This window comes from Parasteatoda tepidariorum, chromosome 3, assembly GCF_982258835.1.
Source record: "Parasteatoda tepidariorum strain Cologne lab strain chromosome 3, Ptep-v5.0, whole genome shotgun sequence".
Lineage (NCBI taxonomy): Eukaryota > Metazoa > Arthropoda > Arachnida > Araneae > Theridiidae > Parasteatoda > Parasteatoda tepidariorum.
The window spans coordinates 106362529-106506707 of NC_141757.1; the positions used below are offsets into that span (position 1 = coordinate 106362529).

Here is a 144179-nt window from a genome sequence, read left to right on the forward strand (position 1 = left end):
AATGAACCTCTGGTCGATATGCCTTGCACCTCGGAGCTGCCCAACCACTATAGTCTAGTTAAGAAAAAGTATAAAATAAATTAATGTTATAAAATTTGTAGTTAATAATAAACATTTACCGAGAAGATGATGAAATGGAGCGAAATTTTTTGAAATCCAAATTCTGTTAATCGTCCTTTATTTTTCATTCACTATATGGATTTTGAAATGCTTAACATAAATTTCAAATTTTCCACTATTTCGCAAGTCATGATGTGGGGTTTGGGTACAATGAACCTCTGGTCGATATGCCTTGCACCTCGGAGCTGCCCAACCACTATAGTCTAGTTAAGAAAAAGTATAAAATAAATTAATGTTATAAAATTTGTAGTTAATAATAAACATTTACCGCGAAGATGATGAAATGGAGCGAAATTTTTTGAAATCCAAATTCTGTTAATCGTCTTTTATTTTTCATTCACTATATGGATTTTGAAATGCTTAACATAAATTTCAAATTTTCCACTATTTCGCAAGTCATGATGTGAGGTTTGGGTACAATGAACCTCTGGTCGATATGCCTTGCACCTCGGAGCTGCCCAACCACTATAGTCTAGTTAAGAAAAAGTATAAAATAAATTAATGTTATAAAATTTGTAGTTAATAATAAACATTTCCGAGAAGATGATGAAATGGAGCGAAATTTTTTGAAATCCAAATTCTGTTAATCGTCCTTTATTTTTCATTCACTATATGGATTTTGAAATGCTTAACATAAATTTCAAATTTTCCACTATTTCGCAAGTCATGATGTGGGGTTTGGGTACAATGAACCTCTGGTCGATATGCCTTGCACCTCGGAGCTGCCCAACCACTATAGTCTAGTTAAGAAAAAGTATAAAATAAATTAATGTTATAAAATTTGTAGTTAATAATAAACATTTACCGAGAAGATGATGAAATGGAGCGAAATTTTTTGAAATCCAAATTCTGTTAATCGTCCTTTATTTTTCATTCACTATATGGATTTTGAAATGCTTAACATAAATTTCAAATTTTCCACTATTTCGCAAGTCATGATGTGGGGTTTGGGTACAATGAACCTCTGGTCGATATGCCTTGCACCTCGGAGCTGCCCAACCACTATAGTCTAGTTAAGAAAAAGTATAAAATAAATTAATGTTATAAAATTTGTAGTTAATAATAAACATTTACCGAGAAGATGATGAAATGGAGCGAAATTTTTTGAAATCCAAATTCTGTTAATCGTCCTTTATTTTTCATTCACTATATGGATTTTGAAATGCTTAACATAAATTTCAAATTTTCCACTATTTCGCAAGTCATGATGTGGGGTTTGGGTACAATAAACCTCTGGTCGATATGCCTTGCACCTCGGAGCTGCCCAACCACTATAGTCTAGTTAAGAAAAAGTATAAAATAAATTAATGTTATAAAATTTGTAGTTAATAATAAACATTTACCGAGAAGATTATGAAATGGAGCGAAATTTTTTGAAATCCAAATTCTGTTAATCGTCCTTTATTTTTCATTCACTATATGGATTTTGAAATGCTTAACATAAATTTCAAATTTTCCACTATTTCGCAAGTCATGATGTGGGGTTTGGGTACAATGAACCTCTGGTCGATATGCCTTGCACCTCGGAGCTGCCCAACCACTATAGTCTAGTTAAGAAAAAGTATAAAATAAATTAATGTTATAAAATTTGTAGTTAATAATAAACATTTACCGAGAAGATGATGAAATGGAGCGAAATTTTTTGAAATCCAAATTCTGTTAATCGTCCTTTATTTTTCATTCACTATATGGATTTTGAAATGCTTAACATAAATTTCAAATTTTCCACTATTTCGCAAGTCATGATGTGGGGTTTGGGTACAATGAACCTCTGGTCGATATGCCTTGCACCTCGGAGCTGCCCAACCACTATAGTCTAGTTAAGAAAAAGTATAAAATAAATTAATGTTATAAAATTTGTAGTTAATAATAAACATTTACCGAGAAGATGATGAAATGGAGCGAAATTTTTTGAAATCCAAATTCTGTTAATCGTCCTTTATTTTTCATTCACTATATGGATTTTGAAATGCTTAACATAAATTTCAAATTTTCCACTATTTCGCAAGTCATGATGTGGGGTTTGGGTACAATGAACCTCTGGTCGATATGCCTTGCACCTCGGAGCTGCCCAACCACTATAGTCTAGTTAAGAAAAAGTATAAAATAAATTAATGTTATAAAATTTGTAGTTAATAATAAACATTTACCGAGAAGATGATGAAATGGAGCGAAATTTTTTGAAATCCAAATTCTGTTAATCGTCCTTTATTTTTCATTCACTATATGGATTTTGAAATGCTTAACATAAATTTCAAATTTTCCACTATTTCGCAAGTCATGATGTGGGGTTTGGGTACAATAAACCTCTGGTCGATATGCCTTGCACCTCGGAGCTGCCCAACCACTATAGTCTAGTTAAGAAAAAGTATAAAATAAATTAATGTTATAAAATTTGTAGTTAATAATAAACATTTACCGAGAAGATTATGAAATGGAGCGAAATTTTTTGAAATCCAAATTCTGTTAATCGTCCTTTATTTTTCATTCACTATATGGATTTTGAAATGCTTAACATAAATTTCAAATTTTCCACTATTTCGCAAGTCATGATGTGGGGTTTGGGTACAATGAACCTCTGGTCGATATGCCTTGCACCTCGGAGCTGCCCAACCACTATAGTCTAGTTAAGAAAAAGTATAAAATAAATTAATGTTATAAAATTTGTAGTTAATAATAAACATTTACCGAGAAGATGATGAAATGGAGCGAAATTTTTTGAAATCCAAATTCTGTTAATCGTCCTTTATTTTTCATTCACTATATGGATTTTGAAATGCTTAACATAAATTTCAAATTTTCCACTATTTCGCAAGTCATGATGTGGGGTTTGGGTACAATGAACCTCTGGTCGATATGCCTTGCACCTCGGAGCTGCCCAACCACTATAGTCTAGTTAAGAAAAAGTATAAAATAAAATAATGTTATAAAATTTGTAGTTAATAATAAACATTTCCGAGAAGATGATGAAATGGAGCGAAATTTTTTGAAATCCAAATTCTGTTAATCGTCCTTTATTTTTCATTCACTATATGGATTTTGAAATGCTTAACATAAATTTCAAATTTTCCACTATTTCGCAAGTCATAGTGTGGGGTTTGGGTACAATGAACCTCTGGTCGATATGCCTTGCACCTCGGAGCTGCCCAACCACTATAGTCTAGTTAAGAAAAAGTATAAAATAAATTAATGTTATAAAATTTGTAGTTAATAATAAACATTTCCGAGAAGATGATGAAATGGAGCGAAATTTTTTGAAATCCAAATTCTGTTAATCGTCCTTTATTTTTCATTCACTATATGGATTTATAAATGCTTAACATAAATTTCAAATTTTCCACTATTTCGCAAGTCATGATGTGGGGTTTGGGTACAATAAACCTCTGGTCGATATGCCTTGCACCTCGGAGCTGCCCAACCACTATAGTCTAGTTAAGAAAAAGTATAAAATAAATTAATGTTATAAAATTTGTAGTTAATAATAAACATTTACCGAGAAGATTATGAAATGGAGCGAAATTTTTTGAAATCCAAATTCTGTTAATCGTCCTTTATTTTTCATTCACTATATGGATTTTGAAATGCTTAACATAAATTTCAAATTTTCCACTATTTCGCAAGTCATGATGTGGGGTTTGGGTACAATAGACCTCTAGTCGATATGCCTTGCTCCTCGGAGCTGCCCAACCACTATAGTCTAGTTAAGAAAAAGTATAAAATAAATTAATGTTATAAAATTTGTAGTTAATAATAAACATTTACCTAGAAGATTATAAAATGGAACGAAATTTTTTCAAATCCAAATTCTTTTAATCGTCTTTTATTTTTCGTTCATTATATGGAGGTTGAAATGCTTAACAGAAATTTCAAATTTTCTACGTATTTGGTTACAAGCTATTTTTAATAATGTTTTACTAAGAAACTTATTAAGACTATTCTAAAAAATTTACTATACTTTCTGAGTTTTAGGAATGTTATTAAGAAGATAAAGTTAATATGTAACGATATTCGCTTGTATTTCAGAGCAATTATTTAGAGTTAGTAAAGAATAAGAATTCCTACGCTTTGCTTCTTTTACAGTAAGTTGAGCGTATCTTTTTAATGCAAATATGAAACGTAAAAATTAATGCAAGGTCTTCAGGTAGTTATACTGTAAATATATAAAAAAAATCATCAAAGCAAAAAAATAAAAGATAAATATACAAGAATGACATTAAAGACGCTTTAATGATTTTTATCTCCCGAAATAATGAAACAAATTCTTTTGCTTAACCCAAGATTAATTAAAACTCTAGATTTTTATGTTACGGATACATCAAAGCTTTTCTCTTTGGATTTTTCCTGCTGTTTTGAATACTTTTCCTATTTTTTTTTTTTCAAATTAATATATTTCATAAAAAATAAAAAAATTTCATTTCCAATTAAAAGCTCCCGGGAAGACTTCAAATATGCTAATAATTAGTAAAAAAATATTTGATGTTTCAAAACGGGAAATAAAAAACTCTACTAATTCCTAATTTTCCTAATAAACTTACATTTCCTTAACTTCCGAGACAAAATAAAGGCTGAATGTTAGTCACATAACTGCAATATTTCAATTAGATAGGGCCCATTGATATTCATTTGTGTATTTTGCTAATGATTTAGGCAATGATGAAGGCAAATCAATGATTAGGCTTATGATTTAGGCAAATCAATAAACAAAAATTTACATGATTATAATACTCTTTCATCTAAAGATATAAATAACTCTTCAATTGTTGGTTTTTATTTTATTTTTCACTAATTATAATTTAACATGAGTCTAAATTCGAATAGTCTCTGAGCGACAAGTAGTGGTTTATTTATTATTTTAATTTTTCATGAACTACTTGACCAATTAATTCCATATTTTTTTCATATCGATTTATTTAATTTTAAATGAATTACGAAAAAATTCTTAAATTGTGTAAATGAAATTTCGGTTTCACTAATTTATTAGATTATTTAATGTATGCTCCCTCATTCATTAAGTTTGCATCCTTGTATCTGAAAATGCACTCGTTGGATCAAAAGTTAATACATTTGTTACTTTTTTCAATGATTTCGGGTTAAACCTTTTGGTTACATTTTAAATAATTTTTGCAAAAAGAAAAAAGTAACCAGGTTGTCTCTTGACACTTGTATATTATTTTTTTAATAAAATCAGTACACTATTTTTTAAAAAGTATTTCTTTATATATTTTGTAAGAGCTTTTTTTTGCGTTTTGAAATTATTTGCATTTTTTATTACCTGTTAAAAAGTTGAATTATATTTTTAACCACATTGCCTTGATTTTTAGAAAATGAGGTCCTCAGAAACTGACTTCAAATTCAATAAACTGTTCAGTTTATTTTTATTTCATGCATACAAAAGAGAATCTTTCTTATTTTTCTCATTTCATACTTTTCATTGCGGAAAGAAAATTTCCATGTGAATAGACAGTCTCAATAATTAACGACAAAATATAGTGTCTTATATTTGAAAAAAAACCATTTTTGTAAAAATTTAAGTTAATTCAAATTCACAATAATGAGAATAGTATGTCATACTTGTCAAACTTATAAACTACAAAATGAAACTTTGTTGAATTTTAAAAGAATGTAAATGCTTTGAGAATTATATTTAGTGAGGTTGACAAACTGCTCTCTATGAAAGTGACAGGTCTGCAGTTTTTAACAAATAATTTATTCGTTTATTCTTTAGATTTAAGTAATGCATTTCAAAATTTTTTCATTTGAAGTAGTTCATTCTAAACAAATTTTAAATAATTAAAATGTGATATTTTATTAAAACCAGAAAGTCGATTTACCTCCAAACTAATACTTTTCCAGTTTCTGAAACGTTAACAAAAAATCTTCGGATCGCGCATCGCACTTGAACTTTTCGAAAATTGACAAAATTTTTCTTTATTTTTAATACCACTTAAAACTGAGCAACCAACATGATATAGTTTTTTATTCTTATTTTATGGTTTAAAAAAAGAATAGAAATAGATAAAAATATCATTATTAATTCATTGTATACAGGTTGCTCAATATACTTCAAATAAGAAATATATAAATTTTTTCAGATTTTTTGCCACTTACCGTCGTGGTTAATTAGCAAATAATAAATTAAGCAAATAAGTCTTATATATAAAATAGACAACATTGTAGAAAAAAAATTAAAAAAAGGCTATTTTATCTACCAAAGGCATTTCATATGCACTGAAATCCATAGACAACGTTAGTGATATTTGACAGCTAATAGCTCCCTTTGATCTAAGAAAAAGTTTAACGCACTTTACTTTAATATTTAATTGTTTAATTGTTAATGTTAACTTTAATATTTAATTCTCTATGTCAGATGAATTCAATGAAAAACTTTAACCTGGTTGTCACATACAATATGAGACAGTCGGATTCTTTTACTGTTTGTCCGAAAGAAATATTTAAATTTACAAAGTAACGTTTAAGAGTAAAAATTATCAGAACTGCATATTCTATCAACTAGTTTTTATTTGTAAGAATTTAAATGCGTTTCCATCGAGAGTTGTTGAATTGTTCTCTCTTTACATCTATCAAAGAATAATCATTACAATCATCAAGTCATTTAAAACACTGATACGACAAAATTTTGTATCAGTCAACTTACAAATTCAATCGTTCGGGAATTTTGATTTTACTGCCTAAAAGGTTTTTTTTCTGGTTTTGGTTCAATACTTGGAATAAGGCCAGGTGCTTCAATCACATCAGGATCAAATAAAGAAAGTCTCCCTAATGTGTGAATTCCAGTCTCGGTCACACATTCCGAGTGTAACACTTCTCTCAAAGTCTCTTTTGATGGTGTTTGTACTTCAAGAGCATAGAGACGTTGCACAGGCCTTAAAAACTCGCCGTTCTTCGGTTTTACCTTTGTAAGAAGAACCATGCCATCTTTTCGCTAAAATACCTCAAGTATTCTTCCTAATGGCTCAGTTAGACACTTCTGGTTTGATACTTCAACTATGACTATTTCTCTTGCCTTGAATTCTTTCCTGAGTTTTTTTTTTGTTTGTTCTCTTAGCTGTCCTATGTATTCGAGTCTAAAATGACTTCTGATTTCTGTTTGAAGGTTAGCACTGTACAACTGTCTCTTGTGCAAACTGTTGCCTGATATCTCCAAATATTCACAATCAGTAACCCCAATTTTCTTGTGCTCTCTGAGGAACATGGATGGATGATACAATTAGAAAAGGATAGATGGAAGAGCTTCTGATAGGTACGCCAGTGGTCGTGTTTACAACCACACAGTACAGTATTCAATTCTTCGTATCCTAGACGAGCTGTTCCTAGCACTCTTTTCTTGTAAGTCTTTCGCTAGGGCAATGAGTCGTTACCACCAACCACCATAGCATGGTGCTTATGGCGGTATAAATTTCCAAATGATATCCCTCTTTCTCCCTTCTTCATCGACCTGATTCCAGTTAATAGATTGAAGTATTCGATTGGACTTCGACAAAATTTATCCAATTATCTAAATATATTGCAGATGGATATCCACGACGTACGACAAAACGCTGTAGCGCTACCAAAAGACTTTCGGCTGACATCGAGAACCAGAGTTCAAAGTGAATTCCTACATGGACAGCACATGTAAAAAGTGCAATCCGAGTTTTAGAGCCATTTCTTAGAAACAATGGACCAGCTATATCCACCTCAATCATCCCAGCATCCTTCAATCTATCTTTTGGCAATGGAGGTAAATATAATATTTCAGATATAAGATTCAGATATAAGATGTATGCAACGTATACAACTGTTCAAAACTTTTCGAATGGATTTCCTTCCTTTTAGTATCCAAATTTTGTCTCGCAAACGACCCAGCAAAATCTAAATTCCACAATCTTTTCATTGCTGTGAAGGATCAATTTGTCAGCAGTGGATGGTCACCTGGCAATAGTATTGGGTAGTTAAAGTCTTTGGTATCTTGTCGAAAAATAATTCGGGTTCTCACTCGGAGTTGGCCATTTTAATCAGGCACAATGTTTAGAGGATGCAATCTTGGATTTAGAAAACCATTTAGAACTTCGTTTTGTATCAATAGCAATTGTAGATTTTCTGAATTTTTTTCTGTACATGAAGGAATATGAGATGTACATGAAGGAATATGAGAACAAATGCTGATCTTTCGATAATTGTTGCAGAACCGACAAATCCAAACTAGTTTTCGCACTGGCTTCGGATGAGAGGATCAAAAATACCGATCATTAGTTTGTTTGAGTGTGTTTGTAAATTGATAGCACAGTTCTCGGCATTTATCAGATCATTATTTGCTAACTTTGTGATGATCATTTGCTACCTTTGTGATGATCATTTACTACCTATCTCTTCATTTCCACTCCTTACATGGTAGTTCGCCTTAGATCTTACTTCTTGTATTTCTTCTTTTCTGTCATTCCCTCTGAAAATTACTTTCCTCAAATATAATCTTTTTACGCTGGATCAATTCATTTTCTTTCTGACTCCCAGCAGAGAAAAAGAGGCATGATTTGCATTACACTCCGACGAAGTTAAACAATATAAATTATATATTGAATGCAAGTAATATAAATAAAAATTATATTACCTAAAAACACGATGCCGCAATCTGAAAAATCACTTCATTTCCATTCCTTACATGGATAATCGTCTCTTATCTTACATCTTCTTGAATTTCTTCTTTTCTCTCATTCCCTCTGAAGCTTTTTTTCCTCAAATATAATCTTTCTAAACTGTAAAACTTCCCTCCCTTTCCAATTTCTACCAGAGAGATAGAAACATTCTTAGCGTGACACACCATCAAAGCTAGATAATATAACTCATATTGAATGTAAGTAAATATAAATTCAAGATTTTAAAAAAAATTATTATACCGAGATAAAACATTACCAAACTCTCTAAAATCTCTACATTTCCATTTCTTACACTGTTGTTCACCTTATATTTTAGTTCTTCTTGTATTTCCTCTTTTCTCTCATTCCCTCTGATGTTTCCTTTAATCAAGTATATTCTATTTACACTGGATCAATTCCTTTCCTTTCTAACTACCAGCAGAGAAAAAGAAACAAGTTTTGCATTATGCAACGACAAAGTTAAATAATATAACTTATATTGAATGCAAGTAATTAAAAAAAATTATATTACCTAGAAAAAACATTATGCCAAAATCTATAAAATCTCTTCAGTTCCTTTTTCTCAGACATAGGTTTGCCTCTTATTTTTATTCTTCTATTTCCTCTTTTCTCTCATTCCCTCTGACGTTTCCTTTCCTCTAATGTAATCTTTTTATACCAGATAAATTCCATTCCTTTCCTATCCCTAGTTGAGAGCAAGAAAAATGCTTTGCATTACACGCAGACAAAGTTCATATAAAGAAAATATTTCAAAATAATTAAAAACAATACTTTCAGTGGAAAAATGCGCTATGCAGCTGAAAATCCAAAAGGAATTAAAACAAAAAAAACAATGAAAAATGAAAAAATTAATAAATATGGCAACCGAAGCCGACGTCTTCATGGGGTACCAGGTTTTGCTTTTATGGCTTCCGGAGCTGGTACCCCCTGAAGAGGTCAGCTTCGGTTGTCATATTTATTAATTTTTTCATTTTTCATTGTTTTTTTGATGATATAGTGAGTTTTAGAGACACTAATGTATTTCAGAAGAAAGTTTAAATTGAATATTTTTCTGAATCTATAATCAGGTGATGTAAATGGTACTGAGTGCTTCGATTAATTCATGTAAACGCTGAGATATGTTTTATGAGAGCATGTTTTATCTTCCAAAATATTAAAAATAACGTATTAGTTTACAATCGGGGACCCTCTTATGTTTGGCTATTTGAATATAAACTTATATACAACGAAGAGTCATTGCATTATTACCACCCTCCATATATAACAATGGGCTCGCCCAGGTTTTAATGAACAGGAACAATGTTTTCATGGGGCACATTAGGACCCATAATCCTCATAGAACGATCCCTGACGTCTGTAAGCTACTTGAACATAGTTGCAGACCAGGTTCACCCATTCATGGCAACAGTTTTTCCTGCGAGGGAGGGTGTTTACCAACAGGATAATGCACCATGTCATAAGGGTCGAATCGTCATGGATTGGTTCGAGAAACATTCCAGTGACTTTCAAATTCTCCTGATCTTAATCCAATACAGCATTTGTGATCCTACTTGGAAAACCAAATTCGTGCTGCCACGCTACCCCCTCGCAATGTGAGGGAATTGCAGGACCAGTTGGTGAGCGCTTGGTACCAGATACCTCAGACTACCTATCAGCATCTTGCGGAATCAATGCCACGGCGAGTGATAGCAGTTTTGATGGCTAAAGGTGATCCTACATGTTATTAGCAGGGTGGTCATAATGTTATGGCTCTTCGGTGTATATGAAACTAAACAAAGAATCAATCCCTTGACGGTTAACAAAAGTTGCGGTAACACAAAGGTGACGTCATTGAAAGTTAAGATAACGAAGACTGTCACAGTAACCAGAAACAGGGTTTCAACAAAAGTGAACGAAAATTATCACTAAGGCAAGGGGCCTCCAATTCTAGATCTTAACAAAAAATAATAATAACGGATATGACAGAGGATATGTATCATTATGGCAGATCTTTTAAATCGAAAAATAGAGAGGGTTAAAATGAGACGAAGTTGAACAATGCTACTATCATATTTTAAAACCGAGTGAAATATTAGTTTTTATTGAAATAATTTCCCTGTAACGGACTTAACAGGAGCATATATTAGGGAAAAATACTTCATTTTAAATTCACTGTTAACTCTATTAGTAATTTAAAATTCAAAGTCCAGATAAAAAAAAAAAGAGTACAAGTGAACTAAGAAATTTCAAATGCGGAAATTGTTTCAAAATATCAAATTGCAAGCAAGTTATGACCACTATCGATTACAGTAGCTAGCCCTGTTATTATTTGCTTGCAAATTGATGTTTGGAAGAAAAAAAAACTTTTAAAACTTCAAAGTTCATCTACACTTTAAGTTTCAAATTACTAATGTAGGTAAAATAGAATTTGTCATAAAGGGTTTTACTTCCGTTATAGCAGTATATTGAGAAAGAGCTATGAACATTTCATCTTTAGTGATTTGCTAAAAAAAAACATAGTAATATAATCAGGAATTCTTTCAGAAAAAAAAATCATATAATTTAGTAAAAGAAATGCTAAAATTGCCTAAATCTCTTAAAGAAGCAGGCCGTTTTGCTTCCTCGTTACTTTTCAAAATTTTATTGAGTTTGATACAGTAAATATTCACTTACGGTATATTTATATATTATAATACTCAGATGTATTTGTTTAAATTCTCATTTATTAATTAATGCATATTTATTACTCAACATTTTATACTCCTTAGTTTAAATAATGACAGTATTCAACAGACTTTTACTTTTTTTCTTGCTAAGTAATTCATAATTTTAAAAAAAGTAAGGAAAATTAGTTGATTTTAAAAAAAAATGTCTTAGGCTTTATTATCTGTTTGCAGCAATGAAGTTTCACATAAATTATCATATTCACTGTAAAAAAAGTTTTTTTCAAACCTTAGCAAAAGTGCGTCAAAATATTGAAGCACCGAGTCAAATTTGAAAAATCCATGTATTCATTATTGAGTTGAGTAACATGGGCAAAAATGCTCAAAAATGACTACAAGGTAGATAAGATATGCTCAATTATGAATACATGGAGTTTTCAAAAATAACTATATTTTCCCCGGCGCACTGTCTTGGATGACCGCCCTCTTATAACCTTAAACTTTGGCGATCAGCTGAAATGGGTGATTGCCAAACGAAATCTACCACCAACTGCTTGGATGCCCGCTTTTTGAACGTGATTGAAAATGGCTAAAATGTTTGAGATGGAAAGATGTAACGAATACGCTAGGAAATACGTATTTTTTACTACAATATTTTTATTCATGCAAAGTGATTTCTAGATACTGGACATTAGTATTGCACCGCTTGCTGAATTAATATAAAATAGCTCTTGGTGTCGACATTTTTACTGGCTAACATTGCATATTGCAGGTATCATTTTCATCACTTTTCTTAGCATTATTGTCGGATCTGTGTTTTTATTTAAAGCAAGAATTTTTGTTGTTAATTATAAAGATTATTTTTGTGTGTGTGTGTATTGAATATTATTTGAAGGGAAATATGAATGACAAATAAGTTATAACTGTAATAAAACAAGGTTGGATGGAAACCACTTTTTTGTTTCTTATGAGTAAAAGGTTAAATTAATAATATTTTGCACCGTGATTTTAAGGTACTCATTAAAATTATCAACTTTTCTTGTATGAATATGCTTTAGTGGCATTAAAATAAAACTATTGATTCACATTTTATTACATTGTTGGTTTTAAAAATTAGTTTACATGTGTTAAAGTTCTCTGTTTGCATATTTTATTATTTGTTTGATGCTTCTATGATTACATTACTACTATAAATGATTTTTTTAAAATTTAGAATAATATTGAAAAGCACAAGTTGTATTGTAACACAAATTGTGCTTCGTGATTTGTATATTCAGTTGCAATGCTTCTAGTTTAGTTCTAGGTTGTTATCATCATCAGTTACATGTGGAAATAAGGCTCCTGCATTTACTGAATTTCTCACAGTTCTGACCTGAGTATTGTCACGACTACCAGGTCAGTCTTGTTGAAAATCCAGTTTTGATCCTTCAGTACCTACAGAAATAGAAATCTAGGTGAACCAAATGAATGTTATGAAGAAAGCTGATTGGATTAGTATACATTTTAATTTGTTTTAATGATGTAGTTAATAGTACTAGGGTAAATTAGATTTAATATATTATATATAGTTTACATTTCTTATTATTTGTGAGATTCTGCTTATTAAACATTACTATAAGTGACATTTTGAAAATTGATATTATAGTTTGGAATAATACGAAAAGACTAGAATAAAATTTTGATGGTTGATAGGAAGCACAAATATGTAACAATTGTAATGTAATGATGTGTTGTTTTGTTATAGGTTGACTTTCTTATCATCAACTCATAAAACACATTATTTTAAAGCTCCTTCAACAACCTCAGTGTGCCTGTATACTGTCTGAAGTGGGAGTTATGTGTAATTTGTTAAATTACTTCTGTGTATTGAATTTTCTTGAATGTTATTTGAAAGGAAAAAGGAGTGACAAATAAGTTATAACTGTAATAAAACAAGGTTGGAAGGAAACCACTTTTAAATTTCGCATGAGGTAAAGGTTAAATTAATAATATTTTGCACCGTGATTTTAAATTACCAATTAAAATTATCAACTTTTTTTGTATGAATATGCTTAAATGGTATTAAAATAAAAATATTGATTCCCATTTTATTATATTGTTGGTTTTAAAAATTAGTTTACATGTGTTAAAGTTCTCTGTTTACATATTTTATTATTTGTTTGATGTTGCTATGATAACATTACTACTATAAGTGATATTTTTAAAATTTAGAATAATATTGAAAAGCACAAGTTGTATTGTAACACAAATTGTGCTTCGTGTTATGTATATTCAGTTGCAATGCTTTTAGTTTTGTTCTTGGTTGTTATCATCATCAGTTACATGTGGAAATAAGGCTCCTGCATTGACTGAATTTTTCACAGTTCTGACCTGAGTATTGTTACGACTGCTAGGTCAGTCTTGTTGAAAATCCAGTTTTGGTCCCTCAGTACAGAAATAGATATTTCTAGGTGACCCAAATGAATGTTATGAAGAAAGCTGATTGGATTAGTATACATTTTGACTACTTGAAAGTAATGTTGATTAAAATAATGTTTTGAACATTTTAATTTGTTTTAATGATATAGTTAATAGTACTTGGGTAAATTTGAGTTAATAAAGTATATAGTAGCATTTTTTTATATCATCCCTTTTTATATATTGTGATTGATTAACTCAACACCTTAGTACATTATCTCTCTCTTCTAATAATAAATGTTTTTAAAAAAGTTAATTAAAAATTTTTAAAGCGCAGAATATAGAAGTGATGGAAATATAAATATTATTCTATTATAAACTTAATAACTAGAGTTGATTTGTTATAAAAAGCAATTTTTTTCGGGTTTACCCTGATAATTATTGAACAACCCTGATCTCAGTGTAAAATCATTGAGATCTAGTCCTATGGCTCTGTTTTCCTCTACCCCTATAATGGCTCTGGTATTGCAATATAAATAGTATTTTAGAATGTTTTGTTTCATTTTATTACCTAAAGTGTCTTAACATTAAAAAGAAATACCAGCACTTTTGTAATTTCAAACATGATTGTTCTAAACTGTTGTCAAATTTTTGTCATTTTGTTTTCAAATTTTTGTAGCATGCCTATCATATTTATATCTTGTAATCTAAAACTTTCAAAAGTTAAATAGGTGCCTAATAAATATTTAGAATTATGAATGAAATGTATGACTGTCACTCACATCGAAAAGTATTACTTTTGGTATTTTATTTATCTTAACTGCTTTTAAAGATCTCCTGTAAAAGAAGAATTTTACATTTTGTTCATTGACTAAAAATTTAATTTGTAAAATGTACTGGATTTTTCTTAAAATGTAGGTAGCTGTGGTATTTTTAATCCAAATGTATGTCTAAATTGTTTTCATTTTATAATAAATAAATGATTTTTCTACTGACTTAGTCTTTCTCTCTCTTCCTTTTTTTTTCTCTTTGTGTTTACTAAAGAAAAATTTATAAAATGAAGAGGAATACTACTTTTAAACATAAATTGAATTTTTCTAAATATACCTAAAAGCTTAACTTCATAACTAATTAAATTAAGTTTTATAAAAGTAATCATAATTGAAATACACTATGAAAATTAAATTATAACAGAACATTTCATGCACCAAAACATGTAACTGCTTTATAGTAGTACATAATCAGGGCTCAAAGTAATCCTTAATTTCCTTTAAAAAAAATAAAATAAAGAAAGTATTCTTAATTATTAAACATTTCAATAGATGTCCCGAAATTTTTGTGATTTTAAAATTTTATTGAAATTAATAGGGAGAAAAATTATTATTTATCTAAAAAAATATTGAAGAAATGTCATGAAACAAAGTAAATAACAAAATTAACTACGAAGTCTTCATAGCTCTCAAGTACGATATTAATCTACTTCCAGTATTAGAGACAATTACTCTTAATTTGATAGCATATTCGATGTGTGAGAGGAATATAGAAAAATCTCTTACCTCACTACTCCCATCGTACTCTACTGTTTCTCAAAAGAAAATCCTCGTATTTTGCTACAACTTAACGAATTTCTATATTTAGACAATTTTGTTCTCTCTTTTGTGAGAAAGAAAACACATTTTTAAGAAATATTTCTTTTTTCACTTAAGTACAGGAACTACTAAAACTATTAACAATTGTATATCTGCGAATTCATGTTAGCATTGTACAGTGGACCAAAAAAAGAAATAATAATAATTATAGTAATAATAACTTTCCCTCATAACCACCCTCAATAACTTTCGTTCTAATGATCTGATTTTCACATACTAAGTGTCAATCTTAATGGTTCCTGAGGGTGACCTCATATATGAAAATTATTTAGTGCTAACTATTAAGTTTCGAAATCGGACACAGAAACGTACTTTCTCTGAATAAAAAAAATTTTTTTTTTGCATATTTGGATATTTATCCGTTTGTTTATAAATGATTCATAATTTTAATCCGGTTTTTTCTAAGTACTGAATGGTCAATACTTTACTATAGGTAAAATTTTACAACTCATCAAAGGTCTTAAAAACCAAATTACTTTTAGGCAAACTATAAAAAATAATAGGCTCCATGAACTTTTATTTTACAAAAAAATCTGAAATGCAGTTTAACATAAATTTACAAAAAAAATAGAGGGTTCGTTTAAAGAGCTAATAATGCAAATAGTTTTGAGAAGCTAATTTTTTTTTTGCAACAATACATGAAAAATTTAAAAATAAAATCAGATGCTGATTACAATTTAATACACTTAAGTAATAAGCAATTTATTTCGAAATATATACCTTTAAATTACTAATTTTCAACTTAAAAATACAATTTATTTGCCTCAAATGCCAAGTTCTAGCTGTATAATACGACATATTCAATACCCAACCAATTTCTGTGATGGATTTTCCATTTTTATATAGTGCCACTATTTTTTCTTTTAGAATGTATGAGCAGTGGAACATTATTTTCTCTACTAAAATTAAATTCAATTAAAATTAGTAAAACTCCAATAAAAACTTGCCAATCTCTAAATAATCTACAACGGCAAAACTCAACGAAAAACTCTAAGTAAAATTTACTCTGCAATTTACTAGAACCTTCAGGACGTAGACGTCAATTTTTGGCGAATTTTAATTTTTTCAAAGATTTGAAACTTTTTTTTATTTATTTTCTTAAATTTGAAATTTCATTTAGAAAAATTAAGTTTTTATGCTTGTAGTAGTCTGTATCTTAATATTTTAACAGGACTTATATTGTCCTTAATAAATTAAGAAAACTGTAGCATTAGTGTCGTAATTATAAAGTTAAAATTAAAATTTGAAAAACCACACATTTCGTTACCACGAATTTACAAGTTTTTGAAATTAAATATTGAATGTTGTGGTGAATATAAACATAATAAAATACATCTTCTTAGTTTTGCTGCCACATGTTTAACTTCTTAAGGACCTAGATGGCTATTTAGCAAGAACTGAACAGGATAGTTTATCTCCATTACTATAGCCAACCAAATTAGCAAAAACTTATTTACACCCATTACCTATTTTTCGTTTTTAATATACTTTGAACCTATAGAAAATTGAAAATTATCTTATTTCCAATGTAACATAAACTTGTTCTATCTTTTAAAGAGAAAAAGAAATACTGAAATGCCAGCAAAATATGACATGTAAGAAGATGATACTGAATTTTATTGTCAAATCTAATTTGTTCCGACTTATAACAATTTTGTCAGAAAAAATCTGTTGAAATATTAAAATGTTGCAAGTTATATATCTCGCATTCTGATTTTATAATTAAAATCAGAATTTAAAACAATATAATTAGCTTTCCAAAACATACTGGTTAATTGATTTAATAGCCTTCATTTGATTATTTGTGTAGATTAAATTACGCAGATTAAACTTATATTTAACATAGTAGAGGTAAGAAATCTCTACAGTTGTCAAAACTGCTATTGAAATATGTGAAATGTTGCAATAAGTTTTTACTGATACGTTATTGAACTAATAAATGAACACATGGTTTATTTAGTATAACAATTAAGGTTGTAATAAAAAATAAACTTCTCCAGATATCTTGACAATTTTATTTTATCCGTCTTGATTACTTTATGTATTATTTTTAATAAATTATATATTAATGTCTTGTTTGCAACCAATCTTCTCTTATTTTAATAGTCATTAAGTTGATTTAAGGAGAAATTTAAGAAGAAGACACGATGGATAGAAACAAAATTGACAAATGGGTTGCATGTAAAATTATCCTCATTTGTCCTGATATTTAGTTTTCAGTCATTTCTTCAGAACATCTTTTTCTGTATCAACACAAAGATTTTGTAATAATCGATTTGAAGAATCGAAAGATTTAGAATTTTGACCAAGCATCTTTTTATTTTACAAAATAATGCTAGTAAAAGAAGCAAAATCTAAGAAATCATACTTGTGGACCGTCCACTATTTATATACAAAGACAATTTAAGCAATTTAATTTTAACCAGTTTATGACATCACATTATTAAATTCACCCCCGCTATTAATATTTAATCCGATAAATGTTTCCTATCTTTAAACATTATAAGTAGCACTCAAACTTAGGAGATAACTTTATTTCATTTTCATCACGTATAAAAAAGTACCTTTAAGTACTTGATTCATAAGATCAGTGGCGTACGCAAGGGAGGGGTTTAGGGGTTTGAACACCCCCCTTGAGCTCAGACAAAATGGCAAAAATAAAAATTTTAGTAGAAATTATGCGGGTATTATTTTTTAAGACTATACATTTTTATTTGCCTTATGCCTACCTTTTTATCTCACGGTATTTCTCAGAATACTGAAAAAAACATTTACTATAATAGGGTTGTACTTTTGAAACCAAATTCACGTGGTACTGTTATGGACTGGTTCCTTTCTGTTCTGCCAGTCGCGATAGTTTTCGAGACTGGCTGTCATTCGCGAGGTCTTTACGCGATGATTCTGGAATCTTAGACGTTCTGTCGTCTTTGAGACAATTCGAGAATTTTGGAGATGCGGTGAAAAATTATATAAAAAGGAGAACGGAGTACAATGTAAGTTTTTCTGTTGTACAGAAATGTGATACTTCCGTTGAAGAAAACGTTTCTAGCATAACAAAATCTGATGAATGTGAAAGTGGCCCTCAAAGTGTTACTTCCCACCCATATGACATTGGACTTTTTTCAGAAGATATTACATGCGAGAAGATATTACATTATGTTCTTAAACTTAAAAAATCAAATCAAAATTTAACTAAACAATGTTGTCTAAATAAAAAGTCAAAACTGTCTAGCTGTCTAAATTAGAGAAATAATAGTGCTTTATTGCATACTCGAATTTCTTTTAGTAGCTGCAGTAAATTATGAACACCCCCCTTGAAAAAATTCTGCATACGCCACTGCATAAGATACATATACAAATTTTACTTAGTAAGTAAAATTTGTATTTACAGTACAGTGTAAGATACATATAAAAATTTTACTTAATTAAATATGTAGTAAAATTTTTGAGATATTTTAGCTTTACAAAAGGAATTTTAAATCTCCCTTTTAGCCATGATACTGAAAACCTTAAACTTTTAAATTACCGGGATAGGAATTTCCATTATGAGTATGTATTTTTCATTGTTCTTGGTAGTGCATAGAAGGAGTTACTCGGTCTTCTTTTAAAATCCTGAACTGTGCCTCAAGAACGATTGCAAAATCCACTTTTTACTTATGGCCGGGGTAGCATGGTCGGTAGGGCGCTGGGCCCATGTCCGAGAGCTCGTGGGTTCGAACTCCACCGGCCGAAGTCTCCCCGTGTAGTTGGTGACTGATGCACGTTAAATTCTGCCGTGTCGCAAAGTCCTCCATGTTCCCATAACAAATCAAAACCTCTGGGGGTACTGGATTGGAGATCGATCGTTCTCGGATTCAGGTTAAAATTACGATCTGTGGATGAATGAATGGGTCCTCCTTATAAATGGGTGTTATGTATGGTGTGGCAGAAGTCGAATTCTTGGTCACAGATGGCGCCACTGAAAAATAAGAACAATCGCACCCCCTATGCCTAATTGCATACGTCAGCAACAACAACCTGTTCTTCGTATGGAGTAAAAAAGAGTAAACAATGAATATATCAGTGTTTAATTACACTGTGGAATACGCGCAAAACAGAAAGACATAACAACAAAATTGAAAAAGAAAAAATTATTTAAATTTTTTTATTTAGTATTTAATATGGCTCTAAAGTGTGACTTTACATAATTATAATGAGCGAAACACATTTTCAGTTGTTCATTATGATTAAACTTGGTCATGTAATACACGAAAAAGATTTGCTAGATTTTTAAGAAACATATTATTTTACATAAAATGGTTTGATTAAAAAATATAACTAAATGTGTTAATTTATATCAATTTATTTTAGAAGTTAAAACCCAATTTTCAAGCTGAAATAGTATAGCTGAATAGTACTCAAAGAATATTTGGCTAGAAATTTTTTTTTCTCCAGATATATCAGATATTTTAATATAACATACTAGAATAAGTTATTAGTAAAATAATAAAATCACAGGAATCCAAGTACTTAAGTTTTTGAATTTTAACACTGAATAAAAAGTTCATGTTTATTTCATCATTCTGATATTTTCGCCATTACAAATACAATACTATTTACTCTAATTTCATTCAGATGTTGACAAAAGACAATCTAATGACCCGTCAAAGTTTCTTACAGTAATGTAGAAGAGTCAGAAGATGTAAGAAGTTCTCATTTTTCACTTAAAACTGTAAGAAGGGAAGCAGAAAATAAACCAGTTTATTGAATCAAAATATACAGGCAAGTTCTTCATAATTCCAAATTTTCGGCGTATCAGTTTTATAATAAAGCGTTTACTATGGTTTTTGGAGTGGTTAGTAGTGGTATTAATGTTTTTTTTTTCTTTTCTTGCTTGAATGAAAGTTTGAGAAAACAATCATATTTTGCATTACACGTAAAGGGGAACCATGAAAATATCTTTCAGATTGCTTGATTCCATTTAAAAGTTCAGTAATCGCAATGAATTTTTTTATAATGAATCATTTTTTAAAATTATCTTTGAGAGACTTCTTTGTGAATATAACGAGATGTTCTTCATATTTTTGTAGTTCTTAACTCAACCCGAAAATCAGAGTAGCTCGCTATTTAAGTATCGGAATAAAACCATATTTATGAAAGTTATAAAAATAATTCATTATAATGAAGATTAAATTGAAATTAACATTATCAAATTTTGCGTTACACGCTAAGAAAAACAAACGAAAATGTTTTTCAGATTGCTTTTATTAGTACATAAAATAAAATAATTTGCACTTTAAGCATCGGAGCAAAATTATATTTATGAAAATTAAAAGATTAGTTTCTTTTAATTAAGATTAAATCAAAATAATCGCATTTTGCGTTACACGCAAAGGAAAACCATGAAAATGTTTTTTAAATTGGTTGGTGATAGTAATAGGATTCAAGCAAAGTGTTCATCATCATCTCAATGAAAATATTTTTTACGAACAGCCATTTTTTAATTTTTATTAACTCTTATAGAAAGGGTACCATATTTCTGAAAAGAACGAAAAGCTCTTCTTATTAACTGAACCCAGAAATTAAAGTAAGTCGAAAAGTGAGTTAAGTATCGAAGTACAATTGCTATAAAAATAACCTATTTTAATTGAAATTATAAAAATTTTTGTTACACGCTAAGGAAAACCACGAAAATGTTTTTTTAAATCACTTTTATCGGTAATGGGATTATAGCTAAATGTTTATTATCTAAAAGAAATTATTTTTTAAAAACCAATCTTTTTTTCTTTTTTATCCTTATGAAGCTTATCATCTTTGTGAATGTAACGAAACGCCCTTATTATTTTTAATCCAATTCAGAAATCGAAGTAATTAACAATTTAAGTATCTTAATACAATCATATTCTACAATCATAATCATATTCTTAATTAAAATAACAATAGTTATTACTTAGTTAGATTAATAGTTATCCATATAACAAATTTATAACGAAATCGCGTAAATATTAAAGGAGTTATCAAATACCAGAGTTTTCAAAGTACTTAAAAAAAATTAATTAAACATTTCCAAAATCTTGCTTTATACATCTCAGAATGCATGCAAAGAATTCTTTTATCTCTAAATAGTTTAAACTTGTACAAAAAATTTCTCAAAATTTCATGAAATTGACTTACATAAAGAATAGAAGAAATTGAATGAATTTGCAATCCATAGTAGTAAACTTGACATTTAGTGATAATCGATGTACGTATATTCATTTCATTTACAGAACATTTGAATATAATATTAGTAAATGAACTCACTGTTAAGTGTCATAGTACTGAACTCACTGTTAAGTGTCATAGTGCGGAAACATACATTATAGTTTTGAAACAAATATTTATCACTCTGACACAAACCACCAGAAAGACTGCATGAAATATTAGATTTTCACATGCTTATGTAAAAACTGAGATATGTTTTTATCCTGAAATTATATGTAATTAAATTAAATAAGTGGCTATGAATGATTTAAAACAAGAAAACGTAACACATTATTAAAAAAAGAAGGAAAAAAACCAAAGCATTTACGCATGATATTGATTACTTTTTTTTTCAAACCTCTTCTTAACGTACTTTATGAATATTCAACTGATCATCTAAATAATAATTTTCTAAGAAAAATTACAATCGCAACAGAATTACATAATTGGGTATAAAATATTATACAGCTAAATTTCTAAAAGCAAATATAGAAGGAAAAAAAATGTATACACAGAAATCAATACAAGTATATGTACCTTTGTACTATGTTAGCACTTTGTTGTAAAATACCTTGATAAGTATGAATACTCTTTAATTCGTTAGAATCCGGAAGAAAGAAAAAGAGAGTACATATAGTATATTTATTTGATTTGAATTAACTCGCATGAGTCTGAAAAAAAAAATACCCTTGCAAACCTTTCTTGCAACGATTTTTAAAAATAATTATTAGATGATTTCACCACTAATTTAAAAAACATATCATCAAAGGAAGCTCTTATTTTATTAAGCATTCAGTTAATCCCTTCACCTCAGTTAATAAGTTCATTGACAGTTAGATTTTTATTGGATGTCATTGATACGTGACACCGATATGGTTGACACTGAGATATGATCACACACAAAAGTATCAAATTTAAATTAAATAACTGCCATTTTTGAAGAAGATAATTCAGTTATTCTCTAATCCGAGCCGTTAATATATATTTTACGAGTCCTTATAAGTAATGGAATAAAAAACGTGTGTAGGGATCAAATTAATATTTAGGAGAGAAAGAACGCACACGCTGCTGAACTTTGATCAAAAGCATGATATAACGAGGTTAATAAGAGATGAAGGATTAAAATCATCTGAAATTATTTTTATCGAGAACAAAGTTTTAAGGCGTTTGTGATAGAAAGTATATTTCAAAAAAATCAACAGGTATTTTTTGTCTCTTCCTGACTCAAAGAACATTTGGTTAGAAATTTTTTTTTCTCCAGATATATCAGATATTTCAATATACATATATCAGATATTTCAAAATACATATATCAGATATTTCAATATAACATATATCAGATATTTCAATATAACATATATCAGATATTTCAATATAACATACCAGAATAAGTTATTAGTAAAATAATAAAATCATAGGAACCCGAGTACTTAAGTTTTTTAATTTTAACACTGTAAAAAAAGTTCATGTTTATTTTATCATTTGGATATTTTCGCCATTACAAATACAATACTATTTGCTCGAATTTTATTTAGATGACAACCTGATGAACCGTCAAATTTTCTAACAGTAATGTAGAAGAGTCATTTTTCACTTAAAAAAAAAAAATAATGGTAAGAAGGGAAGCAGAAAATAAATCAGTTTATTGAATCAAAATGTACAGGCGAGATGTTCTTCAAATTTTTGTAGTTTTTAACCGAAAATCAAAGTAACTCGCTATTTTAGTATCGGAATAAAACCATATTTACGTTATAAAAATAATTATGTTTATAAAAATAATTAAGTTATAAATAAATTAAAGTTAAGTTAAAATAATTAAGCTAATTAATTATTTTAATTAATTAATTATAAATTAAGTTAAAATAATTAAGTTAATAAATAATTAAGTTGTAAAAATAACTAATTATAATCAAGATTAAATTGAAATTGAAGTTATCAAATTTCGCGTTACACGCTATGAAAAACAGACAAAAATGTTTTTCAGATTGCTGTTATTGGTATATAAAATAAAATAATTTGCAATTTAAGTATCGGAGTAAAATTATAAATAAACATTTTTTCATTATTATTATCCTTAATAGATAGGGTACCATCTTTCTGAACAGAACGAAAAGCTCTTCTTATTAACTCAACCCAGAAATCAAAGTGTGAGCTTTTTTATTTTGTGAATGTAATGAAACACCCTTATTATGCTTAATTCAATTCAGAGATCAAAGTAATTAACAATTTAAGTATCAGAATACAATCATATTCATGAAAGTTATAAGAATAATTTATTTTAATGAAGATTAAATTAAAGTAATCAAATTTGTGTTACATGCGAAGGAAAACCACGAAAAAGTCTTTTAAATTGCTTAATAGTAATAGGTTTCCAGCTTAATGTTGATTATCGCAATAAAATTATTTTTTAATAATCAAGAATTTTTTTTAATAATTTTTGATAAATAGTAAATGCTGTGAAATGCTCTAAATTTTTTTTGTACTTTTTTGAATTTTTGCAGGCAACCCAGATATCAAAGTTACTTGTAATTTAAATACAGGAATGAAATTATATTTTGAAAGACTTTTTGAATGAAAATAATTAGAATTTAGATTACGCACAAATGAAAACCATGAAAAAGTTTTAATAACTAACTAACTGAACGCTAACAGGCAATTATGAGACTCTATCTCAGCAATTATTAACATTTTCCAATTTATTGTTCTTCATGAAATTAAATGCTTTGGGCAGCTTAGATTGCTTATAAAACTGTTCTATTATATTTTAATTATTTTATTTATTTTTTAATTATTTTTATATTTTTTATATATTTTTAATAAGCACTTAAATTGTTTTTTTAATATTTATTTCAAGTATTTGAATTTCAGAACAATATAAAAATCAATTTTTTAAAATACATTAATTTTTTCATTTAAAATTTACAAATTATAAATCTTTAAAAAAATGTGTTCAGATTTTTCTGGCACAGAGACAGAATGTTATTATTTATCATAACAATTTATGAAAATCAAATGAAAAAAATAGAGACCAGTGATGTGTCCAATGTCAAAGTTCACCCTGACATCTGTTTGGTACAGTGATTGATCTTTCCATCTTTATGTCCTTGTTTCAGTATACACGAGCAAATGAGGGGATACAAGCCTCTATATTCATTGTCTACGATGTACTTCGATTGGTTTGAATAAATTATCAAACTGAGCATGCGCGTTATTAAAATTGCGCCAAACAAAAATGCTAAAAACGCCATTCTAGTAAACATGACAAAACGATTAAGCGATAACGATGAAAACGATTATATAATCGGCCAATCAAATGCCTCTATTTATTAAAAAGGCGGTCAGCCAAGCAACAGCCTTTCCCCGGAGCTATTTTGACATATTTTTTTCGAATTTTAAGAAATCCTTTTTCACAATGTCTCCTTTATTTGTTTTGGGCATTATTTATTTATACAGATAAGCATTTTCTCAAATTTTTTTTAACATATCTTGATTTTATAAAATTTTGTGATTTCGGAAAACCGGTGTGAATTATATAAAAAATAAGCAAGCACACAATTTGATTTTGAGTAATATAAAATTCAGCTAATATTTGTTTTTAGTTTGTCGACAATCCGTTTTACGAATCTAAATTTTTCATTTAAGAAAAATTAGTTAACGTATTATTTTTTCAAAAATTTGCCCACAACAAATGGTTAACAAAGAATATTAAAAGACTGAAATTGCCTACCAAAAGCGTTGGCTCGAACTTGTTAATTAATACCATTGTGGTCTCAGATCTTTTTCCAGCTATTTGTATTGGTTCAAATTTGAAAATTATGAATTTAATAACATAAAAAAGCATAATTTATATTAATTATATTTACACATTCCTTAAGTTTCATTTCTAAAACAATGATAGTTTTTCCTAGTATTACTAAAATATGTTTAAAAATTAAGATTTGAACTCCAACTATTTTCAACCACTGTATTAAATAAACTCAATGGGATGTTATTAAAGTAACCCCATGTAGACCATCGTAGAAAATGTTTAACTAGGGCCGTTTCTATCTAATAAAATTATGAGAAAATAATTTCAGGGTTGACAATGATTTATAAGAAATAAAAACAATTCATATAGCTAATTACTAAAAATAAATTTTTTAAAAAACATCGTTTTTGGTGGGAATCGGTAAATTTTACCTACTGCAAAGAATTGTCCATAAACTTGAGCTTTTGTGCTTATAAAAAACCAAATTTATAAATTCTGTGTTTAAGACAGGAAATAAACTCGATATCTTTATTTCAGTTTGGACAGCTATTTTCCTATTCGTGGGCACTGGGTGAAATTGGTTGCAAATTTGTCCACTATGTGCAGAACGTCTCCGCAACCTGCTCTGTACTCACACTTACGTCGATGAGTGTCGAGAGGTAAGTTTTGAATTCCCACCACACCAAATATGTTTTTGATACTTCAAAAAAAATATCACTGCCCTGAATTGATGCAATGTTACTGGAAAATCTCTTAATAATTACAGTAAAGACAACTCAAAAATTAACAAAACACAAACATCAACAAAAAAAAAATTAAACCAGTGGCATACAATTAAGTATCCTCCTCTTAGTAAGTGCTAAAAATTTGCATTATATAGTGTATGGACAAAACGGAGAAAAAGAAGGAAACTAATATGCTTCTACTTAAACAAGAGGAGCATTGCTTCCAGTGCAATTTCTTTAGGATGAATCGAACGTACTAGTAGAAGTTAAAACCGTTTAGGTAATTTTAAGCTTACAATTTCGTACTTGCACAACGTAAAATATAAAAAGGGGCAAATATCGTAACTCATTCCTATACAAATGAGAAGAGGAAGAAAGAGAAGATGGGAAGGTCAAGATATGGAACCGGCCTTTTCCCCAAATGGGGTATTCGAGCTTTACGATTGTGAATTGATCACTTGCGATGGACTTGATTCAGATACCTTAATATTCGTAAGACCGAAATGGATTACCGGCTCAATGTGTGGCCAAGGAGTTACACATAGAACTGAATGTTTCTTACAAAACTTTAAATAAGACCATCCATACAATGCTGTTGCAGTGCAAGTAATATCTTACATTATTATTGATTTATAGTATATATATATAGTTTAGAAGAACATTGAGTATTAACTCTTAATCTTGAGAAATAATCTATTCATTTTCTAGATACTATGCCATTATGCATCCAGTGAAGTCCAGATATCAATGCACAATGAGACAGGCTCGACGCGTTATCATGGTTATATGGTTCCTTTCATTCGTCACTGCTCTTCCCATCATATTAGCACAAGTAAATTTTATATTATTTCACGATTTTTCTCTCTCTCGGTTTTATCCGAAAGATAGCTATAGAAATATGCTTGTTATATCTTAGCACGAAATCCGAACAGGGGAAAAAAATAATTATACTCATAAAAAATTCTGAGAGAAAATTATCATTTCTGATTATCCCTCTAATGCAGAATCGCCCTTTACACTTCAAATTATTTTATGAATTTTTAAAAAAAGGCTATCCAAATTTTTCTTATAAGTTATCTACCTGAAATGCAGTAGGGTGGTTCAAGGCTCGATGGCATGTTTGAGGCAATCTGCTTAAGAAATCGGTTTTACACTAAAGTTTTATACTATACTATTTCTACGAAAGTTATTTATACATTTGGATTTTGTTGTAGTTAAAAACGATCGCCAATATATTTTAAACATTTCTTATAGTAGTTATCCTTTTACCAGCATTAATATAAATTAGAATTAAAAAAAAAGTACTCTTAGAGTAAAATAAGCATTACCGATTTCAGTTTGAACATTAAATTGATTTTGGCACGTTATTGAATTATCAAGACAAATGTTTCTTTTTGCAGATTGTATTAATTTTGTCACATTTGCAAACTGTACTGATTTTGTTATTATTTGCAGATCCATATAGAGGTAGGAGAACGATATAAGGCATATTGGTGTGTTCGAAATTGGCACCAACCCTGGCTTTGGCGAAGTTATGAAGTCTATATGCTGATCCTGATTTTAATTGCTCCTATCTTAATAATGGGTTTCGCATATACTAAAATATGTCACCAATTATGGATTGTGGTAAAGGACAGAGCAAGTATGATATCAGGTGAAATGTAAGTTACAATTGTGTTATAGATACACACACTACTGGCCATTTAAATCGCTACACCAGGAAGGCAACACAGCCTGAACGTGAAATTTGCAGGACGGATCCAGCATGTTGCGGTATGCAAATGATTAGTTTATCAGCGGCACCTACAATGTGTATAAAACAAGAGATTTGACAGTAAGTTTCTCATTCAGAAATTAAATTTAAGCGTTGTTCTTGGGTAAAAAGTTTTTGTTATGCCTCGTGTAAGAAGGAGAAATGACTACCAGCACGTGTTTGAGTTTGATTGAGGTCGAATTGCGGCCGACCCTGATTGCTGTTTATCATACCGAAGTATTGCTGCTCGCGTTGGTCGATATCCCATGACTGTTAGCAGAATATGGAATCGATGGGTTCATGACGGTCATATGAAACGCCGTGCAGGATCTCAGCGGCTCCCATCACTAACAGCCGAGAAGACAGACGTATGTTATACCCATGGCCTTAAGGGATTGTACAGCTATGGCACGAACCCTGAGTCAACAAATGGACATCATTTGAAAGACAAGTGTCTGCACGAACAGTTCGACGACGTTTGCAGCAGCACGGTAACCAGGCTTCGACTACCCCTGACGCTGCACGACGAATCCAGGTTCTGCTTACGGCATCATGATGGCCGCATTTGTGTTTGGCGACATCATGGAGAACTTTGAACAGCAGCCGTTACATTTCTGATGTGTTAGGGCCAGTTGCTCTGCCTTATCTTCGAGGCATTCATAACGCTACGTTTCAATAGGACAATGCAAGACCGCATGTTACCCGCACTGTACTGACCTTCCTTGACACAGAACATGTTTTCCTGATCTCTCACCAACTGAAAACGTCAGGTCAATGGTTGCCGTACGACTGGCACGCCATCACTCGTCAGTTGCTATGGTCGATGAATTGTGGCATAATGTTGAAGCTGCATGGAATGCAGCACCCGTTCATGATATCCAATCTCTGTTCGACTCGATGCCGAGAACAACTGCTGATATTGCTGCTAGGGGGGGGGGGGGCTGCTCTGAGTACTGATTCCTCAAATTCCAAAATTGAATCACTTTTTCTTCCAACTATAATGTATGTGCCCAATAAATATCATTCTGTTATTTGCATTCCTTCCTGTTGTAGCAATTTTAATGGCCAGTAGTGTACTTCCTCCATTTGTGCACATACATTCTCAATTTTTTTTTTAAATGCTTAACTTAAGAAATTTTTATAACTTAGGCCGGAAACTGAAACAGCTCTAAAAGAGTCACCCTCAAGGCGTCATTTTTTGACTTCCAACAATTCAAGTAGGAAAGTGAAGCGAAAGCGGAAACTCCAATAGTTGGAAGCGGACAACACAACTGTCAAACAAGTAGAACAAGATAGTCAACTCACTTCACAATTTTTCATTTTGGTTCTTTGTTGTAAATAAAAATGGTTCATGCTTTCTCCAATTACACGTGTTTAAAGTATGAAACATTTCAGGGAAATCCTTTAGCTGCCATTTATAAAAGAACGAAGGGTATCTTTAACTATGCTGCAGTTGGGTTAAGAATATTAAATAGAATATTAACGCATAAAAGAAAAAAAATATAGCTAACAGGGACAGACGACTGTTTCAGTACTGTAACAAGTAACGTCATCATACTGAGGTACGAGAAGTGGAAATATTAACGGTACCAACATAGTTTTAACTAGTATTTAATTTAGATGGGGGAAAAATTGAATACCATTGAGGCGAATAGAACAAGACCGCAGGTAGTCATTTCTTAATATAATAAGAGAAAAAGTGGGAAAAGGAAAGGCAAAAAAATAAAGAGATTTTTGTAAACGAGTAGAAAATAAGGGATACTTAAAAAACTCAAACGTTTATAGAATGAGAAATGATTCTCAAATGACAGTTCCTACTTTTTTATGTCATTTCTTCATTTTGTCATTTCTTCGATAATTCTATCAATACTAAAAATGATTAATTCCTCCACTTTTATAAACATTATTTTACTCAATATTTTTAACGTTATTAATAAAACTTTCATAACATTGTTACATATCTACAAGCACTCAGATCGCACACAAAAAAGTACAATACTTAAAGTCAGACATAAATTTAAAAACTACTGAGATGAAAATTATACAAGTACTTTACTCTGAAGGAGAATTGGTTAGAAAAATATTTGGTTTTCAGGTTATAAAAATGCTAGTGGCTGTCGTGATTCTCTTCATCACCTGCTGGTCACCCATTCTCATCACAAACGTTCTCACATCTTTTGATTTTCTCGACAAATTGAACTACAGTTACTTAAAACCGATGAGGACTGCTTTCCACCTTATGTCCTATTTCAACAGCTGTATAAACCCATGTGTGTACGGCTTCTTGAGTAACAACTTCAGAAACAGTTTTAAGGCTGTTATCCTCACCTGCCTGTGTGGGAAGAAGCAGAAGAGGGTACAGAGCGTTCTCAGTCGAACAGGCACAACGTCAATCAGCTATGCTAGGCCTACTTACATCACCTGAAGTCTTCAGTTAGCAATCACTATGAATCTTTTGAACAGACTGACTACGGCCATCTAGTCTGACCTCTGAAGTCACTTTGTAACTGCTAGTCAAAAGCTTTTTTGTGTACTATTTTAGCTAGAATGCTATCAAAACATGCATCATTACTAGTGAGGAATTTATTTGTATTCCATGCCTGAAACAGATTTCATCATCTTGATGAATGTTATGATCTGAACAAGTCCATTAAAGCCCTCCCATATTTATGCTTAATATTTTATTATTATTTAATTACATTAATTAAACAGTGCGTAAAACTTTTTAAAAAAAAGTACGCCGGAATAACTTAACTAATGATCATCATACAATCTTCATTGTTCAAGAAGATCTCAAGTATGTTCAGGGTGCGTAGCCCAATTATTCAAGAAAAAATAAGCACCTTTTAAGCACTCAAAAAATAATTTCAAGCACTTTAAAAAAATATCATAACAATGTGAACTGTGTCTTTTGCATAATTCGTAGCGAAATTCAACATGGTAAAGGAAAAATCTCATTTTGAAAAAGGGAAACTTACGCACTTTTTCAAAACACCTAATAAAAAAAGCACCTTTAAGGACTCTTAAAAAACGAAAATAAGCACCTTTTAGCACTTTCTAAAAACGCTACGCACCTTGATGACCTTAAGTAATCCACACAACAAAATGCACATTCACTAAATTAACTACCTTTTTTAACTCAACAAATTCGGATTCTTGTCCTTTAAAGCATGAAGGAAGCTTTCATCAGAAAAATGTGATCCACGCAGTTTAGGAATGCTACGTTTATGCACATTTCGCCATATCTCTATAACAAATAAAATAATTTTAAGCACAATTATAAAACTCATTTATCAAAGAAAAATTTAACGTAATTTTTTTTCACATTATTTAATAACGATTAAAAAAATTTTGAATTGTTAAGTGTAAGGTTTTTACACTTTTTGAAGCAAGTAATTTTAAATTACAAAATCTAAAATATGATCAAAATCATTCAAGTAGTTTCTGAGAAAAAAAATATTTAAAAAAAAGTCAAATTTTTAATTTTTCTAGTACTTTCAATCAATTTTGTTCAAATTAAGGCTAAAAATTTTTAATGGCTGTCTTGCTAAAACTAATGTGCAACAATACATTTTCCATACCACTCCTTTTTAAAGAGTTCAAATAGAAAATACATAGATAGATGTGATTCTAAAAGAATATAATAATCATCAAATTTCCAGTTCTTTTTGAACTGACTTAACAGAATCTAATTTCATCAGAGAAAATTAAGTTTCAAAGGTTTTCTTATCTAAATATGTGGATTATTCTTGCTTATGACAGTTCTACACATAGAAAGCTGCATTTTGTACAATGATGTGTGCTCCCTACAACAAAACCAATTTTTCCAAGCTATGCAAAGAAATGAACCCTAGTGATACTTAAGTAATTTCCCAACTGCATTTGCGTTAAGCAGCTTCCTCGGACATGCAGGATATCAACACATTGTGCTTGTCAAAATGTGGAAAATTCCACTTAAACAGTATCATTACAGATTTATAATTATTATAAATATCTTTTTTTTTAAGAATGTGTATGTTCGAAAAAAAAAACTCATTTGAAAATAATAAATTATTTGTTTTGAAGCAAAAAAAACTAAAAAACAACTTATTTAGAACCTTAATATTATAACTATGAGTTACAATTGTTTAATGAGATTTTATAAATTTTAACTAATTTGCCTAAAAATTGTGAGTTAATTATACAATTACAAATTATGAGTTAAAATATAAACTGTTTGCTAATTAAATTAAAAAATAATAATATTAATTTTAAGAAAGAAAAAAAAAATTGCTTCCATATTTATTGTAAGCTTCATATAAAAAGATACTGAACTTACTAATTATTTTAATTAGTATTCAAATTTTTTTTCATTCAGTATAAAAATATTTTGAACATTAGAAACATAATGCAACTATCTTGTTGCCAAAAAGCATTTTTTAAATATAGTTATATTTATTTATATAACTTCAAAAAAAAAAAAAAAAAAAAAACATGGTTCTGTGTTCAATTTTTTTCAGTTTAACAAAATAGACGAAAAAGTTAAATTACAACTTATTAAACAATAAATATTTAAGACAGGACTATTTTCAGAACTTGTATTTAAAATTTGTCTAATAAGAATTTTGTCATTGACTAAACCTTTAATTTTTATTTTTGGTTCAGTCAATAGCATTGAATATAGTAATCAAATAAATAAACTAAAGAAAGTAGTAAGATGTTAAGAAAAATTCTTTGTTAAACAGTTATAGAGTGTTTGAAAGCTGTGCAATCTAAAACAATTTTCAAATACTTGAAATTTTGAAGGAAAAAATATTTTAAAATAAAAATACAACATTTTAATTTCTCCTGAAAGAAAAATATTTTACCTCCAGATTTAATCATTACCTAATTTTAAACAAAAAATAGATAAACGAATTTTTTATTAAAAATAATTAGATAAAAGTCTAATAATAAATAAGGCTTTATGTACTATTAGATAATCGATAAGAAGGTTTATTTATTACCAGAAGGGTCACAACTAGAAAATATTTAAAATGTGGTAAATGTGTTAAAGGAAAAAAAATTGTATTTACTAATTTCAATCAACTATATAGAAGTTAAAGGAAACATACCTACATTTTAAAACTGGCCAAATTAATTCCTCAAAATTTCAAACAACTTCACAAAACACTAGCAACCGCTTTTAAAATTTTTCTGATTGAGACAATTCTGATCAAGAAATAAATTTTAAATAAAAATTACACATTAAATTAATAATGAATATTTAATGTAGAAAAATTGGGTCCAGGACAATAGCTTCACTATGAAATAAAGGGGTAGGTATTGTAAAGCAAATCCAAAACCTTTTGAGCCTCATATCAAATTTTAGTTTATTGTTAAATAATAATAAAATAAAATAAATAAAATAAAAAATTTGACCTCACTTCAATCCCCAAAATTAGGCTAAAAATATCTTTAAAAAAATCTATTTCACATTAGTTCTGTTTTTGTAAATTTGAGTATCTTTCAAAAACATTGCTGAGGCATTGCATTGCTGAAACATTGCATCACTTAACCCTAGGATTCATAAGCATTCGTCTCACAGACTGCACAAAATACGTTAACACTTGTAACTTTTTAAGTTAAAGAGATAGAAGATGAACTTCTAAATATCTTCCTAGACTGTTTGACAAATGTTTATGGATAGTGTTTCAGCCATGCATGTTTATAAATCTAGAGTTAAAATAAAATTTAGATCCCAGATTTAACCAAGCAAATGTTGCAAATGTCTTTAAATCGCAAAATTACACAGTCAGCTGAAAAAGCGGCTTTCCAGCATCATAAACGAAATTTATAGAAGGAAAAAAAAACAAACCTGGAAGTGACTATTTTTTGCCCCTTTAACTATAATCTATAAACAAGCTTTTGTTTGAAACACTTTTAATATTGTGCGAAAACGTCTTTCAACTTCTTTATAAGAAACCTGCCACAGGATACTATTTTAAAGTGTGTCATTATGCAGTATTTTGTAACTGCGTACTGCTTTGTGAATGTATCAAGTGATTGTTGATAAAATGTTAGTTGCTTATAGTAAGAAGAACTTGTGTACTAATTACACTTGATAATAATCATGACAAAACTTATGTAAAATGAAGAGAAAAAAAAGGAATTTAAGTAAAAACACAGTAATTTGGCTAAAATTTTAATAATCGTTCTCTTTTTTAAGAAATGGGACTGAATGTGGTAGGATGAACGAAATCTTTGATTCTTGGCCCAACCACCAAAGAGTTCAGAAAAGTTTCAATCCATTACCTAGTTTTTATTTATAAATTTTTTTAAGAAAACAATAAATTTAATAAACATTAAACTAGTATTTAAAAAAATTTATAAATAAAAAGGATAAATAAAGAAGACAGAGATTTTAAAATAGTCATTATTTAACTGTACAATCTATGAAAAAGTAATATAAAATCCTAACTAGATTTTCTTCACTCGGGCTAAACGTTGATATTTGGTCTTCCTCAGCTGTTTCTTCTTGGTAATCTCAGGTGGAAAATAAGTGTCCTTCACATCTTCTTTTTTCTTGATAGCTTCAATTATTTGTTATGCTTTCTTCAGCTCATCCAAATTTTTTTCTTCATTCTCAAAGAAGAAAAGCAATTTTTCTTTCCAAAATAAATACTCCTTCTTTTCCTCTATTACCTTCAATCTTACCTCTTTATCAATACCCTGATTCTGCTTTTTGAGAGCGAGTTCCCGTTGCTTTTCCCACTCCACAAACAGCCTTTTTTGTGCTTCAATATCTTCTTTTTCTAGGCTAGATATATCCTTCAAAGCATCAGCAAGAGCAGCACAAAGAGAACCATCAATTATTTTGTTTTTAGACTTCAACTCTTGGAAATATTTCTGGAAACATGAATGCAAACATTGTACTGCTATAATACTAGTAACAACCAACAGGTTTAATAATTTCATTTGTAAACCTAATTTTCAAACAAAATGTACAGTAAAAAAAAATTTTTGAAACTCTTTTGCAAAAGAAAATAAAAAAGCTATAGTTTATTTAGTTATAGTTCATCAAAATGAATTTGTCTTTACTTACAAATGGCTTAAATATTTAAAAATTAAAAAAAAAAATATTTAATTATTAAATAATATAAATATTAAATATATAAATTATTTTAATTTTCTTGTAACTGTGATGGTTATTCATATTGACAATTTGAAACTTTTAAATAATTATTATACGAATTATTGCTGGATAAAAACAGACTAAATTATCCATTTCTAGCCATAAATCTTTGATAACTGAAATTAATTGATAGAATAAAAGCTATAAATTATATAGTTAACTCAAAACAGTTATGAAAATTGCATATCATTCACTAAAAGATAAAATTTCATTTGATGACATAGCCCTCAATCAATTAAATGTTAGATTCAGTAGCACTAAGTCTGAAAGAAGACAAGCTATACTGGCAAAGCCCTAGAGAAACAAGCCTTAAAAAATAATATCTGTTATGTTTAAATAATAATCTACTGACTGAATAAACATTACAAGTTATATAATTAATTCAGAACAGTTATGAAAATTGCATATTATTATCTGAAAAAAACATAATATATCATTTGATAACAAAGACCTCAATTGATCTGAATATAAGGTTTCCTGTAATTAAGTTCAAAATAAAACATTCTGTACTGACAAAGCCCCTAAAGTGGAGCTTTAAAAATTCACAATACACCTTTCTATTTAAATTTTTTTATTTTATAACCGTCATTGACCCAATTTTATGGGTTTACAACTACTAATGCTCAACTCTGTAGCCATGTAAATTTGAACCCAATCCAGAAGACAAGGGAACTCCAGGATCGAGTATTGGGGGAAATTTTGCGTTCGTGGTGGACTTTTTTGTTGGAGCTAACCTGCCTTTGCGTTACATGAAGAGAAAGACCACGAGAACCTTCTACGGTTAGCCTGACGACAAGAGGACTTTAACCCATGATCCATCTACCACTGAGGATATTTCACGTCAGCACTGTGGTCAGTGCAAGCCAGATGCGGAATTCATATCGACTGGGATTCGAACCCGGTTCACCTCATTGGAAGGCGAACGTTCTATCCCCTGAGCCATCGCAACTCTACACCTATCTATTGAGGTGAAAAACCATTAATCAAACAAATTACATTAATAATGTAATACAAACAAAACAAAATGGCTATAAGCCAAAAAACATAAGAGAATTTTTTTATATGTATAAAAGTGCCAATATCTCCATAAATATTTAAGCTAAGCCTACGAAACTTTGCGCAATTAGTGCATATAATAATTAAAATAATTGTCAAAAGTTACAATTCTATTGTTATATTTTTTGACTGAGGGTGTGCAAAAGCACTATTTTTAGTTTGTAATTTATTGTCAGTCTCTCAAACCTCTAAGAGCTTTAAACTTCATTGATATCTATGAGAATTTGCATGATCTGAACACTTCTGAAGGTTTAAAATAATTCTTGAAGTATTTCTTGAGAAATATGAAAAAATACATTAGGATAAAAATATTTCCATTATTTTGTCCAGTATATACATTCTATATCACAAAAAAAAAATTATTAACTAACATTAAACTGTTGACTTAAATTTTCCTTCAAGGTTTTACTTTCCTCAGGAATAGCATCAATTTGATGCATAACTTTTCCAATCTAAAATTAAAACATTCTTTTTTTAGCATTTTCACAGATTTAAGTCTCACACAAATACTAAACAAGAGAACAAAAAAAACTAAAACAATGCATTCATGCATGCAAAACTAAATAAACATAAAAGGGTAGAAAGTTCCCATTATTGTATGTTTTTTTTAAAAAAAATATATATATAATAATTTTTGCAAATAAGGTTTTAATGACCCATAGGTGAAAATAATGATTCAAGTTTCCCTCATTCAGAAAATGTAGAGATAATAAAATCTATTTTTAAAACAAAACATGGGACCTTCGACACAGTTTATACACCTCTTTTGCCTTCCTGTCATATATGTTGCACAGTTGTTAAAAACATGATTTAAAAATATAAATTTTTTTTAAAATTTATACCAATCAATGCTTTGATAAAAACATTAATATTGCTTATTAGTTAAAAAAAAACAATATTATAACTAAAGTACTAAATATTTTTAACTGAAATAGTAAAATTAATTAGATATGTATAACATACTAATAAAAACAAAAGCATTATTTAATTTAAGCTGAAAAATTAGTAAAAATAGAAAAAAAATTGACAGTTGAAGTATAGATATGTATAACAAAATCTATTAATCACATGAAGAATAAATTAAATTAGATCAGGAGACAAAAAAAAAGGTTACTCTTAATAACTCTAGGCTTTTCTCCATTATTTAAACACACAGATTACGTGTTTAACCAGTTTTAAATGTATTTATATTTAAATAAACTTAAAACTAAATTGGTATAATTGAAATTTGTTTATTAAATTACAAATTATATCACATACATGGAAATTACATTTAAAAAGTTTCACATTATTTTAATCCAACTTTAATCACTTTTTTATTATTATATGTTTAGTCTATTTAGAGCATCAAATAATAATTTATACTCGTTACCCTCGTTCATTATTTCTCAAGATAAAACCTTCAACATGAATGGAATCAGACATTAAAAAAAATCACAAACAAATAAATGTTTATAAATTATTATAAATAAATAAAAAAATTGATTTAAATCATTGATTTTTTTTTTTAAAACAATAATTTAATTTAAATCATGCAAAAGTTTAAAAGGATTTTCATTAATTTGATACTTGAAACTTAATTCTGTTCCACCTATATATATATACAAGATTCAGAAAGTAATAAGCTTAAAAAAAATATCGAATAAATAGGAAGATATTAAGAAAAATACATTTTTATGATAGATAATTAAAAAAACACTGTTACAAGATAAATTTGTAAGAAAAATTTTAACCTTTTAGTCTTAAATTTTGGCGCAAGGTTTAAAATAAATTTTACATAAAATTAACTTAAAAATATATGATTACATAGAAAAATATATGATTATAAGTAAAAAATTTAACAATTTCTTAAAATTCTATCAAAAGTAATGCTCTTATTTATCATTAAAACTATGAGAGCCAAATTTCATTTAACATTTGTTTTGAACCTCAATTGCAATAAAAAATTTTCAATAATTTATTCATATAAATTAATTTAAAAAATAGTTATTTTAAAGACAATATCAATTATGTGTAATTAAATAATTGCATTAAATAATACCTTGAACAATTATTGATTAAAATAGATTCCAAATTGATTTATCATAATAGATACGTTGACAGGGTTGCCACAGTAAAAAATGAACAAAATAGTTGCTTTTAGTAGCCTAAAGCATGAAAATAGTTGCCTAAATAAGAACAAAAATTCAGCAAAAATAAGATTAAAATTTCATTAAATGGCTTAATTGTCATATACTATGATATATTTAGTCACGTTGGTGGCAAATACGATAATTTTTATGTAAACAAAAGTGCTCTAGCACTAAATTTTTATATAAAAAAATTAGTATATTTGCAGAAAATTAAATACTTTTAATTACAAGAATTCATTCAAAAAATACTTTTTCATTAAAAAAAACACACTCTTTTTCTAAGAAATTTTCCTTTTCATCAATAATTGATTTAGCAAATAAATATATATATATTGTGAAATATATTACTCAAATTCAAAATTCATGCATCATATTAAAAATTGGGATTTTTAAAATCATGCAGAATTTCTTAGCAATAACCGTTCAAAACCCGATCAAGAAATGAAATAGACTTAGAATCTATGCAAATTGAACGCATTAAAAAGTGATGACTCAAATTTGAAATCTAAAACTTTTTAATGTTTTAATTATTTATTTAATTTTTTTTAATTTTATTATTTTTATTTTACATTTTCTAAGAAAAGAAATTTAGTGTCTTCAGAAGATTTAACGGGCTGCAGGTTTTCAACCCAATTATGCTAAAAAACATTGCTAGGAGAACAGAAAAGTCTCCTTTTCCTGAAAATAGTTGCCTTTTTAGTCTTTTCAGGCATAAAAAGTTGCCATAGTCGCCTCATGCTGAAAATAGTTGCAAATTGTTGCATTTCAGTCGCCTGTGGCAATCCTGAGTTGAACATCAGCAGAAAGAAATTTTTTTACATAATAATTTCTAATAAAAAAATACTTACATCACTCAACAGAGCAAAATCATCAGATTCTGAATATAGTTTCAAAAGATCAGTCACTTTCTCCCATTTTTCATAAAGTGCTAATCCGTATAGCTGATAAGATTGTCCTAATAAAGAATTGTTCACCTCCCGTCCTATAAGATATAAAGCTTTCCCAAGAAGATGTTGTGGGTTTTTTATGTCAAAATGATCATCAAACCATGGATTACGAATAAAAGGTACTCTCAACAGAGTCTGAAAGAAAGATATATAGGCTCAGGATATACAATTCTATAACAATGTAACATATTATTTTCTTGTCATCCAAAAGACATTTTGAAATGTTGAATTTATATACACCGAAGAGTCATTACATTATGACCACCCTGTTAATAACATATAGGACCAGCTTTAGCCCTCAAAACTGCTAGCACCCGCCGTGGCATTGATTCCACAAGGTGCTGATAGGTAGTCTGAGGTATCTGGTATCAAGCACTCACCAACTGGTCCTGCAATTCCCTCACATTGCGAGGGGGTAGCGTGGCAGCACGAATTTGGTTTTCCAAGTAGGACCACAAATGCTCTATTGGATTAAGGTCAGGTGAATTTGGGGGCCAAGACATGACTTGAAAGTCACTGGAATGTTCCTCGACGATTCGACCCTTATGACATGGTGCATTATCCTGTTGGTAAACACCATCCTCCCCCAGGAAAAACTGTTGCCATGAATGGGTGAACCTGGACTGCAACTATGTTCAAGTAGCTTACAGAGGTCAGGGATTGTTCTATGAGGATTATGGGTCCTAATGTGCCCCATGAAAACATTGTTCCTGGGCGAGAAACCATGAAAACCTGGGCGAGCCCATTGTTATAGATGGAGGGTGCTCATAATGTAATGGCTCTTCGGTATATATCAGAGTCAAATCTCGTAAATGTCGATGTGAAGGGGCGAAAAACATTTGTTCATGTTAAATGTAGTTTAGGTAAATCAGTTTGAATATTTTTTGTTCTAGAAATCATTGAATACAAAGACATTTTATATTAATTAAAACACCTTTCCTAAACACAAAATGTTTTACGTCAACAAAAGTATTTTTATTTTTCATTCAATACTAAATTATTTATGATTTTTATATTCTCATATTAAATACAACTAAACACTTGGATACAACTAAACACTAAACTACATTTAACATGAAAAACATTTGTTCATGTTAAATGTAGTTTAGGTAAATCAGTTTGAAAATTTTTGTTCTAGAAATCATTGAATACAAAGACATTTTATATTAATTAAAACACCTTTCCTAAACACAAAATGTTTTACGTCAACAAAAGTATTTTTATTTTTCATTCAATACTAAATCATTTATGATTTTTATATTCTCATATTAAATACAACTAAACACTTGGAAGGTTAAAATTATTATTAATTTAAAGAAATAAAATTATAATGGTTTAGATGAAGTTTAATAATTGTACAGAAAATTGTGTGGTTTATTTTGTAAAAAAATGCTGACAGATAATACAGTTTTTGCTAATTAAATAAAATTTTTTTAAAAAAAGACACATTTTGGTCCTCCTTATGTTTTCAGTTTTTATTAGTAGAAATGTGGCAACCAGCAATATCATTTTCTTGAAATAACTTATATGAGTAAGGGGGAAATGACCACCTATATTAAAAAAAGAATATTGCACTTTTTATTTGAGAAAACCTGCTTGTTTACACCCATATAAAATTGTCTCTCTTAACGCTGGTGAAAGCTCAATAAGACTTTCTATTCATTTTGAAGTTAGAAAGGGCTTATGCCGTTGCCTACTTTATAAAAGAGAATATTGGTTCAGTCATGCCTTCCTCACAGATCGGTTCAATTAATTCAACTCTTTTATTTGAGAACTGAAATGGTAAATTTTCAACATTATAACCACAGCCAGGATGTCAATGATAAATGCATTTAGTCATTTCTTAGATTATTTCTTTTTTACTTTTTTTTTCCTCATGAATTCTGAATATTTTGAACCTTTTAAGAAAATGTTGATACTGAATTAATTTTTTTCTTCACAAATTTTGCATTGAAATTTTTAATATATTATTTACATATTTCTTTGAATCACTTATTTATTTTTATTTAATTTATGAATAAAAGTAGGGAATTTTTTTAGAAAAAAAAATGGTAATATAAAACATGCTAAGGGTATTATTTTTCCTCTTAAGTTAATTTTTTACAGTTTTGTTTCTATATTTTAAAGACATTTTTTTAAGAATTTTAGGGTCATTAACAACCTAGCCTTAATTTAACAAAGCAATATTAATTTAACAAGGAATATTTTTTAGAAATAAATTCACTTATAGTATTAATGACAATGTGAATCATCAGTTTCCTCACCTGTTAGAGTGAAGATAAAAGTGTCTGTTTACATTAAAAGTCACAATTTTTCCATGGATAGTAAAATTAAAATTCACTCAAAAAAGTTATTTCATTAAGCCAGTTAGCTTTACAATTAAAGCATCATATGCATAAATAATTGACAGTGAATAGAAAATTAGTTCACTTAAAAGAAATTCATATTAAGTGTGTTCACATTGAAGAGGTTTGACTCTGTCATGAGGTCACATTACCTGGTTATTCATAATAAAATTACCTATTACCTAGCAATAAATTTTTCTGTCCATTTTTTAAAAAGGGAACCAGAAATCCGGAAGTCTTTGGTCCTAAGGACTCATAGTTTCTAAAGTCTAGTGGAATCATCGGTCATTATGACTTACAAAATTTCATTATAAAATTTAAGTTCCTTTGAATTGAACAATTCAAGTATTTAAAAAAAATTTCATGTTAGCAGTATTTATATCTTCATTCTTAGTGATAGAGCTGAATAAAGAATAGAAACTGATATTCACTTCTTCTTCTTCATCATCATCTTCATCTTTTTTTGTTTCCTCAGTTTCTTCAATTTCTTTTTCTTGCAACAATTCCATAGGACAGTTATCTAGAAAACTCTGGCAAGATTGCAGTCCAAGTAAGCAGCTTAGTTTATTTTCAAAGTTTTCTTGAAGCATCATCAAAATTGCAACATTTTCTGCCTCTGAAAAAAATAAAGCTTCTTTAGACTCATTCTTTTCCAGTGCTATCCATTACATGAAGTTTCAAAGTTAAAAAATTACTTAAATACATAAAAAGAGCAAAATTTTTTAGCATGGTAGAAGGTAACAAAATATGCATATTGAATGGTGTCCGGAAACAACTTGTTTAAACTTGGGTCCCAAAGAAAATTCAAAAGACAAGTCAAAGTTATTTCTAACTGTTTGATAAGTGCTGTATTACAAGAGGTCACAGGTCAGGTTTGCTCAAAAAAGCAACCACCAGCACTAGTAGATGTTTTACTCCGTCAGAGCATAGATCACTACAATTAAATCGATTCTAGACATACCCTTAACATCTCCAGCAGTTACAGTCAGATTGGTGGCAATATTTTTAAAGAAATCCTAGAAAGATAGTGATTTTTATTAAATGCCATGACAAAAAAAATATTTAAACATGACAAATCTGACAAAAGTGATGGTGAACAAACAAGTCCAACTGGACTGAAAAATCATTATTTTCCATAATTCAGGCCATCTGCTAGTGCTTATTGACATAACATTCAGACACACATTTAATAATAAAATGCTTCTCTAGGATCCCTTTACCTCCATTAAAAAGTTTATATATATACAGTAGAACCTCGCTTAACCGAGCTTCGATTAACCGAGGTTTCTGTTAACCGAGGCAATAACGTAGTCAATTTTTTTTTCTCCTCTCCAAAATGAGCTTGGAAGAAATTATACACATATAAGTTCGTTGTCCGTGTTACAGGCACTTATTCCCCACAAAAGCACTCAACTTCCATGAAATATTACACCCTGAGAAGACAACATCCATGACTGCTTTGTTAACAGAGGTCATGTGACTTGTAAGTTTAATCATGTAAATTTTAAAAATACAATATTTTCTTGAGATTTGTGTTATTTTTGAAAATGCGTCTTTTGATATTTAACTAAGTATAGTTAAAAAAAATTCCATTTTACTTTTTAAAATTTACTACTAGAGTTGATTTCCTTTTTAAGTCTTTTTAGCTGTGAAACATAAGTTCATATATGTTTATTTTTATCATTTAAAAAACGTCCTACTGTTTTTTACTTTAAAAGTAGTTAAATTCGCAAGCACGGAAGGTTTTTTATTCATGGTTCCTATTAACCGAGATTTCCGATATCCGAGGTACTAGCGGTTCCAATTAGCTCGGATAATCGAGGTCTTACTGCATATATATATTACTTACTTACTTATCCTCTACGTGCCTTTGGCACTTAAGGCCTCTAGCATATCCCTCCAACGCCTCCTGTCTTTAGCAATAGATCTTGCTTCCTCCCAGCCAGATATTCCACATTCTTTTAATTCGCCCAAAAACATGCGCTGGATGGTAAGTCTGGGTCTTCCTCTTGTTCTCTTACCATCAGGGGCCCATGTAAGCGCAACAGATGAAATTTTTTCTTTGGGCATTCTAAGGATATGTCCGAGCCAGCTCCATCTTCGTTTTTTAATTTCATCTTCGATTGTTTTTATTTTAGCTTTCTTTAATAGATTTTGATTTGATACTTTGTAAGGCCAGAAAATTTTAAAAATAAATCTTAAACATTTGTTTTGAAAGGTTTCTAATTTTTGTATTTCGATCTTAGTCTGTTTCCAGGTTTCTGCGCCATATAATAGTACTGCTCTAACAATAGCTTTGTAAACAACTATTTCTGTCTTATGTATGTATATATATATATATATATATATATATATATATATATATATATATATATATATATATATATATATATATATACATACAGGGGTGGGTGTGAGTTCAACTCAAAAGTTCTGAAACTTTCTTGAGTAAAATCATTAATGATGCATTTCAAAATATATATGTCTTTATAAATTTAAATCATTGATAGTTCACTTTTATCTCTAAGCATCTATTCTACCAGAAAAAAAATATTTACAAATGAAAGAGATGCCAAGAATAAATTCCAGTTCTAATATTTTTCAATAAAACATACAAGAATTTCTATACATAAATGTGATCGATGATTTCTTAAAACTTTTGGACCTTGGATTTCCAGTAACTTCTGGATTGCAGTTAGTGAAAAATCCAGAAATCCGGTTTTTTTCCGGAGCACAATCATCTCTGTATATAAACACACACATATATAGGAGGCATAGCAATAAAACAACGAGACTGACGCTTCCTGAGAAGAACTACGCATTCGGCAAGTGTGAACGATCGAAAGTGGTGTAGCTTGAAGCTTTTTCTTTCAAATGTGTATCGCCTGTGCCTTTAAATAATTTAATTTGGCTGTGGCAGTCATTTGAATTAGAGCTATTGTTTTGCTTTGATGAAAAAAAATATGAAAATTACAGTAAAGCAATGAGTTGTTGCAAAATTTCACACGAAACTTCAAAAAAGCGCAATCGAAACTTATCTGTTATTATAAGAAGTAAATAGTATTGAATAATTATTACATGCATGAATGCTTAATAGGTTAAAGCATTGCCAAGGTATAGGCGATCATTCTTATCAGGGTCACTCTTCCACATCTAACACGGATAAAAATATTGTAAAAAAGTTGATGAATTATCTATACTATTGTCAGATTGTCCCAGAAAGTCAAACTATTAATCAATATTAAGAAACTTGTAGTCCTTGATGAATTATGCAAGACAGCCTGAATTGTAAAAGAACAAGTCATGGGTTCCCTTTTAAAAGAATGTGCCAGCTCACTCTATTTTATTTTTCAATATGTTTCTAGTTAAATAAAACACCTCAGAGTTAAAATCATCTGCTTTATTACCCTGTTTTTAATCATGCAACTTTTAACTGCTCCCTAAGATAATATCGATATTTAAAAGAACAAGATTTCAGTCTGTTGAAGCAGTAAACGAAAAAGTAACACACCTCATAAAGGAACTCACAGTAAAGACTTCCAGTACTGTTTTGAACAATGAAAAACTCACATGGTATGTTGCAGTGGTTAAGGAGGGGGGGTGGATTATAGGTAATAAACTAAAAATTTATAAATTCTAAATATAATGTTTTGCAACAATAGTCTTGTTACTTAACAGTCACACTTCATATAAGAGCCCCACAATGGTGATACTGTGATTAAGGCACCAAATAGTATTTCTGAAGAACTGGAGTATTATTGCTGGTGGTGGCTTGAACTCTACCAAACTTGATAGGTACTTATTTTGGAAGTAGAGGCAGTCAGTACACAATACTGACTTCATTGTCAAAATAATGTCCTTAGTCTTGCAATTGTTGGCCAAGTAAATGATAGAGGTTGAATCTCCATGACTTCCTAGATCAACAATTGGCTATAGTGGAATGGTTTATTTATATACGTACACAAGTATAATATTTAGAGAACACTTTTCTAGTCAATAGCAAGAAATTTAGCTTTATTTTTTACACGTTCAGGGATCACAGCATCATGTAAAACAAATAGTGGTAAATTATTATATTCTTTTAATTATTTTTGGTTGAATATTTTTTAAAATTAATTTTAGATTAAACAAATTGCTTTACCTACCACATCATATTAACAGTTAAAATTATTTTATTAAGTTCTAAAACTGGATACTTAAAGTGAAATCTTAAACTTAAGTATTTTCTGAGAGCTAAATCAAATTAAAAGTGTTTATATACAGCAAATGATCCATTTATTATATACAGAATTAAAAAATTTAAACTGAAATATGTATAAAATTAAGCTTCTTAAAATTATCTAACTAAATTATTAAATAATTTTAAAACTTCAATGCTTCATATATTTATCACAAAAATTAAAAATTGATAGTTAGATTTATTTCACAAGCTAATACAATTTTCCCTAAATAAATGCAAATAGCCATCAGAATGATTATTATTCTTTTTTTAATAACTTCTTTCGTGAAAATGATTACAGTAATTTTATGAACAATAGCAGCTATAAAATTATAGAAATTAGGATCTTACCTTTAAACATTTTTTCTCACAAAAATGTGTTCATCAACATATTGTATGAATAGAAATCTGGAAATACACCAGAACTTTCTCTATCATTTAATATGCGAAACAAGGATTCATACTGCTTAAATTTCAAGAAGATACGAACAGCAGCATAAGTAGTAGAATCTCTCATTTCAGTTGCTCTTTTAGTTCTTCTAAATCTACAAATGAAATATTTTGCAGCATTAAATGCAAGTTCTTTATTGGAGTTTTACTTTAAAGAAGAAAAAAAAAAAAAGACAAGACATTACTTAAAATTCAATGCAACAAGTAGCAAGTAGAGATGATTTCTTTCTTTTTTCAATTTAAAATTAGTTTATTTTGTAAATTCTAAATGGCATTTAATTTTTATTATAATTTACATAATTTTATCAAAACAATGTAAACAAGAAATATTTTTAAAAAAATATTAAACCTACTTAGAAAAAACAAACTTTGCTCAGTAATAATTCAATTAAGTAATTTTTTGGGCATCATATTTTAAAGTATATGAATTTTGTGAGATATTTTGCAACAGAAAATATGTTTAACAGTTACTCATAAATGAAAAAAATTATTTCAGTTTTAAAATATTTTTTTTACATATGTTTAATTAAAAAGTTGTGTTAAGTAGGATAAAATTGTTTAGGTTAGGAAAAATTATCATATATTAAATTATACATTTTTTAAATCGAAAAATTTAAATATGGCATGAATTCAAATGAAGCAGACAAAGTGATGACTACTATAAAATAATTTAGTAAACCTAGGTTAGGAGTAAAACACATGAAATTTGAAAAACATATTAGAAAAGAGAACAAACTTATAGAAAACTACTTTAGAACATTGTTGAATATTTTAAGATACTTTATTTTAATGTAAACAAATCATTCTCAATGAATTATTAATGCAAAAAATTGGAAGGAATTTGCTTATTCAACAAACTTAAAAGAAACTGATACTCTTGAAGAATTAGTTTGGATACTGAAGATAATAATATTGCAATATGTGATTATTAGGAACATTTAGAAGTATTAAAGAGCTAAAAGCATCAGGAGATATTTCAGAAGAGGAAGAAAAAATAGAATTTCAGTGAGATATAAATTCAAATGTCGTAGCAAAGAAAGTGATGATTATTATAAGACAATTTAGTAAATCCAGGTCAGGCATAAAACATGAAACATACAGAACTGTGCCAAATTTAAAGAATATATTTGAAAGATAAAAAAGAATTTGCAGAAAACTACTTCAAAATATATATAAATACTTTATACTAGAAGATAGAATACTTTAGAATATTCTATTTAAAAAGCAATTTAATCATTCTTAATAAATTAAAAACAAATTTAAAGAAAATAAATTGTTTAAAGTAACTATTAATCTTTTAAATTGCCAACACAATTATTAAGTTAAAGAAATTTTGATTTTCAATATTGAAAATAGTGATACTACAAAATTTGTAATGTATTCTTTTAAGCTTACATATCAAAGTTCACAGCAATTCTATCTTTTAATTTCTTTTTGCTTTCACATAAAAGATTCTCTGAAATGATTAAACAAAGCCCTAAAAGCGTTCACAACATGTAACATATCATTGTACATTAATTATCTAAAGTTTAAAAAAATATATTAAACACAAACAAAATACAAATATTTTTAATGCAACACAAAAGTTAAAGCAATGAGAAAATCTAATAAAATTACATAGAATGGCAATTTAAATATACCTATAAAGTAAATGTTCTAATTCATCAAGATGAGATTCATCATCAATGCGGCTTGCAAACTAGAAAAAAAAAATGAATTCATTATTATTCAAATTTCAATTTAACAAAAATAAAATGGACTCTGGAGTTGATATTAAGAGCATGAAAATAGTAATTAAGGGAAATTAATAGAAAATTAGCTTTTTCTTCAATGACTATATTAATATTTAAATAAATATAAATTTGTCAGATAGTAAAGTTATTTTCCACACAAATGTAAAAAATTCATAATTCTAAATCAAATAATCAAATCAGTTAGACTCACAAAGCAAGCAAAATAAATATATCAATATCTTCTATATTAAATATTTTTTTTAAATTAAATATTTTTTATATTAAATATTTAAAGTTCTTAAGAACACTTTTATTAGTTCTCTACTAATGAATGATTAAATAAACAGCAATAAACAATATAATAGCAAACACATAGTGAAATGGTGGCTAATTATTACTATGTGCTACATTATATCATACATTCAGATACATTTTGTTACTCTTTTGACAAAAATTATGATTAGCATATTTCATGAATTTATTACACTTTAAAGTGCCAGAATATTACTAATTGCAAGTAGTCAGAAGTTATAAAACACAGATTATTTTTATCAAAAAAGAGTGATTCTTGTTTTTGTATTTCTGAACCTTACTCATGAAGAAAACGGGATTTGCAAAATCCTGGGTATTTAGAAAAATCCCAGCCCCTGTGCGTTTTTTCAGCAAAAAACCCAATTTTACCCAATGATAAGTGAGTTTTTTCAAGAAAAGGCCCGATTTTGCCTAAAGACAAATGATTATTTTCATGTATATTCTAAATGCATAATTAAGTATATTAAATATAAACATATATATTACATGATGAAAAATACTGCTTAATTATTACTAAAATGAATAATAAAAGAAATGGTAACAAGAATAATTATTTCAGTCATTTTTTTTTACCATCTAAATGTACAATTGCAAAATGACAAAGTTACTGAAAAGATTCGTCGCACAACGTAAAGCAGAAGTTAAGTAATTAGTTTAAAATTATAAATAAACACATAATTTGTTTTAAAGTTAATTTAATTTCTAGAAGCATTATAAACATTTACAAAATGAAATACTCATCTTTTTGTTTCATATGGTATATTTATTTGTATTTTTCAATGTATGAATTTTTTATGCTTTGCTATATACAAATAATTATCAATTTTTGTCTTCATTATTCACTTTGCTTTTGAAATAACAGAAATGCTCATTAGATTTAATGAATAATTATGTACAAATCAACATATCAAGAACAACCAATATTTACAATATGCATTCACATTTCATTAATATGAATAATTATATGTTCATTTCATAATTTAATTTTCTTTTGTAATTATACCAATTACAGAACTTACCAAATTTTTATCAAATAAAATATCAGCAAACTAAACTAAGATTCATAAATATTAAAAAAAATAAATTTTTGGTACACATAAAACTGTAAATTATATATTAAATATCAAGTGCCCTGAAAATTTTATGAAACCAAAATTTAAAATATCAAATGTCTCTCATTATTTCTTATTATTGAAATATTCTTCCTATTCTATCTGTCATAAGGAAGCAGTGAATACTTGAGTCATTAGATAAAATGTTTTGACTAACAACTGAAATTCTAAATGATGTTTTTTTTTCTGTCAAGTTCTGGGTTTAGTATTCTAAATTTTATCTTTAAAAATAGATTTTTTTGGAACAGGTATAGTAGATTAAAATGGGAACAGACAACAATTGAGATCTTAATATAAAATTGGTTAATTATTATAAGTATTAATTTGGTAATTCTTTTAACATACTTAATACAGATTAATTTTTTTTAACTGAAAACTGAAAATTTTTTTAATATTCTTTGTCTAAAAAATAATTTTCATTTTGAAATATTGGATATTTGTAATATATATCCATTGATGTATTTTAACAGATGCTGAAGGGTTTACAATCCAAATAAATTATGCAATAAGTGTTATATGTGTATGCTTATGCAAATATGTGTATGCAGATTACATATAATTTGTTTCAATGATAAGTATTATAATAAAATTTAACAATATGCCTTTTCAATAATGTACTTTATTTTTTCGTGCATATCTCAATTTTTCATGTTTCATTTATTTTTCATAATTTTATACGCAAAATTCAGATTAATGAAGTAAGTCATACTTCATATAATTTATATATAAATTACTAAGTCAAATTTAAAAACAATAAGATGATAATTTCAAAGAACAGTTTGATTTGATAATTACAAAGAAAATTGATAGGAAATGATAAATTGTGAACGAACCCACTTGGTGGGTACAAAGATTGATTTTATCAAGTGGGCCCAATCTGAAAAAAAAAAAAAAAAAAAACACTGGGTTGTTCTGGGCTGCACTCACCTTTGCGAATCCTGAAAGAAGGCAACAATAAGCATGCAATAATTTATTAATCGAGTGCTAGATGGTAACCATTTGGTATTGGATTTTAGAAACAGTGTATTGTTTGCAATAAAATAGAATTTCTACAAATAAATGGTGGAAAAATAATTAGAAAAGAAAATTTTCCAAATCAAAGAGTATATATATATATTAAAAAAAAATTATAACTTCTAAATTACATTCTTATTATTCTGATACCATTTTAGTAATTTTAGTGGAAAAAAAATGTTTTCGACATCATAGTTAAAGTTAAATTTTGAGGTAAAATTTTTATTTTTTATTTTGTAGAAGTGTGAATTTGTATTTCTTAATTTTGTAATCTTGGTAATTTTACAAAACTTGGTTATGGTATGTTAAGCGATGTATGTTTAGTAATTTAAACAAAACTATTCTTTAAGAGATAATTAGCATAATAAAATTTTTTCAGAAAGGAAAAAAGTTGCATTGGAAAAAATTTATAGTACTTAAATTCACGGTTAAATTTTTTTTTACCAATAACGAGTTTTGGATAATTTCACACATTAAAGCTAGCAAAATTATTTGAGAACATTTCTTCTTGTATATTCACTGTTTGTACCTACTCTATATATGGCAATGATAATAAGAAAATCATCACTATGCACACTACAAATCACAATCATCACTATTACATGTAAACATTTTATCTGCAAATATTAGCTTCTAACAATATGATTGAATATTTTATAGATGAAATTTTGTTTTTCGTGAATTATTCTGTCTCACATACATGTAAAGCTCTAAGCCAGAAATTTTAGCGTTATTGACGCTTTGAAACTCCTACTACTTTTGGCTTTACAAACATATAAAAACTATGAGCATAATTTAAAGTAAAATTGGAAAAATTATGATATAACAACAGCAGTCTCACAAATAACAATAAACTAATTCATACCAATTTAAAACATCTCAACTAAAAAATAACAAAAATTTTTGCAATACATAAATAAATCAAAATGGCTGGAAATCTTTCCTAGTATGTTAAATATATAACAGAATAATCCATAACAGCAATCACATGCATTATTTAATTTATAAACATATAAGCAAGATATATACATTTTAAAATATTACGAAACATGTATCTGTTGTTGCACAGTTATAATATTTTACATCGAGATATGGAATATTAATTTGTGATAAAGAATTAAATTTCAGAAAAATATTAAGAAAATCAGTAAATACAAAAATAAATAAATAATAATAATACTTACAATATCTAAATCAACTCCACTAACAAGGCGCTTTGTTCCAAATTTCTTATTAGTATCAACAAAATATTGATCTACAAAAAATTAAATGTTTTATTTAACATTTAAACTCAGGATTTATCAAGAAAGCTCTAATTAGTAAACATATTATGGAAATATAAGCAAATAAATTATGAGCTGAAACGGACAAGAAAAAAAAGGGTATATCAGCATACTTAATATTGTGAAATGGAGTTAAATCATTTGATGTTGAGGTTATGTGATAGTTAAACACCCACAGAGATTTAGCATTATTAAAAGTTATTATTCACACTTTTGGATGTTGTTAGTTAACTATTTTTGTACTAACATTAGAAAGAATTGCTGTATACTTAAAAAGACTGAAAGGGCCAGTTTGGCCCTTCCCAGATTCTTTGTGTTTATATCACATAGACACCCAGAATCTTAAAACATAATCATAATTAATTTCATAAAAACAGATAACAGAAATTATTAATATTCTATGGTACTTTATTCGATTTGGTGCATGAAAATATTTGATTCAACGGAACATTGGTTTTCAAAGTATAGGTACATTAGTTTCTTAGATAATTTAGTCTTTTTTTCAATAAATGCATACCAAAGAGCATCTTATACCCAAAACTACCTTAGGTAATGGGATACCAACAAATATACCTAAGGGGACACCCCATCATTCTAGGTATAATACACATAAGAAAGATTAAATATAAGCATTAAAATTGGATCAAATTATGAAAAGTAACTACTCAAAACATTTAGTAAGTTATTTTTCAAATAACAGAGCAACAAAACTAGCAGAACTATGAACAACTGGGTAGCAAATGAAATTTTCAATGTACCTTAAAGATCTGTTTTAGCTCAGTTCAAACTCATAGAATTTATATTCCAAGCACATAATTTTTTTTTCTCTAAATTCTAGTTGAAATTATGAATTAAATAAAATATATATATAAGAGCTATTACCTAATTTAATATCTTTTAAAGTAGAACTGTCCATTCTCTTCTTCCAGGTTTCTTCACAGAAGTAAGCCTCTGATAAAAATGTACGGCTTGCTACAAATAAATAAATACATAAATTTCCCATAATAAACTGAATGATTTGCAAATATATGAAGTCATCTTGATTCGATTTAATATTAAAAAGAATCATCTAATTAAAATGTAATAATACATTAAAAGTGTTCTACACAGCTTGAGCTCTTTTGTAATTAAGTTACAGCATTTCCATCAATGTTTGTTTTAATTAGCACGGTATTACTCTTATATTAACAGACAATTCATTCCTTACAAAAATGTTTTTACGTTGTCAATAACAATTAAAAAAGCAGTTAAAAATGTTAACATAACAAATGTTAACCCACTAAAAATATTTTTAAACTAGCAGCAAGCAGCTTTACAATGACAAAATATAAAAGTTAACCCAGAGTTTAATTGATTTTTTAAAAAAATTTAATTTAATTCAATCAGCATTTAGTTGATTTTTCTTTTTTAAATTCATGATTAAGACTATTATTTGTTTATATTTTTTATTGGAAACTAAGTAGCTCAGAATATCAACTAAATTTTAAAAAAAGTAATTAACAACTAAACTAAAGCTGAAAAATTTTATTTTGAATTCTTTTACATGAAAATAACATATACATAATTCCCTTTTCAGAGATATTTGTTTTATCTTACCCTTAGTAAAGTGTTATTTTAAATTATCTAATAAGCATTAATGTGTAATCCACATAAAAGAGAGTGTATCCCATATTATTTTTGGAAAATGTCATCCGATTTAGCTTTCAAAGAAAGCTGGTACATAATTTTTTTTTTTTTTTTTAATCAAGTGCAGTGGTTGATAACTTTTTATTTCTCATATTAGTCATTTTTCAGTTTTTTTTCCTTTTTTAAGAAAAATTTTGTTGGTGGGTTTTATTTCAGATAATGAATTAACTAAAAATACAGGGGGGAAAAAACACTATACAGATAGGATAATACAATTTATCATAAATATAGAAATAAAAAATCTATTGTCATCAAATCTACATTTACAACTTGAAATTCCGGAAAATTTGGATTGTACATGTGCAATATCTCGTCTAGTATCAATAGAAAACTAGAAAGCCTTTTAGTGTGGGACATGCTTAGGTCCCACCTTACAGATAATACAAAAAAATTGTTGAAAGAATGTAACACCGATATGGCAGTTATTTCGGGCGGATTGACACCATTAGTTCAGCCATTGGACGTCTGCTTAAACAAACCATTTAAAGCCAATTTAAAAAAACAGTGGAACACTTGGATGTTGGAGGGCGAGAAAACCTTTATGAAAGGAGGACATATGCGTCATGGAAGTTTGGAAACAGTGTGCGAATGGATATTAAAAGTATGGGATGAAATTAAGCCTGAGATGGTTAGAAAATCATTCAAAAAATGCAGCATTTCAAATAATCTGGACGGATCAGAAGATGACTGTTTATTTATGGATGAGGGTAACACAAATGATGAAGACGAAACAGATTGTGATGACGTGCCTGAAGAAATAATGGAAGACGAATATAATGAACTATTTATGTAATAACGAAAATTAATAAAGTATATAGGTAAAGGTATGTTATTTCTTTAAAATAAAAGTATTTTTCTATATTTAAATTTTTTCAATCTATAATTTTTTATATTCGGCATATACCGAGCACCCGTAAATTCCAATGTTATTTTTTGTATTAAAAGTGCGCGTTACACGCCGGAATATACGGTATATCAGATTCCTCGAGAAAGACAAACGCTAGTTATAGCCAATCTAATGCAATTCTATAAAGAGCTTCTGCTTTCTACATCTTAGCAATTGAAGCTGTCTATGCTAACTATTTCCATCAATTTATATTTTGTAGAACAAAAATAGAGAAAGTAAAAAGGTCATCAGTACTTTGTTAAAAAAGAAAAAACAGAAATAATTTTAAATAGTTGACAAGAAAATGGATGTATATTGTTTATATTTGCCACTGATCGGCAAATTAAAATTCTATCCGCGGGCCGGATAAAACCTTCCGGCGGACCACAGTTGGCCGCGGGGCGCAGTTTGCCCATCCCTGGTATAGGGAAAATGTTTAAAGTTACTTTTCTAATATTTGAAGGTTTTCTTTTTTTTCAAAAATATTTCTAATAATGCATAAAAAAATATATAAGAAAACTAGTATTTAATTTATGGTCTTAAATATTACCTGCAGTTTGCTCTTTAAACTAAGAAAAATAGTATTTTCACAACATAAAAACTTTTTTTTGATGTTTGATTTGATCCATGTATAAACCTGTCAAAAAATTGCCGAGCCTGGCTTATAGGCATCTTAGAACTTTTGTTAGTTACCGTATAGAATTAAACAGAGCATCAAAAATTATGAGTGATATTTAAAGTGTTATTAATAATACTAATTTATGTTCCCACTTTTATTGATAATTTTTTTTTATTGATTTTTATAAGAAATTCTGCACGACTAACGAAATTTGGATAGCTTTTACAATGCTTTAAAAGAATCATCACAATAACTGTGAAATCTAGCCTGCTGTTATAAACAAATATAGGAACAGAAAAGTTCAGTTACAATTTTATTAAATTCAGCTGGGCCAGTCCAGGCTCTCAAAGGTTAGATGTTAAAATTCCCTTCACTTTAACAATTGCTATGATGTTAAATATGGATATAAGGTAACATAATATAATTTCAATTAAAAAAAAAAGGTAATGAAAAGTGTTTTTTTTTTTACTTGCTTTCTAGGCCAGTCAAAACCTATCCACATAATTTAAAACTATTTCCATGTAATTTAGTGAGTCAAATTTACCATTTCGAGGCAGGATCTGACAAAAAAAAAATGTCTTCATTCTTTTTGTTGACAACTATGAAATTGAATTGCATGAATAGTGCAATATTTATTGCTTATATCAGAAATGTATTGTATAAGAATTTTCTTTCAAAATATTTAATCCTTCAAGCAGTTAAACGAGTTTTGTACTAAACTAACAAACTTTTTAATTACTTTTCAATTAACGGAAAAGTAGACAAAAAATATGACCTTATAAACATATAAAAATAAAACAAATTTAAAAAAAAAGTAGTTGATTGTGCCTGGCTAACCGAAAAGTATCACTTTTTACTAATCTCTAAGCTAAACAATATACTGGTCTTTCTAAAAAGGAAATCTTACTTATTGATACATATTAAAATTTTGGAGGATATTACTGTATTGGGATCTGTCGCACCAACTACAATCGCCATAGTGACAAATAGATTTTAAACTCACAGATTTTTTTCTTAAAAAAAAACAAAGGATGGCAACAAGTTATACATTTTGAGTTGGTTTCTTTCTGTAATGTTTTCTTAATTTCTTGTGGGCCGTTGCCAAGGCAATATTTCCATATTGTGATCCGTTGCAACAACTACAATCGCGAAATAGATTTTAAGCTTGCAATTTTTTTGGAAAAAAAAAAAAAACATGTAGATGTTTGCCCGGAAGTAGCTACAAGTGATACTTAGTCCCTTTCTATCCAGTTTTTTCTTAGATTCTCGCAGGCTGCTGCCTGGAAGTTGCCAAGATTTGGCGATTATTCTGCCACAGATCACGATACGGAAATCTCCCCAATTTTCTTTTTTAATGTTAACAGATCAAAGGAAAAAAAATTAATATATAATTAATAGGCATACTTGGCTTTTTCTCGACCCAACACGGATTTTTTCAATGTTATTTCCATTTTCTTGATCTTGTAACTTTATCTATAATTGAATAATTTAAAGGTTATTTTAAGGTGAAGTGAATGCTTGAAAATTACATATAACATGAAATATACCTTTAATGATCCATTCTCAGTTTTGAGTTTTTTGCATGCCGATTCAGATGGAGGAATCTCCATTCTTAAGTTAAATTATAAAAACTTTTAAAGTAAATAAGAAATATATAAAAAACATTAATTGTAAATAGATTAATTATTTTTTCTCTTAATCCATCTTTTTAGTAATTATCTTGCACAAATCTAACGACCAGCGTATAATTATTTTATGAAGATTTGATGATTACATGTTTACGTCTGACCTCAGTAGATGATAGATTTCAATTCTGATAAATCAACATTTTAGAAGCATGTTATGCATCAAAGATACTGACCCTGGATCATCAAACTCAGCTAAAAACTTATAAATTAAGACAGTCTGTCTTTTTTTTTTTAATTTGCACGCTTATTTGTGCTACCCTACATACATTTCACTACACGTAAACAAATACTAATTATAAATGTTCATAAACTTGTTGCGCCGGTTTCACTGCCTGACTTTTTTTAGCAGAAAATTTATGAAAATGTTTCCAGCTGTGTATTTTAACTAAAGTGACCACACGTCCCGATTTTGGCGGGACAGTCCCGCTTTTTGGTGGACTGTCCCGCGTCCCGCCGATTTTTAAAAATGTCCCGCTTTTCAGAAAATATTTGCATTTCTTATTTTAAATGTACTGTAAAAATATATTACCTATTATTTATTAAGTATTATGGTGAATATAAAGAAATAAAAAATGCATTAAAAAACACATAAAATACATGCAGAGTAAACTAAATTAGGCAATGTACCGAGTTAGATTTACTCGGTGGTGTCGTTACGTCTCGGCTTAATTCAGAAAAGTGCAGACAGTGCGGTTTGTTGTTTTCAATTTGACGTTCGGTTTGACTCATTATTTGATTGACGAAGGTAAAGCAATAGTCGCCAAAACATAACGGTCAATAAGATAAAATTTAATACTCTATTTTATCCTTTAGTAAATTTTTTTATTTATTTCTAGTATTTTTCCACAGAATAAAAGATGAGTAAAAAAATGAGAAGGCAAATTTAATGAAGAGCTAAGCAGAGAAATTCCATTTATTAAAAAAACCAAAATAGACTATATGGTCCTGTGTGATAAATGCAATGCTGAATTTTCGGTCTCACATGGTGGACAAAACGATACTACTGAACATTTAGCGACAAAGAAGGCCAAAAGATTTTTGAATAACGATGCTTCCTCCTCTAAAATGGAACAGTTTTTTCGCAGTGCTAGCTTTGGCAATATGAAAAAACAGCCAGCATTAGCGGATTTGCTTTCCACACCATAAACCGCAATCAGTTTCAGATCAATGGATTGTACGTCGCAAATGATCAAAACATTATGTGACATGATCAAAACAAATGATCAAAACATTATGTTGTATGTGCAAGGACAAAAACCGAAGCAATTATTTGAAATGTTTTTTCACCATATTCGTTTTCACAATTGCAGAAAGAATTAGAAAAATGCGCATTTATATCCATATATTCTGAGGCTTCCAACCACAAAGATTTAAAATTATTTCTCACAATTGTTAGATTATTTTGATCCAGAAACAGGAATTAAAATTAGAATATTAGATTTTGTTTCATTGCCGGGTGAAACTTCACAAATAATTTTTGATTCAATAAGTACTATTTTAAAAAAGAATAATTTGTCGGGATAACACTAACGCAAATTTTGGTGGAAAAGCTAGAACGTTTTTACGAAAATAACGTTTTTACGAAACTTAACGAACATTTGAACCAAAAAATTTTTGGAGTAGGTTGTGCAGCGCACATTCAACATAATATTATTCAAACAGCTTCTCACTTACAGTTGATGTTGAAAATAGTATTACAAAAATTTATCAGTATTTTTATGTATATACTGTGCGTGTTGAAAGTTTGAAGGATTTTTGTGAAAGCTCAGAAATCGAATATAAAAGAATTCTTGGTTACAGCAAAACACGATGACTAGCTCTTTTATCAGCTGTAAAAAATATTTTAAAAATATACGAACTATTAAAATCATATTTTATGGGAATATGTGGAAAAATCTGTTGAATGTATTAGTAACCACTTTCCGAAAAATAATATTTGCGAAAATGATCTTTTTGATGAGGTGTCATTGGTAAAAAGATGTGTTACTGATGAAAAAATTAAATGTTGGTTGTCTGTAAATGTGGAAATAGACAAAAAATATGCGGAGTTATTCCTTCATTTTAAACAGAATAATATTCCTTATTAAAATATTTCGAAAATTGTAGAATTCGCGCTCTCCTTTCCAGGAACTAATGCAGCAACAGAACGTGTTTTTTCTAGTATCAATAAAATATGGACAACTGAGAAAAAGCAGTTGAACATTGAAACTTTAAAATCTATATTAAGTGTAAAATATAATTTGACCAATTCTTGTGAAATATTTCACATTTTGTGAAATATTTCACATTTATTTCACATTAAATTATCCGTATCTATTACAAAGTATTCACTCGGATCAAAAATATGACCGTAAAAGAAAATCATAATTTTTTTTAAATAAAAAATTTAATTTGATTAAAAATCATGGTGTTCAAATTATTATTTTTTACAAATATTTTTATAGTTACCAATAATTAATAATAAATACATTCTTGTACAAGTATATGAATGTATACAATAAAATATATATAACTAAATTTTAATTCTCATTTCATCACATTTGTCCCGCTTTGTCTCAATGAAAATGTGGTCACTTTATTCCTTAAATTAGTCATGCTTAAGTAAACCATCCTAATTGTTCAACCAAAGCATAAGAAAAAAGTGTAAACATAATTATCAACTTATTGAAAAAACTTTTATTAAATAAATTTGTTGAAATATTTCAGTTTGTAGGCCGAGGAAATTTAGAGAATTAAGAATAGAGAAATCAAGAGAAGAAAATAAAGAGCACAGAATAGAAAGCCAGAAACGTTCCTCAAGTTTACTAATGCTTAATGCTTACATGTGTTAAAGTTTAAAAAAGCGCAATCCAAATGCGATTGTCTGAAAAAGTAAAATTATAATCTAGTATAATATTTATAAAAGTAGCATAAATAAGCTTTTATAAAATGGCGACTTGTGAATTAGAAAAATCTGAGTCCAAGAAGTTAGATGTTATTTTTCGGGACTTAAATGCTGATGATCCTGAAGTTACTGAAATAGAAAGTTTATGTTTACAGTGCAATAAAAATGTTTGTATTATAGTTGACTATTTAAAAACCATATTGATACTAAACTATATAATCTGATATTGAGCTGTAACAATACCTAATAAAAATATTCTAGCTCCTTTCTTCTATTAATTAATAAAAGTGGCCGCAATAATTCGCATTTTTATTCTCGAGTTGCAATCATTAATCGCGAAATGCTACGAAGAGGCTTTATATTTTGATATGTATGCTCATAAGAAAATTTTTCCTTATTTTAATTAAAATTTGCTTTGTTATACATAGTTATATTAAGTTTATGTATTTTTGTATTCTCTTTGTATTTTTTACAATTGTAAAAATATATAGGATATATTTTTTTTGTTGCAATTTGTGAGAAAGAAATTTTTGTCTAACAAATACATACTTAATTTTATTGATCAAATGAAAATTTGTTTCCGTAATGAGCTTTAACACAAAAAAAATACGCAATTACATCTCTTTCATTTAATAATTTATGAAATGAAAATGACTTAATTAACCATTTTTATTTTAACCAAAAAAACTTTCAATGATTTATTGTTAACATAATATTATATTTTAGACAATTTTCTTCCACGATGAGAAAACCAGCTCAGAAAGATATAGAATCCTTTGAACTCGAGTGTAAGAAATGGAAGATATTCTTTTTCCATGAAAAATACCAAATATTATAGTATTTATTTCAAATCTATTTATTGCATCATTTTTTAAATTAAAGTTAAAGAGGGGAAGATATCTTTATCAGTACTTAAGCCAAAATAATTGCTAAGTTTTAGCCATTTATGAGCTGTGGCCTGTGAAAAACTAAGGGGCAAAAATCATAGAAGTAGATCAACTAGAAGAGCATAACTTGTAACCACCCTGGGCTCTGAACAAACCTCTCTCTTTTGCAAGTTTAAACTTTTTTGGGGAAACCTCAATGATTGTAGTTAGTGTGAACAGGTACTAATGAAGAAATATCCCCCTAAAAAGAAACATTTGGAAAGAAAATTAAATGAATTTCTCTGAAAATCAAAATAATTAATAATTTCTTTCAATGTTTCATGGAAAAGAATGTAATGAAACCTATTTTTATAGTTACGTAAGGAACTGCTAAAATATCAATAATCAAACTCTATGAAATTATTTAATTAATAAATCACATGCTAAACATATTTACTGTATAACAAATGACTTATTCATAATTATTAACAGCGTACTAATTTTAATTATTAAAACTTACTGCTAAATATAAATATACTAAAACTGACTCTTAAATAATATAGAATATGAATTTTAAAACTTTTTGTGTAAAATTAAATCATATGAAAAAAGCTATGATAAAAGAAAGAAAAAATAATATGAAGAAAGTTAATTTTAAAAAAAAGAAATAGTTTTGAAAAAACATTCAAGTTTGATACTATATTAAATTTAATTTTCTTAATTTTAAACTATTCTTTCAATACCTATTTTTAAATAATTGTAATGGTAATGTTTAGTTTCTTCTATTTTGTCCAGTTTCTTCTATTGTTTTGAAGTAATAGTTTTCTTCGTAACATAATCCCACCCTTGTATATAACATGCCTTAAGCATATTCAGGCTATATTTAAATCTGTATAGTTTATTTGTCTATACATCCTATGATGAGCTACAGAAATACTGTAATTTATTTATGGCTCCTTATAGTAATAATTGAATTAAATAACTTAACTACAATAAATACAATTTAACTTTACTTAAATATGTATAGTGGAATATATAATCACTAGAGATAGGGGCAGGATAGCCTGGTTGGTAGGGTACTGAGCCCATGTCCAAGAGGGCGTGGGTTCGATCCTCATCGGCCGAAGACTACCCGTGTTGTAAATGGTGACTGATGCACGTTAAATCTGCCGAGTCACAAAGTCCTCCATGTTCCCATAACAAATCATACCTCTGGGGGTACTGATCCAGGAGTTTCCATGTCTTCTGGATTGGTTCAAAATTACAAGGCTATGTAGTTGAACATTAGTAGTCGTAAACCCAAAATTGGGTCGACTGTTCAACGATGGTTATAAAATAAAATTACTAGAGATAGCGTAGCACAACTCTGTTAATTTAAATCTGTTACAACAAGGTGATTAAACTAGTTAACTGAAACAGCATTAAAACATTATTTTTTCAGTTTACCTTTGCAATGTACCATTAAAAGAATAATCCTTATTAAAAATCAATGCAAATGAAAGAATGAATAATAAATTTATTTTATATGTGTTTAGTATTTTCTTTTGTTAAATAATTATGTATATATCTTTTATTTAGGGTATCACAAGAATGTTGTTAACTAAAATTCCTTTTTATAAAGAAGTTGTTGTTATGTCATTTTCTTGTGATCACTGCTTGTGGGAAAATAATTCACTTCAGCCTGCATCTAAAATTCAAGACCAGGGTGTTTTATACAAGTTAAAAGTATTGAAGCCAAAGGTATTATTTTTTTGAAATTCATAATTTTGTTATATAGTCTCAAGTTTTTTATATGTCTACTTCTTTTAATATATTAATTATTGTAAGATTTAGCTTTATATTCTATCTTTTTTTTATTTTATTTTATTTGTCAATATTATGCTGTCAATTTTTACAATATTTTAAATAATTCTTTGTGCATAATAATGGAATGAAATTAAGATATTGTATTGGTAAATGAAATGAACAAAGTATTTTCTTAAATTGTTCTAAATCATTTGGTAAATTTAATTAAAGAAAATGTTATAAATGTCTCTATAAAATTATATTCTTTTCTATATTTTTTGGCTTGGGTTTTATTCTTTTAATGACTAATTTTATATTGTTCTTTTTCTGTATTTTAAATGTATTTTGTTTTTTATGAGGGACTTTGCATCTTTTAAAATTCATGCAAGCAAGAAATTTTTCAATATTTTTACTTAATTTGACATCTTTCAATTTTTTATAAAATTAATAAATATTTTTGCGTAAAATCATTAAATTTCTTTAATTATGCTGATGAATTTGTATCAGTAATTTTTTTTTTAATTGTGTCACACGTATGTTAACAAGAATAAATACCTATTTAAACTAAGAATATACTATTCTTTAATGTAATTATATAATTCATTAAAGCACATAATTCATTTGTGCTGAGTCCTTTTCTAATTTTGACGGAGCACCACTTATTTTTCTTTTTTCCTGTAAACTTAAAACTTTATGGCAAATCATTTTTTGGCTGTTTTTATAAATAAATTTCAATAAACATTTTTAAAAATATAGATGTGTATGTTTTGTACCAAGTGTACCAGTTTTGAGTTATGAGTACCAAGCATGCTTGGGAACTAAACACTGGGGGTTCCGCGTTCGGCTGACCACCTGACCGCAACATCTGCTCGCTCCTGCACCCCAGAGCCCAAGGTCAAGAAAACTGAGATTGGCACAGTAGGCCTTGGCCCTCTATGGGCTGTCGCACCACTGAGTTTAGTTTAGTTTAGTAGTATGTTTTCGTTATCTGAAAAGAGCACTTCTTAATTATTTTTAATTTTTTACTTTTCTTGTTAATTTAAACCTTTATAGCAGTGGATTTTGTGGCAATTTTCATTAGTCCAATAAACCTAATTAGTGAATATATATCTATTCAGATACATTTATTATAGGATTTGTCCAGAGTTGTGGTAAAAACTGACTGGGCATCTATAACTATACCTGAGTTAGAATTTGAAATACCTTCTCAAAGTCAAGAAGGAAGTGAGTATATTTTTTAAAAAAAAGTCCATGTTATACTAATTTAGAAACAGCTGAATTTGTAATTAATTCAAGAGACATTTTGGTACTTTAAGCATTGGTGTCATTGTTAAAGGGCAAACTAAAGAGAAAATATAGATCTAATTGAAAAGTAATAAAAAGGCATAAAATTTGACCTAAGAGAAGAACGCAATCTTCAACAAATACAAACAACATAAAGTGAGATGTAAGAAAGAAAGGTTATTAAACTGTAAATTCCTGCATAATATTAATATTAGACATATTATACTAAATGGAATCAAACAGTTAAAAGACTTTAAAATTGTGCTAATCTGAATTTTCTTAACATTTTATATATTATTGTTCTTCTGGTTACTGATAGCTAGTTTAGAAAGGTGGCACCTCTAAAAAAATGTGGATTGATAAATTTTTCTATCTTCTATTAAATTGCATAAATTGATCTTTATAAACAGTAACTTCTGTTTGAAACTGGATTGATTTTTGGTTATCTTTAAACTGCAGAAATTATTGTGCATTTCTTGAATTTCTTTGTCACTAATTCGTCATATTTACACAATTCTACCTGTCAATGCGAAAAGAAGCCTTCTCTTTTTAAATGTCTCCCATTTTTTTTTATTTGATTGATTATTTTGCAGTATAATTTTGTTTTTATCAATAATGAGCATTGTTTTCTTTTTAGCTATAACAACTGTTGAAGGTGTAATTGAAAGGACTTGCTTAGGACTTAATTCAAAAATTGAGCAGCTTCAGGTATGGAGTTTTTTTCCCTTCATTATGATATCTTTAAAATTAATAATAAAAAATCGTTATATAAATTCAATTCAATCATTTTTTATTATTCAAGAATTTCAATTATAGAAGAAAAGACGGAGATTTTTGAATCAACTTCAGTAAACTTATGTGTTGAATTAGGTGGTTCAGCAACTGTAGTTATGTGGATACTCTTTAGGTTGATAAAGTCAACTGTAGTAGAGTAAAATAAAGTGAATAGAGCATAAATAGAAGTACAGTTATGGACAATCTATAGTTTCAGTTCTTTAAATACGAATCTTCTACTGTGTTGCAATGTAAAATTGTAGAAAAGTAACCAAAATGGCAGTAGACGATTTGTTTACTTTTCTACTGTCATTTTGTTATGAGACACCAAGGAAGATTCTTATTTCTTGAGCCAAAATTATAATGTGTCCACTTCTGTACTTTTATTTCTGCTTTAATCAGGTTTCACTTTATTACATGTGGCACGAAGTACCTCCTATCTTCTATCATCCTTTCCTCATATCTCTACCCTCATTATTTTTTTTTATGTTTAAATGTCTCCACTTTACTTTTTATTCATTGAAAAAAGAAACAAACAATATTCAGTGTTTGTGAAACAAAAATTACAAAAGATTAAAAGCACTTTAGGATATCCACTTAGAGTGGAATGTCCATAGAATATTTGACATTTGATTTGATTCTTTTGATCAGTAGTCGCAAAATTTAAGAAGCTACTGTACTGTTTTTAAAACCTACTGTGAGCTACCTGCTAAAAGAAATATCTACTTTTTTAAATAAAAAAATTTTAAGTTACATCTGTTAGTTCAGTGGATAAATCAAGGTTTGCTAACTGGAGCATTAGAGTGATTATCCAAAAATGATTCCACCAGCTATAGTATAACGGGATCAAAGGTTTGGCAAGCACTGCTTTTGCTCTTTTTCTACACTTATTTTGGCTTTGTTCTTTTCCTTTTAAATTAAAGTTATTTTTTCATCAATATGCTAACAATGTAAATTAAAGTCTCAAGATTGTTTTTTTTTCTTATTTGATCCATATTTGTCAATTTAGTTCAAAAATTATTTGTTCATTATTTGTCCGATAATCATCCTTTTAACTCCTCAAATTCTACCTTTAGTTTTCATTGTAATTTAATAATTTGTGAATTCTTTTGATTGAATTAATGTTATTTTTAATGCAACATTTTTCAGAAAGAAGATCCTGATTCTGCTGAAAAATTAGCTGAATTTTTGCTTGAAATTAATAAGCTTAAAGATGGTAATCATCCGTTTACTTTTGTAAGTTCTAAGTAAATATTTTTTTATTAAATAATTTTGCTTAAATTTTTTTACTCTCTCTGTATATTTATTATTTATTTATTAATTTGTTTTATTTTATATCTTGTCAGCAAGGATTTTAATCTGTTTTTTTTTTTTACAAAAACAATAATTTTAGGATTAAAGTTTTAAAAAATGATTATTTATTAATCCAAAATCACATTTTAATTGTGTTAAATAATGATCGCAATTTGTGTAATTTTGCTTGAGGCATATTTTTTATTAATGAGCCTAATTTTCTTTCTTGCTTTATTTATTGATTTAATTATGAAATACTCTTCTTCGTAGTAGAGATTATTAATCTTTCTTTGCTTCAAAAATAATAATTCATAATTTCTTTTAGTTTTTGCATTTGAGGACCAAAAAGTATAATAAGGGTAAAGTTTTTTTTCCAGTATTATAGTACTACTTTTAATTGAAGAATTATTTGGAAGCAATATTATTATTTTTAGTGTTTTTTGCCACGTTGATCCAGGTTTTATTTTTTGGGGCTTATTTTTGTAAAAGATCAAAACTATTTTTGTGAAGTTTTTGTAAGTATCTACTTGTTTTGATGATTTATTTTCAGTTGCTTTCATATGATTTTTCAAATTAATACCGACATATTTAATACATTGCTACGACAAGTGGGTTTTGAATTTGAGGTATCACTTTTTGACACGTTCCATTTGTGATGATTCTACGTTTGATGGTAATCTTTTGGTACTTATTTGTTATTTTTCGGATCCTTTGACATGGTTTTTTTAAATTCCGCAATTTTTAATACAATAGTGTTACGATGCTCAAAATTTTGATTTAGAGTTATTAGTTTTAGCATATTCAATTTGTGACGATTCTGTCATATATTTCAAGGTGGTTGATAATAGTTTTTTTTTTGTTTTTTGTAGTTGTTTATAATTCTTGCAGTCCTTATCTCATGGTTTTTCAAATTCTAAAATTTTTTATACAATGTCATTTTGAAGGTAAATTTACATCATTTCAAAATAGTTTTTCTGAGTTATTTTTTATATGACATTCGAATTTAAGTTATCATACTTTGACGTGTTTAATTTGTGATGAATCCATCATAAGTTCACCTTGTTAAATGATAATTTTGTTGGCTTTCACTTATCATTTTGCAGTCTTTTTCGCAAGATTTTTCTGACTCGGATATTATTATTATGCTTTCACAATATGGGAATTTCTAATTTAAGTTTTGGCACCTCTGATTCCAGTTGATGCTATTGTAAAATCGTGTTTCTGATTTTTTTCTGAGAACCCATCATTAAACAATTTTGTGTGATCATTTTATCGAAAGAAATTCCACGAAGGGGCCATTTCTTATGATTTTGTTGGGACCATTTTTCCCAGAAGCAGAAAGTGTCTGAAACTGTGACGTACGTCACAGAACAAACGAAGTCCTGCAGAACAATTTGTATCTTGAATAAGTGACAGCGAAAAAGTAGCAAATCAAGAATATTTGCCTTAGTTTAAAAAATAATGTAGAGTATCTGTGTAAGATCCTGTATTTTAATAAATGAAAATATAGTATTTTAACGTAAAGCTGACTCTTTTTCGCTGTGAAATGCTTGCAGAACATTTGTATAAATTAATAAGTCCTGTTGCAGAACATTTGAAAATATTCTGCTTCTGGGCCATTTTTATTCAAAGGTGGATTTTGTGAAGTTGCTGATTTTTAGAATTTAACTTTTGTGAAGGGGCCATTTTTTAGAGTTTTAATTTTTTGAAAAGGCCCTTTTTTAGAGTGTGAATTTTATGTAAGGGCCAGAGAGCGGTCCCGATTTCCGCTTGAATTGACTACTGCTTACAATGTTTAAGCAATTTAACAGAATTTATTCTGGTGTAATAATGGATTTTTTTAGAGAATCTTGTACATTTCTAGTAAAAATCAATAGATAAATAAAAATTATTATTTTCATAGGTTTAAGTATTTTATTTAAGTAGAATGACATTTTATCTATATTTTTATTTCCCAATTACGAATGTGTTTATCAGAATTCTTATGCCTTGGGGAAGAATTTGGGAAGCTCAATGGATTTCAAATTAGCTTAAATCTGAGACTATTTGGAAAACTGAAATTTGAGGATGCCTCTTTTTTATTAGAAAAAAGCTTTAATTTTTTTCTAAATACTATAATTTTTTTACTTAAATTCTTTTCTGCATAATGGTTAATTTTCCACTGCAATAATTTTTTAAAAAAAAATATTAATTAATATTTGAATCATTTTTCTTAGATAAAAATGTAATTTAATGAAGATATTGATTTATTTTATTTTATTATTTCTGAACTTAAGATAAAATTTTTTCCTTTTTTTCAAGATTTGCAAGTGGTTAATTTTAAACTGCCTTTTGTTTTAAAATTCTTTAAAATATTGGGAATTATAAAAACATTGAGTTTCATTTCTAGGTAAAATATAAAATTAAAGGGTGTTGTATAGTGTGTAGAAAAGATAATGATTTTGTATTATGCTTAGAAATTACAATTTATGCTTAGAAATTTTAAATTTTCATGCTTTTAAAATTTCATGGGTGTTTTTTCCCTCCAATATTGTTCTAATGTATTTTTTATTGATGCATTGTCTAGCTGTGTGAATTATTTTTTAAATTTGTTCCAATGGATAATCAGAGAATCGTGAACCCTATTTAACCTTGGTCTTGTGATGCACTCTTGATTAATTTGTCATAACTTACTGTTTCTTTTTAAATTTGAATTTTATGCAACTTTGCTTCATCTGACATAATTTACCCTCAATTTAGATTTTTTTTTTATTGTTTGTATGTTTCATTACAGGCCTTAAGAGATTGTTCAGGCAACAGTTTTTTGCAAAGTTTGTATCCTTTTTAAATTAAGTCCTTAAAAAATGTCATAATTGAGTCTCAATTGAAATTATTATCACTCAATTATATTTACTTGAATATTTTTTTCTTGTTTAATTTGTAGAGTGTTTAAAGTGTTTTATATGTAATGTAACTTTTACTGGGTCTGTCTAGGTTTTTCTGAGAGGTACCTATTTTGTGAAAATTAAGACATAATTTGTGAAAAATTAAAATTTATATTTAAAAATCAACACAAAAATATGGATTTATCGTTTCTTAAGGGATACAAAAATGAAATTTTAAGAAAAATTATTTAGTGAAACTACCGTTTTTCCTAAAATTGAATTTGTGAAACTACCGTTTCTTCTAAAGTTGAATTTGTGAAGGTACCGCTAAACGGTAGTAAATTCGGCCTGGACAGATCCCTGATTTTGTATGCTTTTATATTTTCAATGTCTAAAAAATGCAGCATATTAGTGTTATAAAACAAGTTAGCTGTTTCGCATGCAGCCAATACCCAATTATAAAGAGTACTTTTGGAATAAATTATTACAATATCTTTACAGTATTATAAAATTCAATATCATAAAAAATATTGAATATATTTTTTTATATTAAAAGATATTAACCAATATGTTCTTCATTTGTATCATTTACCAGAAATTCTCTTATAATATTCTTCAGACAAACCCGAAAACCTAATTAAGCAAAGCCGAAAACATAAATATAATAAATCTGCCATAAGAAATTCCCAGTCCTATAGTACCTTCTTATTTTCAATTGTAATAAGCTTTGATTTATCTGAAAAGGGCAATTTCATTAAAAGTAATTTTTGTAAGGTAATAAAAAGGATATTTTAAAGTATATAAGAACAGCTTAGTTACAAATAAATAACAATAAACAAATACACTTATTTTATTATTCTTGTTTTTTATTTTAATGCAGAATCATTAGTAGTCGTAGAAGTTAAGAAAATTGAATCACTGATCCTTGAATCAGTAACTTACAGAATTTGTTAATTTAGTTAGTCCTTTACTGCTTTATTCACACACCTTTAATTAGATCTCATATATATTTAAAAGATTATGAATTGAATTAAATTAACAATTACAATGTTAATTTTTTATAAATTATTCAAAACATGCAAATGGAGTTTTATATTTTATTTTTCCATAACAATAAAGGAGTTAAATTTTACTTACTATAAGAAGATTATTATATTAAATATTAAAAGTTTAAAAAAAGTTATTAAGAATAAATTAGTTAAAAATTGGAAAGATTGTGTAATGCTGACAATGAGCAACAAGCATGCTGTTTTGTCTCAGAAACATAGATCAAAGCAAAAAGCTAAACCAGCATACCATTTTTTTACACTCAACTCATGGTGATCAATTGCTGATCCCTGAAAACCACTGACTATTACCTCATAGTAGTCTAAGTCAGATTTGTGTTGATTTCGTGAGCTGTATAGAAATTTAAAAAAAAAATATTCTTATTGAAAATACATGGTTCTCAATCAGTATAGTTGCTCTTGAGGATCTCTTAGAGCCAAGCTCTTTTTTATTATGTAAGAATTACACAAATACCATTTTTCAATTTTTTTAAATAACAAATCAATATAGTTGAACCCTTTTTGTTTCATTTTATTTATGAAATGTATTTTTGTGGAACTTAGTTATCAAATTTTAATTTTTAAGGTTATAAGTATTTTTTTAAATTTTTTCAATGCATAAGCATTTATATTAAAGTATTTTTATAATGGCTTCAGTAAAGTTTGAAAATATTTTAAAAAAATACTTAAAACCCTAAAAATAAAAATTTATTAAATAGCATTTGTATGAAACTAAGTAGCAGAATTTAAATTTTTAAGGTTTTAAGTATTTTTAAAATTTTTCAAAGCTACTATTGTTGATTTGGTAACAGGGTGTGTAGCATTTTTAAAAAGTTCTTAAGGGTGCTTATTTTTGATTTTCATATTTTAAGAGCCCTTAAAGTGGCTTTTTTCATTGGGTGCTTTTAAAAAGTGCTTAATTTTCCCTTTTCCAAGATGAGATTTTTTTTTCTTTACCTTGTCGATTTTTGCCATGTATTATGCAAAAGCATGATTTTCTTATTGTCTTATTCAGCGTTTTCACAATTCATTCAACCGCAATCTATTTCGGTGTACTCTCGGTCCATAGCGTATGAAAGTGCCAAACATTTTACCTGTTTGATAAAATATTTGCGAGTCCGCTTGTGTGTCTACTCACTGAGTTCGATGAAATTGTTGCATTTCTCAATTTCAGGCTTCATTTTCACCTTCTGATATCGAATTGAAAAATCTCTTGATAATTTTATAAGGACTAATTAATAAAAAAAGGATTCTTTATCAGAAACTAGTTATTTTATTATGATCATTATTAAAAAAAATTTAAAACTCCCAGTAGTTCTTTTCTGTAGAGTTTGAAAAATGTTTGAAACCCTAACAATAAAAATTGGGAGAATAAGTTCCATAAAATACATTTTGAAGAGTAAGATGAAACAAAAAGTTCCCCAAAGAACTTGTTACCAATATTATTGTAAATAGAATAGTTACCTTATTGTAAATAGAACAGTGGGATACATTTAATTCTTTATTGTTAACATGGAAAGTAAAGGAATTAGCTTTTGACTCTAGGACACGGTGTTGCATGCCTGCAACAAACATAAAAAGCATATTTATGTATTTTTTTATTAGTTATAAAGGACGATTTCAGCTGTTATTGCAATTTTATAACATTACTCTTAACATATATTGAACTTTTTTCTATTATGTAGTGATAGTGAGGTGATTTTTAGAATAAAAGTTCAATTTTTTGTTTGCAAAGTTGCTCATGCTTGTTTCAGGCATATTACTCAAATTTAAGTTTTTGAATTGAATTGAATGGAAATTTTTGAATGTATGAATCTTAGTCATTTTTAACAAATCAATGTCATTTAACAATAGTCATTTTAACAATAATGTTGCAGAAATCAATGTTTTGTCATTTTGCATTATGTTGTAGTAGAAACAAAGTATTCTTTCAATAAATTTTTAATTTTAATATTTAATTTTTTGCAATTATTTTTTTGCACTTAAAATTATGTGCTAGCAAGTCTTTTGTGTTGAGATATAAAGGGTTAATGAGAAACATATGTTTAAGGTGTATTATGGGAACAAATTTCTGCTCATTAACTTCGAAATAAAACAATCTGTTATCTTTATTTAATATTTTTTAACAATACTACAGATCTGCTCCAAATCCTGATCCCCAGTTAGAAATATCATATTTTGCTCAATCACACGAGGAATGCTTGATGATGGGACTCAATGTAAGATGCATAATCACTTTCTAATTTATTCATTTCTGAAAAATTTAATTTTATGCTTAAACTGATAAAAAAAGACTATTTACTAATATAATAAAAAAGGTAGTTAAATTAATAAAAAAGATTATTTTACATTGTTTAAAACTTATCTTAGGATTCTGAGGAAACTGTGGAAGGAGGGGAGGAAGAAAAAATTACTGAGGAAGTTTTAGGATTGCCAACAAATTGTTATTCTTGTAATGCTCCCTGTGTAACTAACATGAAAGTTACTGATATCCTTTGAAGTGTCTATTTTAATGTATATTTTAAAGTGATTAATAATAATGTTCTTTTATAAAAATTAGCCTTTAAATATGACTTATTTTATTAACCTATTGTATAACTTTTTTAGCTTTACTTTTTACAACATTTTTCTGAAGTTAAATAAGAAAAAAATTATTTTAATTTTAATTCTTCCATTTAAACTTTCTTCAAATTGCGTCACATCCTGTTAATATGAGATATTTTTAAAAAGTATCTTGCTAAAAGTTGGTTATGTTTCATTTTTATATTTGTGGCCTTATGTACAGTATTTCTACAATATTTTTGTTAGTTTCAGAAATATTTCAAAATAAACTTTTTTGATTTTTTCATATTTTTTTTAAATTTTTTTTTTTTTGTGTGTTTTATTTTCTTTCTGCAGCTCTTCCATTTTTATCAAATCATGCAAATATTTGATTTAATTTCTTTAATTTGTGTTCAAAGATACCACACTTTGAGAATGTCATAATATGGTCTACAAACTGTGAGGCTTGTGGTCATAAAACAACTGAAGTTAAAAGCTCATCAGGAATTCGGCCTCTTGGATCTAGGGCTATACTTAGTATAAAAGAACACAAGGATTTGACTAGAGATCTTTTAAAGGTTTGTTTATAAATCTAGAGAGAGAAACATAATATAATTAGAAAAATAATAAAAAATTGTTATTAGATTAGTTACAGAACAAGAAATTTTTATTAAAATACTGTTAAAAAAATTTTTTTTTTTTAAAAAGTAATTAGTCTTGTGTAATATATTGTTTTTTAAAAACTGTTTATTTTCAATTCTAATGTCAAGTATTACTTTTTATGCAGAAGTGGTTTGTAATATATTTTATGCATAAACAACTGAATAATTAATAATAAAATGTATGTCCCTGGCTACAAAAAACTTTTCCGAGTGCTTGTTCCTGTTGTCCAAATGTCTACATGAATTTGAAATTGTGTCAGTTTTATTATTTCTAAATCAATAAAAAATATATTTTATGTTTCTTGAAAAAAAAAATCTTTTTAATTACTCCAAATTTCTTTTGTTGTAGTCTGACACCTGCAGTATCAGTATAAAGGAATTAGATCTAGAAGCTGGTCCTGCTGCATTTAGAAGTTGTTATTCAACTGTTGAAGGAATTTTAACTACCATTAAGGAGCAGGTAAGGAAGAAGCTCAATTAGTGGATTTTTTTTACTCCCCATATAATCATGGTTCATTATGCTCATTTATTAAAATAATCACTAATGAATAACATCAATTTCCAGGACCGGTTTAATTGCTCCAATAATGTTATATGAATTACATACCCATTTAATATATTTTGAGGTCATCTCTAGCTGCCATAATGCATTTCTATCCTCAGATGTGAAAGTTTCAGAAATAACCTATAAAGTTTTCTATCTGAATGCTGTATAATTTTGACTTTCTTAAGGACTAATGATGTAATCATAAATGTTTTCAATATATTTCATTTAAAATTTATCACAATTTAATTATGATGCAAATATAAATAAAAAATTATGTATCTATAACAGAAATTAATTTATTTAATGTTAAATGATCTGAATTTCTGACTTGCTAATTGGCTTCACTATCCTTAAACCTTGTTTCTTTAGTAAATCTTTTAGTTTTGAAGGCTGTTGAGATAAATCATACATTAAACTATTCAGGCAAATCTTTTGTAAACTTTTTGTTCCTAAAACTGTAAAGATTTGTTAAAGGAATAAAGTTTAAGGATATTGGAGTTATTAAGAAGGTCAAAATTTTACATCGTTCCGATAGAAGACTTTAAAAGTTGTTTCAGAAAATTTTACAGCTTACTATAGAAATATGTTATGGTTATTTCAAAACATATGTAGGTAGTAATATTTGATTGGTATGTGATTCAGATAATATTTTCAGGGTTTTTTATATTTAATGGAGTACTTTAAGCTGTTGATATTCATGACAGATATTTGAATATCATTTAATTTAATCATAAATGCTTTCATATTTCATTTAAAATTGATCACAATTTGATTATGATGCAAATATAAATAAAAAATTATGTATCTATAACAGAAATTAATTTATTTAATGTTAAATGATCTGAATTTCTGACTTGCTAATTGACTTCACTATTCTTAAACCTTGTTTCTTTAGTAAATCTTTTAGTTTTGAAGGCTGTTGAGATAAATCATACATTAAACTATTCAGGCAAATCTTTTGTAAACTTTTTGTCCCTAAAGCTGTAAAGATTTGTTAAAGGAATAAAGTTTAAGGATATTGGAGTTATTAAGAAGGTCAAAATTATACATCATTCCGATAGAAGACTTTAAAAGTTGTTTCAGAAAATTTTACAGCTTACTACAGAAATATGTTATGGTTATTTCAGAACATATGTAGGTAGTAATATTTGATTGGTATGTGATTCAGATAATATTTTCAGGTTTTTTTTATATTTAATGGAGTACTTTAAGCTGTTGATATTCATGACAGATATTTGAATATCATTTAATTTAATCATAAATGCTTTCATATTTCATTTAAAATTGATCACAATTTGATTAAAATGCAAATATAAATCAAAAATCATGTATCCACAACAGAAATGAGTTCATTTAATGTTAAATCATTATGTAGAAATTTTTTTTCTTCAAAATTATTTTTTTTAATGATGCTTTGATTCAGCAAAATATTTTATTTATATCGTTATTTTATTTCGTAACTGAATCTGAAAATCCTACCCATGTCATATTTATATCTTATCTCTATAGCCTTACACTCTCATTGTAAGTCTGTGATTGCAAACATTTTGGGCAAATGTTATTCACTAATTTCCTCTAATTTTTCTATAGGATTGTTTAAAATTAATTAACTTTTGGGAACCTGGGCACAATGAATATAACAAATTATTTTACATGAAATGGAATATTCATGGAAAAATTATTGTGAATTATTTGTTGAAGGTCTATAATTATTGAAAAAACTGCCTTTTAAAAGATCGCTGGTACACTACGAAGTTCACTTGATGCTCGACTCGTAAATTATGCATATTTTACTAAGCAAACTGACTGTGCATAGCCAGTGGGAATCATGTTATGAACTTGAAAATAGTGAGAGGAATCTGAAGGGATTTTTTGCAAGGGATAGATAAATTAAAAGTATTTCTCTAAGTTCCCTTTGAGTGGGATTAACTTTTGTTAGTATGTATGTGTACATATATATATAAAAGTAAAAATAACTTATTTATTACAAAATTTATTAATTATCTTAATTTTCTTTGTTTTTTTCTTTTTATCCTTTTTGTTACTATATATTTATATTATTTCTGATCTTCGATTTTAGCTTATTGAAAGCAATCCTTTTATCTCTGGTGATAGTGCTGATTTAATAATGAGAGGAAAACTTGATTCCGTTCTAAACAAAATAGATGAGGTAAATTTCTTCTTTTTTTACTATTCATGTTAAGTCTAAGTTAGTTAAATGTTCTTTAATAGTAATTAGTTAATGTATAATGTCTCTTCTTGGAGAAATGAATATTCAAATGCAGACTATTCTACTCCAATGCATATTAGGTTGAGCCAAAAAATAAAAGTTGAAGTATTTCAAATATTTTAGTGAAAACATCGTAAGTTGTGAGTTGTCTTGTGGTAAAGCTCATGTCTTGTACTGTCTCAACACCAAATTTTGGATAATAACAATTGTAATTGAATTACATTAAATTAAAACAAGTGTAACATACATTTATTAAATTATGTAAGAATTCAATGCTCAATATTACCCATAAAATTGGAAAATCATTGGTTTATAACTTCAGCAAATAATCATTAAAACAATAGGAAGAAATTACATTGTGATTGTTTATGGTTTATTATGCTAAAACTGCTCATCTCTATTCAACATTTGTCACTACAAAAAAAGTACCTTAGATGAAAGTATGAAAGAAAAAAAAATTGAAAGTTAATTGGTCATAATATTGTAGAAAAGATTCTCACTTTTATAAAGTTTTTTAGAACAGGATCTCATGTATACAAATAATGAATGATAATTTTTTGTAAAAAATTTTCAATTAAAAACTTTGGTGAAAAATAAAAGTGTTTTTTTTTATAGTTAAATCTGAATTGAACAAATCTATCTTACTGAAAATTAAAGTTGAAATGAATTTTAACTATAAATAAGATTTTTCAGTCAGATTATTTGTAACATTATTGATGCGAAACATTACCTCCCAAATCATTAGAAAACACCTTAAAAATTAGTTTTGATGCAAATTGAAATGTACTGAATGTCCCCCATTTGAAAATTGCTAAGTAATTAATCCAATAAAAATAAATTAGTTATGTCTAAATTATTACGATAAAACATTACTATATAACTATTAAAACTTACTCAATAAAAAAAAATTTAAATCAATCTCCTTTCAAAACTTTTGAGTATGTTTCCATAGGGAGACTTTCTTATCTGCTAGTTTCTGTATGAGTTTATTTGGTTTGATAATTTACTGATTGATAAAACAAGTTTTTCCTAAAATAAGTATTAAAAACTTTTTGTTTAAAATATGTGCAGATTTAAAGATAAACATCTTAATTATTAAAACAATATTTCAGTATAGAAATTTTCAACATTGCATCTTGACTTCTTTCATTCAAATGAAAACATTATAACATGTTCAAAATAATAATGCATAATTTAATGTGTATTCATTATAACAAATTTAAGTGTCTAGTTCAAAAAAAAAAGTTTTATGTACAGAAATAAAATGTTGTAACTAACTTTTTTGAAGCTAAAATTTTAAATGAAAATTTGTTTTTTTAATTCTTGCTGTTTCTTTATTTAGAAATTCTTAAAAGTTGATAATTTTTTATGCTCTTTTTTGACTCATCTGTTCTTTATATTTAATAATATTTGTTATGACATTTATGTATCCATTTATTTTAGATTATAAAAGGAGAGCGTCAGGCCACTTTAGTGTTAGATGATCCTTGTGGGAACAGTTGCATTCAAGTAATTGATCTTTTTCATAAATTGTTTACTTATCTTATGTAAATTTTGCATTTGATGATAAATTTTGCATACAGGCAAAGCTATGGGGGAAAATTCATTTTAAATTGTACTGAAAGTTATTTGCACCCTTTTTATATTCTGTATTTGCTGTATTTGTTTACTTATATGCATATTACTTGTTTTTCCTCTGAAATTATCAAGGTTTTTTCCTTGCGTAATTAATACTTTTAATATTGCATATAAAGTAGAACTCTCTTATTTCGAGTCCTGATCTAACGAGAACTCCATTTTAACGAAAAAATCTGGAATATTGAATTGATACAATGTTAAATCTATTGAAGCTGCTTTTAACTGGTAAACCCCGTTTTTAATGTGCAATATTTGTGTAATTCATGTTTCTTCTTAATTCTACTTTTCCAGCTCAGCTAATTCATTTTTGATGTTTTTGGGGTTGACATATTACTTTTGGTATTGACAATGATTTTCAGGTCATGAGTTTTATCTGAAAAACAATAACACAACAAAGAGACAACAAGACAATTTTTAAGAAAAACTAACTTAATTTGTAATGTACAGAAATAAAAAATAAATTGACTAAGTGCTATATTTAATAGAGTATGTTAAGGTGGAATTTATCCCGACCCCCCCCCCCAAATGTGGGTATGCGGAAGGAAAGGAGCAGTTATCAATCGGCACATGCGTCGGCAGATAGACCCGGCAAAGCCCCCCATGGCATCTATTTAAAAAACACAAAAATATTACAAAAAAATTGATGGCAACTAATTGATAAAAGGGAATAAAAGTATTACTGGGCAGTTGGATTAGGTCAACAGACCCTTGTACAAACCAACCTTATACAACTCCAAAAAGGGACCCGGCTGACAGAACACAGGAATTCAACCTTAATTTAAAACAAATAAAATACAGGCACATGCCCATGTTACAAGCGGGTAAATACAAATATTGGTCGGACCCCTACTTCCGAGCTGGGACTGGCCAAAAGCGTGATGCAGATGATTAAAAGGTAAAACCATAAAAGGATTAACGAAGACAAATACAAAATTGAAACAAGCTAAAAGGTAAATACAACGCTAAAACCAGAATAGTTAAAACCGTGAGTTAAAACCAAGTGTGTCAACAAAAGTGATCCAGTTGTAAAATTTACAGCAAAAATAATTAAGAACAAGACAATAGAAGGTGTATAAGGGTCGAGTTAAAAACATGGTGTGTAACAAGATAAAATTTTAAACAGTAAAAGTGTGATAAATTAAGTAAAAATTAGGATTGCAGTAAAAAACCCAAATTTTGGCCGATGGTCCACTAAGATAGGGAACAAGCAACTAGATAATAAAACTTAAATAGAAAGACTGGGCAGATTGGAGTGCAGGTCAAGTGATTATTATTTAATAGAGTATGTATGAAATTGTATGATTTTATTATGATCCTATTTCTTATGAGCACTGGGTTGTAATAAGGAAAAATTGTAGTCCCTTCACGCTCGTTATAAACAAGTTTGACTGTATTTATACTAATGAATTTCATCCTTTAGTTTTAGTGTTTTGACCTTTTTAGAATCTTAATACTTCTGAGAAACCAAATTTTTGTTGCGTTTTAGAAATTTTCTTATTCTTTTCTCTATACAAATTTTTAATGGAGATACAATTATTCTTTTTTTCCATTTATAATCTTTTTCTTTTTTATTTGTTAATTTTTTAAAACATTAAATGTGTCAAGCACTTCATAAAAAATGTTTTTACGAACCTTTTAATAGTTATTATTTCTATTTTTTTTTCGTTCAATGGGGGTAATGTTAACATTAGTATTATAATAATTTAGATTTGGCATCTTTCTTGTTGTAAAGACTTATCTCTAGTAATACAAGATGGGCAAATAATTCAAATTCCACATAATTTTTAGAATCCAATATTTTTGTACATTAATATTTATTACAACAACCGAATCTCGACGTGCGTCTAGTAACCCCTTTTGAAAGAGTCCGATTTGCACCAGATACTGTTATTTTATTGATCAATTACATATTGATGCTGCATTTTTTAACTTATGATTTCAAATTAGTATTTTGAACCTAGTAAAATTATTGTTTTAACGTGTTAAGTAGTAGCTTCAAAAGTGTTAAAACTGCTGCTCTGAATATCAATGAAAATAAATCCAAATCACTTCATTGTAATATAATAAAATACTCATAATGTAAGATTATTATTGAAAATTAATAAAGTTAATGAATTTTCTTTCTTTATGAATATTTTGAAGGGGTTTGATAATTGCTGCACTGATATTGATCAAAATAAACCCAAAGCTCATCAGTTTAATGTAGTAAAATATGCATGGCATAAAAATTAAAAGTATATATTAATAACATTTAGTAATTTTGTTTTCTTTGGTAATGAGTAATTTTGTTTTCTAATTGGTGCATTGATGTTGATGAAAATAAATCCAAATCATATCATTGTAAAGTAATAAAATGTATGTGACTTGAGATTATAAGTGAGTATTAATAGCATTTACTAATTTTTTTTTTTTTTTTTTCTTTATGAATATTTTAAAGGGGTTGGATGACGAATCTTGTTCTGATGATAATTTAATTATCGAACAATATGAACGAACCATGGAACAAGATGAAGAACTTGGACTTTTAGATATGAAAGTTGAAAACTATGAAGAATCGTGATGCATTCTGTATTCTTTTCTAATGGAATTAAGATAATCTTGTTGCTGTTGATATTACAATAATAAATGCTAAGTTTTTAAATTTTAGTGTTTGTTTTTGCAGTTTTAAAACTGTATGTTTATCAGCATTTCAAAGGGCTAAAAATTAGCATTTATTATTATGAGTAGATGTTCTCTATTATTACAGACTGTCAAAATTTTTAACATATTAAAATATTAATCTTTATTCTTTGCATGCTAGCATACCAATACAGTTTTGATACTTCTATTACTATAAATATTGAATATTTTGATCATTATTTTACATTTTTTTTAAAAAAATCATTCTGATTTCATTTCTTTGATTCATCATAGCTCTTTTTTGTACATTTTTTATTCAATTTGTCAACTTTTTCTCAATTAACAAATGAATTCTTGTTTTTTTTTGCATGAGATGAAATTATTTATTTATTAATGAAGTTCAAAACAATCATTTATATATTTTTATAAAATCTAATCATTAATCTTTATAAAATTAAATATTTGAAGCTTATTTTCAGATTTAAAAAAAAGTACATGAAAAATATCAATTAAGTGTTTTATTTTGTATTTTAATATAATTACAGAACAGAAAGTACCTAAGAAAAAAAATCTCAACTCCAAATGAAAAATAGCTCTGCAACTTTAGTTGAAGATCCTTGTGAAAATTATAGTTGAATTAACTTTATTAAAAAACAATTATTTAAAAAAAGGAACTACTTTAACTCCAATAAGAAAATTTATTTATGTTAGTTCTGCTTTATGTCAATATTAATTTCAAATTGCTTGTAAATTGTAAGTCACAAAATAATTAGAAACAGGGTTAATTTACATAGTAAATTTATTAAAAAAAACTTTTACAAATAGCATAACAATAAATGATATTTATAAGCAAAAATTGAATTTTTGTTCTATAATTTACAATAAAAAACTATTAGTGATATCATATATTTCAAATAGTATGAATATAATTAGCAATTGAAAGAATTGCTTGATAAGAATTTTGAAGGTAACCAACAATGCATTTGTTTCTAAAGTTTTATTTCCAAAAAGCGGAAAGTTCATAATATATTCCAAACTTTATATTATTAAAATGATTGCATTAACATATAAATAGGGCTCCCACGGGGCAGGGCAAACAGGGAAAACCTGGAATTGTCAGGGAATTTTATTTTAACTCTAAAAAAGCATGAAATAATCAAGGAAAGTTGTAATTTTTTTACAAAAAACCTGGACGGTAATTTTTTTTTTAATGAAAAACCTGGAAAATTCCTATATCTTACCAGGAAAATAACCAGAATTGTGAATAACAGTAATCAGTTATTAAGACTAGATTTAAATAATTCTATTCACATCTATAATATATTACAGAACATAATATTCTATAAACATACAATAATTCTATTATATGTTTTTGCTCATAAAATCTGATATTTGACATAAATAAAAAAAAATTAAAGTTTTCTGGAGGGAAATTGCATATTATAGATAAAATATGCTTGATTAAAAATTACTTGGGAAAGTAAGGGAATTTTTTTTCTGAAATCGAGTGAGAACCCTGTATAAACTATTTAAAATGATTGCCTGACAATGATCATTACAGTTCAACTGACAGTGAGAATGCTTAAGTTGTACAAAAGTATGAAAAAATAAACACATAATTTGTATCAAACCAAATTTTAAATTTGGTTTGAAACAAAAGAACTAAATTTTAGTTCTTGCATGATTCGCTCATGTATTATTCAAGAACATATTTGCACATGGGGCATAAGGGTCGTTCCCTGAGGCAACGTCTTAGGCAATCACCATGAAACATGTGATGACAAGGAGTAACCCTTGCACACGACATGTCCTGTAAACACACAGCGCAGACATCATCATTATCGGTGAGCTCTTGCCTACTTGCATATCGGTATTTATCAATACTAGACCTCTCTTTCATTAGAACTTGCCAATGTTGATCTAGATCTTTTGCACACATGTATACATTGATGAAACTGGCTGCTGTTAAAAGTATCCAATCTTCGTGAGAGCAGACAAACACCAAGAGGATCATGAAACCAGAGGCCACACTGGAAAAGACTCTGACTAGCACTGGTGTCCACAGGCTCTCCAAGCTGTCAAATTTTTCACACTTGAGGTAAGTTAGCAAAGAGGGTATTTGCTCCTGGCAAGTCCTTTCTGTCAGAGTGAAGTAGAGGGCAGTTATTCCGATGTAGTACCAAGTTGGGTTGAAGTGTTCCAGTCCTTGCTCCAGACCAAATACCAGCAACATAAAGACACCAGTTATTACGAATGTGACTGCCCTTGTGAATTCCAGCATGACTTTTGTAGCAGTCATCGCCAAATGGCGGATGTTGGAATGCTCTGAGACAAAAACGATGGGTGTTATGTCTTGAAGGTAGACAAGTCTCTGAGTGTATAGGAGGAGATAGCAAATCACGTTATAAAATAATAGAGCATACAGTCCAGTCAGTTTCTCTTGTGGGCAGAACCACCGGTCACAGAGCATGAAGAACATTATTTGATTGATAAGACTGGACATAGCTTCAGTTCTATGGAAGTTTTCAGTTCTGTTTCGTCTTTCACGATTCATTTTGAAAGTTTAGTTAATAATTTTATGTTTTTAGTTTTGTTTTTCTTTGTAACAGATTTGAAACCAACGCACTTTATAAAAACATCAAATAGAGTTCAGGGTGAAAAACTTCATCACAAATGAATACCTACATTGTTAAAAAAAGACAAAATAGTAATTAGTAAAATTAAAAATATACGTTAACGATAAAATATATTAGAATTTTTTTATGTAAATTAAATCAGTAGTTTTCAGTTACAGTTAAATAATAAACTAAGTTAGTAATTTGATTGCTGGAAAACTATTAAATTGCATTCCATCAGATAATACAAACAAGGATATTTATTAAAATAGTTAAGAAATAAGACAAATTTTAAGAAAAAGAAGGCCCATACATTTAATTACATAATTGAATACAAAATAAATTATTATTTTTTAATTAAAATTCTTGCACCTGATGTAATTCAGAAAATGGATGTCATAAAAAAGTAGAGAAATTGAGTCACATAGATTACAGAAAAAAACAACAATCTGTTTGAAAAGGGGTTGCTGTTAGGGTTTGCATCCCCTCTAGAATAAGTAAACTTAAAATACAGTGTCCCACTCTCTAAACTTGCAATGCACAATAAATATGAATCTAAATCAAGTTGTTAAAAAATATTGTTCTGATGCTTTTTTAGTATTATGTATCTTTTAAAGTGCTCAGAGCTTGAGAAAATAATAATAAAATAAAAAATATTTTATTTTATTGTAAAAAAATATTTTATTTATATTTTAGAGATAAAAAATATTTTATATGAAAATACATTATTTTTCAAATTTATGCATTTCTAGTTTTACTCTTCCTCTGTCCCCTCCTCCCCCCAATAAAAAATGCTAGCAAAAGTTTTGAGAACTATATAAAGATAAATTAAAGCTATTGGGGTAAAAAAAAAAACATTAATAACAATGTTTCATATTCAAACTTTCATAGCATCATTCTGATAGTCTCCTGATTCTATCCAGTAATAAGGCTTATTAATTTAATTTTTTACGCATTTCTTTTGGAACTTTTTAACTTATTTGATCCAGTAATAAGGCTTATAAGACTGGAAATATGTTTGATGGAATAATCCTTATCTATCCATTTATATATTTACAAATAAACATTAAAATAATATGGAAAAATATTGTATGAGGCTTAATATTTTTTTTAAATTTTTTGCAACAACAAATAGTTTTTAAAAAAAATAAAAAAGACAGTTTTTTTAATAGAGAATTTAGTTTAAATCGAGTTACGAATTAGGAGTGTAGTTTAAGGGAAAAAGCCTTACCCCATATTTTTTGAGATTTAGAATATTTTTTTTTAAAGACCATGACCGAAAATAAATAATTTAGTATTTTCAAGCATTTTAATTGAAAATTCTTTTTGAATTTTTTGCTATATTTAAGTAGCTTTAATAATTGGCTCCTTAATTGAGTACCAGGAGATATTTTAATGCATTATGTAATCAAACTATTGCTTAGCATAACTTAAGCCATACCAAAGATTTCAAGATCTCTGAAAGATCATATTAATTAAAAACAAATACATCCACAGCGCAATTCCCCTAGAATGTCCAAAAAGTAAGTTAATTTTAGGAAAAACATTTATAAAAACAAAATCATACTTATTTATCCGAAAATAATTTCATGTAAAACGTTATTTTTAATAATTTTTTTATTATTTAACTTAGTAAGGGTCAGAAAATATTTGACACTTAAGGTATGCAAATTTTTATATTATTTTAAATTATAAAATTTGAACGAAATCGGTTGAATAGTTTCTGAGTTATTAAATTTTAAAAATCGTCATGTATTTAAAAATTTGATTTCTCGAGAACTATTCGACCGATTACGTCCAAATTTTAAATGCTATGGTTTAAAATTGCATAATTTAAAATCATGTAAAAAATTGTAAACTTAACAATATTTTTTTTTTCAATTATTAAATAAAGTAATAAATATTTATTAAAAATTATTTTTTATATTGGATCATCTTTGTATAAACGAATTTTATCAATGTGCGCAAAGATGTTTCATTTTGCTTAAAAAGTTCTCGACATACATATGAATCGAAATATCTCTTGAAATACGCAAAACAGGAAATTAACGTTAAGGGATCCAAACTTTCGAGGGCTCTCCTGTCTAAACTATTCGGACTAATTTTCAAGACTCCCCAAGGCCAAAACCTGAATTGGTCGGGGAAAAAATAGTGGTTATATTATAAGAAATTCATTTCTGTGTTCGATTTCGTAACTTAAGATATTGTATGAACTCATTAATTCAGCTTAGGTCTTCAAACTATTGAAATTGAGTCGTAGTATGTGAAAATCCGATCGTTATATCAGAAGTTATTCAGGTTGTTCACTCTTTATTTTACGTACTGTGTTCTAACACAAAAAGTTTCATCAAAATCTTAAAGTAATATGTAAATAGAAATGTTTGTTTTGACTTTTTCCTGTTAGATGGAAGAAAATAAATGAATAATTAATATTTTTAAAAAAAAAATTAATATGAGAAAATAAATGAATATAATCCTTGATATCAAACAAGTACTTTTATAGAAAATGTTTTAAAATCTATTTCTTTTTTTGTTTTTAGCTCGCTATGAAAAAATAATAAATTCCCCCCCCCCCTTGAAATCTTTGTTTAGAAGCCAAAAAGTAAGGGCAAGGACTTGCATCTTGAAGAAACAAAGTAAAAGTAAAGCATCATTGAAAAAAAAATGCTGGATTCTCCTTTTAAACACAAAGACTAATGAACTTTAACACATCCTAGGTTTATCTTGTTTCAGCATTTTCTAGGGTCAACAAACAGAATCGACGAAAGTAAAAACGTAGTTCGTAGATATTTCTATGTCTATATCTCGAACTAACAATTTTGTTCAAAATAAATTGTAAAATATGAGACAAGTGTATTGAAAATATTTAATATAATATCACTTCATGTCACGCTTTTTAGTAATATTTTGTACATTAATGATAAATGTGAAATCAACAGAAAATTTTCAGAGATCGGCTTGGATGCTACAGTACATGTTTTCTTTCTTTTTTTCTTCGATATACTATAAATAATAGCGTTTGAGTTGAACACAAAAATAAAAAAGGCTATATTAATAAGTAAACGCTTGATACTTTTTATTTAGAACTTTCTTATTAGCATTGCAAAATAAACCGTCTTGAAATTTTAAAAATCTAACAAGCGTAATTCTTTCTTTTTGTCATAATGCAACTGCCTTAGAGTATAACTTTTTTTTTTTAATTATAAAAAAGTCATATATATAAACAGATTTAAGTGTTAACGTACGCTGTAGCGTACGTTAACATTTAGTGAACATTTGATGCCTCGGGACTTACTTATTCCTACTTACTACAGAATTTCAAAAGTGGGTATTTTATGATAAAACTGTCTTGAAATACAATAAATATAACCCTTTTTTTAAACACATAAAATTACTACTTTAGAGTAGAGCTTGAATACATAAAAAAAGGATATATTAACATACTTAAATGAACACTTGATACTTTCTATCGAGTACCAAAAGTCGGTATTTTGTTAATCATTGGAATAAATAAAGAAAAAACGTAGAACACATTCCTTACCATTCAAGATAATTACTTTTATTTGTACTACTAACTTGATAGAATCGGTCTCAATCTAACGATGCGACCTTGCAAGCGACGTCATCGTGGGTGAATCGGGTCATTCGTTCACGCCACGATTCAAAAGCCAATCAAGTTCGACAGACACGTGCGACGTCTCCAGCAGGTATCCTATTAAATCTAATCCGAAATAGATTCAGCGTGACAATAAACGAAACCTAAGTACTGTAACGTTAACCGGCCAAGCACAACCACTTGATTAGACCCAAACATGTGATTTAAATCCCACGGTTGGACCTAATCAAGCATTCTTCCGAGTTGCAAGTACTCAATTGCCATGTTAACTTCAATTAATTATTTAACAACCATCCAACGAATTTGAACAATAAAAATAATACAAGAACAACAATTAAAAAAAGTAAGATGAAAAGAAGGAAAAAAAAAAGTCAGAAATTTAATAATCAATGCCTGTACTTAAAGTAAATGAAAATATTTCACTCGTTTAACATATTTATAAATCAGATAATATTTTGATGATAAAACTATTTTGAAAATACATTATTTTTTGAGAGAATTAGAAATAGTTTTCTCAAAACATTATTCTCTTTCTCATTCTTATTTCCTTGCGTAGATACAAAGACATGAACGAAATACTTTTATATTATTGTCTTGTAAATGTATTCAATTTCAAAAATGATAGTTGGTCTGTTTTTTTTATATAAAATGGGCGTGCTTAAAAATTATTTTCCAAAGCATTCTTATTTTGCCCAACGACTGAACATATAGATGACAAACATCATATTAAAAAAACATTCAGTAACTCCGAACTGATAAAGAAAATTATTTATTAAGTAAGCATTGAAAAGTCTTAAAACATTTTTAAATAATATAAAACAACATTGTATTTCATTAAAAAAAATCCATTTATATAATAGATATTCTTATGTAAAAATATTAAAATTGAATACTCTTTTTTATTCCTTAATAGAAAAAAGTTCGATAAACTGTACTGTTCTTTAATTTAAAAATTTATTTTCTGATTTTTAATTTATTTTGACAGTAATTGAAAAAATTGTCGTAATATCAAGCTTCTTGTAACATGCCATATGCTTTATGTCAAACTTTTACTGTATACTTTATGTAATTTTGGTATAATTTTTAAGGCAATGATTCAATTTAAATTACAGCAAAGAATTTAGTTTTGAAATAATTGACTAACTCACGTATTAACCAACAGTTAATCTTTGTTTAAAAGTTATGAAGATAAACTTCAGAATATTAACTGAAGTTATGTAGAGGTTTGAACTCTTTTTACTATTGCTAATAAATGATATAAAATAAATGCAACGAACTTTAATCACTCCATACTTCAATTTTACATTAAAATTACAACGTTATCAACATGATACTTTTGACAATAACTAAGGAATTTGATAAAAGTTTGCCATTAATGTATTTCAAACCATTTAAAGAATACTACAAATAACGAGGTAAACAACGAAAAATGAAAATATGACAACCGAAGCTGACGTCGTCAGGGGGCACAAGCCCCGGATGTCATAAATGCAAAACCTTTTCTATCGAGAGAGTACGACAAATGTCTAAGTTGCTCTATCTGTACCCCAAAGGTTTTGTCAAAAGTTCAGGTAGAGAAAAAATAAAATACAAATTACAAAAACCGAAATATAATACTATTAATACAAAAGAAAACAATGTTCAAAAACTTACTTAAAAGTTATAAATCCCAAAACCAAAGAACACAACACACTACAAATCCTCAACTAAATAGGAATTAACGAAAAAACAACGTCCCCTAATTTAATGAGCAGAAAAAAAAAAAAGAAAAGAAAAAGAAAGCTTTTGCCATCAATAATAGAAATGCTTAACTGGGGCAACTCAGCTAAGACTCGATCATGCCCTATTAAGAGAAAACAAAACTAATAATTTTTAATCATTTCTTTAATTAAAATTTAATATTACAGAAATATTAAAAGGCAAACCATTACTTTCCAGATTTTTAAAAAAATTACTTGTCGCCTCTTGAAAGCATTCAACATTATTGCAAATTTTATTAATTCTAGACAATTGAGAAAAAACTATATTTTTGAAAATTTTACTTTACAAATTGGTATTAAAATTACGGAAAAAAATATCCTTAAACTTAAAAGCTTTCCTTTTATCATAAACACCAATTTTAATTTGATTATTAGAAATATCAATTTTAAAATCTAAATGCTCAACATTTAATGTTTTTGTATTATTAACTTTCATGATAAAAAATTTGAGAATGCTAGGATTTCACAGGTTATTCATTGTTTTTCTGATATTTTTTCTTTAAAACAACTTAAAGATATAGTTGCTTATAAATATTCCTCTACTCTTAGAAAAAAAGTTTGTAATTATAATTTTTTAAGTCGGAATTTGAATTATATTCTGTTTTTGTAAAATAGACGAATTTTCTCAGTATATTGATAAAGATTATGGTCATGTTATTACCAGGAATTTAGAGATTGGTAGAGATCAAGATTTGATTAGTATTTTGAGTAGAGGATCTAAATTTAGAACAAGGTTCAAAATGAGAAATGATGATTTTTATTTTATCGGTAAAAAGAGATCTTGATTGTTTTATTGCTATAGTTTCTAGAAAATATCATTGACCTATTGAAAGTTTTACAGAATGGAAGACAAGGATTGTGAAAAAAGTTAAATATTATTTAAATAATTCCAAATTTTGTTTTTATCCTAGTGGTGCCGTTATTGATAATGATTTGAGAAAATTAAAATGCTTAAGAATAAGTTTATTATTACAGTTGTTGATAAAGTTTCTAATAACTTTTGTATTTTGTGTAAATAATTTTTTTTTAAAAATTAATTATTAAGGAATATAATGCTAATAATACTTATTTTAAATTAAGTTATGACAAAAAAGCTATTGAAGAAAGGATTATTGCTTTCAGTAAAAAATTGAAATTTAAATTGAATGGAATTACCTTATTTACTTCCAATTGTAAAGTTTCATAAGAATCCAAAAACATTCAGGTTTATTGCTTAAGGTACTAATTGTTATAATTCTAGTGTTAGTAAAAAGTTTTTTAATATTCTTAATATTATTTTACTTAAAATTAAAAGTGAGAATAATATTGTTATTAATAGTAAGGTTGATGTTTTGAATTTTATTGAAAAAATGAGGTTTTTAATATTAATACAATTGACTTTGAAAATCTTTATACCAGTATACCTCACGCTCAAATACTTGATATTTGTAGTGGCATTTATGATAAATATTTAATAAATGAAAATATTGATAAATTTTATTGGATAGATATTTGTAAATTTAATCTTTTTGAAAATGTTCTTTTTAATGGCCTTGATTTTTTTAAACAAAAAATAGGGATTCTACAAGATAATTCTTTTGCTGGCGCTTTTGCTACTATTTATTAAAAATTTTTTGAAGTTAAGTACCTTGCCTTAAATTATTATAACAGAATTAAATTCACGAGCGAAGAAAGTGATAAAATTGATAATATGCATCTTTCATAATTTGTAGTTCCACTTAAAGCAAAAAATGCTTACTTTTAATTTCCTTTGTGTATTATAAATAGGAGTGTCGATTCCAGTTTTTCTTAATATTCATATACATATATATTGCTTTCCTGCAAACCGTTTTAACAAAACATTATTACAATAAAAAATATTAATGTTCGTAACGAAAAAAAATCTCAGAGCACATAAAACTACTTTGGCAAAATTTTGTTTAAATAACTTTGTTAACTTTTTTTTTCTTTTTTGCTTTACTCGTTATTTTTCAAATAGTCATCAATACCCGATTTGGTCTAAATATCTACCTTTAAATCAACTAGAAGTATTTTGTTTGTTCATGAACGCGTAATTTCATAATTATTCATTTATTAATTTAAAAAAAAATGAATGAAAAACAATGATATGCAAATTAAAATTTTTTAAACAGATAATTTTCCATGGTTCTTTTGACTCAAAGAAAATATTGAAACATTTTTCAAAAAGAATTTGAAAATTGAAGAAATAAAAGCATGAATTGTTTTAATATGATTTAAAAAATTGAAATCATTTAAATTTTAATTAAAAAATATTGCGTAGGAGAAAAGTGTTGCGTGAAAGCATGCGACTCACCTTTTGTGTTATATCCAGATGGAGAGCTAATTTTCAACCATCCTCTTTTTCGTTGAGGTATCTTCTCTAATGAAGGCATCACCTCGTGGGTTACTCAACTAAATTCAGAAAAAGAAGAATTGCGTCATTATCCAAACAACGATGGGGCACATGACACGTCGCCTCTCTCGTCATCCAACATTTTGCTTTTCAACAGACCCCACACACATTGACACACTCACCGCCGCAATCCAGAAATAAAAAACAGTCCCGCGAACGTATACCTCGTCTTACGTCATTCGATTCATGTGAAAGGGTAGAAAAGCATCAATGAAGAAAGAAATCGGAATTAAGGAAAATAATTATAGTAAAAGTACCTTATAACGACAGTTGATAATTGCAAATGCTATTGGCACTATAGCTAGCTTTCCGTTTTAAACAAATGAAAAGGATTTAATGTTAAAACAACAGTACATGTAAAAACAAAATGATGTACAAAAGCTTTCGACGACTTTGATAATAACAGAATATATTTTTCAATAGTAAAACTGGAATCTGATTTACATTGTCAAGTAGGGAAATAATGGGTAGGTACGTTGTTCATATATATATAATGGTAGATGTGTTGTCAACAAAATGGTAGGTATTGCATCAAACAAAAGTTGCAGTTTGATGATGCATAATGAATCTGATTAGATTCGTTTGGTTAGATGTCCTAATTTAGCAACATTGAGGGTTTAATAGGTAACTTTTTAGTAAATGGTTGTTTTAATGTTCAAAAATTTACATTATAAGGTCTTGTTACTGTTATATCGAATTTAACGAAATTTTTTTTCTCTAAACTTCATGAATATTGTTTAATTTATGCTATCAGGAAATAAATATTCGATATTTAGACAAAATGTTAATACTTCATTCCCTTCGAAAGAATTTAAAAACACTAATATAGTTTGATTTTTCAAGCATGTTATGTAGATAAACAATAAAGGGAAATAATATTAACTTCCTTGCCTTCATTGCAACGAATTCCCAAATACGTTGCCTTCATTGCCCAAATATTTATGGCAAAGGACAATAAATTAATATATTTTCTATAAAATATCCTTTTTGAGCACTGCAATTTTATGTCAAATAATGCAAAAAAAAAAAAAAAAACATATCAAATAAATTCGGTTTTCAACTGATAAACAGGTAAAACTTTTTCAACTGTATTGTTGTAACTACTTCACGATTGTTTGCATAGCCACGATAGGCAGCTGGAAATCGCTTCAAAGGAAATTATAATTTAGTAATTTTTTATTGAATTTCTTAAATTTCAATAATAGTTTAATATGTAATGTCCCTAAATCAGGACATCTAATCAATGAATCTGTTCAGATTCCTTTATTGGGGGGGGGGACTTTTTAATAATTGGGGATCAACATGAAACTTTTTAATAAATGGTTGGTTTAATATCCAAAAATCTACATTAAACTCTTGTTGCTGTTACCTCAAATTTAACGAGAATTCTTTTCTCTAAAATACACGAATATTATTTAATTGAAGCTGACAAGAAATAAATATTCGATATTTAGATAAAATTTTAATATCTCATTCCCTTCGTAAGAGTTTAAAAACACTAATATAGTTTAATTTTTCAAACATGTTATGCAGATAACTAATAAAGGGAAATAATATTTACTTCCTTACTTTTACTGCCACCTATTAAAACTCTCCTAAAAATTTATGGAAGAAAGCAAGAAATTAATTTTTTTCATAAAATATCATTTTTGACTAAAGCAGTTTCTTGCCAATTAACGCAAGAAAATAGTGCAAGTAAGTTCAGTTCACGAACGATAAACAGGAGAAACTTTTCCAACTGTTGAGTTGTAACTACTTCACGATTGTTTACATAGCCACGGTCTACAGCTGGAATGAATCGCTTCAAAGAGATTTATAATTTAATAATTTTATTATTAAACTTTCGAAATTTCAATGATAGTTTAATAATAATGCCGCTAAATCAGAACATCTAATGAACGAATCCGATCAGATTTAATTATTGGGGAGGGGGTGTTTCTAATAAATGAGGATTAATGGGGAAGGGTTTAATAAATGGGGAGCTTTTTGATAAATGGATTGTTTCAAAATGTTCAAAAATCTACAATTAAACTTTTGTTACTATTACCTCGAATTCAACGAGAATTCGTTTTCTAAAATACATGAATATTATTTAATTAAAGCTGTCAAGAAATAAATATTCGATATTTAGATAAAATTTTAATATTTCATTCCCTTCGAAGGAGTTTAAAAACATTCATATAAGCAGAGCATCGTTTATACGACGCCGAAGGGACCACTGGAAAACGTAGCATAAACGATAACGTCGTAAAATCGATTTTTACTTCCAAAACTGGAAACTAACTCTGTTTTCAGTTAATTTAAATGTTTAACGTGTTGATTTACATAAATTTCTAAATTAGACGAAGCAAAACAAACAAATAACCATAAAAAAATGAAACATTTCAGTAAGTAATTTGAATATACGTTACCTTTATTTATTTATAATTTTTTTTTTGATACTCCATATTTGTTTTTTGTTTTTTTTTCACTTTATCATATCACGTTAAGTTTACAGAAAAAATTATATAAGGTTGTTTTATGTGATGATTGACGTTGAGCTGCATTTAATGATTTGTGCAAGGAATTAAGGTCCTGAAATTTTTTTTCTCCAGCATTGTTGTAAAGAAAATAAGTTCTTAGTGTTTCAATGGAATTCATTGCATCTTGAAAAGATGGCGGAACAACTTCTTGGCATTCCTCGTCATTCTGGCTGTCACTATGTGGCTCAGACAGTGTGTTCTGAATTAACTCATAAGCAGTGCAAATAGCTACCGTTACTACATTCTCATCGCAATCCATGTATTCATCAAAAGTTGTCTCTGTTGCGAGCAAACTTCAATCATCATAATTAATTATTGTATCATCATCGCTTACGTCATCACCCACATTATCATCGGATGTTCGATGGGTAAATCCAGCTTTTATAAAACAGTTCATTGCTTGGAGAACACTTATTTTCTTGGGATTTCTGCAATGCTTCAAATAGTGAGTTGAACTAACTGCTTTCCATACTGCAATTTTAGATTTCTAATCACGGCCAAATCTAATGGCTGAAGCACACTTGTGCAGTTTACAGGAAAAAAGTGAACTTTCACATTTTCCAAAAAATTAATATCCGAGGAGTAAGCTGGATATTGGTCGATAAATTTTCAAAATTTTTAGTTTTTGCCTCCTTATAACATTGTCTAGTTTTTTCAGACAGCTAGTAAAAATTTCGATCGTCAGCCACGCATTTTTATTGGCGTCATAATCCAGCGGAAGCGTTTTGATATTCTATAGACATCTGGGATATTTTGATTTTCCTACCACTAAAGGAGTGATCTTTTCACTTCCATCAGAGTTTACACAAAGCAGCACAGTAAGGAGATCTTTGCTTTTTTTCCCTCCTTTACATTTTTCGCCTTTATAAGCTTATGTCTGATTCGGCATTAGATGATAGAAAAGACCCGTGTTTACTGTCAAGAATAAAAGTGAAATGAACGTAAACAAAATCTAAAAACCGACATATAACCGATTCTGTGCGTCGTATAAACGATATATTTTTACATTAAAATGAATAGGAATGAACTGGGACCACACTGAAACGTAGTATAAATGTAAACGTCGTATAAACGATATATTTTTACATTAAAATGAATAGGAATGAACTGGGACCACACTAAAACGTAGTATAAATGTATAAACGTCGTATAAACGATATATTTTTACATTAAAATGAATAGGAATGAATTGGGAACACACTAAAACGTAGTATAAATGTAAACGTCGTATAAACGATATATTTTTACATTAAAATGAATAGGAATGAATTGGGACCACACTGAAACGTAGTATAAATGTGAACGTCGTATAAACGATAGATTTTTACTCTAAAATGAATAGGAATGAATTGGGACCACACTAAAACGTCGTATAAACGATATATTTTTACATTAAAATGAATAGGAATGAATTGGGACCACACTAAAACGTATGTAAGCGTCGTATAAACGATCGTCGTATAAATGATGCTCCACTGTAGTTTAATTTATCAAACATGTTATGAAGATAAACAATAGAGTGTAATTATATCAACTTCCTTTCTTTTATAGTCACATATCAGAACTTTCTTAAATAATTGGGACCCTGGTATGAAATAACAGAAATTGTTCGAATTTTAAAATTTTAATCAGTAAATTTAAAAATTTTAATCGATTTAAACTTTTTGCGACTTACCTAAATGTTTGCGGTTCTGGTATAAAATATCTGAAATTGTTGCAGTTTTAAAATTCTTAAGAGTAAAAATTGGAGGAATTACACCAATTTTTAAAGTAGAAAGAACTCACAAATTGATTTATCGCGGTTATCTCCTAAGTATGGCCCCGAGTGTAAACATAATATACTTAATTAAATCAGTTAATAAACTAAATCCTTCGTAATTTGTAAAACGTTTCCATTGATTTTTTATTCTGATTTCACATGTTTTATATAATTTTCGTTGATAATAGACTTGTTCCTAAAAATGTTCATTCAACATTCCTGGCTGTCTGCTGGGTGCCAGGATCAACGTCCTAAAAAAGTTCAAACGAGTAGTCTGGGTTGAGAGTTCTTTAACATTGCTAAAGTTTCCAAAGATGCTCGAAATCATGGTTCTTTGTGTGTTTTTCAGATGGCGCTGAGGATAAAGGCTTTTGGCCTGATGCCACCGAATCCAGCGTCAATCGTATGCCACGTTGGAAGCGAAAATATTCCAAGAAAATGGAGCTAAAAGCGTAGGTCAGAGATCGTAATGCCGTGATTCGTTTTTGCGAAATAAATGTTGCTACGATATAATTAGAAAGCGCGCACGAATCCTTTTGAGACTCGAGATATTTTCTGAATTGTCAAAAGGAAGAGGTTAAGCTGTGGGCAGAGTATATTAATGATCTCCTTCAGTTTATTTAGCTCTAAATTTATCCGAAAACTTTCTTAAAATAAAACATTACAAATGAATCCAAAGAATTCAACCGCAACAAGTTTTCAGTTAATATAAGCAGGTCTCTATAGATTTCCAGATAGTGCGTCAATATGTTATATTTGTAGCTATGCATAATGCATTCTTGTACAAACTTAACATACATAGATACATAACATACATTTAACATGCATAACAGAGATAGTGTTGATTTTAGAGGAAAGCTATATCACGGTAGAAATCCTTCGTGGCAAATTCTCTTTCAGTTACATAGTAAGTAAATTAAAATCTAAAGTATAGAAAAAGGGTGTTCAGATAAATCTAGAACAAACCATGAAATATAAATAATGGAAAAGTTTTTTTTTTTAAATTCTACTAGAAGTCTATTCTTTTTCTAGAATAATCTTTGAAACAAAAGTTTCCGACATATTTTCAACTAAAACTTGATATTTCGACTGCCTATATCAGAACCAAAGTTACGATTTCCGGGTAGCCGCACATTTCAGCCAAACTTAAAATATGTTTTAAAAAAATATATAAGGAAACAATATCTCTTAACAATATCTTTTAACTAATATCTTTTAAGTGAAATTAAAGCTTATAAAATTTATGATAATCGCATGTACGGAAAAGATTATAAAGAGCGCATACAAAACAAAACAAAAGTAGTTTTTGCAAAGTTACATTTTCAACTATAAGTTAATATTTTGAAAACGATTATCGAATAAAGTTACAGTTCCATTCCAAAAATGGATCAGCGTATTTATGAAATGACTTTTGTAGAAAATACTCCAAAAAATGTTAAAATGTTGTATTTTGCCATTTAAAATTACATTCCTTAGATGTAAAAATTTATATACCTTGTAATTCAAAATTTTTTCGACTATTATTAAATGAATTAATAAAAAATAATAAGTAATTAAAAATTTTTTTTGCAGGGAATTATCTTTGGATAAATGAATTTTATTATTACATGCATAAACGTTTCAATTCGCTGAAATAGTCCTAGAGATATAGCAAGATACCCTTTCTTGACTAAGCTATTGGGACCATATTTCCCATATTGCGACTACTATATTGCGAACTAGTTTTTCGTTTCCGACTCCTGTAAAAAAAATCTTCGACTCTGAATGCACAGTCCCGGCCCTGCCCGAAAGAATATTTCAGAGCAATTGTGTGGGTTGGATATCCAGTTTTTATAGATGTAGAATTTCCCCCCACCAGGTCAGACTAAAATGGAAGTTTTAAGACCCTCCGCTCACCAACTTCCGTTGTTGCTTCCCATTCATTGTTTTTTTTTCTTCTCTAAAATCAACATAAAAGATAATTTAGTTCATAAAATTTTTCCTAGTTTCCAATTATTACTTGTTTTTGAACTGCAAAACAAAATGTAACGTAAAGTTGAACACACACACTAAAGTAGCAGAAAACCATCAATTTTACGTCAAAAAATATGTATATTTCTCCTTTAAATTTTGCTAAGCATTCTTAAAAAATTTACTTAAAACTGAAACATCGAATTATAGCAAAAAATGGTTATCCAAAAAACGTAAAATTATCATAAAATTTTTCCTAGTTTCCAATTATTACTTGTTTTTGCACAGCAAAACAAAATGTAACGTAAAGTTGAACACACACACTCAAGTAGCAGAAAACCATCAATTTTACGTCAAAAAATACGTATATTTCTCCTTTAAATTTTGCTAAGCATTCTTAAAAAATTTACTTAAAACTGAAACATCGAATTATAGCAAAAAATGATTATCCAAAAAACTTAAAATTATCATAAAATTATACTTAAATAAATTCATTTTTTTGCGTGAATATTCTACTAATCACTTTTTACAAGATGAGAATGAGTACTTTATTTTTACATATTGTTTATGTCAAAATTACGTCAAAATTTATGTAAGTTGATACGTCGAATTTAAGCAAAAAATAGTTATAAAAAAAAAAACGGAAAATATATATAAAATTTTATTTTAGCAAATTCGTTTCTTTTGCAACTATTTTACCAACTACTTTTTACTAGGTACGAATGAGTACGTTATTTTTACATATTATTTACGTCAAAAGTAGGTGATGTATGTTGAAACGTCGAATTATAGTAAAAAATAGTTATAAAAAAATCGGAAAAATTATGCAAAATTTTATTTTAGCAAATTCGTTTCCTTTACAACTATTTTACCAACTATTTTTACTAGATACGAATGAATACGTTATTTTTACATATTATTTACGTCAAAAGTAGGTGATGTATGTTGAAACGTCGAATTATAGCAAAAAATAGTTATAAAAAAAAAAACGGAAAAATTATACAAAATTTTATTTTAGCAAATTCGCTTCCTTTACAACTATTTTACCAACTACTTTTTACTAGGTAAGAATGAGTACATTATTTTTACCTAATATTACGTCAACAATACGGTACGTCAAATTATACAAAAAAAAACAGAAAATTTGTGTAAATAAATTCGAACCGAAATTTAAGTGGTAAATCTGCTTCGTCAATAATACGTAAATAACACAATTATTTTTACTAAATCTAAATAGTAAATATTCTTTCGTCAATCTTTCGCGAAATATACGAAAGCAATCTTACCGAATGGTAGCCGGTAAAATCCATTCCGTCAATATTACGTAAAATATACCAAAGTCTTTTTTTACCAAATATATTAATGGTAATATCATTCCGTCAATATTACGTAAGATTTACGTATAAAGCGTATTGAGTTTACCAATTTCCCAAAAATTTACATTTAATTTACGTATCATGTTGCATGAGAACAGAAGCTGTATATACGATACTGACGATATATTAATATACAGAGATTTAAACTAAAAAAGTAATGAAAATATTGCTAAGTAAAATATTTTAAACTGATGAGAATTTCGAACCCACTTCCTAAAATTTATTTCTAGTCGTTATCTGAAGTTCCTGGATTCATGAGGGGGAAAAACAACTTGCAAGATGATGAGGCAATATTTTAGAAGATGTCGCGTCTTCTCTTATGGCATCGCTTGGCAGCTCATCCCTGCAACAGTTTTGTGTTTACGCTAGCTGCGATGATATTTGTGGATTTAAAGCTTTTTAATGTTTTTAAAAAAAACGCTTAAACAGACTTCTGAATGACGTAAGAGCTAGTATCGCATCATGTATTTGCTGGTAAACATGTTTACTTTTTAATGACTTTAAATCTATTTAAAAACAATAACGCAGTTATTTTGCTCGTTGACGTCTCGAAATTCTGACTCCGCATATCGAAGGATTTTAAATAGGAAAAAAATAAAAAAGAGGAAAATAAACAAAAAATAGGAAAATAAAAGCGTAATAGAGGAAAGTGGCTTGACTTCTTATTTACCTTTATTAGTAATGGGCTAAAGTAGTAAATAGGCTAAAGTTTAATAATTATTTGTTAATATGAAAGTAAATTATCGGCCTTTATGTTAAGTAAAGAACATACACACACACAAATAAATAAATAAATAAAAATTAAATAAGTAAAAAGTAAATAAATAAATAAAAATTAAATAAAAGAAAAATAAATAAAAAAATAAGTAAATAAAAATTAAATAAATGAAAAATAAATAAAAAAATATATAAATAAAAATAATTAAATAAAAAATAAATAAATAAATACATTCAGGCCCTTTTGTGCTCAAATTAACTAGTCTATAACTGAGAGGCTTGACCTCCTGTTTCTTTATATTGAAATAATGAATGGGGCAAAGTTTGAAAATGATATGTTAATATAAAAGCAAAGTATGGGCCTTTATGAAAATGCAGGAAACAAAAAACTTCAGAAATGTTTCACTGTTATCCGACGCTTTCTTTATAAAGTGGAATATTGAGAGCAATAATTAAGAGGAATATTACATTAAAATTACCAGACGGTTAAAAAGAAAGTAAAAACAAATATTTTATTCGAAAAAAAAAACGAAATATTTAGCTAATAATTAACCTTTAGATTTACATATTATATGTTTCTTTGTACTTATTTCTTTTGATCAATTAGCGTATAAAGTTCTGAAGATATTGAGAACTAAGCAAAGAGAAAAATGAACATTAAGGGGTCAATTTTTTTTACATCTCTCTTGATCAAACTACTTCCCGCTATTTTGAGGATCAGAAATCCGAATCCACCGAAAGAAAGACATGTTTATTCGGAGAAAGAACGATTTTGCATCTGACTTCGTAATTTGTTTATTAAATAATTAACATTTATTAGATAATTAATTGATTAGCATATCTGAGATCAATCCTTTGAACCATTAAGATTGAGTCCAATTGCATGAGAATCAAATCTCATTCAGGGTTTTCCTTATTTTTTTTATTTTATTCTTTTTAATTTCATTTTATTCATTTATTTTGTTCTCGCACTATTTTGTACAATACAATAAGATTGTTGTAGTTGCTGCAGTTCATTTTACGTCGCACTAAAGCTGTACAATGGGCTATTGGCGGCGGTCTGGGAAACACCCCTGAGGATGATCCGAAGACATGCCATCACAATTTTGATCCTCTGCAGAGGGGATGACACCCCCTGCTTCGGTAGCCCGACGACCCGCACGTGAAGTCGAGCACTTCACGGTAGAACAGTTTAACGATGACTAATACCGCACACCCTCGATCCCTACGCAGACTGATCCAAGTTGTCACCCACCTGCACACTGACCGCAGCCAGTGATGCTTGGCTTCGGTGATATGCTGGGAACCGTGTCTTAACCATCAGTCCACTGCGGGACCAATACAATAAGAAGTAATAAATGAGAAGCAATTTTTTGTTAATAATATATAACAATAATCTAATTTTAACTCTCTTGAGGCTTTCATATTTTTAAAAATTTCGATACAAATATTACGATTTATGTCTGGCAACGTCTAATTTGTCATTCTCCTATTTGTTCAATGGTATCGCCCGCCAAACGTTCTGTTAAGCGTGGAGGTGGCGGGTTCGAATCCCGCCGTAACCCTGGATGTATTCTTTGTGATGTCCTTCTCTGTATTGTGCTATCTGTTCTTCTACTTGACAAAGGTTTATAAGCCTTAATTGAGCACACAAGCCTGCAAATATATCACTGGTTCAAAACTAAAACGACACATCTGCAAACGTGTAATGCCTGCAGATGTGTCATTTTAGTTTTGAAGCAGCGATATGTTGTACCAATAAACCTATTTGTTCAATATCAAAATACATTTTTTTTACCTTTGGCATCAAGTTAAGCTCGAGCTTATGGTATGAAAATTATATTTATATATTTTTCTACAACAATGGACAATCATTATTTAGAGTGAAAAAATTTAGGAAAAAAAAAGTTCTTGAAATTTCAATATCATTCGAACAAACAAAAATTTCTAAACCAAAAAGAAAAAAAGGAAAAAAAAAAAAAAAAAAAAAAACTCGGGTTAAAATGGTTTTTTGAACACGCCAGATTTCAATTCTGGCTTATGACTTGCATGGCATTTTTTACTGCAAATTTAACAGTCCATAATTTTTGAATTAATTGAGCTTATATTTGTTTATTCCCTCGTATTCACAGGCTTCTTTTCTACACGCCTAAGCAATTTTTATAGCTTTTGCGACACAGAAAACGTAACGTTATGTTGAGCTGCTAGAACAGCGACGCTTACGTTTATTTTATACAGTGAGATAAATTCTTAAAAACTAGAGAGATGTAAGAAACTCTATAAATAACGCTTAATTCTGCGATAAAATTAGCTACAAAAAAAAAGAAAGATTTATGTGATTGTTTTCCAGGACATTCGGAGACGGAAAATATCAATCGAAAGTAATAAAAATGCGGAAAAACGGAAATGTAGGTCATCGATTAGACGGCGACGCTGCTATTTGTCATGGGTCGACATTATAAATGATTCATGGGATTCTTTTGGTTAGTTAACTAGATGCTAACTGAAAAAGAACAAGATTGGAACCTACCGAGGGATGATAAACTAAGGGGGGTGGGGTAGACTAATACATAAATAATATATATCAGGGATGAACTGATTCATAGTTTCTTTCCTATCTACAATGCAATGCCCGGATTTCTTTTCGTAAGGGTAAATTATGATGTAGTCACTTTTTTATAAAGAAAACGAGACACTGAATATCAAAATCTGTCAAGTATGACAAAAAAAAGGTGTAGTTAAGGTTTCACATTTAGTGTTCGAGCTTCCTTGTTTCTATGTCGGGTTTAAGAGAACGCTATATCGTTGGAGAAACGCTGAAAACAGAATTATCACCAATCGAAACAGTGTTAAAATGGAATTATCACTTATTAGAACAGCGCTATAAATAGAATTGTCAGTTATTGAACCAGCATTATCCATAGAATTATCACTTATTGAAGCGAGCCGTGATGGCTCAGGGATAGAGGGTTCGCCTTGCCATGAGGTGAACCGGGTTCGAATTCCAGTGATAGCTGGTCGATACGAATCCCGCATCCGGCTTGCACCGACCACAGTGCTGACGTAAAATATCTTCAGTGGTAGACGGATCATGGGTTAGAGTCCCCTTGCCGTCAGGCTATCCGTAGGAGGTTCTCGTGGTTTTCCTCTCCATGTAACGTAAATGTGGGTAAATTCCATAAAAAAGTCCTAGGCAAATATCTCCCTATACTTGGTCCAGGAGTTCCCTTGTCTTCTGGATTGGATTCAAAATTGCAAGGCTACGGCGTTAAACGTTAGTAGTCGTGTACCCAGAAATTGGGTCGGCTGTTCAACGACGGTTATAAAATAAAATAAAATCTTCGTCCATCTATACAAATAATTTACAATTTAAAGTATAGAAAAAAGCGAGTTAAAATGAACCCACAGTATCTACCATAACGTGTTAAATACTGAGAAAACTGTTTCAGTACTTAAAGACATTCTCGATAGAACACATTTTATTTAGCTACAATAATTTTACCACACCTTTTCAGAAAAGTTTATTTCCATAAAGGTCATATTAAAATAATTTTAGAATTGAAAACTTTGGGATTTAGACTTAATATACGGTAAGACTAAATCCGGATTTATTATTTTATTTTTAGAAGTTATGGCATCACTAATCAAAAGTGGTAAAAAAGTTTGCCATGAATATTTAAAAATGGTAGTTGGTAACTACACTGGCCATAAAAAATTGAAAACTTTTATTTAATAGCAGCAATATCCATATTTCATTTATTCTATTAAAATTGTTGTACAGTATGCCATCAAAAACGAACTACCCTGAATAACTTTTGATCTCATGATCGGATCTTCACGTTCAACGATTGATTCAAAATGCTTCGAGAGGGTGATCTCAAATATGCTAATTATTAAGTGCAGACAGTATTTTAAGTTACGAAATTAGACTCAAAAACGTATTTTCTTTGAATAAATAGTATTCCAAAGTTTGGAACCCTTAATGTTAATTTTACTTATTGCATATTTCGCAATATCTCGAGAACTTTTTAAGCGAAATGAAAAAATTTTGCAAATAATTATGAAATTCGTTTATTTGAAGATAATTCCATGCAAAAATTAGTTTAGAAGATATTTATTATTTTTTATTATTTTTTTAAATAATATTCGAAAAAATTTGGCATTGAAAGGTAAAGAATTTTTTGCATGCAATTTTACATAGCAAAATATAAAATTTGAACGAAATTGGCTGAATCGTTGCTGAGAAATTGAATTTTAAATATACGACTTGTTTAAAATTCTTATTATCACGAACTATTCAACCAATTTCTCTCAAATTTCATATTTTGTCACGCATACTTTAAAATGATGTAAAAAATTGTATACCTCACGATTTAAAATTTTCGACTATTATTTAATAAAAAATAGAAAATATTTTCTAAAATTTATGTTTTGCATAGAATTAATTTTGGATAAATGAATTTTTATAATTGTGTACAAAAATGCTTCAATGCGCTTAAAAAGTTCTCGAGATATGGCGAAATGTGCAAGAAAGTAAAATTAGCATTCAGGGGTCCAAACTTTGGACAGCTTTCTTAACTAAACTATGGGGACTCTATTTCCCAGATTGCAGCCATCCCTTATAGTTTGGGGGTCAAAAATCCGAAGCCGTTGAAAATAAGGTATGTTAATTCAGTGAAAATGCGTTTTTGCGTCTGATTTCGTAACTTAAAATATCGTCTGCACTAATTAATTAGCATAGTGAAGGTCAACCTCTCGAATCATTATGAATGAGTCCTAGAACGTGAAGATTCGATCATTAGATCAAAAGTTATTCAGGGCCGTCAGTTTTTTTTTTGTTTTTTTTTTGTTGATGTATTGTACTATTTATTCTTCATCATTTCAATTTCAACGTTATTAGTATTTTATCAATGTTTGGATTCTTTTCGTTTTGTTTATTTTAAATATTGTAAGTCACAAAATTCCTTGTTAACACAAAAAGCATAGCATTGTTTCTGCAGGAGTTTTATTACCAAAGCTAATTTCTTAATACTATTTTTTTGAATTCAAAAGTATATACACTCTTTCATAAGCAGTTTTACTAAAATTCCTTTCGGGATTGGGAGTTTATTTTGTAAGCAATCAATGTCGGCTATTATTATTATAATTTTTTTTCTTCTCTTATCTCTGTCGTGTTCTTCATTCCTTATTTCTTACAGTTATTAAGCTTCTTAATTATTTTCGTAAATATTCCTCGGGGATTCTTCCTGGAAGATTTTGAAAATTTTAAAAAGAAGATTAAAAAATATTTTTCTGTTTCGAAATGAGAAGATTTTTTGTTTACATTTTAAATTATTGTTAATTTAATGCTGAATGAAGAATTCTGTGGAAGTCGAGTAAGCTTAGAAAGTACTTATTTTGAAGAAAAAAAAAACATTGTTATTTTGGACAGAGTTCATTTTCGATTGAAACAAAGTTTTGAAGATGATATCAGCAAAAATCTTTTAGCTTATGAAGGTAATATTGTTAATATTACTTTTTAATCTCAGAGCCGTACTATGAAAGGAAAATAGTTTTCTTAAAAATCTTTTTCTTCTTAAAGGTGTACTAATATTTTAAAATAGTGTATCCTATAGGCAAAATAATAATTATAATAATATATCGTTGAGCTTGAATTTTGAATTTTTGCTCATATCTTGATAAATCAACTGCATGTGCTTTGAAAGCGTATTTCCAGAGCAGGGGTTTCCAATTTACATGAGGCCGGGGGCCACAATTAAAAACGCAAATCAAATGGCGGGCCGCAACTTTATCAAAATTTTATGTAGGACTCTTTTATGTTTGAAGGAACATTAAATATTACTGTCAGATTTTTACCAAGTTGTTCAAAACAAAAGTATTGAATTACAAATTAAAATAAGAAGTAGATTTTTAAAAATATTTAATTAGATATTAAAGAATTCGGGATACTATAACTTTAATGTGCACCTATGTATTAAATAGTTAATGTGCAACAGATATCTAATTGTCAAGATATAAAACTTTAAAAAGGCTGGTATTAAAACTTACATAGTAGCACACAAAAAGTTCAATGACAAAATTGAGGTTTGTCTGCTGGCAACCACCAGAGAATAGATATATACATTTTAAATTTAAAATTTACAAATGTGTGTCTAAATATTTTCGCCCAAAATGAGTGGTTTCAAAAAGTTAAATCGGAGAATTTCTTGGAGAAAATTTCTGATAATTTCATGCTAAATTATATTCACAAAATAGAAAAAAATGAAATAAAAAAGAGCAACATACACAATTATTTTTGTATTTGAATAAATATTTTCTTGGATGCAAAACTTGAGAAATAAATTTCTTTTCACAGTTGGTATGATAAATTTCACAGAAACGAAGAAATTAGGTTTTTATTACAGAGAAAAATATTTTAAACCTATATAGATTTTTTACGAAAATTGTCCGCAAAAAAAAAACAACTAAAATATTTTAGTTCGCGGGTCACAAAAAAGGCTTTGCAGGCTGGATGCGGCCCCCGGGCCGCCAGTTGAAAACCACTGTTCTAGAGTATACATCATTCAACGCGGACAAATTTAACTACATATTTAAAAACTTAAAATTTTACTGCATATTTGAAGAAAATGTTATATGTAATGTTATATAATGAAATGTTATATATATATATATATATATATATATATATATATATATATATATATATATATATATATATATATATATATATATATATATATATATATATATATATATATATATATATATATATATATATATATATATATATATATATATATATATATATATATATATACAGGGTGTCTCAGTTAAGCGTTTCAGAACTTCTAAGAGGGGTAGAGGGCATCCTGACGATTCGAAATCATATAGCAATGTGGGGTCGGAAATGCTTTCCTGAAGCGGTGACGTACACAGAAGCACCATAAAGAAAAGAGACCGTAAGTGAAAAATCGCTATAATAATACATTGAAAAAATTATATGGCCTCCTCGGTCACCCGACCTATCATGTCTTGATTTCTATAGTCATATGAAAACACTGGTTTATGACACCCCTGTTAATAATGCTGGTTGCAAGAATCGCAGTAGCTGTCTGCGAGATATACCTGGAGTATTTCAGAATGCTCGAATGTCCATGCCCCGGAGATGTGAGGTGTACATTGTAGCCGGTGGCAGAAACTTCGAACACTTACTTTGGCCCATGTACCATATAATTTTTTCAATGTATTATTATAGCGATTTTTCACTTACGGTCTCTTTTCTTTATGGTGCTTCTGTGTACGTCACCACTTCAGGAAAGCATTTCCGACCCCACATTGCTATATGATTTCGAATCGTCAGGATGCCCTCTACCCCTCTTAGAAGTTCTGAAACGCTTAGCTGAGACACCCTGTATATATATATATATATATATATATATATATATATATATATATATATATATATATATATATATATATATATATATATATATGTAACATAAAAAGCTTCTTTTAATCTTTTTATGTTATCCTAATTAATTATTCTAATCGAAATACTTTCTCACACTTTTAAAAGCCACATCCTGTTCTTAAATCTATTTTTTGATCAAGTATGCATTTAATTAAAAGCAGGACATTTTACCCTTTGCTCTCTGTGTTAAACGCTCGATCTATTTCATAAAACTATAGCAACTACTAAGATTTCCCTTTTTCCCTAAATTAAGACATTTTACGAATCTTACTTTGCAAGATTTTCCCTAACATATAACCAAGGAGCGCAACTTTTCGTGCTCACTTTTTACACTTTTCTCATGACTGCACTGTTTACTAATTAATAAATAAATTTGTACCCTCCTTCCCGGCCTAAGACCTGTTTTAATCCTTCCACGCGGCAACGACGTAATATCTATCTATCTATCTAACTATCTATCTATCTATCTATCTATCTATCTATCTATCTATATATATATATATATATATATATATATATGTAATACAAAAATTAAATACTTTTGTATTAATAAAAGCATTAAAACTTCATTCTTTTTCATAAAATATCTTTAGTAAAGGATAAGGGTAGAAATTCTATTTTGGGACTTCAAGGCTAAAAACATGCCAATGAATAATAATTAGATTTATACTTCAAAAGAGAAGTTATTTTAAGATCTTTCACTTCCATATAAGGAAAGATTAAACGGTTTGCTATGAGTAATAAATAAATTTGATGAGGCGTAAGAATACAGAAAAAGCATATGACTGGACTTTTTTACACTGTTTAATAATCCTATAAAACGCAGAGCGCTAGTTTTTGCGTGGCTTTTTGTTGTTTATCATGCTAAAATAAAATCCGTCCGCTTAGACGGGATATGTGTCCCCCCTCTCCCGCTTGGAGAGGGGTTAAACTGCTATTTTACCACCGCAACTTAATAAAAGAAGATTATGCACAATTTGGACTCTTCAATCATGCTTCTTTCACCTAATTAACTAAAAAATATCGGTGTGGATACACCGCATATTATAAGCCGCTCAGGATGTGGCTTCGCGCTGGAAACTATGCCTAAACTGACTGCTACTTCGTCGCCGTGGAACTCCCTTTTTCACCCCCTTGGTTTGAAAAGAAAAAACTTCATTGGACTCCTGAGATTAAAAAGTTCTCGATTGTGGGGGAAAAATGAAAAGACTTCCCACCCGGAAGAAATCGCCTAACGCCGTTCTGAAGGATTCCTCATCCCTTCACCAACCGGGAGAAAAATTGCTTCATCGGTGATTTTACGGTACCAGTTCCGGTACATGCGCCGCTAATAGAATGCTGAAAGTGATTAAGGATTTAGTGTCACAGCCATGAAAACGTTTGTGTCTACAATGCCTGTTAGTGCCCAAGAAACAATGGAAGTGTGCGATTTATACAGATTAGTGCGAAAGTCCTAATCAAGTGTGCGGAAGTGTGCGAAAGTCCTAATCAAGATGTTGTGAAGGAAAAAAAAAGAAAAAAGAAGAAGAAAACCAATTATGTGCGCGTTTTTTATTCGAAAAATTAGAGGAGCTTTTGCTCCTATGGAAAATTCCTTCATAGAAAAAAGATTTTTTTTCCTCCTTCGAAGTGTGACAAAAATGAATCCCGTGAACATCTGCATATTTTTTTTTCTCCTTCATAATGAATAATTTTTATTGCATATTTTAGAATAAATTTTTTTTATTACGTATATTTGAAGGAGTAATTACAGTAGAATATGAAATGCATTTTAGTATTTATATTGTTTTTTTTTTTTATGATATAGTGCATTTATACTGCTTTTAAAATGTTTTTAAAAGAAATAGATGTGGTTCAAACGTCAATTAAAATAATGTAAAGGGTAACAAAAATAAAAGGAAAAGGACAAAAAGGAAAAAGAAAAAATGTCCAAAAATTTCAAATGATTCGAAGATAGATCTAGGTAATGGGTGCACACATTATCAGGTTAATATCGACGAAAAAATAAAAAATGAAAGCGAGATAGAAAATGTCGACTTAAAAGAAATTTTAGAAAGTTATGATGATATTTTTGCAAAACACAAACACGACGTAGGAGAAATTAGAATGGAACCGCAAAGAGTCAGGTTAACCTCAGATTTACCTATATCTCTAAGGCCGTACAAAACATCCCCAAAACAACAACAAGAAATTGATTTGCAAATAGAGGAATTATTAAAAAATAACATTATAAAAGAAAGTTCATCCCCTTATGCTGCCCCAGTAACTTTAGTTTTTAAAAAAGATGAAAATAAAAAGAGTCGTTTATGTATTGACTATAGAAAACTAAATCAAATTACAAAAACAGATTCTGAACCTCAACCTTTAATACAAACTTTAATAGAAAAATTGTCTAATAGTAGTTATTATTCTAAAATAGATTTATCACAGGGATATCATCATGTTCGTATTCATCCTGATGACACTGAGAAATTAGCATTCGCTACTCACAATGGTCTATTTGAATACTAAGATTACCTTTTGGCTGGAAGAATGCCCCGAGCATTTTTCAACGTACAGTTCGTAGAATTTTAAATAAACATAAAATTAAATTTGCTACAAACTACTTTGATGATATCATTATATTTTCTAATTCTTATGATGAACATTTAACCCATCTTAAAAAGATTTTTGATATTTGTAAACAAGAAAACTTAAAATTAAAACTTTCAAAATGTTCATTTTTGCAAAAACAAATAGAATTTTTAGGATATGAAATTAAAAATGGAATTGTATCACCCGATAACCATAATATTGAAGTGATTAAAAAATTATTGCCCCCTAAAAATGTAAAATCATTACAAAGATTTCTCGGATCAATAAATGTTTACAATAAATTTATTGATAGTTATGCAAGTATTCGACATCCTTTGAATAACTTGTTAAAGAAAGATGTAAAATGGGTGTGGTCAGATAAATGTCAACAATCTTTTGAACTTTTAAAAAATGCTATTATTTGTAAGCCAATTTTGAAATTTTTTAACCCTAATCATGAATGTCATCTTTTTGTTAATGCATCATTAGTTGGAATTGGATGTGTGCTAAAACAGACAGATGAATGTGGTGTATTGCATCCTGTAGCTTTTCATTCTCGTTCATTAAGGGACTATGAAAAAAACTATGCAATTACAGAACTTGAATGTCTTGCTATTGTCGATTCTCTAAATAAATTCCATCATTACCTCTTTGGACAAAAATTCACCATACATACTGACCATGCTGCTTTAGTTTGGCTAAGAAATGTTAAAAATTTAAAAGGTAGATTATTTAGATGGTCATTATTAAGTATGTATGAATATGATATTAAATACACAAAAAGCTCTGCTAATTTTGAAGCAGATTGGCTTTCGAGAGATGCAACACATTCAATTGTCCAAAGTAATAGTAAAAATAATAATGTTCATGTTTCACATTTATTGAATTTGAGTGAAATAGTGGAAGCTCAAAGGAAAGATAACTTACAAGGTAAATTTGTTGATATCAATAATGTATTGTGTGTACGTAAGAAAAATTTTACTAAAATAGTTGTTCCATTTTCGTTAAGATTAAAACTTCTGCAAAATGCTCATGATAAACTTAATCATCCAGGAGTTCAGAAAATGATTAACTTAATAACCCCTGTTTATTATTGGAACAACATAACTTCAGATATAACAAAATTTTGTAAACATTGTCATACATGCCAATTAAATAAAAAACCGCGACAGAAAAGATTTGGATTATTACAATCCTTACCCCCTGTTAATCAGTCTTTTGACTTACTAGCAATAGATAGTGTTGGTGGATTGAATTACTATAATTCAACAAAAAAATATTTAACTTTAATTATTGACCACCTTACACGCTACATTTGGGCTTTTGCACCAAAATCCATTAGCTCAGAGACTTATACAAATTTTTTACATCAAATTTTTCAAAATCAAATCCCTAAATCCTTGTTGAGTGATCGAAACGCTGCCTTTACTTCTTCTCATTTTAAAAAGTTTTTGAAACATAATAAAATTCAACAATTATTGACAACTGCACATCATCCACAGTCTAATGGCAAGGTTGAACGCCTTGGTCAAACAATAATTACGCGGTTAAAATGTAAAATTAATGAAAAACCTACTAAAACTCCCTGGCCTGTTTTGTTGAAAGATATAGTTAATACTTATAACTTAACTCCCCATTCTGTAACAAAATTTCCACCTGCATACCTCATGCATGGTAGACTCCCCTACGAAAATCCCTTAAATGAAAAAGTCTATCCACCTGTTGAAGAAGCTAAAAAAATAGCAATTCAAAGAACTAGAGAATATCATGAAAGAAATAAAATTTATTATGATTCTAGATTTTTAGATATAGACTTTAAAAATGATGAATTAGTTCTGTTTGAAGAATTTACTTATCCTAATACGAGGAAGTTGTCACCTCCTTTCAGTGGACCGTATAAAATTCTTCAAAAAATTTCAGAAGTTAATTACAAAATAAATAAAAAGAATAATTTGAGTAAACAAAATTTTGAAATAGTACATATTTCAAAGCTTAGGAAATATCACAGCCCACAAATGTTGAAATTAAATCATGAATAGTCACCAAAAGAAATTTTTTACTTTCTTCAAGGGAAGAAGTAAACCCTATATTTTTGAGAGATCCGAATCGCGTTGTGTGGAGATGTTTACCTCAGCATCAGTTGGGAGTGAGGGCGAAGTAACATGAATTTTTTTTTCTCAACACAGTGAGAAAAAACTCTCTAAACTATTTTTGTTTTATCCAGTCTGGATCTCTCAATTTCACAATGCTTCATGAAATTCTGTTTTCCTCCATGTAAACGGGGAATACAGAATTTCATCTAGTAAATAACCCCATTTACAATACAGAATCTTAAATTAAATGACACTTGATTAAATGACTTTGATTAAATGACACTTAGTTGTCCTCCTCTTTCACATAAAAATTGTGAATATTTTTTTTTATCCATACAGAATCGTAAATTCTGATTAAATGACACTTGTTGTCCAGGTCGTTTTGCATAAAAATTTTATATATTTTTGTGTGAAAATTTTTGAAAAGTTTTTTAGAATAGTTATATAAAATGTTTAATTTTTTCTTGCTGTTTAGTTCACTAAATAGATAAATTGTATTATTATGTTTTTATTGTTGTTGCTGTAAATAATTTTTTTCACATATTGGAAAAATATTGTAGTAGGAAAGAGGACAGTCATGCCAACATAAATGTTATAAATTCATAGTATTCTAAATTTTATTATTTTTTTTTGGCTTACCAAATTTTTTTTTTGGGGGGGATGTAATACAAAAATTAAATACTTTTGTATTAATAAAAGCATTAAAACTTCATTCCTTTTCATAAAATATCTTTAGTAAAGGATAAGGGTAGAAATTCTATTTTGGGACTTCAAGGCTAAAAACATGCCAATGAATAATAATTAGATTTATACTTCAAAAGAGAAGTTATTTTAAGATCTTTCACTTCCATATAAGGAAAGATTAAACGGTTTGCTATGAGTAATAAATAAATTTGATGAGGCGTAAGAATACAGAAAAAGCATATGACTGGACTTTTTTACACTGTTTAATAATCCTATAAAACGCAGAGCGCTAGTTTTTGCTTGGCTTTTTGTTGTTTATCATGCTAAAATAAAATCCGTCCGCTTAGACGGGATATGTGTTCCCCCTCTCCCGCTTGGAGAGGGGTTAAACTGCTATTTCACCATCGCAACTTAATAAAAGAAGATTATGCACAATTTGGACTCTTCAATCATGCTTCTTTCACCTAATTAACTAAAAAATATCGGTGTGGATACACCGCATATTATATATATATATATATATATATATATATATATATATGTAACATAAAAAGCTTCAATTAATCTTTTTATGTTAGTTTCTTCGTTATAAAACAACTCCTAATTTATTACTACTTAATTCTTCAAATCGAAGCACTTTATGATACTTTTAAGAAACCACATCCTGTTTCTAAATCTATTTTTAGCCAACTATACATAAATTTAAATAAAGATATTTTTCCTTTTAAGCCTTGTGAGAATCGCGTGATCTATTTAATTAACCAATAGTAATTTCTGAGATTTCCCTCTTTTCCCTAAATAAAGGCATTTTAGGATTTTTTGCAAGATTTTCCCTACCAGAAAGACTGTTTGCTGATGGAGTAAACATCACTTCTTCGCTCCCACTCAATTAAGAATGATCAAATAAAAGTTACTCTGATTTAATTAAAATCCTGTGTCTGTTTCCCTGCTCGGTCCGACTGCATCATTTTACAAGCCAAGCAGGATTTTAAGAACTGATGAAACGGGCGCAGGATAATAATTGCTAAAATGCTTCTTCAAAATATAATTCAAAAATGAAAATAAAAATACAATTGGCGGAATCATAAAATTGCTGCTGAACTGACATTGTTCGTGAAACACATATTATTCTTTTGAAACATGACTAACGGAATTTGATGCCAAAAATAATTAAAAGAAGATTTTTGGGACTTCTCTTTCAAGTATCCATTGGAGTGGTCTCAACTGTATTTTAACAGTGCCTGACGTCTTCGCTTCCGTTATTACAGAAGTGGATCTCAACGCTGCCTGGTTTGATTCTCACCCACTTGAATGCTAGAAGCACTTTGACGGAATCCCATTTGTGTATATCAACTTGATGGAAATGTCATCATATAAAATAATAAAAAAAAAGAAAGTGATTTTACGATAGGTTTGTACAACGCGATGCGTCGTCAGAGGTCAGATAGTCGGTCTGCTGATATGTTCAAAAACAAAACCTTGAATGGTTTTCAACACCCGTTAACAAAATCCTCAACTGTTGGTGCTATGTGTTCAGTGTGTGAACTTTAGTGGATCGTGCTTAGTGATGAAAACTTGTGAACAAAAATGGATAGTGTCATGAAAATCTTCTTTGGGGGGATTAATATTTTACACATTTTATATCAATTATACTTACTTGACAAATCGTGCTCTGATATTTTTAATGATTGATATTAATGATGAAATTTTTAATTGATTTTTAATGGTGAAATTTTTAAACGTGAATACTTTCTAATCATTCACGGTCATATCTCGAATTTTGAACTAATTAATTTATAGCTATTGATATTTTTATTTTTATAATATTTCCATTTATTGATATTATTATTCAATGGTTTACCATATTATTTGTTTAAATTAAATAATATTAAAATTTAGTATTACCATCATATATTTTTTTTTTCACTTTCGATTCAGTATGATTATAATTTTAATTATTTAAGGAATCACTCTTTTTATTGCATTATATATCACAATGTATATTATATTAATTGTAGAAGATAAATTTAAATTTTTATTTTATTAAGGTGTTTGAAAAAGCTAAAGATGTACTATTCATATATTTAAGTTTTTTTTTCCTTCTAAATGTTATATTTAATTATTGAAATTTGATTATTATTTGAATGCCCTTACGGAGTGGCAAAAACTACAATTTTAACATGGATGAAAACGCTAAAAGCAATACAGATAATTCTGAAAAAGAATTGAGTGATAATTTACAAAAATTAAGTATGGATCAAAGTGTACAGAATAAACCAGACATACTAGTCTTTGAGCCTGACATTGGTGTTCAATTCACATCCTGGCTCAAACATTTCGAAAAACAAACTGTAGATGCTAAATGTAATGACGAATGGAAAGTTGGAAATTTTCAAAAATTCATTAAAAGTTCAGCTTTAAAATTGTATATTAATAACTGTCTTAATTGTAATTCCTATCAAGAAATTGTCGAAATTTTTAGAGAGCATTATTTTTCACCTCCCTTTGGCTTTAATGATTTTCAAAATTTAAAATTTTCTGGCCAAGCTAAAGACCTAAATTCATATTTTACTGAAAAGGTAGAGTTAGGTCGAAAAATAAATTTAAGTAATGAACATATAATTGAGGGTCTATCTATAGGTTTGCCTCCCCAAATTAAAGCACTTTTGGTTTTAAAAGAACCTAAAACCCCGATTGAATGGCTCACTATTGTTTCGAAAATAATTCATGATGTACCTACGGTCTTACCCCAAACTGAAAAATTACCAGAGTCTAAATTTAATGGGTATAGACCACAATATCAAGGCTGGGTACCAAGGCGGCCATTCTTTAACAACTCAAGTAATCCAAATTATAATCCTCGACAAAATCAAAATTTTCCCCGGCCTAATCAAAGTTATAACCAACAATCCCAATTTAAACCTAGAATTCAAAATGAAAAGTTTCAAAGAAATAAACAACAAACTAGTCATTTCGCCCAGGCTTCCCAGGAGTTGCCTCCTAAGCCATGTAAATACTGTGATAAGTTTGGTATAACCAATGCTTATCATTGGGGCCAAAATTGTGTAAACAAACCTAATTCTTTTATGACTGAGAATCAAACTCAGCATAAACAAGAAAGTGACCAACCAAAAAATTGACAATTAATTGTATCCGGATACATACAAAATGAAAACTATGAAAGTGACAAATACCCGATTTTGACAAATAAAACTATCCTGTTAAATATTGATACAGGTAGTACTTTAAATATCATCCCAACTAAACTTTTTGAAAAACTTAATGTCCAAAAAGAAAGAAAGAACTGTGTTAATGTAAAACAAACAAAAGGTATTTTGCAACTTAACCACACTTGTACTTTAAATTTAAAAATTGGAAATATAGCTAGGTCAGTGGAATTTTATATTTTAAATACTGATCTACCTTATGCCATATTGGGTTTAAAGGAATGTAATGGGTTTAAATTTGTGATTGATTGTGATAAACAAGTTGTAATGCAAAATCAGAGAAAACTGATCACTCTTTCGGATTATAAAAGCAACTTGTCTTTACACATTTCTCCTGAAATCCAGGTTAATGATTGCAACAAAAATACCAACAAAGAAAATAAAGCTAAGAATAAAAATAAGGAAAGTAGAAATAAAAGAAAAAATGTTAAATCGAATAATAATAAACAAAAGGAAGAATTTGTTATGGAAAATAAAATTTTGGACGTGAAAATAAACAGAAATAAAAATGTAAACAAAGAGAATTCTAAGAAAAATAAAACAAAAAGTAGACTTAAAAATAAAGATTTAAATAGCAAAACTGAAAATAATCTTGAGTTTTCAAATGTTCTTGAGACTAAATGTGATAATGGTGCGCAACATTGTCAAAATCATGTTGACGGGATTATGCAAATTCAAGATGGTGAAAAAAATTCCCAACTTCAGGAAATTTTAGAAGATTTTTCAGATATTTTTGCTAAAGATAAATATGATGTAGGGACAATAAGAATTGAACCTCAAAGGGTAAGATTAACATCAGACTTACCAGTATCCTTACGAGCATACAAAACTTCCCCAAAACAACAAGAGGAAATAGATAAACAAATTGAAGAATTGTTAAAGCATAATATAATTAAAGAAAGTTCTTCTCCCTATTCTGCTCCAGTAACTCTAGCTTATAAAAAAGATGAAAATAAAAAAAGTAGATTGTGTATAGACTTCAGAAAATTAAATCAAATTACTAAATCGGATGCAGAACCATTACCTCTTATAGAAACTCTTATAGATAAATTAGGGAACAGTGTTTATTTTAGTAGGCTAGATATGGGAAGTGGTTATTGGCAAATTCCAATCAACCCTGAGGACACTGAAAAACTTGCTTTTGTCACCAACAGTGGGTTATACGAATGGTTAAGATTACCATTTGGGTGGAAGAACGCTCCTAGTATTTTTCAAAGAACAATACGTAGAATACTCACTAAACATAAAGTTTCATTTGCAGCTAATTATTTTGATGATATCATAATTTATTCTAATAATTTTGAAGAACATATAAATCATCTAAAGGAAATTTTTGAAATATGTAGATTTGAAAACTTAAAACTAAAAGCTTCTAAATGTTCTTTTTTGCAAACTAAAATTCAATTTTTAGGATACGAAATATCTAATGGTGTAGTAACTCCTGATAACAACAACATTGAAGCAATTAAAAACTTGAAACCTCCAACTAATGTTAAATCTCTTCAACGATTTTTAGGTTCAATAAATGTGTATAATAAATTTATAAATAGTTATGCTAAACTTAGAGCACCTTTAAATAATCTCTTAAAGAAAAATACACCCTGGTGTTGGACTCCCAAATGTCAAGAAGCATTCGAATTTTTAAAAAATGCTTTAGTTTGTAAACCAATTTTGAAAATATTTAACCCTAAGTTACCATGTCATATTTTTGTTGATGCAAGTCAAAGTGGTGTTGGAGCAATTTTGAAACAGCCAGATGTTTCAGGTGTATTACATCCAATAGCATTCCATTCTCGTTCTCTTAGAGACTATGAGAAAAATTATGCAATCACAGAACTGGAATGTCTTGCTATTGTTGATGCATTAAACAAATTTTATCACTATTTATTTGGAAATAAATTTACCATACATACAGATCATGCGGCCTTAGTTTGGTTAAAAAATGTTAAAAATCTGAAAGGTAGATTGTTCCGATGGTCTTTACTATTAAGTATGTATGATTATGATATAAAATACACAAAAGGCACCTTAAACTTTGAAGCTGACATGTTATCCCGAGATATTCCTGACAATATTGAACACAATAGTAATGTTAATTTAAATAATGTAAGCCATTTTTCACATCTTTTGCAATTAGACGAAATTGGCGAAGCCCAACAAAATGATAATTTAACTGGAAATTTTATTAAAATAGATAATGTTTTGTGTATACGTAAAAAGGGTTTTACCAAAATTGTTGTTCCATTTTTTTTAAGGCATAAATTACTTGAAATTACTCATAAAAAATTTGGCCATCCGGGAATTCAAAAAACTATTAATTTACTTACTCCTGTTTACTATTGGGAAAATATTACTTTGGATATTACAAGTTTTAACAAACATTGTCATACTTGTCAAATTAATAAAAAACCTAGACAGAAAAGATTTGGGTTACTTCAGGAAATGCCCCCAGTTGACAAACCTTTTGAAATAATTGCAATCGATAGTGTAGGTGGTTTTAATTATTACAATTCTACCAAAAAATATTTAACTTTAGTAATTGATCATCACACTCGATATATGTGGTCTTTTGCATCTAAATCAATAACTACAGAAACCTATGTTAATTTTTGCACCAAATTTTTCAAATTCAAACCCCTAAAAGTATTTTGAGTGATAGAAACGCCGCGTTTACTTCTTCCCACTTTAAAAAATTTCTTAAACATAGCAAAATCAAACAATTGTTAACTACAGCCCATAGACCTGAAACTAATGGAAAAGTTGAACGTTTAGGACAAACCATTGTAACACGTTTAAAATGTAAAATTAATGATTCTTCTAAAAAAATTCCTTGGCCTAAATTATTAAAAGAAGTAACTGAAGAATATAATTTAACTCCACATTCAGTAACTAAATTCCCACCAGCTTATTTAATGTTTGGCACTCTCCCATTTAATCATCCTTTATCTGAAGAAATTTTTCCACCAATAGAAGAAGCAAGGAAAATTGCAGTTGAAAGAACAAAACAATATCATGAAAAAAATAAAATTTATTATGATGCAAGATTCACTCATATTGAATTTTCCCCAAATGATACTGTAATGTATGAAGATTTTAAATACCCCAATACTAGGAAACTTACCCCAACTTTTTCCGGTCCATATATAATTCTTGAAAAAATTTCTGATGTTAATTATAAAATAAATAAAAAGAATATTCATAATAAAGAAAATACAGAAATAGTTCATATATCAAAATTGCGAAGGTACCACCCACCTGACAAACTTAAATTATGTCACGAATAAAAAACATGTAATTATTTAAATGGAATTGACTATATTTTATATTAAATTTAATGATTTTTCATTGTTAAAATAAATTAAAAACACCGAATATGACAACATTACACATGGTTCAATGAACATGTGGTCCCCTTTTTTCTGGAAGATCCGACCTTTCAAATTTTCTTCTTCAAGTTCAATGTTTACCCAATCTAAAAGGATATGGGGCGATGGTAGTTTCTCTCTGTGGTGAAAACCAAAAAAATTTAAACTTAAGCATCTATTGAAACTAGTATCTTCCAGCACATCATTGTTGAGACTAGAGACTGTTTTCCTCCATTTGGGGAACACAGCCCCTAATCCAGTAAAATTTTTCCCCTAACAACACTGAAATCCTAAATTTCAGATTAAAGACCATTGTATCAAATTTTTTTATACATTTTATTTTCAAGATGTACAAATTCTGAAGAAAAATTTTTTTGGAAAAAGTGTCAATTTGTATTTGTATATCTCATATCACTTGTATTTTCATATTTTTTATCTTTCATGTTTTTGAATATTTACATTTTAAAGAAAGTTTTTATAAATTTTCTTATAGTGAAAAGTTTATTTTAATTGTGTTAGTATGAGTAATAACTTTATTTACAGTGATTTTCAAAAAGGACTGAAAAAACTTAAATCACAAAAAACTATTGAAAATGAAGATCTAACACTTCATTTTGATGGCAGCGCTACATAAATTTTTTTTTCTTCGAGACTTTCATGATTTTTTTTTATATTGTGTACTTATATGTATTTTTTATAATTCGTATTACTTTGAAATCTTGTTAAAAGTGCAATTTGATTTTTTTTATTTTAATTGTGTCATCATAGGGAAAGTTTTGCAAAAAGATAAATTTTAAAATTTTTGATAGTAGTTAAAGAATTTTCGGCGAGGGGGGATGTAACACAAAAAGCTTCAATTAATCTTTTTATGTTTGTTTCTTCGTTATAAAACAACTCCTAATTTATTACTACTTAATTCTTCAAATCGAAGCACTTTATGATACTTTTAAGAAACCACATCCTGTTTCTAAATCTATTTTTAGCCAACTATACATAAATTTAAATAAAGATATTTTTCCTTTTAAGCCTTGTGAGAATCGCGTGATCTATTTAATTAACCAATAGTAATTTCTGAGATTTCCCTCTTTTCCCTAAATAAAGGCATTTTAGGATTTTTTGCAAGATTTTCCCTACCAGAAAGACTGTTTGCTGATGGAGTAAACATCACTTCTTCGCTCCCACTCAATTAAGAATGATCAAATAAAAGTTACTCTGATTTAATTAAAATCCTGTGTCTGTTTCCCTGCTCGGTCCGACTGCATCATTTTACATATATATATATATATATATATATATATATATATATATATATATATATATATATATATATATATATATATATATATATATATATATATATATATATATATATATATATATATATATAAATGGCTTATCGAGTTGAATAAAAGAGATAGCTTAAAAAAATTGCGAAAACCAGAAATCCTCCAAAAAAATAAGTCCAAGGGCTCAACAAACTCCACAACACACTCCTCTTAAGTGTAAAAAATTGGACAATCTCGCACGCCAGGATTTGGTGGGAGGCGACAAGGGGGGCTAAATGGGGTAAAACTTAGAAACTGCTATGAAAACATGAGTTATACTTATATATATATATATATATATATATATATATATATATATATATATAATGGCGAGAGAGCTTAAAAAATCATTATTTAGAGAAAGAACGTTGAATTTTAGTTCGAATTCATTTTCGATTGAAACAATGTTTTGAATTTGATATCAGCAAAAATTTCTTAGCTTATGAATGTAGCGTTGTTAATATTATTTTTTAATTTTAGAGCCGTACAATAAAGAAAAAAATAGTTTTCTGTTTTTTGCCTTTTAAAGATGCAATAATAATTTGAAATAGTGTATCCTATATAGGTTTTTAAAACTATCGTTGGGATCGAATTTTGATTTTTCGGAGCATCCCTTGATAAGTAAATTGTAGGCGTTTTAGAAAACTTCGAAAACGTTTTTCTCGATTATACATCATTCAAGTCGGACAAATTTAATTGCTTTTTTAAAACTTAAAAATTTGACTGCGTATTAGTTGTTTCAAAAGCAGTTGAAATAATATTCCCAAATAAATAAAATGTCCTCTGTAAAAACAATAAACCATTATTTCGCCATTAGATAATTCATTATTCCGGTATAGATCTCATATCCTCATACTTATAGGCTAACTCTAGTCAATAGAGGTACTCCAAAATCAATTCCTTTCTTAGATTTCCTCTGTCTAGTCTGATATCGGGTCTGACATCCAGTCTGATATCGGGCCTTGCTTAGATGATTCCAGCGCAGTGCGATGCAACATTTTAATGCTAAATGCAAATTTCCAAGACGACACTACGCATAATTATCACAAGTTGATGTATTGCTGAAATGGATTGATCCCGCTTAAGCAGTGCAACATTTTAACACTAAATGCAAATATCCAAGTTGAGACTCAACGTAATTTTACTGGTTCATAAATTGTTAAAAGGTTCTATCGCTGTTCTATAATAAAAGGATTCCATTTAGATGTGAGGGTGAAATAGAAATATAAGTTATTGTTTAATAATGCTATATATTTGCCATTATATTTGCCATTATACATGCCTTTATATTTGCTTTTTAATAATGCCATTATAATAATGCCTTTATACTGAAGCCTATAGTGTCAGGGTCCAGAGTAAAGTGTCCGCAGAAGCATTCGAATCATTAATAATAATTCTATCATTCCTTCCTTAATAAACCATTAATAATTTACGAACGCATCAATATTACCCTTTATAGTTATTTTTTCAATGTTCACCCGATTACCTGATTTATCACCCGATTGACACTCGTCATTCAGGTATCAGTATTTGTTGGCCACTCTTTTAGGGGTACCCAATTAGGTGGGCCAACGTAGGTGGTCCAACTGTGAGGACATAAAGTACAGAGAGGTGGGCCAACTATAAGGACATAAAGTACAGAGAATGAAAGAACATTTATGCCTTGTCTGGATTCGAATCCGAGACCTTTCTGATGCCCCCAGGCAACACCTACTAGAAGGTCAAGGCCTGCTGGCTGAGCGATTTCAACCCCGTGACGTCACGATCAGAAGGTAGCGTCTGTAGGCGGGTAGCTCCTCGGTGAGAACGCCATTCCTGGACGTAAACGTTATTACTTTACTATGAATGTTGTCAACATATAAAGTTTGATTAAAGAGATATCGAAGTAAGTAAAAGATGCTATTTTTATTTTACTAAAGTGTTATGTTTGATAACAATATATTTATCTCTAATATGTTGTAAATTAAGTTTGAATTCAGATTGAAACTACGTATTTAATTTAACTTTAATTGTTGTTATGTTGTGACTCGTTATTTGAGTCTCTAATGTATTTATACGTGTTACCTGATCTAATTGCATTTGAATTATGAAATAACTTAATTTAGTATTCAAATATAAAATTACAAAAGCATTCGATTGTGTTTTTTATTCATACTTCATGAGCTAAAGCATCTTAAATGAAACTAAGCGATTGAAATGGACTTAGAAATTGTTAGTACAATATTTATTGTGCTTCTGCTCAAGATTTTAAATAGCCCTAGAATTGTGATATATCTTAATTTATAAATTATACATTGCAGTATGTTTGAATTATAGATTTATAGAATGCATATTAAAATATATTAATTTTAGTAATTGGTAGTAATTAAATTTAAACACATTTTAGTAAAAAGTACCAGATATGTTTAGCTTATGAATATTGATAGAATTTACATTTGTTGATATTTAGCTACTAAATCTAATATGCCTGAGAAGAATTTTAATATAGAAGAATTTCTAAATGTACCAATATTTGGGGATAAAAATATTAGTTTTTAATACTATATCAAGGTTTGGTGTCATTGTTTACTAATAGTTCTTGCGTGCTGTTAAAATACTTTTAGAAGAAGTATTTGGAATCAAGAAAATTTTAGTAAATAAATTATTTCATTGAACGCTTATTTTAGAGATTGTTAACTATATGTAGCAGAACTTCATTTATGTTAACCAAAACTTAAGAAAATTTATTTAAGAATTCGGATAACTAAGAAAAAAATTTTTACATATTTTTTGGGAAGTAAAACAATTTTTTTTTGATTTTCATTATTCCAATGACAAATTAAGGTAGATGTTGATAAATTAATATTTTAGTTTCAGCCATGAGTCTTACTGTCTGTTTATTTTTCAGGCATCAAGCATGGTTTTAAGTTTGTTGCTTTATCTTGTGCCCAGGGAACTATGATGATAATCTTAAAAAGTCAGTATCTTGGTTTCTACAAGACACACAGCTGCAGCTATTGTTATGTGATTCATTTATGCAAAAAATATTTATAATTTGTTTTTAACTAAGAATATTTGCTTAAATTTCTAAAGATTTATTGTAATGTTTAAATTAACAAGGATTATCACTTTTGCTTTCCAAAAGTAGATTGTTTTTCATCACCCCTTTTAAAAATAAATATATAATTATTATTGTTTATTGTAAAATGATTAATTACGTCAAGACTTTTAAAAATAAATATTTAATTATTATCATAAATTGTAAAATAAATAATAGGAAGGTCATAGGAATTAAAAGCTTCAATTTAATCTAAAATGTTTAAAAGTTTTAAAACTGCATTGTAAATAATAGTCTTTTTTTTCATGAACTTCTTGTTTACTTTTAAAACTTAACTTAGTTTTAATTATTGGGTGATGTAAGGCAACTACTTGCATTATTTACATTATATTTTGTGGTACATCTCATAAGAAAACTACAATTTTGTTTTCGCTAGTATATATTTCTTATCATCCTCTAAATATAGTTCAAAGTTCCATAAGTACGAGATATTTGTGTTTTTTTTTTTCGAAAAGGAAAATTTAGTTGACAATTTATTTAACTCCAGATTTAATTTAAAGTATAGAATGGTATTTAAAAAGTAAGTGGAATATTTTAGATTATGTATAGAAATTTCTGCATTTCATTCAATATTTTATTTAATTTACTATCCTTTTTCATTTTCTTCCTTCGAATAAACAACAAGTTTTTAAAATATGTTGTTACCAGAGCAAAAGTGTCGGGTAATTTGAATGGTTCATATATGATAAAGTATTTAATAACTACTATACAATCATTAGTAATTTACTGTTATATTTTTACATGTATATTAACAGTTTTATCAACTATCAGCATTTTCAAAAAAGATAGTTTCATTAACATGGACGGTAAAATACAGTATGTAATCAAATATTTTGAATTATCCATGAAATTTTTTTAGCCAATTTTTGTTTGCCTTCTGGGGTTATGTTTTAAAATAAAATGTAGGGCTATACATTTGCCTGCTGTACAATCATTAGTAATTTATTGTTTTGCTTTTACAGTATATTAACAGTTTTATCAACTGTCAGCATTTTCGTAAAAGATTGTTTCATTAGCATACACGGTAAAATACAGTATGTAAGCAGAAATTTTGAATTATCCATGAATTTTTTTTACCAAATTTTTGATTGCTTTCTGGGGTTATATTTTAAAATAAAATGCTTGGAAATTCGGTCATTTAAAAATATATGACATTTGCCATATATTTTCTTCAGAAGTATAGATACTGGTGATAATCTTGAAATTGCAAGTAATGATATAATTTAATAAGTAAAAATTTCATTCATTATTTATATTGGTGTACTTTTTATGCTCCTGTTATTTTATTAAGGGAAGAGATTAATAGATAATGGTCAGTATATAAATTTGATGTATTATGGTAGAGTTTTCTAGATATTTTGCTGTCTTGTATGTCGAGATGGTATACTGGGAATTTTAGTCAGAAAAAATTTACAGTCTTGACCTTTTTCCCAATTTGCACCCATGACTATAATGAAATTATATTGATAAAGTAAAATGTTAGGATATTTGGTCATTTAAAAATATATGACAATTACAGTATGTTTTCTTCAGAAGTGTGGTAATCTTGAAATCGCAAGTAATGATATAATTTAATAAGTAAAAATTGCTTTCATTATTTATACTGGTGTACTTTTTATGTTTCTGTTATTTTATTAAAGGAAGAGGTTGACAAATATTTTTTGTTCAGTATATAAATTGGATATATTATGGTAAAGCTTTCTAGATATTTTGCATATGTAACTATGTCGAGGTGGTAAGTTGGAAATTTTATTCAGAAAAAAATTTCAATCTTGGCTTTTTTCCTCAACTTGCAAGCATGATTATAATGAAATTATATTAATAAAATAAAAAATTTTCAAGGTTCCAAATTTTTGTTTGCCATATGGCGTTATGTTTTAAAATAAAATGTTTGGAAATTTGGTCATTTAAAAATATATGACAATTACAATGTTTTCTTCAGAAGTATAGTAATCTTGAAATTGCAAGTAATGATATAATAATTGATATATGTTTGAAAATAAAATTTTTAAAAATTTTATTTGCTTTTGTATACATATTTTCTCTTCACTGATTTAAATAAAGATTTTGTTCTATATATATGTTTGTGTCATTATTTTAAAGCATACTTATACTTTATGATAAAATTAATCTTCATATACTTAATTACCTCATTCATAATGTTCTAGTCTATATCATCAAAGTAATGATTCAGCTTATTTAATAACTCACATAAAATCATTTTTAACACATGTATGTAAAACAGAAGAACATAGAAAGAAATTAGACCGACAGATGCTAATTTGTCAATTTACTGCAGTAAGTAAAAAAAATTCAGAATAATTATATAAATTGGCTATAAATATTTCAAAGGTTTATAAAGGATAAACATTTGCTTTTATTTTCTTAAGTGTTCTTTTCAATAACATTTTGTTTCCATCAATGAATGTTAAGTAATAATTTTCAATTCTTAGGAAAATATTTTTATTTTTAATCAATTGATATTTATTTAATATGATTGATTACTCTTAAAATAGTTTAAAATAGAAATTTATTCGTAAAAAAAGGTTTGGATTAAATCTTATGAAAGTAATCCAAAAAAATTTTTAAAAACTAATCTAAGATTTATTACTGAGTTAATTTATTTATTTTTCATCATGATTTTTTCCGTCTTTTGGCTCATTTTACATTTATTATTTTAAGGCAAGGATTATATATACACAATTATTTAGATCATAAAAAATTTTGATTCTTATTTTTAACTTATAAAAATGAAAGAAAAAACAATAAATCGAATAAAACTAATAAGGAATCGACTATCCTCATATCTTCACAACCTCCTCTGATCACTTTGAAGGTAGAAAACAGCAACGCTCTTTTCTGCCTTCTGATCGTGACGTCACAAACAAGCTCCCAGGCCTTCTACTCTAGGTGGTTGTGCCCCAGGTCGGGCAGCGTCTCTATAATAAAAAGTGGCAATATTTTGAAGACTTATTACATATTTTGTTAACAATTAATTGGAAAAATGTTTTGTGACTTTATTAATTAAGTTTTTCTGACATCTAAAAAATGAACTGCATATCTTTAAAAATAGTCCGAAATAAATGCTCAAGCTCGGAGCTTAAACTCGCTATAGTCGGGCCCTGGAAATGAAAGCTACAACTTCTTTTGGAGACATTAGTTCCCCATTGTATTGTGGTTTGCAATCTAAGCGCAACCTTATATTAATATTAAAGTTTATGAAAGCAAAACAGGTAAATTTATACAAGGTATACCTGAAATTTGAACGCAAAAGGCACTTTTCATAACTTCCGTTTTTTTTCTCAACATCTTGTTTTAATAAATAGCTTCTTAGTTGTAAAGTTTGAAAGCTATTTTAAGATAATTTCTTCAGAGAATATGAATGTTGCCACGTTCCAGCCAGGTCTCTTAAGGAGGCAGTTCTTAAATTGCATCATATGTTTACAGGAATTATCTTTTCGATTTAAATTTTACGGAAATTGTTTTTAAGCATTTGATTATCATATGAGCCGCTCAGAAGCCAATGCGGTTAAGTCCATTTTTTGATATTTTCTGATTTTTGGAAATTTTGATGAAATAAACAATAATCTTCTTAGTTATTAAAGGATTTACTCGTTGGTTACTTTTTTCTAGGTTAGACAGCAATTTTTTTAATAGCTTCTGAATATATTATATAATAATTTCAGAAGCCATTGTGAATAAGTCCACCTTTTATCAATATTTTTTTACATGAACTTTGAAATAAAAATTAAATTCTTCTTCTTCTTTCGATATTTGTTGGTAACACTGAAAAACAAGAAATTCATAATAACCAGGGTTGCCAGACGTAGTATTTTTAATACTACGGTAGTATTTTTTCACCAAAAAAAGGGGTATGGTATTTTTCGTAGTATTTTTTTAAAATGTGGTATTTTTTATTTTTTCATTTCCTAAAACAAAGAAAAGTGCCACTTTAGTTTTGAAGTAAAAAACAATTTTTGAAATAATCCAACAGTTTATTTTCTATTAGTCACTGTATCTAGTGATGATTGAGAAAAATCGAAGTTCGTTTATACTAGAAGACATAAATTTCCTATCTTTTTCAACTGCCAAAAGGTATAAGTCCTAAAATTTTTATGATGCTGTCATTATTTCAATAAATACTTACGTTTTTATTTACACATCCTGTACATATCTTGTTTTTTTGCAGAGTTTACACCTCGAAAAAAGAGTTTATACACTTTTCTAATTAAATTAACAAACCAGGAATTTTAAAAACTAATGTATCAAAAAACATTAATTTTCTCAATTGTTGTGTTTTGGACTTAACCGCATTGGCTTCTGAGCGACTCATATATCCTTCTTCATTATTTTATAATTCCAACAAACAAAAATCCAGTTTTTCAAGTTGTCAATAAAAAAAAGCGTTATCTTCTTTAATTACTTGCTTATTGTCTTATTAACATTCGTTAGATATATTAGTACTAAATGAAATGGAAGTAAATTTTATGACCCAATCAAAAGATCATAAAATATTCAATTATACAAATATCATATTGAAGCAGTTGAGGCAACAATTTAAACAACATTATCAAATAAGTAAAATATAGTGGGCAAAGTAATCAACCATTCTGTCATTATTCCCGTATAGATCTCCCATTCCCATACTTATCCGTTAACTCCACTTAATCCAGCTACGTCGAGATCCATTCATTACTTACGATGATTTAAAGCGTTATGCGATGCAACATTTTAATGCCAAATGCGAATTTCCACGTCGACACTCAACATAATTATTACTGGTTGATGGATTGTAATAATTTCCAACGATGTAAATGGTAACTGGAGCTATTTCCTGTTGCAGAAAGATTCCATTTAGTTGGAAGCTTTAAATTGAAAGATGATGTATTGTATACAATTCTCCCCCACCCCCCCTCCGTCTCCGATGGATTTGGAAGAGTGGGAAAGGATGACTTAAAATTCCCATTTAGTGGTAATAGAAACTATTGGTTTCGTTTGAAAGCATTGGTTCTCCATTGCACATTATATGCAGTTCGGAGAGAGAAAACACTTGAAACTTTATTTAAGCATTTCTGTTTTATTTTAGATGTAATTCACGCGCTTTATAGTACGGCTCTAATGGTTTGTACTAACCCCTAGAACAGTAACTCTAATTTAACCGTTTTATAGTACGGTTCTAATGTTCAACACTGATTGTAATATTAATAAATTCTTACTTTTTAACCTACTCAGCATTTTTATTGTGAATTAACTTTTGTGGCGGTAGTCAGTTATATTACCCTTACGAAAATGTAAGGTATTGGGAGTACAAATTAGTTCAGTCGGTTTTTTTGTGGTCAAAAATGCAATTATTTCAGAACAAAATGGATGAACAGCTCAATCAAACTATTGTCCATCGCTGGCTACTACTTTTTCCCACCTCTCAGGCAATTTTCGAATTCCATCTCGAAGAAAATGTCTCGTCTTTTGAGGCGATCCAAGTTACGAGTCAATTTTTGATTTCTGCGAAAGAAGTGAACCAGTGATCTGCAAAATCATGCCGCATTCGTCGGAAAAACCAGTAATCAGAAGGAGCAATGTCCGGCGAATACGGCGGGTGCGGTAAAATATCCCACTAGAGCGTTTCCAAATAATTTTTTACGACTTTTGCGACATGAGGCCGACCGTTATCATGCAGAAGATTAACTTTGTCATGTCTTTGCTCGTATTAAAGCTTGAATAAAGCTTGATAAAAGTTATCTCAGAAATTTGCATCGCCGTGTCAAGGAATATATGCGCTTTTATTAACCCAAAAAAATGTAGTAGGTGGCGTCGTGTCCACTGAAGATCAAATAAACCCAGGAGCTGAACTCACAGGCAGCAATCTCAGTGATCTTGTTTGAGTCCAGTCGCTCTACGCCTTGGCTATCAACGATATAGTAAAAGGGAGTATATTCCCCGAGGAGAGGCAGGGGCTTAAAATGTCAGGGTAGTCAAACACGTGAAGAGGGGTTAGTAGTGTATTTGGCCATTTGTTGCGAGGTCGAAATGTTCTTACTACATCTCTGTTGATTTTCATGCTCCTAAAGTGCCGGTAAAGATCATAAAATGAGGGTAGTCAGATGAGAATAACGATTATAAGACTTAATCATCAAATTAGGAAAGAAATTGTTCCGAAAATGTAGATAGAGAACATCGTTATAGTTATTTGCTTCTACAAGTTGATATTCTTTCATTTCTTTTGAACATGTGCTACTGACATTGACTGTAGAATAACATAACTTTTTGGCATTACCCAGAACCTCCTGTTCAAAGATTACACATCTTTATTTCTTTTAAAATTCTTCTCATCATTCGTTCCTTATAAGCTAGCTATCTTAAGATGGTTTTACGTAGATATATAGTTGTTAATTGGTTTTAAGATTGAGAGATTCAATAAGGTTTTCCCAATATCTGTTATACTGAAGCTTGTCCCTCTGTAGTATAATGAAAAGAAAAATAAAACATTTTGAATAATTTTGATTTAATGATGGTATATATACGCACTGAGATGCTACCAGAATTAGAAAAAGGGCTTGCCCAGGTATGTGCAATCGCAGTCCTTTAGGGATTAAGGGACATCCATTTCATATGCTAGCTAATTCATGCTACTTAGTTATAAAAATAAATGTTTTGGTGATTTCACCCTTCCCATACATTTTTTTTATTTACGTATTAATATTAACTCTCTAAACAGCGAATTCATTTTCTAACTCATTAATAACTCACTAATAACTCACAAATTTGGTAACTCAATCAGTGATTTACTATTTTGCTAACCTACTTGCAAATTTAATCGGCAGCTCATTGCATTTTTAACTCTCATGCTACTTCGACAAATCGCTAACATCGTCGCTAAATCGTTCTTTTATTTCTTTAATTACTTGCTAACTCATTCATTCACTCACTAATTCATTATTTTATGCAATTATTCGCCAACTAATTCATCAGTTTGCAAGCAATAAAACTATTGTATTTCAAGGAAGTTTCAAAATATTGAAACTGGATCAATTTACTTTCAAGTGAATGAAAATTTATTAAATTTATTGGTCTCCTCTACGATTTTTATTGCATACATAAATCTTTCAGTACATTTCAAGTTATAAATATGTTTTGAAAACAAAATATTTCCCCGATAACATGTAATTGATGAGACGTTTCAAAAATTGGTAATAGCAATTCCGCCTCACGTGATCGATTCGTAGACAAAAATAAGACATATATGCGTCATATTATTACTGCCCTATTCAGTTAGAATAATTTATCAGGAGTTAGTTTTTATTTCTTTTTAGTTCTCTTTTAAAATACACAAGTAATATTCTATTCTGTATTTTATCATTTTTAAGCGCGTAGAATAGAGTAAGCAAATAAAACAACGAGCAAAAGTAAATTGATTTGATAAGTGATTATTGCAATCTTGAAACAATTTTCGTAATTTATAAATCATGATTTTTTTTAAAAATTTAAATTTTATAAATCTCACGAATTTAATATAGATTTGTAAGCAGTTTGGATAATTTTTATTTTTATCCAATATTTACGATTTACAAATACCGTTCTAAGATTTTTTTCACTTTTTTATTGTTTTAACTTTTTTATAAATGTATAATGTATAAATGTATAAGCTAATAAAACAACGAGTAGTGAATACGCAACTTATTTTATTCCCTTCATTGTTGATGCCATAAATCAGATTTCCTAATTTATGAAATCTATATTTAGGTTTCTGAACTGTTTCTCGATTTTTCATTATTATTCTCTACATTTACGATACACGGATATCGTAAAAAGTTTTTTTCAGTTAAAAAAATCCCAATAACAGCAATTGTGTTTTACTCATTGCGTCACGATATTAATCGAGTGTCGGTATTTAACGATAGCCAGTATTTTCGGTATTTATCCAGAGTCTGTATTTTTGTATCGAGTGTCAGTATGTCAATAAAAATTAATAATAAGTAGATACAAATTTTTTAGGGGTAAAAAAACTTTTTAAAAAAACATGGAAAATAAGCTTTAATTATCTTAATAATAACCTCAATAAATAATTATTTTTTCCAAAATACAATGGACTCTGAGAGTAAAAAGAGTTACTTATTGTGTCTATCAGGCTTTAAATACTTTTTTAAAAATTATCTAACATATCTGTAAAAATTAACTATAAGTGGATACAAATTTTTAGGTGCAAAAAAACTTCTCAAAAATATAAAAAATGAAGCTTATGAACTGTCTTAATAATTCATGAAAAAGATTTTACTAAGTACCTCATTTTGTAAATAATTATTTTTACCAATTGTTAAAAAAAGGCTTTTAATGACTTTTTGGAAATATTCTTTAATATAATAGACTCGGAGAATGCCTGAGTTACGTATTGCGTCTATCAGACTTTAAATACTTTTATAAAAGCTATCCAACATGTCTGTAAAAATTAACAATAAGTATACACAAACTTTTATATTTATTATCAAAATACTGAGAAATGCAGCGACATCGTTTGTATCAACAACGATCGATTCATGGTTTGAACGTTAAATAAATTACCTTGAAACTTTTAATCATTTTCAAAACATCAGAAAATAGTTTTCTTAGAATAAGTCGGATAACCAAATACTTCGCTGTTTATTCTATAGATGAAGCGAGAGCCCTGACATCGAATAAGAATTGCACTTTTATTCGATATCGGTTATTGATTATGAAGCAATTTCGAACAACTTAGTAATTTCCATTCGAAAAGCACTCTGAATGTGACGTTCGAAACGAAAACCGTTTCGCAAATTGTAATAGCGCTTTTATCGCAAACGATCAGAAACAATTTCCATCACCTCTCAAATGTTCTAATCAGCTTTGAATGGTAATGCATCCTAATAAATCGTGAACTAAAATGTATCCTATAATTAAGCGACACGTCAATGACTGCAGAAACGATGCAGTTACAATTAACTCTTGAAATGACAATTGAAACATCCTACTTTAAACAATATATTTTTAAATTTGAATTTTCTTAGGTAGTAGTAAATTTTTATGTAATTAGTAGAGTTTTATTTCTTTTAATTTTCAATCTCTGTTTTAAGTTTAGTATCTCTTTTTTGAAATAACTCTTAACTAAACCATTTCTTATGTTACGAGAATTGTTTTTTAATGGTAAACAGTTTGTTGCATCAAAATTTACCTATAATTTTCAAACTCGACCAGATATTATATTATAATATACCGTAGTAAAAGACAGTAGTAAACTGTAACCTTTACACTACCGTAGTAAAGGAAACAATTATAGACAAATCAGGGGCTCAACAATGTATCACAATATGGTTCCACAGAAAAAGAGCGGGATATTACTTAACGCTTGGAAAGCGAAGTGTGGTGAAGAAGCAGGCAATTGCTTTCCTCGAAGGTCCGGGTTTCGAACCTCGGTCAAGGTCAACATTTATAAATTATATTTAATAAAAATAAGTGTTTTATTTAATTATTTTACGATATTGTAACGTAAATAAAATATTCCTTTTTTTTAAAAATTATTATTATCCTTTTTTTCTAAGTGGGAATAATAACGTTAAAATGGAGAAATTGTTGCTCATATACTGTACATATAAACTACCTCATATCTCCCTTTAATATTAACCTATAATTCACCAACTCGACCATATATTATATTATAATATACTACACTATTGTACCAAAGGAAATATCCATGTACAAACTAGGGGGCCCATTGTTTGGCACAATATCATATTAAAGAAAAAGCTCGAGAAATTACTTAAAGCTTGTTATAAGGCGAAACGCCAGGTGTGGTGTTTGGGCCAAATGCTAGGAAGCAAGAAGTTACTATTCCGGAGGAACCGAGGTTTGAACACCGGAAGCAGGAATTTGCCGGTCCCAAGGGTCGAAGCGCTTTAATGGTCAAAAATTTAAAATTATATTTCATAAATTTATATATATTTTTATTTATTTTGCAATATTGTAACGTAAATAAAATACTCTTTTTCTTAAAATTATTATATTTCTTTTTTTCCTAAGTGCGAATAATAGGTTTAAAATGGAAAAATTGTTGCTCATATAATGTACATATAAATGGCCCCATATCTCCCCTTAATATGGACCTATATTTCACAAACTCGAACAAAGATTATTTAAAGTGTACTACTCTACCAAAGTCAGGAGAGGTGTGACCGTTAGAGCTAAATGTTTGGAAGCAAAGGAATTGCTAATCCCGAGGATTCGGTGTTCGAAGCCCGGTTTTGCTCAATATTTAGAAAATATATTTAATTGTAATAATTTTTTTAATTATTTTACTACATTGTAAAGTTAAGAAAGTATTCCTTTTTTTAAAATTATTATTTCTTCCTTTTCTAAGTGCGTGTGCTAACATTAGAATAGAGAAATTGTTGTTCTTTTGCATATAACAGGACGAAAATCTCCCCTTAATATATATATATAAAAAAAAAAAAAATAAATAAATAAATAAAACAAAAACAATTAGATCCTGAAGTTATTGTTATAAAGTAGATTTGAAACAATATAATTCTTATCTAGGCTATTTTTGGCGTTTTAATTGCTTCTTAAAAAGAAAAAGAAAGTTACATAAAAAGGAAAAACAGATTTTTTAAAAGATTTTACAGATTTTTTAAAATTATATAACTAAGATACTTTTAATATTACAATTGTTCCCTGACGATAAAATTATTGCATCAAAATTAAAAATAAAGAATATTAAGAAGATTTATAGCTATTATTTACACAAATGTGGTTTCATAGATTTGTTTTCTTCCATTTATTGGGATAAAATTTATACCTAGTATCTTGATTACATTTGTAACTAAAAATTTGATTTTAAGTTCGTATTCAATTCTTGGTCATCATAAAAAGTCTTTAATATTTTTTGACAAAGAGATTATTTAGTGATTGAACAAAAAGTCAATCACTATAATTTTTCTTTAGAGCTTTAACTTATATTTTTACTGCATGCTTTGCCAGTTTTTCAAAATTTTTCGTGCAATTCGTTATTATAATAAATATAATTTATTATACAGTAAACATAATTTAATTACCATTGAAATGTAAAATTCTAACTAATTATCTTCATGAAATGTTGCAAAATTAGTAATATAATGTATTTAAATACTTCATTTTTACTTTATAATCTAATAAAGAACAACAGTTTTAGTTTTACGCGTCTCGTCAGTCCTCTTTTTTATAGCCCTTTTCCAGCAGGCTATGAGTGAGTTTAACAATTAGTTAGTTTTAATTTGTAAGTCACTCTGAAAAGATTTAAATTTTGTTTATAAAATATTTCAAATTCATTAAAAAAAAGCTATAAATACATTTAGTATCACTTACAACACTACCCCCATATAACTTATTTGCTAGTCGTTTGTTTCATAATAATAATAAGAAGAATAAGAATAAAAGTTTATGTCTGACTCTTCGAAATTAAGTAAACATTGTAACAAGGTAAAGTAAATTTAATTAACGTTAGATAATAAGTAAACTAAGTAAATGTTGAAACAATTCAGACACAGATTGCACTGATTATACGCAATTTGAAAACGCTTTTTTTTATTTTTATTTAATTAACACACAAAGTTTGCTCAGTAAATAAATATTTATGCATGTTTAGAAGTAGTGTTGCGTCTGATCTGACAATACAAAATGATGCACTATCAATTAATCTCTCTATAATTGCTTTCATTGCTACCATTAGTTTAAATATTATTAAATTTAAACTAATGGTAGAAATTATTGTGGTCTTAATAATGCATTTTTAGAAGCATTCTTAAAAAAGGTCTACCAGCACTAGTGAGTTGAAAAATGCAAATTCTAGCTAGTTGTTAATACTGAAAATATTTCTTTCTGAAATAATGACATGTGGGATTAGATGGGAATATAGGGTGTGGCAAATTTAACAAGTTTTATGCAATCATGTCTCGCTTTAACGGCGAAATTTCCAAGTTTGCCCGATTATTAGTTAATCAGTTAGGCTAGGAGTCCAATGTTCTTAATGATGCATGATTTAGAATGTAGCCAACGTGTGTGTCAAAGGAAATTAATAAACCTAGCCATATAAGATTGAAATGTAAAATGTTAAGTATAATGTTTTAGTGTTTTGGGAAAGGCGATGTTATTACAAAGGTTTCTAAATTTGTTTTTATCTTGTTTTAGATAGTTAGGGTGTGGTTTGTATTTGTATGTTTGCATCTGTTAATAAATCTGATTTTAATTGAACTTTCAAATAGCCATAATTATCAGAAGTTTTGTTAAAGAATCTTAATGGAAAAATTTAAGAATTAAGTGCAATTTTTGAAAGGTTTCCACATAAAATAATAATAAACTCAAAATGATATTTTTTATTGCAGCGTAGCTATTTTATTTACAAATAGAAATAAAAATAAAAGAATGGAAAGAAAAATACCTTTGCTACTGAAAATTAAGAGATTTAGCAAACCAGTGAGAAAAGAAGTCATCACAAAATATATTGATGAAAATAATAGAAAATAATTAAAGAAGTCCAGTAATATAACAGGGAAAAGTTCAGAAAGATACTCAGATTATTGCGGGGTAGTACATAATGCTCTAAATTAGACTAACTGTTTAAAAAATGTAATTAGTAGGAAAAAGGTCATGGTTTATGGCAATTAAACGGTGTACAGCAAATTCACGTGAAACGACTCAAAATTCTCCTAGCTCCTAGTTTCAATTCAAAAGGTTTCCAATAGATGGTGCAGCAAGTCCGTTTTACCGTTTTGCCCGCCGAATGCGACATGTGACTGAGGTTGTTGGTGTGTGTATCAATATACTTCTTATGTGACTTTCATTCATTGAGCTAAAACATTCAAGAAAACTTATTATTATTCTTTAAATTTTTATGATAGATTTACTGTTTGCATTGCCAGCTGTCAAAATGTTATGGACCAAAACAAGGACATTTGAAAAGAAACATTAAAGCTCTGTCACATAATTTTGTTGCTAGAATTATTTTATTTTTTAATCTTAAAAATTTTCAGGTGAAAAATTTTCAAAAACCTTATTTATTAGTCACCCTTATTTAAGACACCCTACATATACCCAGGGCTAAAGAGAATAGAAGGGCTGGTTCACTCCTTTGAAGTAGCTCTCGCCACGCCAATCCTCCGATTTTCTCTAGTGACGTCACTTTGGCGCAAAGCTCGCTCTATTACTTCAAGAACGGAACGTTCGGCCTTACTAGCTCTAACTAATATTGGAGCATTTCTTTTTGCGAGATATTCTAAGACATTTGTTATTTTTTATAACGACTTTCCTCAGTTTTGTAGTGAATTTACAAGAACTTAAAACTATTATCGAAATGCCAGTTTGCGAGATTGCAACTTGAAAGAATTTTGATAGAAAAACAAAAGGAAAAAAATATAATTTTCCGCATGTTCCCTAAAGTAAATGAACAACTATGTAAAGAATGGATTCCGAAATGACACAGTTAATATAAAACAGCAGTACGTTTATTCTGTCGTTAAAAACTGTTACAAAAATTCATTATCTAAATAGAAACCGCCTCGTTACTTCAAAAAGAAAGACAGGTGAAAAAAATTAAAAAATGGATGAAGTCAAAGAAAAATAAAATGTAAATAAAAAGTATAAATAAAATATATAGTATATAGTTGGAATTCTCCTAATTTCATAACATATTTTTTAATGCAGTTATTCTAAATATTTATGATTTTTTTAAAAAAATTATATTCTCTTAAATTTAAATATCTATAAATTATATCATCGTAAATTAAAATATCTATAAAAAATTGTAAAATTTCTAATGTCATTAGGAACCTAAATTATTATTTTGTTTCAGTATTTTGCGTTTAAGGTTGATGTTTCCTAATGATTAAGTATGAGCAAATTGCTATTAACGGCATATTTTAAAATCAGGGATTCTAAAAACTCAACTTATTGTTATAAAAGAATATATAGATAAAAAAAGTGTCGATATATGCTTTCATTTTTCTTAATAATTAAAGTTAAAACTGAACTTCTTAAAATAAAGTATTTAGAGTGTCATTTTCGTCAACTAGTAAAACATTTTTATAAGTTTAAAATGGTATTTTTTTTAATATAATGGCCAAGAAAGTTTTTTTGAACTATGTTTCTGAACGGAAATAATGTGTTAATTACGTAAAGTTTGAAAGCTAATAACCAGAAAAAGTCTAACTTATTTTTACAAAGAGAAAGATGAAAAGTTATCATAATATCTTTGCTTGCGATCTCCGAGATCTGTGGACACAGTGACGTCATGAGGAGGGAAATCGTAGCTTCAGCTCTAAGAGCGGAGTGAACTAGCCCTTCTATTTATTCTCTTTAGCCCTGACATATACCAGTGTCAGAATTTTGATAAATAACTTTATATGTCTTTCGAACTTCGTCTTTTTATTTCAAACTAGATCGAAAAAATGAGATCATTTTAGAAAATGTTTTAAATATAAAATCGGTAAGCAAAAGAGAAAACAAAAGTTTTTACTCCACAAAAATGAGCACAGGCAAATTAAATGCTATTATACTGACCCATTTTTTTTTTTTTTAGTACTAAAAGCTGCATATACAATGAATGAATAATATGCAATGAATGAATGGGTAATTATGTTTTAAAGTTTAAAGATAACAATGAATTTTTTAATAAAAATGTATTGTTGTGAAGTCTTTAAAAATTCGACAATCAAGATATTCCTGTTTCATCGTACTCTCATCCCACCTGTAATGTCCCCCTACATAATCAAATCAGCTTTGAAATAATTTCGAATAGATAATTATAGATGGAAGTAAGATGCAAAGATAATTTTTTCAAAATTGATAGAAACAATTTTAAATATTATTGCATCTAAAATTCTTGTATTGACCAAACTTTTTGAACTACGACAAAAATTATAAATTTATTTGAAGTAAAATAAGAGGTAAATATAAATTGTTCAAAACTAATAAAATAATGAAGATTAAAATTATATGAAATATTTTGTCTATTTAAAAATTGTTATTGCTTTTCGTTTCAGACATTTCAAAATGTCTTTTTTGATAAAAATCAAATGTTCTAAAAACTCTTTATTGAATTTGCTTACAAACAATATTTTAATCTTCAAAAAGTATTTTGATTATGGCAAACATTAATTTGTTTTTGCAACCTCAAAATAAAAGCTATAGAATTAAAGATTTAGTATCCTTAGTAGTCGAATGGATGCCCTTTCTGGTTAAATTATTTGCCCGGGGTCGTTGTCCTCTTCTCCTCCTTCCCTTTGCATGTTAATGCAACAACTAATATAACTTTCGTGTTAATAAAATAACATACATAATTTAATCCCGAGATGAAAAAAAAAAGAAGATAATGCTTAAAAAACGGAAACTCGCCCGTGCGGAATTAACAATTCCAGAAACTACCTTTCTGCCCTGACAGGTAAACAATGTAATAGAAATGTAACAAATTTTATTCTCTCTACTTGTAGCGCCATCTCCTAGCACTTAAGCTTACTAAAGTATCAGCAGTTGTAGCGAAGAGAGAAATTTTGCAGGGTTGCTGCTACTTACACCATTTTTAAGCCGCCAAATGAATGTCGCCAAGAAATCAATCAATTAACTAGTAAAGTTTTTAAAATAGGGAAACAACCCGGAAGAGAAATCTAAAGTAAAAACGCTTTCAGAGTTCGGGAAATTTTTTGATTTTTTTCCTACTCCAGTTTAGTATGAGCTACTGCCATCACGCTAAAAAAATATATGTATTCTGTTTTTTTTTTAGATTGTCTGAATTCTTTCACGTGTTTTCTGCTTTAGATAGTAAATATTTATCTTTCTAAAGAAAGTTAAATCATTTAAAACAATTCACACACATCAAATAACAAGAACAATCATATTAAATAAAAATAACTTATTGAAATTGATGACCAACCAGAGCATTCTTTTTGGTCGGATAAATGACGTGGTAAAATTCTGTCTTCCTCATAATCCAGAATTCTTTGTTCTGATCAGTACAAAATTAGTAAAAAATTATAAATGAAAAATCTCTTTTTTTTTTAATTGAAAAGTATATTATCTTTTCTTGTAAAGCTTTTGAGGTAGATTATTTACTATTTCAAATTGAAATCTTAAAGCTGAAAGGAGTGTTTCAATGTTATCTAGTAAACCGATATTGTTACCTAATCATATAACATTTTATGATACACCCACATTTAAAACATTATCTAACCTTTTACATTTGTTAAACAATAAGTTATATTTACTTTCATTATAAGCTTTGTGTTAACCTGTATTCAGTCAACATATATAATTGGACAAAATTTTAAGTCCCGCGGTGGACTGATCGTTAAGACACGGTTCCCAGCAGATCACCGAAGTCAAGCATCACTGGCTACGGTCAGTGTGCGGGTGGGTGACCACTTGGATCAGTCTGCGTCAGTCTGGGACCGAGGGTGTGCGGTATTGGTCCTCGTTAAACTGTGCTACCGTAAATTGCTCGACTTCCCGCGTAGGTCGTCGGGCTACCGAAGCGGGTGTGCCACCCCCTCCGCAGAGGATCAAAATTGTGATGGCATGTCTTCGGATCATCCTCCGGGATGTTTCCCAGACCGTCGCCAATAGCCCATTGTGCAGCTCTAGTGCGAAGTAAATTAACAACAACAACAACAAAATTTTAAACAGTGCAAGGAATTAAATATGCGCACTATTGCTAAATAATATCTTTGACTAAAAGCAATTTTCGAGCTTTGCAAATAACAGAAAATTAAATAGGAATTAAAAAAAAGAAGCAAAATTTTATATAAAGTTGCAATGGTTATCCGGTTAATGATTAGGTTTAAATTTTATCCTAACAGAATTGGAAACTAAGTCTGTGAAGTCATGTTTCTGTTAATGCAAAAAAATATTTTGGGAACTTTCAATTAAATACTTTTTAATATTGATATAATTGTCTATTTTCCGCTAAAAAATGAGAAAAAATATTATAGTGGCAATCGTAAGGGATAGTGAACGGAGTAAGCAGAGATCTAAGTTAACATAATTAATGATAATAACAATAGTAATCTAAAATTTAAAATTTCATTCTTTGTAAACGGAGAAAGAAAATTCTGCAAAAAAAAAAAAAAAAAAAAAAAAAAAATAATTCATGTACTGTATGGTAATAAATTTTCTGGAAAAAAAATTCTGGTAAATAAAACCCAAAAGATATGGTGTTTAAACCATTAATTTGCTTATTTTTCTATTCCTATGATTGCGGTTTATCGGAAATTCAAGTTTTCAACATAGTTGCGATTACCACACATTTAATAAAAAATACAAAATTGGAAATTAAATTTATCCGAATGAATGGTTTTATGTCTTGCTCTAAGGTATCATGGTAAGATAACCAAATTTTATCACCTTCACCAAATTGTAACACATATTATAAAGTTATATTTTATTGTTAATTTTATCAAAATCACTCCCAAAGCACTTCGGCAAAAATAAGCGAGCATTTTTGTTGTTCCTAAAGATCCAGAAATATGGTAAATTTTACCAAATTCTGGTTGTTTTGACCATACTTTTTTTCTTAGTGTGGTACAAAATTCAATATTTCTTCTGTATCTACTGCTACAGGGGAGGCCTCGGGTACAGGTAGATTCGGAGGCGTTTTTGAGCAAGCATTTTAAAAAAGACTAGGTAAGTGAGATTAAATCTTAACCAATTTAAACTTTTCATTTTGTACACAGAATATAATAATTGAATTAGTTAAAAAATCTTACAAAAACTACATATGCATTTTTTTTATAATTTAACATATCTATCAACATAAATTTTAATATCAACATAAATTTTAATATTTAATACAAATGCCCGGTGGGCCGGTCTGACCTAAGGGCCGGTTGGACCGAACCAGCAGCGCAAATTTTTTTTTTATACATTGCATGAATTTCAAATAATATTGCGCAAATAATAATAATATTAAGTAACATATTTATGATACATGTAGTAATAATATTGTTTTAATGTACAGGGCGATTCAGACCATGCGTGCCACCCATTTTTTTTCGAGAATGGAGCAAATAATCGATTTGAAATAAAAAATCTAACAACTAAATCGACCCCAAGGAATTCATTAGTGATATTGCTAATTCACGGAAGTACCGGAATTTGAACACAATTTTGATTTTTTAAATGGAAACCTATATCTTATTTGGCATCACTGGAGAGGGTTTTCGAAAAAAAGTAACTTTTACTTGAAATTTTTTTATATCTCTTGCCGTTCTCAAGATAATAGATACGTAAAAATTCTGATTATTTACTTCAATTTATCATTTTTACCAAAAATAATAAACTGGAATTATCAAAATTGCTTTAATTTTTATAAAACATGGGAAGAAAAGCACAAATGTGTTTCAATGAAGGTATAAGACATTATGATAATTTTTTTTATTTTTTTTTTTATGAATGTGTCAAAATCTATTTAATATGTATTTTTTCTTATCTATTATCTTGAAAATAGTAAGAGATATTAAAAAATATTTTAAGTAAAAGTTACTTCTTTTCAAAAACTCTCTCCAATGATGCCAAATAAGATTGGCGATCGAAATGGGCTGCAGGTGGCGTAGAGCAGAACTCTTTTTCTATATGGCAACACTTCACATGCTTTCCCCATTAGCGTGTGGAAAGTCATAGAGGAAGGAAGTACATTAGTTTCTCTCTTGATTTTCATATAGATTAAAATCTTTTAACTTGAAAAACTATATGGAACTGAAAACTTCATTAAACATTGTTCTAAAGAAAAGTATCACGGAAATTTTTAAAAATATTTTTATTAAGTAAAAAGGAAAAATATTAAGAAAAGGGAAAATATCGTAGTACATTCCTATATAACTGAAAAGAGGAGGAGAGGGAAGGGAGAAGGGCTAAAGGCATGAAACAGGTCTCTCCCCAGATGGCGTATTCGAGTGCTGCGATCGCGAATATAGGTTTCCATTTTAAAAATCAAAGTTGTGTTCAAATTCTGGTAATTCAGGCTACTTGCGGGAATTAACAATATCACTTTTGAATCCCTTGGAGGTAGATTTAGATATAAGATTTTTTATTTCAAATCTATTATTCGCTCCATTCTCGAAAAACATGGGTGGCACGCATGGTCTGAATCACCTGTATTTTATAACTTAATATTAAATTAGTTCCTTTAGATACTGTTAGATGTCGTTGTTGACACATGATAAAATCAAATAAATAAATAAATGTCCGACTGTGAGTCTTTAGTGTTGTGTAAGATTCTCTTTCTTTATTATTTCCAGTATTGCACAAACGTGAACTTTTATTTTATCCAGTAGAATTTTCTACAGTGTGTGACACTTCACTAGACTTTTAATATAATGTATTATTTCTTTTTGTGTGTTTTTTAAATTCTATTTGGTAAGTACCTATTTTTAATTTTTATTTCTATATTGTATAGGCATTAAGTTCCAGGGGTTTCCTAAGGATCGTTATCGACCCCCAACTGATCGAAGGACCTTTAAAGGGGGTCTATAAGGACGAAGGGGTTATGGGGGCCTATTGTCGAATTTATACCGTACTAAAACATTAAAAGTAAAAACTGGTTTAACCTCAGAATTCAATAGCATATCTATTTGAGTAATATTTGAATACACTATACACTTCATTGTCTTCTAGTAAAAATCGTAATAAAGTTGATATTTGTTTGTATAGCAAATTGTCTAATACATATTGCATTTATTCATGCAATATTTTTTCATATTTTGATTGGAAAATTAAAGAATTTTTATGAAACAGCTATTCTTAATGGGCTCTGTATGTGCAGTATAATAAATATTTTTATTTACTCTTCATCTTTCACCATCCCCTCCGTAGAGGATCAAAATTGTGATGGCATGTCTTCGGATCATCCTCTGGGATGTTTCCCAGACCGTCGCCAATAGCCCAACGTGCAGCTCTAGTGCGACGTAAATTAACAACAACAACAACTTCATCTTTCACCTTTTTGATTTTATCAACCTATGTTTCCTCATAATAACCATGTATTTTAAACTGAAATATATTCTATAAAGGATTATTAAGCAATTTTAATCTACTTTCTTACTTCGATCAATTAACTTACGTTCATGAGAATTTATAAGTAAAAAATGCCTAAAAATGATACATTAAGAGCCACGTACGTTTCGCGCACACGGTGTTTATCTGAAGTAGAGGGCCGATATCTCCAAAATGCCCGGGCCGATTTTAGATCCCAGTCCGGGCCTGGGTTCAGGTCAAAATTAAGATGGGTGAATGAATAAATGGAGCATGATCGGGTCCTTTCTGTAAAACAAGCTGTGACGTGTGTGTGGCTGAAATGATATTCTTGGCCATAGATGGCGCCACTGAAAAAAACAAGAAATGCATCCTCTATTTTAAAAATTCAAGCAGGATTGCTACTTTAGCAAGTGGCTCTTAAGAAATGCTCTTAAGTTATTTTTCGTTTTTTTTCTAAATTTATTTGAAAGTATTCATGAGAAAAAGGGAATTTGAGATGTTTTCGTAAATTCATATCTGTAAAAATATGTTTTCTTTTTTTTCTTCCTTTTTTTTTAATAGGAGACTATAAATACAACTATTCAATGTATCAAAATTGTTTTGATAAAAAAATCTGCTTGTCGATCATAGAACTTATTTCGGTAATTTGTACTGTTAGTTTCTTGACGAAAACGTGCGTTAATTGATTCTCTGGATTGTTAAGTATCTTCTAAACCAGGTTATTTTTCTTAAATGAGATTTTATATTTAAACTTTCGGGTAAGTGCTATTTGAACTATATCTCATTATCTGATGAGAAATAAATTTGCCCTCTTATAATCTTGGGAAAGGTAATTAAATAAGTTGTCTGTTTATATTATTTGTTTTTATTATTGCTTTAACTGATAAAAACTAATTTGGAAGATGCTGAAAAAATCTATAAACTTAAAGATATTTTTCTTAAATCTGTAAACAGATTAATATGTTACATGTAATACTACCTTTAAAAAAATTCGGCTTGCAGAATTATATTAGTATTATTTTCTCAAAAGTATTCCGAATAAATTCTTGGATAAAGGTTGCTCTATAACACCCAGTATGAATGGACAACTATATTATATTGTATGCTTTTTTAAAAATATAGCCGTTATAATCCATTTTATTTATGAAAATTAAATTTATTCGATAAAAAAGCATGTTTAATATTGTTTCTCTTCTTGCGCACCCCTTGTTCGCTTGAGTTAGGCATTGAGAGAAGAGGCCTCTTAAGGAATGAACTCATTTTTAGATCTGAAATGCAAGAATAAAAATCACATACTTTCGAATTATACCTTAAAAAGGAAAATTCTCAAGTATTAACATCAAGCACATAATTTAATGAAGGAAAAGGGATAGAAAATTCGTAACCGGGAAACTCAAAAGAGAATGCTATTACTGACCGAGATCAAATGTATTATAGCAGAATGTATGGTTGACACCTACTAGCTCGACATTTTGTGACAAAAGTCAGAAATCTACAAATGTATCATTAACTCAAAATATCTCAGAATCTCTTTTTTGTTTGTTGATATTTTAATTTTTTTCATACAAGTTGAGCACTAATGAATGTTATCATTTTAAAAATGATTACTTTAAGAACTAATATTTTATATTATGGGGCAGTATTAAGAATGATTGACGGTGCGAAACCGTACAACAACAACAACAGATAGTTAACATTAATGATGAATGAACTAGATTACAGATTAGATATTTGACGTGTTACAAAAGACGTTAGACATCAAACGTTTATAGATGGAAAAAAAATACTTCGTACATTTTTCTTTAATGTCGTATATCACTTATAGTATTATGTTTAATGGTGTCAAAAATACAAAAGTTTGAGATCCGATCATTCATATGTGCTAACTCTTAACTTTAATTTAAATATATATTAAGCTATACCCCCCTACTCGATATCACCCACCGATCCTCGGAACTGCTTGCAAAGTTTGCTTCAGATAGCTTCACCCGCACATTTCATTTTCTCGCCTCAAAGTGACATGGAGACTGATAAAA

At 28.4% G+C, this 144179-nt stretch overlaps 3 protein-coding genes, 2 long non-coding RNA genes and 1 pseudogene across 6 annotated transcripts; 3 read left to right on the plus strand and 3 right to left on the minus strand.

The window, feature by feature from the left end:
- Positions 1 to 24696: 24696 nt before the first annotated feature.
- LOC147814134 (QRFP-like peptide receptor) lies at positions 24697 to 29224 on the plus strand. Its single transcript, XM_087158502.1, has 5 exons — positions 24697 to 24756; positions 25970 to 26091; positions 26866 to 26989; positions 27613 to 27818; positions 29060 to 29224. Exons 1-5 carry the CDS (start codon positions 24697 to 24699, stop codon positions 29160 to 29162), a joined length of 615 nt encoding a protein of 204 aa, XP_087014628.1. The 3' UTR covers positions 29163 to 29224.
- A 5062-nt stretch (positions 29225 to 34286) lies between these two features.
- Positions 34287 to 56817, minus strand: LOC147814135 (small ribosomal subunit protein mS27-like; annotated as a pseudogene). Its single transcript, XR_015432679.1, has 9 exons — positions 56719 to 56817; positions 52549 to 52638; positions 51568 to 51638; positions 47853 to 47911; positions 46114 to 46307; positions 41975 to 42159; positions 39100 to 39333; positions 36491 to 36571; positions 34287 to 34777 (listed from the first exon to the last, which is right to left on the minus strand). The product of XR_015432679.1 is annotated as a small ribosomal subunit protein mS27-like (transcript).
- Positions 53909 to 56611, minus strand: LOC147814136 (uncharacterized). The gene is made up of 3 exons (XR_015432680.1): positions 56405 to 56611; positions 56262 to 56330; positions 53909 to 54101 (listed from the first exon to the last, which is right to left on the minus strand). It is a non-coding gene; the product is annotated as an uncharacterized LOC147814136 (long non-coding RNA).
- A 2317-nt stretch (positions 56818 to 59134) lies between the features above and the next one.
- On the plus strand, positions 59135 to 79600 carry Zpr1 (zinc finger protein Zpr1). Its single transcript, XM_016055498.5, has 13 exons — positions 59135 to 59596; positions 61874 to 62035; positions 63214 to 63304; positions 64002 to 64072; positions 65288 to 65374; positions 68205 to 68245; positions 71479 to 71560; positions 71712 to 71829; positions 72300 to 72460; positions 72894 to 73004; positions 75172 to 75261; positions 76765 to 76830; positions 79397 to 79600. Exons 1-13 carry the CDS (start codon positions 59474 to 59476, stop codon positions 79517 to 79519), a joined length of 1326 nt encoding a protein of 441 aa, XP_015910984.1. The 5' UTR covers positions 59135 to 59473; the 3' UTR covers positions 79520 to 79600.
- Positions 79601 to 80359: 759 nt separating this feature from the next.
- Positions 80360 to 90096, minus strand: LOC107442045 (uncharacterized). Its single transcript, XM_016055499.3, has 2 exons — positions 89884 to 90096; positions 80360 to 82259 (listed from the first exon to the last, which is right to left on the minus strand). Exon 2 carries the CDS (start codon positions 82130 to 82132, stop codon positions 81275 to 81277), a length of 858 nt encoding a protein of 285 aa, XP_015910985.1. The 5' UTR covers positions 82133 to 82259; positions 89884 to 90096; the 3' UTR covers positions 80360 to 81274.
- Positions 90097 to 120787: 30691 nt separating this feature from the next.
- On the plus strand, positions 120788 to 124221 carry LOC147814137 (uncharacterized). Its single transcript, XR_015432681.1, has 2 exons — positions 120788 to 120930; positions 121933 to 124221. It is a non-coding gene; the product is annotated as an uncharacterized LOC147814137 (long non-coding RNA).
- The last annotated feature ends 19958 nt before the right edge of the window (positions 124222 to 144179 follow it).

Excerpts from the sequence above, each read along its gene's own strand:
- LOC107442045 (XM_016055499.3), bottom strand. The coding sequence starts at position 82,132 with ATGAATCGTGAAAGACGAAACAGAACTGAAAACTTCCATAGAACTGAA.
- LOC147814134 (XM_087158502.1), top strand. The coding sequence starts at position 24,697 with ATGAAAAAAATAGAGACCAGTGATGTGTCCAATGTCAAAGTTCACCCT. Across the intron at positions 24,757-25,969 it reads TTCACCCTGACATCTGTTTG|TTTGGACAGCTATTTTCCTA; the intron begins GTACAGTGATTG and ends TCTTTATTTCAG. Across the intron at positions 27,819-29,059 it reads AGTATGATATCAGGTGAAAT|GCCGGAAACTGAAACAGCTC; the intron begins GTAAGTTACAAT and ends TTTATAACTTAG.
- Zpr1 (XM_016055498.5), top strand. The coding sequence starts at position 59,474 with ATGGCGACTTGTGAATTAGAAAAATCTGAGTCCAAGAAGTTAGATGTT. Across the intron at positions 72,461-72,893 it reads TGACTAGAGATCTTTTAAAG|TCTGACACCTGCAGTATCAG; the intron begins GTTTGTTTATAA and ends CTTTTGTTGTAG. Across the intron at positions 76,831-79,396 it reads GTGGGAACAGTTGCATTCAA|GGGTTGGATGACGAATCTTG; the intron begins GTAATTGATCTT and ends AATATTTTAAAG.